This window comes from Bacillus rossius, chromosome 13, assembly GCF_032445375.1.
Source record: "Bacillus rossius redtenbacheri isolate Brsri chromosome 13, Brsri_v3, whole genome shotgun sequence".
In the NCBI taxonomy this organism is placed as follows: domain Eukaryota; kingdom Metazoa; phylum Arthropoda; class Insecta; order Phasmatodea; family Bacillidae; genus Bacillus; species Bacillus rossius.
This window is the reverse complement of record NC_086340.1, coordinates 23,376,188-23,498,523: the sequence shown is the minus strand read 5'-3', so window position 1 is coordinate 23,498,523 and position 122,336 is coordinate 23,376,188. Positions and strand designations below refer to the sequence as shown.

Sequence of the window (122,336 nt, the reverse complement as noted above, 5' to 3'; positions counted from 1 at the left end):
ATATCAGTTTGTAGTATAGCATCCAATAATAAATTTGATCACAATTTTATTGTGTTAATCTCAATTTTTTATGCAGTTGTATGCAAAAATGTCCAATAGCAGTGTGATGAAGAAAGTACTGAGAAAGGTAAGAAAAATTAAAAAAACAAATAGGTAATGCCATCTTGCACAGTTCTGCAGAGAATCTCTTGGTTTTTATTTTATGATTTTTTTTTAACCAAAGTGTGCTAATTAATCACTTCTGAATTATTATCTAATATTTCAGAATATTTAAGTGCTGTTCACTTTGGTTATGATACTTCATTTTTACACAACATTAAATTCAAAACGGTGCATGGAAATTGCCTGTCTTGAAAATATTAATGTAAAAAATATTAAATAAAAGCTTTTTTTTTCTAATGTACTTGTCAATTCTGGATTTTGGTACAGCCCATACATTTTTTTCTGAAAATCTGGAAGAATTTCACAGTGTGTTAAGACAGATTAAAAATTACTAAGCCTCTTTGTTGACAGCTTTGCACAATATTAATTGGAAGTGGAAATCATCTTCGATTTTTTTGTTACTTACTGGATTCAGATTTTTCTTTTAATAAATGCAGAATAAGTGTACTTGAATATGCAAGATGTGTTTCTGTTATTTTTCTCCTTTGATTAATTTCTGTCCTAATAGAATTTTATTTTTCTTCCTGGTTGAGTTTTTTTATATAATTTTTTAAAACTAAAACCAGACACAAACCTTGATTTGTGCCTTGTGCAGCACGGACTTTTTTTTTATGAACTCCGATTCATGCTTGTGTGCCCCTCCCCCATATTGGGTTATTACATTTTCATGCCAATATTTTTTTATCTAGGAAAATTTCCACGGATGTTCTATCGCACAACATGGTGTTTACATTCTGTAGTCAGGGGAAATAGGAAGGAAAAAAAAAAATCAGAAATCAGATTAGGATTGGTCAGGGAAAATCAGAGAATTTATTGAAGTTTTGGAAAGTCGGGGAATTTACTTGTGATTCTGGAAAGTCGGGAAATTTACTTGATATTCTGGAAAGTCGGGGAATTGGCTTGAAATTCTGGAAGTCATGGTAATACCCCAGTGATAGTAATTTGAGAGGGAAATGTCATGCTTCAGTCTGTGTTTACCCGGACTGTGAAAATATTTTTTCAGATGTTTGTGCGTAGTCCTACTCACTATAAAATTATGGAAATTTGTAACTTTAAATAATTTTTTGGGTTTCCACGGCTTGGTAACACAGACAGAATGTCTTCTATTGTACCATTTTAAAAAATATTTCTTTGTAAAAATCTGAAATTAGCAAAATAAAAAATCTTTTTGAGTAAAGGTAAACTGTTAGGAACTTTTTTTTTTACACATTTAGGTTGTCTTGAATCATGCAGCACAAGAAAGCTCAAAATCAAGACATCTGATGCCTGGAATACAGCTGTGCATAATACCAGACCAAACTGAAATTACATATAAATCAGGTTTTTGCATCTTCCCCTCCAAAATTGTCACAAGTTATCTTGTTACAGATAGCGATTGTTTATTACTTTTATGGAGCATTGAAGCCTAAATAATTTTATATATTGAGCCCTCAATTGAAATTGCATCATAAGTTAGCTATAGTTTCTACGAATAACATACATACTTTTGTTTATTTTATAGTATTTAAAGGGTCTGCCAACATAAAAAATAATTTTGCTGTAAAGTGTTTGAAATGTGTTTTCATGGGAAACAACTTGATATTTCCAGTCACTTTCAACAGAAAAAAATGAAAACCTTTAGACAATGCAGGATGCCTCCTTCCAAGACATTTGGCCGGTTGTTGGATAGCTGTTCGAAGCCTGGTCAAAATGGGCACTTCCACACAGTTTTATCTTAAAGAACCTTCCAACTGAGTACTTAACAAAACCAACTTTTTTATGCTTTTTTCTACTGTGAACTGATGGGTCACCACTTGAGATCTCTGTGCATGCAGCAAGTCAGACAGACTACACGGCCTATTTCCGCCTCTCGCATAGAAGTGACTAGGACTTGATATGCATGCTGGTGCAATTTCGTTGTTCCTGTTTAAAAAGCGGACTCAACTGTCTTCACGATCCGTTTTTGATGTTAAGGCCTTTCTCGCCTCTAAATGATTACAAAACTCCTAAACTGCAACATTTTTGGTGAAAATAGCGCAATAGTTTGATTTGTGTGATAGCAAGTTAAGTGTAAAACATGCATGTAATTAATTCCCTTCTTTAGACTAAGGTGGTGGGTGGGTTATGCATTTTTGTATGTACTTTTTTAAATTTTATTTTGTGTAGCAGTGGTAATGTCTTTGAAATTATGTTTTGTTTTGAGCTTTCTGGTTTTGGTGGCGTGTAATTTTTTTTTTACTTCATTTTGGTGCTGCATATTTTCCTTCTAATTTTACTCTCTACATCTGTAGTGCAAACAACTATATGTTTTTTTCTTTTCTGTTTATATATATATTGTTCACATAAACGAGTGGACCTCAAAAGCTCGCCCTGTGTCCGGCTGGCAGCGTAACTAACTAATGGTCTAATCTCTGGGCGTCTCATTGGTTTGAGAGGCTCAGAGTTCTGGGGTGTCTCCTCACGATCCGTTGTTGCTCTTTTCTTCACCTGTGTGTACAACTCTCGGAGCACTGAGCACTGAGAATTGTGTGGATGCTCTTGATGCATAGTTTGAGCTGGCTGAACTTTGTTGTAATAGGTTCCTCACGGCAATCATGAATTTTCATTCCAAATATACAAATAATGTAAGCAAGCAAACTAGTACTCACCAGATATATGTAACATCTAAACCTCAGTAACGAGCAAATTCATGTGTTTCTCGTGATACAAATACACTTTTAATACCAAACTCTGAAATTAAATCTAATGTAGAATTCTTTAAAATAATGCAGAACATTTTAAATATCCGCAAATTGTGTTTCCAACTAAATTTGTGGACTCGAATCTCACATATATTCTGCACCCACCACTAGAATTTGCTGCCGGAGCAGCTATGTCGATTATCAAATCATGAGACTTTCAGAGCGAAATATTAAAACACCAGCTTTTCCCTGATTTTTGACAAGGAAGTTAATTAAAATACTGCCGATCTTGTTAAAATTCATTAAACGGTTAATACTATAAAATTCCCGTTTGTCTTTGTGAACTTTGGTTTGCACCATCTGCCACAAATGGCAGCACTATGGTTACACATTAATTTATGTTCCATGTGACTTAAGTAGCATTCAAAAAATTATCCTACCAGATACCCTATACCGATAGCTAAGATGTTACACATAAAAATAAGTGGCTTACTGAAAATATGTCCATGACGAACGGCGTATTTGTATTGCTAGTGTGCTGTTATCGAGGAGTATTCGCTTTAGTTGAGAATTCTTATTATTATGTTCTCAGTGCTCTTGAGAAATATTTGTGTTTATAGTGTTGGTGGTGGTAAGTTGAGTGTATGTGAATAATATAACTTTTGCTAACTTAAAAAATTAATTTTTACTTTAGAATTATAAAATTTTAAAAAATATATATTATATTTAATATTTATGTATGTGTGGTTATGAATTAACTGTACTGTATTTTGTATGCAATATTTAAAAAAACATTATTGCAAAAATTAACTCTATATCTAAACTATTGTGTGCGACAACCTTGCGACGACATACTTACAAAACATTTGATGTTAAAAATTTTTGTTCAGTGTCAGAATAATTTTTTTTTAATGTGCTGTGCATAACAAAAATGGAATCTCATTGTGAAAAGCATACAACTCACTCACAATGAAAGAGCCTTTAAATGCATCATCGTTTAATAAAAGTTATCCAACACTGTAGTTTAATTATCTGGTTACGAGTGCTACTTTATTCAGATTTAAAGTACTTGAAGTGGTTTTAAAGCATGTCTGAATGTAACTCATTGTGTTTATGCATGGATACTGTTGATGTTTAATGTGGTAATGCTACATTAATGTTTATACTTATGTTTATGTGAGAGGCAGTGAAGCAGCATTCAGCTGGCACTAGTCGATGTGTTTCGAGTGTCACCATTCTGACTTTGTGGCGTAAGAACTATGAAATGGCCTTGCCCTCGAAATCTGCTCTTTCCATGATGTATCGGTACAAACGTTTTCTGTTGCTTAGTCAACTCATTTGCAAGTATCTTATCTCGATGGATAAGTATTTTGCAAAGTTTACTCCATTATTCCCTAATATTTTGTCTTAACGGTTTTGTATTTTACACACTTTGTCAAGGATTTTAATATTAACACTGAGGTTTTAAATTAATCTGGAAATTATATTGAAATGTAGAAACTCCAAATTTTCTTATACATGATGTTCCATTTTGTAGATTTTAAGTTATTCACAACACAACGGTAGTAATTAAAATGGGTGTAATTGCCATTTACCTTCATGCTGGTCTATACATTACTTGAACTAAGAGAATGAAGTAGAACTGATATTGAAAGGAAAATTTTAAAAATTGATTTAAAGAAATAGATGACATTCTGCAAGTTTCAAATGTTATGAAGATGATTTGGTTGAGATTGTTTAGTGTTGAAAATTGTTACGCCATAGTCTGTCTCATTTCTCATCAAATGGAGTTTAGTGCATACCTGTGCTCATATGTTCATGATGTTAGACTTGACTATTAATGTAACATTTTGTTTTCAAAATTGTGGAAAACAAGCCAGTGTTAATTTCAGGCAGTTTAAATTTTTAGGGACTAAGATTTGGTGGAAAAATAAGATTATTCAGTTTCAAGAATTTGTGTATCACTTAGAAACCTTGTAAATATTTTTGTAATGTGCCTTTGATAGCAAGTTGGCAAGAAGTGTGTGAAAGTATATTTTATTTCATTTTATTTTATATTGGTCCTTGTAAGTTGGATCAGAAGACATTTTTTTTAAGGACATGGATTTGTTACTGCGTAATGCTTGTATGAAGAGTGAAGCTAACTAAAAAAATTTGTGAATGGAGAGAGAGAATATTATGGTAAATGAGAATCATTCATCCTTAAATATTTCAAAAATAAAAATTTTTGGAGGGTGTTTTTAAGTTTGGGCCAAGTGTCCATACTGTTCAGATGAGGATTGTGAATGAATTAAGTGAAATGGTATATGAACAGAACTAGTTAGGGCTAGATCACTTTCTGTTTGCATCTGTCCACAAAAGTGTTTTAATATAGTGTGCTAGTTATGAGTTATTGTAATGTACATGTATGCACTTCAGTATTGTAAAGCTGTGAAGATTGAAACTTTGTTTTAAGTTTCTTTATTGGTTGATAGAATGTGTTTTAGAAATAATGCTGTTAACTTAGTGTTTAACATATCTTATGACTTAGGACTCACATACATGAATGGTGGTGACTGTTAAAATGTGTTAAATTTTTTTAATGTCTTAGAGAATGTTGTGACATGTTATCAGTGGTGGAGTAAATACACATTTTATTTAGAGTGAATTTCTAAGTAGATTTTTTCCTGTTTCAAAAAATTGTTATTTCTGTTATACAGAACTCCTGTTCAATCCCGTCTGTTTTAAAGTTAAAACAATTTAAAATTCAAATTTTTAAAATGATAGTATAACAATAGTAGGACGAGAATGTCCACTTGAATCATGTAGAATCTCTGAAAAGGTTTAAGCTTTGTAATGTAAAATTGGCACGTTCCTGCGATAGCACATCTATTTTGTTCATTTTATTTTCCTTACCATACATAAAAATTGCCTTTTGAGATAAAAAAAATATGTTAGAAAATTTTGTTAAAAAGTCCTGAAAACATCCTGAAATTATTTCATTAGGTGTTTGTAGACAAACCTGTTAAAATAATGTCTTGCCAAGTGTTTAAAAAACACTACCCTGGGGCTTTTAATGAATGCACCATCTGTTAAAACAGTGGTGGCCAACTATCTGCCTGTGACATCGTTTCGTACGGCCTGCTTAAGTTATCTCTCTACAAAGAAATACTATTGTGTATACTGTCGTTTTGTAGCATTTTTTCGTGTGCATATGTAGAATAAGTTGTCTGCAGACATTGTTGTGAAACCATGCTGTTCTCACAAAACTATTGAGAATTATTTTATTAATTTTTGTACATTATGTATTGTTTCTTGGTTATTCTTAGTTTTGAGTTATTTATATATTTTTATTTTCGAATAATAATATTTTTAAGATAATTATTTATAGTTTTTTTCATTACATACTACATATTGCATTAATTGGTAACTCAGCAGAATAATACAATATAAAAAAATTGTTGCCAGGGGTGCCCACAAGGGAGGGTAACGACGCAGACTGCGTCATTAAAATTTCAGGGGGGGGGGGGGGGTTAAAAGACGAGAAAAATGTATATATTATTTACATAATTATAGCTTCTAATGTGAAAATACGTTTCTGATGCTTTGATAATTGAAAGGGATCTTGTAAATCAAATTGGCAACCCTGCACTTTCCTCAACAAAAGCAGTTTGGCATCTGTCGGTTCAGGATGGAAATATTACCTTATATGACCAAAATTATTATTATTAGAAAATCAGTTTTAATTAATGCAAAATGTGATAAAATATAATACTAAAAAAGTATAATATTATAAAATACTTGAGTAAATCATTGAGAAAATGGCATAAAAAATTTCGGGGGGGGGGGGGGGGGCATCATTAGGTTAGGGGGGGGGCGCATTATTAGGTTGGGGGGGGGGGCGCATTATTAGGTTGGGGGGGGGGGGTGAGTCATAGTGTTTGGGGGGGGTGGGCACCTCTGGTTGCAACACATTTAATATTAAATCACGTGTGTCTGGCCTCAGAAAATGTTTCAAAATTACCTGGCTCCTGAAAAGAGTGTACCTAGTTGGTCACCACTGGATTAAAACATTAAATTTGGGATCTACTTTCTAGTTGTACTGTCAGCCTAACAGGATGTGAGCGAGTCGGTGGATACATTTGTTCATTCATTCCCACTTAACGGACCGTGTTTTTCTTTGCAGGCCGTGTTAGAGTGTCCAGGTAAGTCCGGATGTTCTGCACGTTCTCTCTCCCCATGGGTCATAACGTTGTCTGTCACTGTAGGCTGTTATCCATCAGCTACAATGTCCGCCCTGGGGAACCCTCCTCAGCATTGGTGCAGCTGCTCACAGCTGTCGTTAACCAGTGAGGTCCCCCTCCATCTTCGGCCGGCACCGGCAACACATTCCAGGCCCACCGACAGTCTGCACACAACAATCCACGGAGCTCGTTCTCCAACGTATTAGCACGTCCTGACAGGACTCTAGCATGACAAAATAAATAAATACTGAAATTAAATCCACAGTAGATATTACTGCAAATAAATTTAACTATTATAACAGTCAAGAAGTTATTTCCTCTTAAGATGGTCCCACACGATTCAACCTTTAATTAAATTGGATCAATGCGTTAAACATGTATGCCGCAGCGCATGTGAGGCATGCCACTGGTGCATGTGTACTCTCCTGGAGTTAAGTAGCCCGATAACCCAACACGCAATCAATGCAAGAAATTAAGAAGCCCCTCACTGGGGGGGTCCACTTGCGCGTGCAAAATCGTGTCTGTCGGAATTGATAAATGTAAACTTCATAGCTATTTTTTTTATGGAAAACTTTCTGTATATTTTGAAGTTCCTGCTTATTACATGGGTTCAAATATTGGCAGGATACAACATACAAGCACCATATCCAGAGATGACTCAGCCATATGGCCAATAGAAAACAAAACATTAATATTTTTCATAGGCCCAATGAAGATAAGTATATCCTACAATAAGGAAATATTTGTATATTCCAATGTAACGTGATGAATATCAAACCCGCTTTTGCATCTTCTAATAATGCTTAATTGAAGAATTTTGTTAACGATTTTGGACCTATTTAGTCAGACACTGGGACATTCAGATCGCTCGCTCTAGCGATTCAGCAGATCTAACAGTTAACTGTAATAGTTGCGTTTACAGAGTGCATTTTGAAGGGAGATGTAAGAAGCTATCATTTAGGACCATACGTACGTTTATTTGCATGAAGAACATTTTTATGATAGTATGGTATGTTACGAAGTATGGTCGACTCTACGACTGTACCGTTCGCCTTTGGACAAATTTTTTACAGGTTTAAATTTTTATTTCCTGGACTAAAAATTATTTTCACGTTGATAAATACAAGCTAGAGTATAAACTACTTATACTAAATTATGACGTGATCATGTAGTTGCAGCGGTTAACTTTTTTAACGCCATTCTAGATATTAAACTACCTACTTCAATAGCCGCATTGCGATATTCATGATTAGCGGTAGAAAATTTACTGAATTAAAAACAAAAACTTTTACATTCCAAGTTAACTTTTTTTTTTCCCTGAAAAATACATTCTGGTTTATGGAATAGAAAAACAGGTACCTTTCCCCCTATCCCTATTCTTTAGCCTATTTATCCTAGTCATTGTAAGACCATTGAATAAATAGACTGTCGAAAGCTTCCCAATCCTCATTTACAACTCATCCTCTCCTGCCTTGTTCACTCGGTTTTCTGTACATTCCTCCATTCCCCTCCTTTCACGAACACCTCCGAAAAGACAGAACAGAAAAATGTTCCTTATGATGAATCCTCTTAAGCTATAAACATTACGGTCTCGTTTCGGAGGAAAAATGTATTTATGCATGTAATTAATGGATTTTATTCTGTTAGTACTTTATTTTTAATTACTATTGCACACTATCAAATACAGCTACATTAATTTTTTTTCCAAATGCTAAAACAACCAAAAATAAACAAAGGAATGGCGTTAAGTTTAAAACCGTTGTAGCCAGACCACCGTGTTGTGCAAGTGTTTATCGCTATAACTATCCATTTTTAATACTACGTCGATTGTGGACTGGCCTTCACAAGTTGAATTTCAATTGCCTGACCAGTAGGCAACACACAGTGCACACAACACACGGGTGGTAGTACACGAAGGCGACACTGTATTAACTGAGAAGAAGTAGGACAGTTTCAAGGAACACTACTTTAACATTTGAAGGTCTTCAAAACGTTCCCAGCAAGCCCTCCTGGGTGTAATAAAATCCATAAACTTCCCAAATTTCTGGTCAGTAGTGGTCAGATTTGACATGAACTTGCCAAACGTAATGTTCATTCGAAACAAATCCTAGCGCGTGAACACATTCCAAAGACTTCGCAGATCAATTTAATAAACAATATTTTTTTAAATATGCTAATAATAATATTACCGGTGCAACAGTCCAACCATATTTCGAAAATCAAATTTTACACGCATTTCAGTATGTAACGTCGCCCCTGCAAAGCGGTTGAAACAGAATTTTTTTAATGTTTAAAATCTCAGCTCTCGGTATACGGCACTTGGTGTGGGTGATTTGTCAATGGAACGGAAGTCACGTAGAACGGGAATGTGTAACCATGGTGCTGCTGGAAGAAGCGTACATGAGGAAAGGATCTGGCTGGATGCTGACTTAAGCAAACTGACTGCAGCTGAGAATTAGTCAGTTCAATCCACTGCAGTTGTAAATTAATATTGATCTGCTTAGTTTCTGCATGTGCACTTAAAGTAAATAGCAATAAATAATGTTTGTAAAATATATATATATTTTTTAATTTCTTGCAATATCTTTGAACCTTACTGCCACGTGCCTAATCAGAAATCGTACCAAAGACAGGAATCGATTAAATGATACAATATAAATATTGTAGGAAATTTTTAGAAATCAGAATTTTTTTGAATATTGTATTTAATTAAATTTTTTTGGGGTCAAATTTTGAACCCTAAATTCTATTATGTATTTGTTTCTTTTTATATTTCTATTAAAACATACTTTTTGCACCAGTCTGTGATTGAACTGGAAACTTAACTCAAAGATGGCGCTCTCTAACAGACGTCACTGACACTAAAGATGGCTGACTGATGCCCTCTGGAACCCTGAGCTGGAATTAAAGATGGCCGCCAGTGGTGCTGTCTGCGCCCCTGAGTGGGAATTAAAGATGGAAGACAGAGGCGCTATCTGTCAACTAATTTTTAAAATTTTAATGTGGCGCCCCTCCACCAACAATGGTCAGAACTAAAGGTGGCGCCCTCTGGGAAACTATTTTATAAATTTAAATGTGATGCTCCTTACCATATTTCACTAAGACTGTTAGCTTAAATACATGCTTTGAAAGCATATATACCTTATTTATTAATTCCCAAACTGGGGTCTGATAGCTGAGTGGTGAAAGGAGTATGTCTGCAAACCTCGACATGATGTTTCCCTCAGTTCGGGGCTCGGTCACTTCAATAGAGATTTTCCTACAAAATAAAATTCAATGGTGACAGCGGTGCCACCTGCCTTCAAGCTTCCAAGATGGCGGCAGCGATGATGACGGTGGTTGGCGGGAGGAATATAAAGCTGCTTTAAGAAATTGCCAAACCGACATATCTGAGGAATAAAGCGAGAACTTTTCCCTCGAAATAGGGAGGTGTTTTAGGGGGGGAAAAGGAAAAATTTGAGGTCATCCATGATGGCCTACGACTACTTACTCCTCCGCCTGTCCTAGAACCGGCATTATGCCACTACTATTTTGAAAATGTGCAAAATAATGAAATTTAGGTTATAAAAATATTATCGCTAGAATACAAAGCATACATTTAAATCATACTGGATGGTGCGTCAATTCGAGGTTTGTTATAGCCTAGGGACTAACTTAAAGTAAATGCTTAGGGGCCCCTATCTAGTCAGCCCCCTGTTTCAAGCTGTACAAATGTCAAACCCATGCCTTGTACGGAACTCTAACCCAGAATCCCTTGCGCTGAAAGCCGGTGTGCGTCCAAATGCGCTTTGGAGGTCTGCAACTTGACATATGCGTATTCACCAATGTTGCCAGCCATGGCACACACAATTTGGGTGAACTCACCTTCTACATTCGGGTGCGAGAAGTTCTCAGTGAGGGTATCAAATGAAAACAAAATATTGCTGTCTTCTTGAATACAAATATCAAATATAGTGTTCATAAAATTTCATAGTTAAAACGCAATATTGACTTTAATGTTAAGGCCCATGCGTAGGATTTTAAAATTCGTAGGGGGGAGAATTAATGTAAACGTTGAATATTACTATTCCAACCAATGTGAAAATTTTGTATTTTCAGGTCAAAGGTTGGTGTAAAATTATTTTAAATGTAACTTGTAATATACATACGGCGACTTAAATTTGTGTTGTGCTTAAAAAGTGTAGCCGAGAATGTTTTCAACGAGAGATATTCCTTATCCTGTTATCGCGGCCCTACTATTTTCTTGATACTAGCTGCAACTTGATCCTGTGTTTTTCCAGAGTTCCTTAGAAATATAGCCTAGCCGAGGCTGTTTTCAAAAAGGTAGGGATGTTTGTCAGTGTGTTACGGCTAGGGAAAATACATTTTCCCACCCTAATTGTTTTTCCATTCCAAGTGAACATTGTTCGATTTTTTTTTTTTTACTATTTAATTTTCTTTTTTCTAAATTCAGATACCTACATTTGCATACCCAGGCTGATCGTCTCGGGTACCGGGTTCAGACACAATAATTTGGGTACGTACAGGGGCGCAACAACTAAATTTCCAAAAGGGGGGGGGGGCAATATACCTTTTTATAAAGAATCATCGATCCCCCTATTGAAGCGGGGGGTCCGGGGGTCCTCCCCCGGGAAAATTTGTATTTCAAGGTGGAAAATGGTGCTATTTAAGCAGTTTTAATATCTAAAAATTGATTACACAGCACTTTCTTTGCCCCCGTTTGCCCCCACTTCAAGGTTTCAGAGGGGGGGCAAAATACCGTTGCCCCCCCCCCCTGTTGTTGCGCCCCTGGGTACGTATGTATATTTCTCGCCGGATTGGTTACGGAGATCATGTGCCATGGACTGCACAATCACCAGGTGTGTCAAACATTGAATTTTTAGTTTTCGTAGTGTCAGTTCTAAGTGGCGTTAGGAACTGTCGGGAGACGCTATGCTGTGACGTAATTGAAGTCGCTTTTCAACCTCGCCATCGCTATTGCACCGCTCCAAAAAAAAAGTTGCGTAAATGGTGCTTGATAACGTCAGATAATGGTTGAGTAAGTATGAATTGGAATCTCCGTCGTAAAAAAAAAAACAGCCACTTTCATAAAAAAAATGTCTTCAAACTATTTCCACAATGCAAAAACACTACACTTCAGCAAATATTTTTTTAAGCGTCCAACCAATATGGCGCAACAGTTACCCGAAGAACAAATAAGCGGCTTCACAAACTTACCATGTAATCACGCACACGAGGCCACACCCCGTGTGTAGAGTGACCTCGTTCATGAACTACCTACGCAAAGAAGGAAAGACGGTACAAAGCAACACCCAACCAACGCAAAAAAAAAAAAAAATCCTTTTATAAAGCACGAGAGTCGCATAACGTCACCAACAACTCCCGACAACTTGAAATTATTGTAAAAACAGTAGAAAATAAGTTTTTTACCATATCAATAATTTTATTGAAAGAGTTTTTCAATGTGTGAAAGTTTCCATGTTGTCTTAAATCACTCCAATTCAGACTATGCCTACTACTGTTCATAATATCTTTGTTCCGTGTAGTCGTGTGTTACATATCGTCTAAAAACCTTGTCAACGGGGCCTCAAACACAAATTTAAAAAAAAATTATCAAACCTTCATAAAAGGATTACTATTTCAGGTACTTAAGTTATTAGGGCCAGTCCTCGACAGCTAATTTCTTACTAATTTCGTTGGATTTATGAGAGGTGTAAGTAATATAAAATAGTGAAATCACCATCTTGCGAAATCTTAGTTGGAATTCCTTACGCAGTCCTGGTAGGCCAACTGTGGAAAGTGTAACATAATATTGCCACAAGAGTCAAGGTTGAGTTCTTGTTTTTATTTGGTGGGGTCGTTTAAAAAATTTGGTACACAAGTCCAGTTTCTGAAATCCATTGTTTTGTAACAACCCAGGCTAAGAGAACTACAACTTTGTCTCATTGACAGAGAAATATTTTTACCTGTTTCTGTTACTTCCAACTTTCCAGCAAACCACAGTTAATTAATTTATTTTCCAAGTAGAGTGAAGTGTCAAGAAAAGGGGTACAGGCGCGAAACGCGGTATAAAGGTGTTTCTGGCGCCGTTTACAAATTTCATCGCGTTACAGCACAGTTAAGGAGGATTAGGCCCACCATCTTGGATTAATTCTAATATTGAACTATTTTTCACAATTTTTTTGTCATGTCAATGTATAAATAATATCTCTCGGACCTTATATATCTTTTTGCAACCACATATTTGCCAAAGGCCCTTCTAAAACAGTGCAAACCTGTAAGCGGTCCATGTCATACGAACGTGAATGACGTCACATTGTTGCATGGAAAACTGCCATGTCTACAGCTGCAATGTCCGGTATCCGAATCCACTGATTTCTAAAGAAGTCACTAGAGCGCAGTAAATGTAGAGCGGTAAAATAGGCGTTTTTCGACTGTTTTCATGCATTGTAAATGAGTATGCACCTTAGTTTTAAACATTAATTTAACTTGTGAAAGTTTTAAGAGTTCAATTATGTTAAATTATTCAGTAAGGCACAAGTAAATGCTAATAAATGAACTCTAATCACACTGCCAGAAATAAATTCGTGTGTTCGGCCGTCTAAAAACCGGTCGAAATCGGACAAAACTAATCCATATTTCGTTGTAGTCTTTTTGGTTTCTTGTTCCTACAACATCGTCCGTTATTTTCAGTTTACCTTTTTTGAAATGGGAGCCGGAAACAGCAACTATCACGAGTGTTCTTCTGCGCTACCAAAAGACTCAGACTGGGACAAAAAGTTCAAGTTCGGATAATCGCCCACACCACGCATGACGTCAGAAGGTCACGTGGGCCAATAAGCGATCAGTGTCCGTAGGACACAGTTTAGGACATTGCGATTGTAGACGGGCCTTAAAAGGTTCTAGTCTGTAAGCGCCGCGAGGAAACGAATTATTTCACACGGGCGACTACGAAAATCATGATAATCACACCAGCTCAAAGTGTTGACTTCAACAAGCAAACAAAGCTGAGTCCTATGCCATGTCAACCCAAAAAAAATTTAATATGGAAGCTTTATTGCAAGCGGTATCAAAATATTTGTAATTGCAAGATGGCTAGACCTAATAGCCTTAACGTGAACACTTTTGAGCTATTAGTAGTTTTCTTTCAGGACAGAATGCATATGAATATTAAACTACTTATGCGAACGTGTGAATGACCGGCGAAGTTTAAAGTTTTATTTGAATTTTGTGCAGTTTTCAACATGTTCAGAATGATTGGAATGCACTGTTTTTACAAAAAAGTTGGAATTTTTTATTTGTGGGTTACTTATTAACACCAGAAACCAAGTAGATAAGAATTCTAGGTAGCGCAAAAGAGGCAAGTAAATCATACATATATATCTAGAATGGGTGATGAAATAAAAAAAAATTAGAAGTGGAACACAAAAAAAATCGAGATGGAAGTTTCAGAGTTGCAGAACTTATATACTGAATTGTAATACAGTTTTTTTGTTTCATCAGTAATTATAACAGCTGCTATTAATTTTTATATTACTACCCTAATAATTCTATCTGTTTCCAAGTTTGTTCTATAAGAATTAAGTAATTGATACCTATTCAATTATATTTTACATCTAACATTCCAGGGCAGTGAGAATCGTGGATGATAAAACTTCGGACTTAGAAGTTTTTAGGCTCACTATATATTTCTATACCTACTAAAATAATTTTTTTCCAATGGTTTTTTTTTATCTTGTATTGCGTCGTTATTTTTAAACAGAGATAACACGACTAGAAAAAAAAACACGTTTTTAAAATATTGAACATTGAAACAATAATATATGTATATTTAAGAAATCTGTGTTTGTGGCTGATTTTATCAGGCACGCGTGATCAGTAAACACTCACGGTGAAGCTGCGCGAAGCCGCTATCTTGAGTTCATGGCCGGGGGCGACACCTCAGCGGGATGAGTGGGGGGGGGGGAGGGGGGTCGTCGTGCGAGCGCGCGTCACTCCTAACGTGGCGTGGCGAGTGTTCGGTCACCACCCACGCTCGTGTTGGCCGCCCATTGGTCGGCCAGTAGACCCACAACACTACTGCCGGTCCGCCATAGTTCTGTCACTACCATGGGACCTATACCATCGGCGAACTTTTTTTTTCAAATGGGGGATCACAATCAAACTTTAAACGAAACGCACATTGAACTGAAATTACAGATTTACTCCTGGAAAACTGCAGAACACAAAACGCTTAACGCTCAGGAGTCGCCATTTTGCATAGGTGGCGCTGCAGGCGAGAACACAACAAAGACGTACTCGCGCATGAGCTTATCTAAAACTGTTTTTGAGTTAAATTGTGACCTTGAGCCAAAACTCTACAACGCTTACAGTTGATATTATTAAAATGTATAACTTCGACATTATTTTTATGGACATGCTGTATATAATTAAAAAATATTCCCCCCAATAAAAAAAATATAAAAATTTGATTTCGCCTCCCCCATCCATGCTCAGAATAGTTGGTACATCCCTGTTCTTTGTCTTGACGGTGGAACACCAACAAGTGACTGGACGCTAAAGTGTCATCCATGTCACCCTGACGGTGTTAGTGAAGGGGTTACAGTGCGCACGTGTGCACGCAGCTTAACCTTTTCCACTTAGCGCAGTGTCTCGTATTAACAGTTGAAACAAAGAAATATAACCCTCCTGCACACCTATAGTAGATTCGGAATACAGCTGTATACACAAACAAATACCTACACCTCCTTGCAGTATAAAATTGCCTCATTTAACAACATATTTCTTTATCTAAAAGTATAATATATTTGTATGCCAACTTGAACATTTTGCACTTAAGTACATAGTTTCACAGCGGTATGTTAAACTTTATAAAATAAAAACATATATTAACCCATTTTCATCCAAATTTGAGTGATATTTCAAGAGAAAAATAAACGTGGTATTTTTAATTTAGATGATATATGTATATGCTAGAATTTCATAGTTTTATTAACTTTACTCTATTGTAATCAGATATATACTAAAACTAAACTTTCACTTTTTCACTTTTTAAGGAGCGATATTTCAAATGTTAACTACCAATGCCCAAATTCTTCTTCCGTGCTTTAGGATACTTATAGATATACTTTATTAACTTCCGTATAACCAAACTTACCAGCCTCATTTTCCCCTACCACAACAAAAATGTTTCGACATTATGGCTGCATTTTGTTTGAAACACAAGTACCTTGTACTTTGAGACCAACGACCTGCTGTTTTCTTGGACACTCAACTAAGTTCGTTTATTCGTGCTCGTATTGTAGTTCATGCTATCTCTCACCTTTATTAGATATCCTGAAGTGTTTATGCACCCGCGACCTTTGATTGTCATTCAACTAACCTCTGCCACCGATGTTCTGATAAAAAAAAGTAGAGCATATAAGGTCCGAGGGGAACAGATAATCTCGCAAGGGGAGTTGGAAGGTCGTGGGAAGAGTTACGACGTTAGTTTGTCAAAGGGGGAAAAAAAGGTTCGGGAAACCGAAGGAGGGAAATGTTTCGCTTGGCAGCGTGGGCCGTCGTGGTACTGGCGGCGGTGGGCGCCAGCCCAGGCGGACGGGTCGAGAACGTTCTGGAGGAGCCGAGCGGACGGGCCGAGAACATTCTGGAAGCTCCGCGCGCCGACCAGTGCACGGGCTTCGCCAACAGTCTGCGGTTCGACTGCTACCCGGAGGACGACGCTAGCGAGGAGAAGTGCCAGAACCGCGGCTGTTGCTGGCGCTCGCCGGACACCTCGTCGACAGCGTCGGAGCGGGTCGCACTCAACATCCCGTACTGCTTCTACCCGCAGAACTACGGCGGCTACAAGTTCCTCAACATCAGCGACGCCGCGTTCGGCAAGACGGCATACCTGCAGCGGGGGACCAAGTCCTACATCCCCAACGACATCAGCATCATCAGGATCGACGCCAAGTTCGAATCTCAGAGCAGGCTCCATGTCAGGGTAAGCTTTCTTGCGCATATTTGCGTTGCCACCATCACTGGCGACTACAGAAGCTCGTGTATTCAGAAACTAATGTTTTTTTTCCCCAGGAATTATCATTATCACCCAATGAACATTGCTTTCAGAAGGGATTGATGAAAGAGGAGACCCCTTTTCATAGGATCTGCCTCTAATCAACCCATAGGGATGCTGTCACAACTTATACAAACACACAAGATAAAATTGTAAAAAATTTGCCCATTTTAAGTGTAATTATACCTTCTAATAGTTCTAAGCTACGTGTTTCTAGTTGTGAATTGTGTGTAAGATATGATATTTCTACATGTGTTACTAAATTATGACAGTTCTAAATTAAGTGTTTTTAAGTTGTCACAATTCAAAGTTGCGACATTCTAACTTTTGCATGGATCCCCGCCATGTACTGAACAAAATGTGTTTTTTTTTCCTCCCTGGTGTTTATGGTTCTCTGGTGGTCATGGTGTTAATCATACCCATGTGGATAGAGTCACGGATTGTCTTCCAAACCAAAATCAAGTGGTTAAGGACCCACCATAATTTTCGACAGTCCGTCGCCTCAAGCCCTTCTCCATGATTGCCCACTACACTGTGACAAACGTAACTTACTTGTACAGTTTAACCTCTCGATCAGTAAAGGAACCATACATGCAAGGCCCGGTTGAATTATATCGTAACGCCTGTTTTACATCGAGATCACTGTGGACTGTAAATGGGTGAAGGGATGGAAATAGGATAGCGACGAATGTAATTTGAGTGGGGAGGAATGATATTCCTGAGAAAAACTAAACGGACAATGTCAACATCTGCCACGTTTCCCTCTTACGAAAAAAAAATTAAATCTGTATTGGTCCCCTGCCGACAATCGAACCTGAATCGCCTTGGTTGGGAGTCGAGTCACTTCGATACCATTAAATTGCTGGTGGGGAAAAATTAATTAATGCGATTGCTGTTATTTGATGTGTAACATCTTAGCTCTCGGTATACTGCATTTAGTAGGAGTAATTTCGTGAATGTAACGTAAATTTGTGGTGGATGGCTTAAAACAAAGTTCACAAAGCCAAAGGGAAACTTTATATTATTAACTGTTTAAAGAATTTTAACAAGATGGTCAGTATTTAAATACACTTCCTTGTTGACAATCATTTACCAAGCCGGAGGTTTAGTATTTTTTCAAGTATTTTTCGCTTTTATCGGAGCCCTTTCATTATATAGTTTAAAATTTCGGTCTGCAAATCGAATGATTCAATGGTCGGTGTAGCTGCTCCGGCAACGAATTCTAGTGGCGGGTGCAGAAATTACGTGTGATTCGCGTAAATAAATGTAGTTTAAAACAAGATTTGCATATATTTATCACTCTCGGCATTATTTTCAAGAATTCTACGTCAAATTTCGTGTCCAAGAATTGTATTAAAAATGTATTTGCAGCATGAGACCACGTGTATTTGCTCGTTTCCAAGATTAGATGTTACATATCTCTGGTGAGTATTGAAAGACTAGCTCACTTCTTTTTTTTTTTTTTTTCTAATTTAGATCTACGATCCTTCAAAAGAGCGATGGATCCCACCTCTGCCGGAAATGCCTCAAGTGGACACCAAAGCGACCAACACTGATTACGACTTCGTCATCGAGGAATCCAAGATAGGCTTTAAAGTCTCTCGCAAGGACGACAGCGAAGTTCTGTGAGTTCTGATCGCCTGGTGTGACCACAGCTTGTAGTTAACGATTCAGTGGCGTGTGTCTGTCTTTGCACACCCTAAAAACGGAACGCGATAAGGAATTAGGAAAATTTTGAGTCATCTCGCTGTGCAGCTGGCGCTGGCCAGACCGATTTTTTTTAAAATTTGTTCTTAACTTCTCGTCGACAGCAAAGTCGTTATAGGTCAGTGGCGGAAACATGAATACATTTCGGGTGGGGGATTTGAAAATAATTATTATAATTAGTGATGTGTTAAATTACATTTTTTTCTAATCCGAATCTAGGTCTCAAGGGTCCAAAATAAAATGACGAGCAAGAAATGAAGAATATTAGGCTATGGTGTTTTAAAACATTTAACCCTTCAAGTGTTTTATTTGTGAATTAAGTTTTTAGAATGAATATATATTGTAATTTTATTTAGATAATTACATGTTAAAAGTACATTATCTTGGGGAATGATAACATGATAGGTATGAAGAAAAAATTGACCTTGTAAACCTCAAAGGTCATCAGTGTTAATTTTAAAATTTACTTTATTTCGTCTAATATTTATCTTGGAATCTTTTTCCTCGAATATCGAACCCTTCAAATACTAAAGATTTTATTGTCTTCGTGGATTTGACTTGCCAGTTCTTATTAATAATATTTGTATTCAAAAATATATGTCAAAACAAGGGTTTTGGACAGTTACATCATCATTTTCAACATGCATCACTGCCTTTGTGGTTTGTGATTCCAGGTGTTGTATCAGTTCACCTTGCATCACCCAGATTAACATACATCCTTTACCGAGACCCGGCATTCCCTGCGTCCGCCACTGTTAGGGCCTACCTACTTATTACAATATTGTTAACGGTATCTTAGTTATTCATTTTACGTTACCTAGATCTTCTGTGTTCTTTCGTGTTGAAACGTAATGTTTGTAATCCCATTTGTATCCGCCAGAACTAGAATTATATTTTTACCATTTCCTAAAGGTAGCGTAGTGATTGTAAGAAATAACAATAAAAATAAAAACTACATATACTTTTTCTTTCTTATCAATATCGATGTAGTTTGTTGAAAATCTCCTCTCGTTCAGGAATTTGATTTTTTTTTAATAATTTTTTCAGTCGCTCTGAACCTTTTGTATAGTAAATACTGCATTCTTGATTAGGCACTCAGTTTTTCTCTGTGACTGTAAGCCAATCCTTTGATGATTGTGACAAAACCGTCACTCTTAAAATTTTGTTTTGTTTGGTGTGAAGGAATAATTGTTTCCGACGAGTTTCATAATAATTGTAGTTGTTGATAATGTAACTTTCTGACATAACTAATTTTTTAAAGAATATCATAATAAATAACTGTTATCAGCCATGGGTGTTGTGTACCTTAAGTTGCGTAAAACATGTATAGGCATTTCTTGTCCCGATAACAACAAAAAAAAATTAACAGTATGGTATTTCTACCAGTTATTTTTTAGTTGGCACATTACTACTTTTTTTTTTTTAGGGAAGTATGGTTGTTAAATGTATTCGTAAATTATTTAATTTTTTTTAAAAGTAAACAAAAGTGTATCACTAAAGCATTTGCGTTCTGTGTTTCAGGTTTAACACGCAGGATCTCGGAGGGCTTATTTACGCCGATCAGTTTATTCAGATGTCGACACTTTTACCAACAAACTACATCTACGGTCTGGGAGAGCATCGGGCGCATTTCCCTCTGAGCACAACATGGCAGCGGTTCACAACCTGGAACAGAGACATCGCACCTTCAGAATACGTAAATAAGTGCCGGCGTACCTATCCCTTTGAAACAAACCTTATCATGAACTTGCTCACTAATGAAAGTCCTCTTAAGGATAAAGTAATACGCTTCATGGTTCATAAACCCTCTTATGAAATCAAAAATTAAAGGAACTTTTAAAGACTCCTGCACTTTGTCGCCTTCACCACTGCCAAAAGTTTGAAAACTACTTGTGATATCACAAAATCCAAAAATCCATGTGAAAATAACAATGATAAATAGTTAATGCACAAAAAATTGTTTCGTTGGTTTGTTCAATTCTTACAGAACCCCCCCCCCCCCCCCCAATTGTCCAGAATCATCTCTGGAACACAATTCAACCCATTCACAGGGTCCATCTGAGATTTGTAACCCAACCATTTAATTTAATTTGATCACTACTTGCATTTACTTTTTAAGTTAAAAGTAAGACAGCAGACCAGACATTTTTAGTTTAAAAGGTGAGGATCAAAATATTAAAAAAAAAAAAAAAAGTTTTTTTATGTATGAAATCTTATTACGTGGCCTGAAATCCTTCGATTGTAGTGCGCATACACAAAGCGTTGTTTGCTGCCAAGTATGAAAAAACAAAAGAACATTAAAAAAATACCCGCATTTATGCATTACTTGCACGCTATCAATATTTATTAAGGAGATTTAAAGATTCTTAGTAAAATTTAAGAACTTTTAAGGACCCTTATTTAATTAAAGACAAATTAAGGACTTAAACTAAGGATATTAGGTAAGAACGCGCAAGAACTCGAGTTTGGGGTCACTTGCAGTGTCAAATCAGTTACCTACATACAGTATTTTCTCATGAACAAGTAGTCACAGAACGAATGGTGACTATTTTATCACAATTTTTTTCTGAAATTTTTACGTTTAACAGCATAAATAGTAAATATTCACATTTGTAAACATAACTTTAAGCGATGCAAGTGCTGACAGTGCGCCTTGTTTTGTCAGACAAACTTGTACGGGACACATCCTTTCTACCTCGCCATGGAAACTTCAGGGAAAAGTCACGGTGTGTTGATGTTCAACAGCAACGGCATGGGTAAGTGTGTATGCTAAGTTTCGTAAAATTTTATACTAAGTTTCTTAAACTGTTTATGTGCAGTTTGTTCATCATGAATGTTTGAATTAAGTCCTTGACACATTTCCATAAAATGAATTTTAACAAACTATATTATAGTATACTATAGTTTTAATAATTACCATGGATTAAAATATAACAAAATCAGGCCACTAACACCGGTTATAATCTAATTTTCTAATTTTTATTAAATTATATAAAATGGCTTTACAGAGTGTATGTAGAAAGGGTGTTTTAATAGTAAAACTACTTGTTTTAGAGTTATTAAAATTTTAATTTCAGAAAAAAATGTTATTTTTGTTATACTGGGTTTGAAATAGGATATCCCAGTTAATTAAGTCTATGTTTTAATTATTCGCTAATATTTACACCTAAAATTAAAAATTATAAAACAGTTTAATATCTGTCCGCGAAATGATCACGATCTATTTTTCTATTTACATCCTTCATTGGAGATGGCTCGACAGTCACTCGTTCTATCGATCGTCTCTATCCGCGCAACACGGGCCCACCACTTTTTCACCAAGATCGCACCAATATTCCGACACTGTCCCACTATGTATGTCCCACCAATGTCACACCCGTTCCCCACCATTGTCCCACAATTGTCCCAGCACTGTTCCACCACTGTCGCACCACTGTCCTACAACTGTCCCACAATGTCACACCAATATTCCGACACTGTCCCACTATGTCCCACCAATGTCATACCCGTTCCCCACCATTGTCCCACAATTGGCCCAGCACTGTTACCACCACTGATGCACCACTGTCCCACCACTACCAATGTCGCACCAATGTTCCACTTGCACGGTGTCGTCCCAACGACTCGCTGCCCAGCAGACTGCCGCCGACTGCGCGCCCTTGCAGCCGGCCAGGGAACTAACTGCCTTGTTTCGAGCTAAATGAAGACACGATGTTTCGTTCATACCCGACCCTGGTTTAGAATTATAAGTTATGTTCCGCAATCTTACAATATCTGACAGTTTTGTAAACGTAGAGTTTATGTAAAAAGCTGCAACTTGGTGATAATTTATGAAGATTTAACGGCTGTTTTTAATGTCGCCATGTTGTTTGTCTGGAACACCCGGAAAGAGGGAGGCAGATGATAAATGGCGGGGAATCGTTACACCCGAATATTGCCGAGAGAGAGAGAGAGAGAGAGAGAGAGAGAGAGAGAGAGATCCATCGTACCAACGTAGCGATCGGAATAAAATTTTCCAAAACTTGTCGGTCAACCTGATTTGTTCCGACCGGCGAACTAGCAGTCTGTCGGAATCTATTATACGGAAAACTTGGGATGAAATAGCCGAGAAACTTCGACCGAACCCCCAGAGGCCTTGAAGGTGCCAGAAGCAGTCTCCAGTTGCGCCCCAGCTGGAGAAGGGGGAGGGGGTGTGGTCGACAGGCAGTTGCCTATAAAGAATGACGCATTATAATGTGATTTTTTTTCCCCTAACAAACCAAAAACTACGTGTATTTTTTAGGAGAAATCCGGGTTAAGGTAAGGTACCTAGATGCGTCAAGTGACTTGTGTAAACACAGACTACTTGGAAATACTATTCCAGCTGCATGTCCAGCTATAGTGGGGAGAAAATACGGTATATAAGCCCACTATGGCTTACAATAATCCTTATCAAATCTTATGAGGCTAAGTTTGTATAATTTTCGTTATGTGTTAGCTTGTTCAGGGACGTAGCTAGAAAGGGGGGGGGGTAAGGGGTTCTAACCCCCCCCCCCCCTTTAGCCACAATTATTTTTCTTATCTGAAAGCAGGTTAGCTAAAAGCCTGGGTGTCTTACTGCTATCACCGGCCACTGCACTGGAGGGGAAGAGTAAGCGAGCCCTACCGATTCTCCTTCCCTTCCCCTACCCCTGTCGCGAGCAGAAGCTATAAGGCTGTGACGCCGTGAAGGGTCCCAAGGACCATGCTTCTTAACCCCCCCCCCCCCCTCCCCGACCCATACACAAATCCTGGCTACGTCATTGAGCTTGTTAGCTTTTTTGAATGCTGGAAGGGAGCGTTCCCTGAGGGGGTGGCTGTTTCACGACCGTGATTCTCACGTGTGTGCGACAGACGTGCTACTGCAGCCCACACCGGCGCTCACGTACAGGACGGTGGGCGGGATCATCGACCTGTACTTCTTCCTCGGACCCTCGCCCTCTGACGTGGTCAAGCAGTACACCGAGCTGGTGGGCAGGCCCTTCCTGCCGCCCTACTGGGGCCTGGGCTTCCACCTCTGCAGGTGCGTGTGGCTGTGTCATCGACACGGGGAAGCCTTCTTAATTTTTTTTTTAATTTTTCCTAACCTAACTAAAACTAAGTGTATTTTGGAGGGGTCCGGGTTAGGGAGGGACCTAGGTGCGTCTCAGGCCGAAGCCTATACGCCTAGTCATGCTGGGATTAGCCATGCAGGGAGAGGGTCGCATGCATCATGTGCTAGGAGGGGATTGGCCAGCCATGGCAGCGATTGGCGCCATGACTAACTCCCCTCACTCTTAAATCTAGACTATAACTAGAGATAGGTTCGGCCCAGGTAAAAACCTGCATAGACACAGGGAAAACCCTGGGCACATTCATGCGGGATGCAAATTGGCATGCATTACGTGTAGGAATTTACAGGAGACAGAGTATGGTCTGGATGAATTGTTGGACAGAGTAGAAAAGAATCCACCATGCGGGGGTTGGGCACTTGGACTCGTGGTCCGCTTTGCTAGTTGTCCAGTACTGGATTTAGTGACCAGGGACGCAAGCGCCCCTGGTGGTGAGTGGTTGCACTGACCACTCACTCCGCCGCCAGTCAGCACGGAAGCCTTCTTGTCGCAGACGAGAGAGAGCCGAAACCCGAAGTCCCCCGAAGTTCATGCTCGCTTCCCCCCCCCCCCCCCCCGGTTCTATCTCACTGTATAAACCGGTGTGGAATTAAATTTTGCTGTCGATTAGGATAGTTTAGCTACATTATAAATACTTTAAAACACTGTGGATGGTTGGTTATATTATGTAAGTATAGCTACTTTAAAAATACTGTAATATCATTTTATGGCTGCTTAGCAAATAACTTTTTAATATGTAGCTATCCAGGGCTAGGAAACAGGTTTACATGATTTCACAGTATCTCTAATGTAGCTATCCTAACCAAATCAACCGTCCACAATGTTTTAAAGTATTTACAATGTAGCTAACCTAACCTAATTGACCATTAGTATCCTTTTATCAACACCGCCATATTTATTAACAATGAACATAAAAAAAAACCTCGAAGATGCACGATCGGGCGTTTGGCTCCCTCGTCTGTGAAAAGAAGGATCCCCATTGACACGGCCGTGTGTTGTACGTGAATACGTGTACGTAACAGGTAGTATTTTCTGTACCAAATATAAAATACGCTATTTTTTTTTTTTATTTTAACTCCATACATATTCACTTTAACTATTTTACACTGATGTTTTATACATGCACTCGATAGATTTTTGACGAGAGCTGACGATTGAAACCCAAAAGAACGTCGTAGCTTCTCCGAGTCAAAAGTTGTACCAAATGGAAATCTCGAAGCGCAGCAAAATGACTTTAAAATGGCGGCGCTTCCCGCTCCAAAGCGCGCGATGCGTCACAGTCCCCACTTAGCGTAACGAATTCTTTGATCATTTAGCTATCCAGTGGTGTAATTAAATTTTAGATGGAGATGATAGATATGTAGCTGCAACGCCAAACTGTATCCCCAGATTTTATTATCATTCGTTTTTTTTTAAATTGCCTCCCACTATGGGAGCAATTTTAAAGACGTATTCACGTAAAAAAGTTAAAAATAAACCCCCACACTTTAAGGTGGTATTCCAAGAGGCTCAAGCAAGGCGGAGAATGAGCATTGCCTTGTTGGGACACAACAGTGACTTACCTTACGTGTATATATATATAACCGCCGTTATAATTTTCTCAATACTCTTTTGAGTTTATTTCTTGTTATGACCATTCAAGTGTATTAATTGTATTCCTAGATAATTTCGCTATCACAAAGTTTCATTCGGCACACAAAAACACTTGATCGCATAAGTGCCTATATACGAGTTAATGGCGCCAGACGCGGGTCCACCATCTGAACGAAATCAACTAAAAAGTTAGCTCTACGTATGCTTCAAATTTTGGCAACAGAATGGCAACTGAAAGGTCATCAAAATCCATTTCCAAAAAGCAAGGAACTGACCATCCATGTCATATCCTGCACCAGGAATACGGTAAGGGTACCAGTGTGGCATATTCAACACCTAAACCCTTATTTTTGTGTCTTGGATACCGACATTAGAATACTAGTTCATAAACTATGCAACACGAAAAAACTCAACGCATGCATCGGCCAACTTTCAACTTCTTGAGTTTCGTCTTGAGTTTCCTGATTTTTTGAATTTGATGTCAAGTGTTCCGATACCTTTTACAGATGCGGACGTAATGTGAATAGAAGGGCACGGAGTTCTTTTTATCACGCGCATCATGTTTTCGCTTATCAGACTACCACACAGTGAAAGCAAGTGACGCTTTTAAATCAAATCATTAAGAACTTTACACGTTTTTGTGATAAACATTAATTATGAAAACAAGCCCAATGAAGAATTTTTTTTCTACGCTTTCACAGTAAAGTTCTTGGGTTGGTGATGTCTTACGACATGCGTGTTTTATGAAGTACTGTAGTTTCCTTGCGTATTTTGCATGTTGCGTCCTTTTGTTCATGCACAATTTATAAACTTTGTTACTTCGCATAACAATTATTGTTCTTTTGAATACCTACTTTACTTAGCAATCCGTAGACTAGCAATATTAGTATGTTCTTGTATCTTGTGCAAAAAATATATATTTTTATTACAGATATGGATACAAAACTCTTACCGAAACGAAGGCAGCCATGTCGAGAACTCAGCAGGCTGGAATTCCGCTCGTAAGTTTTGATTACTCTCATGGATTCGTGAGACCACTGAACTAACTTTTGGCTTTTATTCCCACCTCACGTTGCACAATTGCCTGGTTGATTGCCGTACGAGGACTCCTCTTTTTGGATCTGGTTTCACAGCAGGCAACTTCTCTTACCAACGGGGGTATAATTACTTAAAATTCGAATGTAATGTTCTCATTGATTGCGCCTTGTTGGATAGGCTCCATGCTGTTGAAATCGGCGCGTTTATTTTCGTGTCTCTTCGCCTCCAATGGAGACCGACAGGTGGAACTCCCTCTCGGTGGACTCAGCTGTGAGACTCACAGAACCAGGAGGGGGATATAGAAGTGTGACTCTTACAGTGGAAACTGAAACCATGTTTTGCGCGACATCTGTTGGTTGGGCTCACTAGCGGATCCAGAGGGGGGGGGGGCTAAGGGGCTCAAGGCCCCCCCCCCCCCAAAGCATCTGGGTCCACTATTGTTTTAGTGTTTGCCTTAATAAAGCCTAGCCTCAGCTGGGTTAAGCCCCTCCCAAACCAAAATCCTGGATCCACCACTGGTTGGGCCCATAACTACTAGCAAAAAACAACTGGAAGTACGGGTTAAATACAACGTGTTAGGTTTACAATATTAATTTAACTACTTGACGACGAATTGCTTGATAACAGAGATTTAAACTGTGCGAGAAATACTGAACACTGTTCTGTAATTTAAAAAAAAAAAAAAAACACGTTCTATCTAAATAAGGAGATTAAAAATTTCTGTAATGCTACACCACAAAATATGTGGTTAAAATGTAGTGAATTAAGTTTCACTGGTTTGTTTGCCTGATAATGCCTCATGCATTACTTCTCACAATCAGTAAAGCTATGTTAGTAATGTATTATGAAAGCTACACTCTAGCGAGTGGGCTCGGAACTACTTCAAACAACTAGGTCTCAGTCTCCCCCGGGAGTGAGACTGGCGTGAAGGACGAGCGCCCAGAAGTGTCTCGTGTCGAGTCTACTGGTGGGGATGAGCACGTGAGCAAAAACAAGACGTCAGAGCCGAACAGGCGACTGCGCGTGAAGGGGTTAGGGCAGTTTCCCAGTCATTTGCTAAGCACCAGGGGCGCAACAGCTAAATTTCCAAAGGGGGGCAATATACCTTTTTATGAAGAATCATCGATCCCCCCTGTTGAAGCAGGGGGTCCGGGGGTCCTCCCCCGGGAAAATTTGTATTTCAAGGTGGAAAATGGTGCTATTTAAGCAGTTTTATTATCTAAAAATTGATTACACAGCACTTTCTTTGCCCCCGTTTGCTCCCACTTAAAGGTTTCAGAGGAGGGGGGGGGGGGCAAACACCCTACCCCCCCCCCCCCCTGTTGTTGCGCCCCTGCTAAGCACGCACACTCGTTTGACAAACCCGTACGTCCAACTGGTGTGATCAGCTAGTCGCCTCGTCTGGAAAGGGGGATGTGAAAGTGTCGCTGTCTCTCGCTCCTTCGCACCAGGGCCTCACGTGCCGAAGAAGCTCACAGTTCACGACGCGTCCTCTAGCTGTCCAGCTGACTGGTCCCCGTGTTTCCCCAGGACACCATGTGGAACGACCTGGACTACATGAAGGACCAGAACGACTTCACCTACGACACCAGCACGTTCGCCGGTCTGCCCGAGTTCGTAGATCAGCTGCACACGGTGAGCGTCGCACGGGTCCCTCACTCGCAAAGGGATGTTATCGGCAGGGTTTGTAAAAAAACACGCAAGGAACGCAACACGCAAAAACTCAAACAACGCAATAAATAGAGACCTGAAAAATTCGCGGGTTCATTTCGTGTTATGCTAAAATTCAAATAATTATACCTTAGTGCTGCTTCTGTCATTGGTTCACTGTTAATCTGGAGGACTGAGGGCCAATTAGAGACCCTCACTCATGTAAGTGTCGAATCACAGGCCACCCAGTCGAGACGACTCACAAGTCAGCAGCCAATGAACAGTTGGCATTTGTCCGAGTGTGTAGAGGACATTGGAGTCTATCCTGGAGGTCATTGAACCCGCGAATTTTTCCGGTCTCTAGCAATAAAATAACGGTCGTTTATAGAGACCGGAAAAATTCGCGAGTTCATTTCGCGATAGGCTAAAATACAAATCGTTGTACCTCAGTGCTGCCTCTGCTATTGGCTCACAACTCACCTGGATGACCCTGGGCCAATGAGAAACACCCAACCAAAGCTTTATCGAATCACAGGCTGCTTCGCTGGTACGTCTCTCAAGACAGCAGCCAATGAGTGGGTGGCATTTGACCGAGTGTACGTAGAACTATGGAGTTCAGCCTACAGGTCATTGAACCCGCGAATTTTTCCGGTCCCTGGTCGTTTATAAAGCACGCAAGTCGCAAGAAATTATTTATTTTATTTATTTTTATTTTCATACATCTGACCATACAGACACTTGCACAAATGGCATAGGACACGTCAAAAAATATAAAAACAACAACTAGTTTTACAGGTACTAAAGATAAAAGTTAAAATTTGACAGTTGATTCAAGTATAACACAAAATGGTTGCAGAAACCGTAATACAAGTACACAGATAGGCTTTATACAATAATACAGTTGTATACAGATAAAATTTAAACAGTAGTAGTTCAGTAACAATTATAATTTTTTACACTACAATAAAATTTTTATCTAAACATACACACATAAAGGATAAAGAAGTAATACAGTTGATATAAAGACCTAACAACCTAACAACTTGAAACTGTAAAACATTAGAAAACATATTTCTTCCCCGGACTTATTCTGACAATATTCATGTTTATCATGAATATAAACGAAATTTCGGATGATTTTATTTAAATGAGTTATTTTCTTTCGTTGTGAGAAAGTTCAACAAGTGAGCATTGATGTGTGTAATAAAAACAACTCGTCACATAATGCATGCCTCTTTAATATAACGTTTTCTGAAAACTTTTCCTTCAAATATTGAAGGCGGAAAAGCGAACCGAAATGCAAGAAGTTGATAGTTGGCCGATGCTTGCGTTGCGGCTTTGCGTCTTGCGTAGTTTATAAACGGATGATTGAAAGAAGGGGGAAAAAAAACCGTCGTTGCTGATCTTTTTGCGTCTTGCGTTTTTTTGCGTTCATTATTGCATGTCAAACGTATCAAAGTTTTATCATTTATATTTTAAAAATCAAATATGTTTTAGCTGTGGCACAGTCTCGCATCGTAAAACACATTCGACTGCTTAGTTTATATAAAATATTTCACGTGAAAATACAATGGGACATGTCAGGGGCGCAACAACTAAATTTCCAAAAAGGGGGGGGGGGGGGCAATATACCTTTTAATAAAGAATCATCGATCCCCCCTATTGAAGCGGGTGGTCCGGGGGTCCTCCCCCGGGAAAATTTGTATTTCAAGGTGGAAAATGGTGCTATTTAAGCAGTTTTATTATCTAAAAATTGATTACACAGCACTTTCTTTGCCCCCGTTTCAAGGTTTCAGAAGGGGGGGGGGGGGGCAAAATACCCTTTTCCTCCTCCTGTTGTTGCGCCCCTGGGACATGTTACACAGATTGATTGCTCCTGGGAACAAAGTTCCTCAGAAGTTTTAACACGTGTGTTTCGGTGATTCCACAGCTTCGCATCACGGAGCACGAGTTTTGCTTTTGTTTTGAACGTTCTGTTCGGAAAGACTATGGGACGCGCAACATGGGTTGTTGCTCGGCTGTTGGGACAGGACGGCATGCACTACATCCCGCTGATAGACCCGGGGATCAGCGCGTCGGAGGCCTCCGGCACGTACCCGCCCTACGACCGCGGCGTGGAGCTGGGCGTGTTCGTCAAGGACTCCGCCGGGAAGCCCTTCCTGGGAAAGGTGACCTCCGCCGACTCTTTGTTCCGCAACTTCGTGGTTTGTGCGACCTGTCATGCTTCCCCGACGACCAGGGCCGCAACTAGAGTCTCTGGCACCCGGGGCATGAATGGATTCATGAGCCCCCCCCCCTCCCCCCCTCTTTTTTTGCACATACCACACCAATAAATCGGGGGGGTCCGGGGGCCCTCCCACGGAAAAAAAAATGGTGCTATTTAAGCATTTTCCATACCTTTCATGTAAAAGTTTCTGTGCTACTGTACCTTCCATGCATGAACCCACTATATGTCCATAAAGTAAGTAGTCCGTATAATCACTAGACTTGTCCATTAAATATAATTATGTTGAGACGTTATATTGTAAATCAGATTAGACATTCCTGGCATGCAAGTTAAAAAAAAACTTTTTACCAGTTACCAGTTGTAGTAGGAATTTCAATGCAAGCGATTTCGGCGCCCTTCACAGCTTTGCGCCCGGGGCGTATGCCCCGCTTGCCCCCTTCCCACCCCCCCCCCCCCCCCCCCCCCTAGTTGCGGCCCTGCCGACGAAAATTCATAATCCAAAACCGAATATACGCATTATTGAAGTTATACTTCCAATGCAACTTCCAACAAGGTTGCGTTAAACGTTTAACGCTACCATGGAGAATAACGCTACCATGGAGAATTATTTGCATGCAATTAAAAAACTATTTTTTCAATGATGCCAAAAAAGTATAACTTCTCACGCGCGTACCTAAGTACACGCACCCATTTTTTTTTTTTAAAGCTGTAACATTTGTATCTGCTTGAATGTTTTGAAATGTTAAATTAATAACAAAAAAGATTTCATGAACCAGGTAGCTAAATTTTGAAGCAATTTACAAAATAAAAAATGATGTAATTTGGTCTGTAAAGGTAATAAGTTTTAAAAATATGAAAAAAAAAAAATAGAAATTAAATGAACTAAATTGATCAACTTTTGAAGCAACCTACAGAACAGGGTGAACAGTTATAATTTGATTAATATCATTTTTTAAAATGTAGATTTCGAAGAATGACTACTAATTGCAGTCGTTACAATAGTGTGACAGTGATAATTTCTAACTAGGTTTTTTTTCCGTAGTCCTTAGACCCCAAAACCACGGTCTTCTCAAAAAGGTAAACATATAAATATATCCCTTTATGGACACGATCTGTCATAATTTTGTACAAATTACTTCCAGACTGATAAATAAAATATCAAAATGGAGATTTTCAGTTAGTTAATAGTTCATTAATGGAAAAAATCATAAATGAGGAAGTTTTTTTAAAACTGAAAATTATAAGTTACTTCCTTAACATTATATATATAATCCTTTTGAAGTTACCATTACTCCTCAGAGTAAACAGTGCCAAAAACGTTTGTTTGAATTAGTTTTTTTTATAACTTTTTGAAGTGAAACTTCTTTGGGCGCGACGAGAGTAAAATCTCAAGGCCGAATTTTAATGCAAAGTTTTCGTAAAACATTCTTGTGAAACGTTTCTTTCGCGAAAAGGACAGATAATAGGTACTGGCCAAAGAGCTATCAGAACAACCGAGAGAGAAAGATGAACGAAAGTATAAGGCATAAAGAGTGATATGCGCTTGTTTGAAAAAAAATATATATGTAGGTATCCTATACAGTCAGCTGTGAATGCCTTGAATTTCATATTTGCTACCAGCGCGCTCGCGTTCTTCTTAGTTCAACCAGCAGCGCAGAGAGCGCTGTTGAGACAAGTCCCTGCGTTTCCCGCATATATAGCGCTAGTACCTGTTATGAAATACATATTTCTTTCAGATAATTAGGCGTTTACCAAATGGCAGAATTGTTTGAAGAAACTGTAACACGCACAGTTTTTTTTCCTTTCTTTATGGTGTATTTCAACAGTGAGTAATATTTATTTAGAAAATTGTCTTCGTTCTCTCGTTCTGTCTCTCTGCCGTTTTACCCATTACGATATACTTACGAGTAGGGGTTTGAATTGCCAAATGAGTTTCACTTCTATCACGTGCACTGAGTCACACGCTCTCTATTTTTAATGATCCATGAAATGCAAAGAAGTGAGTAGCTGCAATGAGAAATGGCGTGACTGGGTTCTGAACACGCCACTGCGCAGGTGTGGAACCCGCAGTCGACCGCCTTCCCCGACTTCACGAACCCCAAGGCGCTGGACTACTGGAAGGAGATGCTGACCACCATGTACAAGCTCTTCAAGTTCGACGGCGCGTGGATCGTAAGTATCGATTGGTACTCTCGATCATGGGCGTCGCAAGGATATATATTTTTTTTTTTTTGGGGGGGGGGGGACTGCAATTGATTTAGTTGTTGAGGAATAACAATCCCCAGGGAAAAAAGCGGGGTATCCGGGGGTCCTCTCCCGTGAAAATTTGGGGTTTGAAGGTGCATAAAGGTGGTTTTTAGGCATTTTTCTTTCCTAAATATTCTAATTATAGTTGGTTGCAATATATAATTTATTTTTTATAAAAAATTACAAATTTGTAAAAACACAGTGCTCACATTACCACGATTAGACTAAAAGCACCATGCGCAACATAGCTATGGGTTATATCACAGAAATCATATTTTTAATATAACTACGAAGCTAAACATATTATTGGAGGGGACGAAATTGAAGACTTTTAATATTGGGAGGGACGTGTCCCCGCCCCCCGTCCCCCCCGGTTGCGACGCCCATGCTCTCGATTACTCGCTTTGTACACACGCACGGTGCAAAAGTTCCAACGTGGAGTAAGTTAGGTGTACGGACGCACATATCGTCTGCAGAGAATTAGGGGAGGGAAAAAAAAAACACGCTCGAGATATTCGAGTTGTGTTTGCGTACGAAAAGCATTTAAGAATTCGCCCGAAGGTGGATGATTAATTTTGTTTCTGGATTTAGTGTTTAAACTGCATTTTTTAGAATTTTTTTTGCATGAAATTCCCGGTGCGAATTCTTGAAAGCAATCAAGCGACTAGAATATTCACTTATCTTCATTCCACCGCAGTATAATGTTTTGGTTACGCACATTGTCCCGTTACGCACATTGTCCCGTTACGCACATTGTCCCGTTACGATTTGTCCCGTTAAGCTTATTGTACGCTTGCGCCGCATCTATCTCTCTTCCACTCGATTGGAACAACCATCGATTTGACTTTTTCGAGGCACATTAAACTTGAAACACTTCCATTCGTTTCCTACTCTTCCTATCATCGTCCTATCCTTAACAGAATAATACAGATTGGAAGAAGTTAAATAGCAAACATGTATAAAAGTTACAGTTAAAATAATCTGTTCGTTAAAGTAATAAACATATTTGAATTAATGAGTGCAAATAAAAGTAAATTTATCAATTAAATTGTAGATTTCATTTCACTCCTTCTTTGTATCCATACAAAATAGTGATAATTCAATAAAAATTATTCAATTTTATTCATAAAAGTATGCAATCATTTCATCAATGTTTTGTTATGACGTTGTCACGTTAAACTATCGTCCGTAAACCGACTTTACAGACAACCAAATTTTTTTAACATATATGCTTTGTGATCATAATACACTAGATATTCTTGTACTTGGGACAATTCTTTTAACGTATTTAGAACATAAACAAACATGGCTACCATCGCAGCTTCTATTGCGGTCGTACGGCGCAACGTAAACGGGAAGAGCTCAGCACAGCCGAGCTGATCCGTGCGGGTTTCGTCTCCGTCTTGCGTGCTGTTGTAGACACTCTGTTCCGTGAGATCCGTCTCCGTTTACGTGATCCGTCTTCAGTAGCGGATCCAGAAGGGGGGGGGGGGGGGCTAAGGGGCTCAAGCCCCCTCCAAAAGCATCTGGGTCCACTATTGTTTTAGTGTTTTCCTTGATAAAGCCTAGCCTCAGCTGGGTCAAGCCCCTCCCAAACCAAAATCCTGGATCCGCCACTGTCCGTCTTCGTTTCCGAGTCGCCGTATGTGAGCGTCGCACCGACGCAAATGCGCCCCTGGCCAGTCGCGACGATATTCGTCCTCGAGAACTACTGCGCTGCGCTTTAGGAACTCCATCCCGAACCTCATTTCTGATCCTGGAATTCCGGGACTGTGCACAGGCTATACCGGGATCACGGGATAATCACGGGATTCAGGATATCAAATTTAAAAAAAACATACCAAAACGTACGTGAAAATAAGTTTTTTTTTTTCGTTGTAATTTTACTAACAAAGTAATAATACGTCTTTACGCAATAGTCCTTTATGAGTAACCAGACTTGAATTAACACAATCACGTTAGTTTTTCCACAAAAATCTAATCAAATAAACTTATTAATTTTATTTGTAATTAATAAACTAAACAAATTACATATCAACAAAAAATTATCATTTCTATTAATTTTTAGTAAGAAATAGAAATATTATAGCTATACAAATCTTAATATGTATCTAGTAGTAAATGTGACTCCGGGAATTTGTTTGCTTTGAGTTATCACGAAGGCAGATATAAAAGTGAAAGTGGCTTGTAACGTTATCTAGGTAAAATTTATTTATTTTCAAGTGAGTGATTGGGATGGTGACTACGGTGTTGGAAATTTCAAAGAAAAATAGAAACAGAGGTATAATCTAACGTAACACTGTAACAGAAAAAGAAACCCTGAACTGCTGTCTACTATTCACACTTTCAACAAAAATAACTACACTTCCAAATTTAGTACATAACAATTTGTTAGGTAATTTATGCTAGTTAACCAAAAAGAAAACGAATAAATACTGCTACTTAGGCGATGCAAAGCGCAGTTTTTCACTCATAACGTCACAACTCTCACAACTCACGACTTCTCTTGTTCGCCAGCGCAAACGCGACTAAAATCAGCTGTTGAAACAAGATGGCGGACAGGCACGTGACAGTAACAGATAAATTGAGCGCTTTTCGTTCGGAAATTTTTCGTTTAACGATGTGTGTTTCATACCGATTATTTCTTCTCCTTTTTTTTTTTTGTCGTCAATCAAGAAAATCCCGGTTAAAACTTTGACACAGTAACAGAAAAAATAATTTAAAATCAACTTATCGACAGTTATTTTTTTGTTTTCGTGATAAGCATGAATTATCAACAAAAAAAAGCCCGGGATGATAAAAAAAAATTATTTTTCTAATGTTTCACATTATTTAGTTGTAGGGTGGGTGACGTCACGCGACGTGCGTGCTTTGTAACCGACTGTGACTTCCTTGCTTTGTTTGAGTGTTGCGCTGTTGCGTCGTTTCGTTTCTTGCGTAGTTCACAAACCCAGCCTGACTAATGCAGTGCGCCGAAGCACACTCTAACTGCCGGTGAAATAATGTGGAAACCTGCAATCCGATATGTAAAGCACGTTTAAGTTACATCTGAGGAACTGTTTCACACAGCCTTTGAATATATGTATAGAAGTCGCCAGCCCAGGTTAAAATTTCTAATACGGTTTGAGGTAGTTGGTTAATTCACCGCCGCAATCGCCACCATCTCTAGGGCATCGACTTGTGGTGGTCCCTAGCGGACAAGTGTCTAACTCTTCAAACACCCCTTCCCCCTCGTGTTGAACGACCTTGAGCTGCAGTGAATGATGGGTGGGGGGTGCGGGGAATGACAGCGGGCGACAGTGCTGCACTCTAACGTGTAAATAACAACCTCAGACGATACAGGGCGTTACGGCAGCGCCCTGCAGCGGTGAAGTTCCCAAGCTGCTCATCATACGCTCCTGAAAAACGTAGAGTAAATCCTATCCACTCGCGACTTCTATACAGTATATATATATTAAAAGACACAGCTCTGCCGTAGTATAGTTAAGGACCGGAAAAATTCGCGGGTTCAATGACCTCTACTTCTGCGTACACTCGGTCAAATGTCACCCACTCATTGGCTGCTGTCTTGTGAGACGTTCCAGAGTAGCAACCTGTGATTCGATAAAGCTTTGGTCGGGTGTTTCTCATTGGCCCAGAGTCATCCAGGTGAGTTGTGAACCAATAGCAGAGGCAGCACTGAGGTATTGTATTTTAGCCTATCGCGAAATCAATTCGCGAATTTTTCCGGTCTCTAAGTATAGTGCGGGCCAGAAGTGCTGCGAACGGTGGGCGCGACGGACTGTGAGATGGCGGCGCATGCGCAGGACATGAACGAGCCCGCCAACTTCCTGGACGGCAGCACGACGGGCTGCGACAAGAACTCGCTCAACAGCCCGCCCTACACTCCGGCCGTGGCTGGGGGAGCCCTCATCTCGCGCACCCTGTGCATGGACGCGCAGCAGCACATGGGCAAGCACTACGACGTGCACAACATGTACGGCTTCACGGAGACCATCGTCACCGCCACGTGAGTTGTGCACAGGGATGCCAACTCCTGCACAGGGATGCCAACTCCTACACAGGGATGCCAACTCCCGCAGAGTCGGATTAAAAACCCATCAAGTTTTTCGTAGCTTGGCTTCTGGGTTGCAGCCAGGGGCGCAACAACTAAATTTACAAAGGGGGGAGGGGGGGCAATATACCTTTTTATAAAGAATCATCGATCCCCCCCTATTGAAGCGGGGGGTCCGGGGGTCCTCCCCCGGGGAAAATTTGTATTTCAAGGTGGAAAATGGTGCTATTTAAGCAGTTTTATTATCTAAAAATTGATTACACAGAACTTTCTTTGCCCCCGTTTGCCCCCACTTCAAGGTTTCAGAAGGGGGAGGGGGCAAAATACCCATGGCCCCCCCCCCCCCTTTGTTGTTGCGCCCCTGCTTGCCGCCGTGTCCTTGGCGGATGATCCACCGACGTTTCGGGCGACATTGCAGTCGTCGCCATCGACAGGGAGCAGTTACTGCAATCCTAAACTATATTAAAGGGACATCGACAAAAATTTAACCAAAACTGAAATTTTACAGTGGCAGTCCGAAACCAGCAATTTTGAAAACTCTAAATACAAGAGCTATAATTGACTGTGATGTCGACCGAAACGTCGGTGGATTATTCCGCCAAGGACACGGGCTAAAACCCAGAAGCCAAGCTACTTCGGACAATGGCCGTGAAAGCCTGCGCACATCTTTAAAGTTTTCATTGTACACCCTGTTTGTTATTTTCTCTTGAACCTAGTTTTTCACTTTCAATGTTTACATTTCCTTATGTTTCTGCCCAAACAGAGCATAATAATTTTGAAAAAATATCTCGCTAAGATATCGCGCTCATGTGACAGGGTCACGGGTTCGATCCCAATACCCGGGCACGACTCATACGTATGAGCACCGAGTCGGTATCCAAGTGACTGTGAGTAAACTCTACAAGCAACAAACTGTAATCTAATATCATCTGCAGATGCAAAAGGATGCATTAGTGGATCAAATGGATTTATCTCATAAAAAAAAGTTTGTTTCGTGTTGCTACTATTAGAAAAAAAATTGTTACTTTTCCTCATTACATATCCAACTGCATTATAAAATATTAAAATAAAATAAAGAAAATTGATGTGCTGGTGGTTCAAAGCTGTAGAATTACCAAAAAAAAATATATTATGATAGTAATAGTATAAAACTTTGATTAACGTTGTTCCTGGGAGCAACTGTTCTGAGTAACACATCCAATATTGTATTTTGACATAAAAAAAAAAACTAAAATAATCAAGCAGTTGGGTGTGTTCTTTATTTTAAACTGTACAATTGCCTATTTATTTTTGATTCTGAAGATATAAAGCTTTGCTATGAACAGGCTATTACAGGTTAAGGAACATTGTTCCCGGGACCAAATTTCCGTGAAACGTATCCAATTTTGTATTTTAACGTAAAATATTAAAATAAAGGAAACAGTTGAATGTTTGTGATGCGAAACCGTATCATAACCAAAATGTTATTGATTATTTTTTTTAAATTTAATTATAAACTTTGATGTAAACTGGATACGCAATAAGGAACAATTACCGAAATTAATTTCTTATGGTATGTTGCGATTGCATTGATCCCGATAAACAGTAGTCCAATTGCCGTTGCAAAATGTTACAGAGTATTGTCGGAGATACGACAAAAACGACCGTTCGTGATCTCTCGGTCTACGTTCATCGGCCACGGCCACTATTCCGGCCACTGGAGCGGAGACATATCTTCTTCGTGGAGCGACATGGCCTGGACGATACCAGGTAACATCCGCCGTCCGTCCGGCGACAGTTGGTCACAATGATCCGTCTCATCAATCACGTGACCTGCAGCCAATCAGATGGCATGGAAAATTCCATCTGTCCGGCGACAGTTGGTCACAATGATCCGTCTCATCAATCACGTGACCTGCAGCCAATCAGATGGCATGGAAAATTCCATCTGTCCGCCAAACTTTTATGAAAGTTTTCGGCGATCATAGGCTCAACAAGGGGCCTGGGACTCTGATAATGTTTATACCCCGAGACAAGTTTATTCTTCCGGCAATCGAAGCCTCCCCTAGGCGTCTTGGAACACTGTAACTTTCGACGGACGGAAGGATGAAATAACCTCCAAACGTTAGCAAGGTATTACCGGCAACCTTTACTGTATTTTTTTTTTTTAGTTTGTTATTTTATTTTGCTGCTCCCATAATTTTTTTTTTTTACTTTTGAACACATTTTTTTAAGTGTGAGGTTTGATACAAAAAAAATTGCCTGAGGCAGAGAAATATAAAAAAAATTGCGTAAGTAAATCTATAAATATATTAATAAGTATCAAAGCAGAAAAAAAATTAGTTTAATGATTTAAAAGTGTTTAACTTAAATGATTGTCAACCTATGCAAGATAAAATTTTCACCACTTTTTAAGCCTTCCAGTCAACTGGCAGCATCAAAATGGAATGGTAGTTGATGGATACCACGGACCATTGTGACTTCAGTTGTTAGGTCGCCAAACTATTCCTAACATGAATAAACAAGTATTTGCTAGAAGATTATAATTAACAAATTTTATTTAATAAATCTCTTTTTTTACCTCAAAGAACCTACCTGGCCGTTATTTTCATATGCCTACTAAGGATGCTGGACGAAACTGCAATAAAACACTATCATATAGGTATAGCTAAAATTACTTTATCTTAAAACTTTTAAAACAAACGACGTACGCAGCGCATGAAAATCACTTAACATTGTGTGATTTCAGCTGTCGGAGCTAGATGTAAGAAATGAATTTTGATAGCAAGTTGAGTATATAAAATATGTGTAATTTTGTCAAATTTAGAATGCTAAGCTCTAAATTATAAACAGGGGTACGTATTAGAGGTGAAATGGGGGACTTATTCCCCCCCCCCCCTAGTTCTAAACAATCTTCCAACAAATGAAAGGAATTTGAAAGCATACACCGGGCAAAGTGGTTCTATCCTCTCCTCCCTACGAAATGAAATTTATATTTACATAATTTACTATAAGTCGTGAGTGTATTTATAAATCCATACATACACGTCCTTATCCTAATGTGAATAACGTCACATTGTTGCAAGGAAAACTGCCCCGTCTACAATTGCGGTGTCCTATGCCCTTACCTACTGATTTAAGGCCGGTTTCACCAACGAAGTTTAAGCAAATTAATCTCGATTAGTTTCAATATAAACTCGTTTAGTCGATTGTGCGTTTCACCACAAGCGTAATCTCGATTTTCCAAAGTAAAGCGAGATTTTATATTAACTAGCCAAGTTCTTTCAGTTTGCGCAGCTAATCTCGCTTAAAGTATGTAAACAAATGGCTCGAGCAGCTTATAATGTTATATTTGAAGAAGAAGAAGATTCGGATGGAGAAAAAAAAGGCCACTGCAACCAAAACAATCAGCATGAATGCCATAAAATACCTTACCTGTGCATAACGTTTCAATTCGGTTGTCGGTATGTATCTTTCTCGTCAGTTTCTCCCACGACGATTTCAGCTGGTCTGGCATTCGGTGGTATTGATTGCAAATCGAATTGAATTCGGCCGCAATAATCTCCCATTCTTTCGCTTTCTGCTTTGTGTGAAAGCATCTGTACGACGATTTTCAATCACAGAGAAGTGTTCCGTTACCTGATCTAACAAAACTGTCTTCTCATGTGGCGAAAGATTTCGACTTCTTTGTCGCTTTTCTTTAATTGCAGCTGAAACTGCACCATTGCCAATCATGTTTATATGCGAAATGACAATTTCCACGGTATTACTAATTTTTCAAAAAAATAAAAACAAGTTTTTTTTACGTTGATGCGGCCACCATAAATTACGCTCGGCCAAAAGCTGCATCTACAAGAGGGGAAAAAAATACATATTTGGGTATCTCCGACAGATATTAGGGTATATTCGCTAGGTAATGGGTGTTTTTATGTGGAAGGCATTTATAAATCGAGTTTTGGAAATCTCTATTAATTTAAACTTATTTAACGATGGTGAAACACACGTCGGAATTAAACTTACGATTATTCTTCATCTAGTTTTGTAAATCTCGTTTTGTAACAAAATTAAACCTGCTTGGTGAAACACACGTCGGAATTAAACTTACGATTATTCATCTAGTTTTGTAAATCTAGTTTTGTAACAAAATTAAACCTGCTTGGTGAAACCGGCCCTTATTAAGTAGTCACTAAATCGCAGTAAATAAAGAGCGCCGAAATAAATTGTTTTCGATTGCTTTTGTTTGTTTTCATGCATTAAAAATGACTATGCAACTAAATTGTAGACTATTCTTTTAACTTGTTAATGTTGTGGCAGTTAAACAATATTTATTTATTTATTCTTCAAAGCAAAAGTAAAAGCTAATAAGTGAATTCGTGTGTTCGGCCTTTGAAAAGAGCCGGTTGCAAACAGGCAGCACTGATAAGTATTTTGCCTCGGTCTTCTTGGCTTCCTACTACACTGTCCGTTACTTTCTGTACCTATACCCTTTTGAAACGGGAACAGAGAAAGCAACAATTATAACGAGTTTTCTTCTTTTTCTATGCTACCAAATGACACAGTTTGGGGACAAAAAAGTTCCGAGTTGACCAATGTATTTGGACACAAGGAGATTCGGACCATCGCCCACACCACCCATGACGTCAGAAGGTCACGTGGATCAGTGTCCGTCGGACGCAATTCGGGACATTGCAGTTGTAGACGGGCCTTTAACGCTATCTGTTAAGGACGTAGGGAACTACATGAGTGGTGAAAAACTGAGGATCTCGGCCTTGAAACGGGCTTTTAACGCTATCTGTTGAGGATGTAGGGTACTACGTGTGTGGTGGAAAACCGAGGATCTCGGCCTTGAAACGGGCTTTTAACATTCGCTATCTGTTGAGGATGTAGGGAAGTGTGTCGTGGAAAACTGAGGATCTCGGCCTTGAAACGGGCTTTTAACGCTATCTGTTGAGGATGTAGGGTACTACGTGTGTGGTGGAAAACCGAGGATCTCGGCCTTGAAACGGGCTTTTAACATTCGCTATCTATTGAGGATGTAGGGAAGTAAGTGTTTCGTGGAAAACTGAGGATCTCGGCCTTGAAACGGGCTTTTAACATTCGCTATCTGTTGAGGATGTAGGGAAGTAAGTGTGTTGTGGAAAACTGAGGATCTCGGCCTTGAAACGGGCCTTTTAACGCTATCTGTTGAGGATGTAGGGAACTACGTGTGTGGTGGAAAACCGAGGATCTCGGCCTTGAAACGGGCTTTTAACATTCGCTATCTGTTGAGGATGTAGGGAAGTAAGTGTGTTGTGGAAAACTGAGGATCTCGGCCTTGAAACGGGCCTTTTAACGCTATCTGTTGAGGATGTAGGGAACTACGTGTGTGGTAGGAAACCGAGGATCTCGGCCTTGAAACGGGCCTTTAACGCTATCTGTTGAGGATGTAGGGAACTACGTGTGTGGTGGAAAACCGAGGATCTCGGCCTTGAAACGGGACTTGTGTGGTGGAAAACTGAGGATCTCGGCCTTGAATGCGTGCTGGGTGCTGACGTGCGCAGAACTGCTGAGCATGAGCGTCTTCGGCGTGTCTCTGATGGGAGCAGACATCTGCGGCTTCAACGGCGGCGCCTCGGCGACTCTGTGCCAGCGGTGGATGGAGCTGGGCGCCTTCTACCCCTTCTCGCGCAACCACAACACCAAAGACGTGAACGTGAGTACCTGCGGTCTCTCAGCGATCATTGCAAAGGCGAAGCCTTGGTTCAAAAGATTCTCATGGGACATTGCTGGTTTTACTGTATGTCACTGACAAACCACAAAAATAAACAACGAAGATTAATACACAAACACACAGAAACCAGCAGCCGAAATCAGCCGATGTTAGATGTTAAGACACATAGACAGCACAAAGAGAATTCCGCGGAAGAAATTAGTCTGAAAAAAATATCACAGCATAGACAAACAGTGGGCTGACAACGAGGCAGTTGTAACAAGAACAGAAAATACAGACAAACAACAACGTTGTACAACACAGCGACAAACATACCAAACTAACAAAGAAACACAACAGATATTCTGGACAACACAACGACGACAGGCGAGTACTTACCTAAGAACTTTTGTTATTGGCTGGAGTTTTGCTGCGAGGGTTTTTCGTGATAAGTTACTTTCTGTTTTTATTAGAGGTATTTTTAAGTTTTTTTTAAATAGGATGATTTGTTGACTAATTACCTTGTTGTTGCTGATAATAAATGCTTATTACTTTTTACTTTCCTTTCAATTCGGTGTTCTACCTGTATGAGTGTAGTAGCATTGTCCCAGGCATGTTCGGCAAGTTAAGAACCTACTCGCAAACTAAAGAAGCATACAATCAAATATAAATAATACATGGGTGCGTGGCGCGTTCTGTGAAACTTCGCAGCTGAAAGTGATAGGAAATGTTTAGGGTACTCTAATATCTGAAACACGCGTGATCATGCGTTGAAAATAGTGTCGGTCCATGTCTTTAATGGAATCTAATAATGAATTAATATGCTTATGATAGCTAAAATATGATACATAACCCTATTAGAAAGTCTGTACAAATTGTCAGTTCTAACACTGTTCCGAGAGACCCGTCTCCGTTTCCATGTCATTGCAGAATGAGCCTAAGGCCTGTTCTCCATTGGTGCGTGAACAGAGACGAATCTCCCGGAACATTCCACTATCGCATCTGCTGCTTCCACGATGCACGGAAACGTAGCAAATGGCAACCAATGAATTGCACTTCAAGGTTAAGAAAAATTAATTTAATTAAAAAAAAAAATACTATGATTCGTGATCATAACACGGGCAGAATTTACATATATAATACAAATAAACGACAAAGTAATAACATAATACTAGATATTTTTGTGCTTGAAAACAATTTTTTAACGTATTTTCAACATAAACAAACATGGCTACCATCGGAGCCAAGTACTCGGCTTCTTATTGGTCGCTCGGAACTGTCTCCCGTCTGCGTGCCGTCGCAAGACGGGCTGCGACGTTGCCACGACGCTACGGCACAGGCATTGTTTCAGCCAGGGGGTGTGGCCATGTCTGCATGATTACTTGCTAAGTGTGCGAAGCCTTTTTTTCCCCCCTTCAGTTCATTGTTGCACCATACAGGTTATACGCCCGAAACATTGGCTAAAGTGTAGTGTTTGCACGTGGAAACAGATTCAAATGACTTTTTTTTAATTCTTCATGAAAGTGACTGTTTTTAACGAAGGAGATTCTAATTCATACCTACTAACCAGGGGCGCAACAACAGGGGGGTGGGGGCAAGGGTATTTTGCCCCCCCCCCTTTTCTGAAACATTGAAGTGGGGGCAAACGGGGGCAAAGAAAGTGCTGTGTAATCAATTTTTAGATAGTAAAACTGCTTAAATAGCACCATTTTCCGCCTTGAAATTCAAATTTTCCCGGGGGAGGACCCCCGCTTCAATAGGGGGGATCGATGATTCTTTTTAAAAAGGTATATTGCCCCCCCCCCCCCTTTTTGGAAATTTAGTTGTTGCACCCCTGCTACTAACCGTCATCATATGTGGTCAAAGCACCATTCCCGCAATGTTTCGGGCGTGTACAATACGGCGTGGCATGTCTCCGTGTGTTGCAGGCGCAGGACCCGGCCTCCTTCGGAACGGAGGTGGCCGAGTCGTCCCGCAAGGCGCTGCTGACCCGCTACTCGCTGCTGCCCTACCTCTACACGCTGCTGTGGGCCGCCCACGCAGAGGGCAGCACCGTCGTCACGCCGCTCTTCTTCGAGTGAGCCCCCGTATCCCGGTCCCGCGCGCGGTGCTAGGCGACCGAGCACCAGAGACAGTGGCGTAGCAGGCGGGTGGCAGGGATGGCCCCCACCAGGGGCGCCGTAGCAAGGGGGGGGGGGGGGCGCTACCACGACGGTTTCGCGGTTACTGAACGCTCCCCCCCCCCCTGTTTTAATCCAAGAGGGGGCGCCATTTTCAAGTCTGGCCAGGAGTGCCAGTTACCTTAGCTACGCCACTGACCAGAGATATAGAAGCATGGGCGTCGCAAGGATATATTTTTTATTTGGGGGGGGGGGGGGACTTCAATTGATTTAGTGTTGAGGAACATCCATCCCTTGGAAAAAAGCGGGGGGTGGGGGGTCCTCCCCCGGACAAATTTGGGGTTTGAAGGTGCAAAAAGGTGGTTTTTAGGCATTTTTCTTTCCTAAATATTCTAATTATAGTTGGTTGCAATATATAATTTATTTTTTATAAAAAAATATTTTCAGAGAATAAATTTGTAAAAAACACAGTTAACATATCTGTATTCGGTATCGGGACCTGATTTTTATTTTACACAAAGATCGAATTAAAAAGTGCTCACATTACCACATTTGGACTAAATGCACCATGCGCAACATATGGGTTATATCACAGAAATCATATTTTTAATATAACTATGAAACTAAATATATTATTGGAGGGGACGAAATTGAAGACTTTTATTATTGGGGGGGGGGGGTTACGTGTCCCGCCCGTCCCCCCCGGTTGCGACGCCCATGATAGAAGTGCGACTCTCACAGTGGAAACTGAAACCATGTTAGGCGCGACATATGTTGGGTGGGCCCATAACTACCAGCAAAAGAAACGTACGGACGGGGTTAAACCCAACGGGGAGACCTAAGATGCACATAAAGTTCTGCTATTCCCGATTACACCCGAACAATTGACCTTCGGCCAACTTCGGGATTTGTTTTATTTTTGCGCAGGAAAAATGAATTCAAATATTAAAAGTGGTCGGTTAGGTTAGCTACATTAAAACACTTTAACACACTATGGACGGTTAGTATAGCTACATTAAAATAAACAGAGAAATATAAATATATATAAATAAACCTGAGGTTGGCCGAAGGTGAATATTCGGGCGTGTTCGGGCAGGGACAGAACTTGATGGACATATTTGGCTTCCCAACCCAACGTATTAGGTTTACAATATTAATTTAACTACTTGACTAATTGCTAACCTAACTAAAAACTGTGTATTCAGGAGGGGTCCGGGTTAGTGAGGAACCTAAGTGCGTCTCAGGCCGAAGCCTATACGCCTAGTCATGCTGGGATTAGCCATGCAGGGAGAGGGTCGCATGCATCATGTGCTAGGAGGGGATTGGCCAGCCATGGCAGCAATCGATGCCATGACTAACTCCCCTCACTCATAAATCTAGACTATAACTAGAGAGATATATATTGTGCGAGAAATACTTAATGTTGTTTTGTAATAAAAAATAACATGTTTTATATAAATCAGTAGGAGATGAAAATTTTCTAGTATCCTATCCCACAAATTATGTGGTTAACAAAATATAGTGAATTATTTTTCACTGGTTTGTTTGCCTGATAATAGGGCATATGCATTACTTCTCACAATCAATGTAGCTATGTTAACAACATATAATGAAAACTGCTATCTAGCGGGCGGGCCCAAAACCACTTCAAAAATCTAGGTCTCGGTCTCGGCAATTACAGTTTCTCCCCCATGTCCGCGCGCGGCGACCGACACCTGCTTGTGCAGTCAGAGCCACGGGGGAGACAGACTAAAACCTAGCGATTTCAAGTAGTTCCGGGCCCACCCGCTAGATAGTAGCTTTTGTTATATATTGCTAACCTAGTTTTATTGATTGTGAGAAGAAATGCATACGTGATTTTCGGGCAAACAAACCAGTAAAAAAAAAAAAAATCACTTAATATTGGCAACCACATATTTTTAAGTATGGCATACCATAAATTTTTTCATCTCCTACTAATTTATATACAACTTTTTTTTTTTAAATTACAAAACAGCATTAATTGTATCTCACGCAGTTTAAATCTCTGTGGCCTAGTAGCATTATAAACCTAACACTTTGGGTTGAACCTCCCGTTAGAGTTCGATTTTTTATTTTTTTTTGCTGGTAGTTACGGGTCCACCCAACAGATAGTGTCACATGTAGTGCAAAACATGGTTTTAGTTTCCACTGTAAGAGTCGCACTTGTATGTCTCCTTCCTTGTTATATTGTGAGTGATCTTAAAGGACCCCGCCTACTCCCGGGGAATCTTTCAGTACTCGCCAGATGTGTGTACCATCTAACCTCGGTAACGAGTAAATTCGTGTGTTCTCAATATTGCAATTACAGTTAAAATACAAAAACTCGGACACGAAATCCAACGTCAAATTCTTCAAAATAATGCCGAGTGTGATAAAACATACGCAAACTGTGTTTTCCACTACATTTCTAGACGCGAATCACACGTAGTTTCCGCACCCGCCGCTAGAATTCGTTACTGGAGGAGCTGCGTCGACTATTGAATCAACGGCTCCGATAAAAGAGGAAAATATATGGAGAAAAAAAAAGATACTAAACCCCGGTTTTAGACCTGATTTTCGACAAGGAATTTTATCAAAATGTACTGTCTATCTTGATAAAATTCACTAAATAGTTAATACTATAAAGTTTCCCTTTGTAGGTACTTGTGAACTTCGGTTCGCGCCATCCGCTGCAGATGGCAGATGGCAGATGGCAGATGGCAGACAGCTTCAGCTCCATTCACGAAATTACTTGTACCAAATGCCGTATTCCGAGAGCTAAGATGTTGCACATAAGTTTTTTTTTTGAAAGTGAGCAACTTTATTGGTGACGGATCACAGAATGTGGCGAACATTATAATGTCGAATTAAAGACCTTTCATTGCATATTTGGAACTTATATATAGAAGTAATAAATGTATTTTGTGGCAGAAAATATTTCGTAAGATGTACAAAATAAATTTGGCTACACGCCAAAAAAATATTTATTTAATTGCAGCCGGTAAATATTTGATCAGCTGTACGCAAATAAATATTTGTGTGCACCAAACAAATCTCTCGCTCAGTGATAAATTTTGTACATCATCGAAAATGTTTCAACCACTATCAAATTTGAACGTATCTAAAGACTTGGATACAAAATTTATTTTCAGATTCCCGTCGGATAAGGACTCGTATGCCGTGGACACTGCCTTCATGTGGGGCTCTGGCCTGCTCATAGTCCCGGTGTTGACAGAGGTGGGATTCGCTGCGCTTGTACATCACGCAAGAAACGCAAGAACGTAATAAACGCAAGATCCAAAATGTTCAAAAATTACATTTTTACAGTTACCGATGTATAAACTACGCAAGGCGAAATAGCGCAAAGCAAGTATTGTTCAACTTCCAACTGTAATGCGTTTTGGCTTGAGGTTTTTAACAGCCGTATTTCAAGATAAGTGTTCCGAAAATAAACTTTAAAAGGCGCAGACGTTGTGTGCATAGAAGCCCAAGATGTTCTTTTTTTTATTATATGCGTGATGTTTTCACATGTTAAAACTTTCACATAGTGTCGGAAAATATTATTTTAAATCAACTTATCTACAGTTGGTTTTGTTTTCGTGATAAGTACGAATTATCGAGGAAAAAAAATCCTGGGATGAAAAAAAAATATTTTCTAAAGTTTCGCATTTTTTTTTAGTTATAGCGACTTGCGTGCTTCATAACCGACTGTGACTTCCTTGCTTTAAGTGTTGCGCTGTTGCGTAGTTGCGTTCCTTGCGTAGTTTACAAACCCAGCCTGACTAATGCAATGCTCAGAGGCATACTCTAACTGCCGGTGCATTAATGTTGAAACCTGCAATTCGATATGTTAAGCACGTTGAGTTATATCTGAGGAGCTGTTCCACACAGCAAAACGAAATTTAAAAATGACTGCTCTGCGGTAGTATAGTGCGGGTCAAAAGTCTTGCGAACGGTCAGCGCGTGATTGGTGAGCGCGACGGAAGGGAAAGATGGGGAAGTGAATAGCGTGTCAGTGGGACGCGACCAGGGGGGTTCAAAAATATATTTGGGCGCGGCATTTTTCTTCCGGTGCTATTAGCGTTCAAAATATGTCGACCATGCAGTTCTGAGCACCAGCGTCATAACGATGACCGATGTATTTGGAACAGTTGATGTGTGACCGGGCCGTGCCGAGTCGCCTCTACGGCTCCTGCTATCTGGCTCTGCCGGTCCGTGCCGAACCGTGGAGTCCAGCTCAGTCCAGCTCGCAAGACGTTTGGCCGGCACTATACAGAGGTCGTCATGAAGTTTCAAAACCTACATTTTGTTTCTCTTATAAAACTGTGCTCAATAAATTTTAAAAAAATTTGAATTGTAGCTATATTTATTTTTCGTCGTCACGAAAGAACCAGATTTAACAACCAAAGGATAGCCGTCTAACCCAAGGAATAACGGAATAATAAACCAAAGTGAGGGTCGGTGTTACACTGTGCCTTTATGCCAGTCTGGCCAGAACTTATTTCGACCTCTTTTTTTTTGAGTGCATAATGCGTGTCCCTCCAGTATACTTCTTGCGTTTCTTGCGTGGTTTGTAAACCCGGCCTTAGTCTATGTCCTATCGTCAGGGGGGTAACCAGGAGGAGGGATGGGGATATAAATATTCCTCACCACCCGGAATCCTAACATATATATACTCTACCCCTCCCCTTACTCTAAATGGAATATAACATACGCTCCTGCCTATCGTCGCCGGTATACCTTCTTTTATTCCTCCCTTGACAATTATTGTTCATTTTGATCTCGAGATCGATATATCGTCGTTTAGCCAAAAAAGAACTGCCCAATAGAACATCTCAGAAATAATGTTACTGGATGGTTAAAAAAAACTGCTTATTTTAAATTATGCATAGTGTGTATTTAATGTAATGCCATATTTTATCTTCAGCATGGAGCATACTGCAGTAAATAAGTCTGCTTTCGTGTTTTTAGGCGGTTCCAGTTTTTGTGCGGTGGTTCTGCTACCTCTAGAATCAGGGGCGCAACAACTAAATTTCCAAAGCGAGGGGGGGGGGGGGGGCAATATACCTTTTTATAAAGAGAATCATCGATCCCCCCTATTGAAGTGGGGGGTCCGGGGGCTCCTCCCCCGGGAAAATTTGGATTTTAAGGTGCAAAATAGTGCTATTTTAGCAGTTTTCGGTCCTTAAATTTAAATATTGTAATGGTAAAATTTTTATTAATTTTAACATGAAATTTGTTTGAGTGATGAATAAGAAATTAATTAAAGATTTGGTGCTAAGGGGGGTGTTTTAAACCCCTAACCCCCCCCCCCCCTGGCTACGCCCCTGTACTAGAATGTTTGCCTTGAGAATGGTATCGGTGGACGCGTGTGAAATGGGGAGTGTTGTTTGCCCGTCCCGCAGGGCAGCACGGAGGTGACGGTGTACCTGCCCAAGGCGCAGTGGTACAGCTTCTACACTGGCGCGCTGCTGTCCCCCGGTGGCGCCAACACCACGCTGTCGGCGCCCTTGGACACCATCCCCCTGCTGGTGCGAGGCGGCGCGGTGCTGCCCATGCAGACCCCGGCAACCACCACCACGGCCGCGCGCAAGAACAAGTTCGGCCTGATGGTGGCCGCCGACCCCAGCGGCGCCGCGACGGGCAGCCTCTACTGGGACGACGGCGACACCCTGGGTAACCTCGCGTTCCCCTCCCCCGCATAGGGCCGGCGCGTCCATACACAGGCGAACTAGGCAACCGCCCAGGGCGCCAAGTAGCTGGGGGTGGCGCAGCACGACACACAACAGCCCATACAACATGTTTAACGATTATTGAAACTAGATGAAAATGGAATTTTTGTAACATTTTGGAATGTTCATATCGAATATAAGTAATTATTCAAAGTCCACGGTGACCTGTGTTTATGATTTGTAATAAGTAAAAAAAAAAAAAAAACCACAAGCCTGCTTACATTTGATTGTTGACAAAATCTAAGGTTTACGTGTTGTATTTTGAGGCAAGGAAAAAAATTTTTTTGGGGTATCTGGCGGGGGAGGGGGTGGGGGAAATTAAGGTTTTTCGCCTAGGGCGCCAATTTACCTTGCACCGGCCCTGCCTCCCACATAGGGTGGGAGCAGGGGCGCAACAACAGGGGGGGGGGCAAGGGTATTTTGCCCCCCCCCCCCTCTGAAACCTTGAAGTGGAGGCAAACGGGGGGCAAAGAAAGTGCCTTGTAATCAATTTTTAGATAATAAAACTGCTTAAACAGCACATTTTCCACCTTGAAATTCAAATTTTTTTCCCCGGACCCCCCCCCCCCCCCACCGCTTCAATAGGTGGGGATCGATGCTTTTCTATAAAAAGGTATATTGCCCCCCCCCCCCCTTGGGAAATTTAGTTGTTGCACCCCTGTGTGGGAGTGACATTCCAGATCCTTTTAAAAGGAACATAAACTATTAGGGATCGCTCCCTTTTTTGTTGATCGGGAGGGAATGAGAGCTTCGGCAACGAGAAGCCTAAAAAGTCCATCAAGTTCTGCCATCCCCCGATTACACCCGAACAAATCCACCTTCGGCCAACTTCGGGATTTGTTTTATTTCTGCGCAGGAAAAATGAATTCAAACATTTAAAGTGATCGGTTAGGTTAGGTATTATTAAAACACTTTAAAACACTATGGACGGTTAGTTAGGTTAATATAGCTACATTAAAATAGAGAAATATAAATATGTATAAATAAACCCGAGGTTGGCCGAAGGTGAATTGTTCGGGTGTAATCGGGCAGGGACAGAACTTGATGTACATCTTAGGCTTCCCTTCGGCAACAACCAGCGGCTGGGGCCTCTGGGTAACAACAACCACCACCACCAACACAACAACAAATCAATATAAATATCGCGGGCTTTCTCGCCTATTGGCTTCTGGGTTGCAGCCCCGCGTCCAAAGGCGAATACATCACCGACGTTTCGGTCGACATTGCAGTCGCCATCATCAGGGTAGAGTTACATATTGGAGGTTGCCACAAGTTCTTCTGCCTTTGATACTCTCGCCTGAGCCTAAGTCACCCATTAAAACGTACACGAATTTGGAATTTCACGCCGCTAGGAGCGCTGTTAAGTAGCGCGTCTCGTGCTGCGCCCATGTCAATAGGCCTGAGTTTCCCGTAACCTACAATATTAGTTTTAGCTCAATGTAGAGAAACTCTAATTGCCGAGACTGAGACCTAGTTTTTTTTGTAGTTTTGGACCCACCCGCTAGATAGTAGCTTTCATAATATATTACTGACAGAGCTATATTGATTGTGATACGTAATGTATCAGCTATTATCAGGCAAGCAAACTAGTGAAAATTAATGACTATTTTGTTAGCAGCATAGTTTGTTGTGTGATATTTTAGAAATACTGCATGTCCTACTACTCATTCATACATAACAGGTTTGTTTTTATTTTTTTCTACAAAACCGTATTGCGTGTTTTTTTTAACCATTTAAATCCCTTCTACTGATCAATTAAAACATCAAGTAGTTAAATTATCATTATAAAGATAACATTTTGGATTTGAACCTCCCGCCCGAGTTTTGTCGCTAGTAGTTACGGGCCCACTAAAAGATAGCGTCGCTTGTCACGCACATAATGGTTTCAGTGTCCCCCTTGTAAAAATCGCAATCTCCGGCCTTGTTCCTGCTTCAACTTCAGAACAGACACCCACTTCATAGAGTATTCCAAGAGATCAAAATAAGGGTTTAGTTGTTGAATATGCTCCACTTGTACCCTGACCACATTCATAGTGCACGATAGGACATGGCCAGTCCCTTATTTTTAGGGAATGGATATTAGTGTCCTAACTGTTGCCGACTGTTTCCCAAATTTCACGCATGTGCAGAGTTCACTTTTTTCGTTGGTTTCGTCCAGATGGCTGAACCGAATCTGGCGTCATTATATCCTGTATATAGTCACTTTCGTGATCATCTGAGGACGTACCAAGCGTGTAATGAAACTTTGTGATACCGAAAACTATCCTGAAATACATTTTTGTTCACTTTAATGGTCTTGACAAAGAAATAATTCTACAAGTACTTGAGAAAATTAGAAAGGCAGTTAAAATATTTTTTGTGCGATGGTGCTGCTATCTCTAGTTTTTTTTTCCCCGCAACCGTTGTATCGACGGTTGCAGAAACGTCCGCTAGAGTGCGCTGAAACCAGTTTCTAACCTCGCGCAGGGCACCGTTCATTTAAAATGGCTGCCTGTCTGTTGCCTTGCTGGGATTCGGTTTGGACGCGTTCTGGAAATAAGGACCAGTGAGTCAGGTTACGGTTGTGTTCCAGCAAATGCAGTGCTTATTCGGTACCTCGCCCCAGGGACGTCGGAATGTTTCACGAGTGGGGGGGAGGGAGGGGGCGAAAAGATGTATCACACTTACCTCAGTCCTAGAGCGGGGGGGTCCCTCCCCCAGAAAAATTTGGAATTTTAGATGCAAAATTGTGCTATTTAATGAGTTTCCGAACCAAAGTATTAAATATGCCATTCCAAGAATTTGATGACGTAGTATGTATTAAATATGGATTAAAATATCGTGGGTAGTGGGTGACAAATAACCTAACCCATGTTTGTAACTACTGCGGTTGAGAAAAATACTACTAGGACCAAACATTTTATTCTGGGAAAAAGGAGGGGGGAGAAATGCTACTCTCGCCCTCCCCCCCCCCCATGCATAACAGCACGGGGGCGACTCGCCCCTGCTGCCCCCCCCCCCCACCACCCCCTGTTCCGACGTCCCTGCCTCGCCCGATAGTCTTTGGAATACCTCCACGCCCGAGGGATCCCTCTGAGGAAGTTGGACGCGGTCGGACCCGAGCCAGGTCCTGGACGCAGGGCCGGCGCGTCCATACAGGCGAACTAGGCAACCGCCTAGGGCGCCAAGTAGCTGGGGGCGGCGCAGCACGACACACAACAGCTCATATAATATGTTTAACGATTATTGAAACTAGATGAAAATGGATTTTTGTAACAGTTTGGAATGTTTATATTGATATAAGTAATTATTTAAAGTCCACGGTGACCGGTTTATGATTTGTAATAAGTAAAAAAGTAAAAAAAGTAAAAAAAAAAAAACACAAGCCTGCTTACATTTGATTGTTGACGAAATCTTAGGCTTACGTGATGTATTTTGAGGCAAAGAAAAATTTTTTGGGGTGTCCGGCGGGGAGCATTAAGTTTTTTCGCCTAGGGCGCCAATATACCTTGCACCGGCCCTGCCTGGACGTCGGCGGTTTCCTTGCTCGCAGGCACCTACGAGCAAGGGGCGTACAACCTGATCACGTTCACGCTGCGAGACTCGCAGCTGACGGGCACCCCGACCCACACGGGCTACACCGGCGAGAGCATGGTCCTGGGCAACATCACGGTGCTGGGGGTCAGCTCTGCCTCCTCGGTCAGCGTCAACGGGGCGAGCGCCCCCTTCACCTTCGACTCCAGCAACAAGGTGGGTGATCTGCCTGCCTCCCCTGGCCTTCACCTCTGCTGGCCAGTTCACAAGCTGTGTCTGATCATCGGTCGAACCACAATTGTGAGCGCTGGGAACTCCGATGTGAACCAGCTCTCGGGGTCCGGGTTAGGGAATACTCTACTGCGCACCCCAGGGCCGCAACTAGGGGGGGGGGGGGGGCAAGCGGGGCGTACGCCCCGGGCGCAAAGCTGTGGGGGCGCCGAAATAGCTTGCATTGTAATTCATACTAGTGGGTTCATGCATGGAAGTTACAGTAGCACAGAAACTGTTACATGTAGGTACCGAAAATGCTTAAATAGCACCATTTTTCCGTGGGAGGGCCCCCAGACCCCCCGCTTTATTGGTGTGGTATGTGAAAAAAAAGAGGGGGGGGGCGCACGAATCCATTCATGCCCCGGGTGCCAGAGGCTCTAGTTGCTGCCCTGTGCGCACCCGTGCAATTATAAGCCGCAAGGCGCACTGCGCACATTAGAATCCATTAAGTGCCTTGTTTTAAGATGTTCTAATATCAATTCTTCGGTGGAGTTTAAGTGCTGACTGGTAGCGGAGTGAGTGGTCAGTGCAGCCACTCACCACCAGGGGCCAGCTTTAGGATTGGAAATTGAAAGCGGACTACGCGTCCAAGTGCCCAACCTCCCCGCATTTATTTATTTATTTATTTATTTCATATCCTGTGACCCAATTTCTGGGGTATGATACATGTCAAGTACATATAGAAAAAAAAATATATATAGGTATAAAGTTTCACAAAAACCAAACACAAAATATACAATTTCACAAATATATATATATATATATATATATATATATACACACACACACACAATTACATTTTACTTATAAGTTATTAATTACAGCATATGAAACTACTGAAAGTATAATTAAAAGTGAAACAGAACATATAACACATAATTAGTATGCAATAAACATAGTAATAGCATAAATTACAAGTGGGTTTGAAATTACGCTATAAAATATTCACTATTACTTTTTATTTTTTATAAAGTCTTCAACATCTTTGAAAGAATATATAAACAGTTTTTCTGCAATTTTTTTTTTAACTCTATTGCAAATTTTTTCTTCTGCTCTGCCCAACTCTCCATCCAGACCATCCTCCGAATTCTGTATTCTACCGCAATATCAATGCATGCCCTTGCATCCAGAATGCCTGTGCTCCGGTTTTCCCCTGCCTTAGAATAGTTTTAAGCTAGTTTTAAGATAGGGGAGTAAGTCATGGCGCCAATCGCTGCCACGGCTGGCCAATCCCCTCCTAGCACACGATGCATGCGACCCTCTCCCTGAGTGGCTAATCCCCATCATGATCAGGCGGATAGTCTTCGGCCTGAGATGCACCTAGGTCTCTCCCTAGCAAAGACCCCTCTTACAAAATACATTTAGATTTAGTTAGAATATTTAAAAAAATGCCCATAAACTAACGAAGATACCAGTATGCTTTTTAAATGAGTGTTTTTCGTATAAATTTAGGTGACAAAATTTTAGCCCTATATCTCCTAGGTTTTCGGTAAAGAAGGAAAGTCGAGAATGAAAGAAGGGGATCTTAAAAGACAGCCTGCATCTAAGATACCCGTAGGTGTTAAGAAGATCTTGAACAGCTGACAGCAGTTTTCATCTTAAATTTTTGTCCCCCAGAAAACCCCTGACCCTTGCAGTCCATTCTACAAACCTCAGTTCGTCTTCAAAACAGTATCATTCAGTTAGGCATTCTAAACTTTGATTCAACGAAAATACATTATTTCACTTAGTTATTGGAATATTTCCTTTTCATACAGAAAAAAAACCTACCAGTTTGGTCCATTGCCTTTACAAAGTTTTTCACAATTACCACGTTTTATATATTTGTACCTCGGAAGCATAAGACACTATGCCACTAAAATAAAAAATTTCATAAGAGCCGTTTAAATAATATAAATAGTTTTCCACTTATTCACTCAACTACTTTTAACCCAAAATATTTTAATGTTTGATACATCGTAAATCTTTGTTCGGTATTCCAAGACACAAAAATAGGGGTTTAGTTGTTGAATATGCTACACCTGTGCCCTAGCCGTATTCATAATGCACGATACGACACGGCCAGTCCCTTATTTTTAGGGAACGGATTTTGGTGTCCTGTCCGTTGTCGATCTGTTTACGCAAATTTCACGCATGCGCAGAGCTCACTTTTTCGTTGATTTAGTCCAGGTGGCGGACCCGTGTCTGTCACCATGAACTCTTGTTAGTGACTTTCGTGAACATCGGGGGACGTACTAAATGTATTGGTGTGCAAAATGAAACTTTATGATAGCGAAACTATCCTGCAATATATTTTGTACACTTTAATGGTCATAGCGAGAAATGATCGCAACTTACAAGAACTTGAGGACATTAGGAAAGTGGTTCTATATTTGTGCGTTGGTGCTGCTATCGTTAGTATTTTTGCCGTAACACTTGTATCGACATTTGAGAAAAGTCCACTATTAATGCGTTGAAACCAGTTTCTAGCCTCGCACAGGGCACTGTTTATTAAAACACTTCCCGATCTGTTCCCTTACTGGGATTCGGGTTGAACATCTTCTGGAATACGGCCCGCGAGTTAGGTTACGGCAGTGGCGGATCCAAGGGGGGCACCAGGGGCAAGTGCCCCCCCTCCCCCCACCGAAGAACCAGTTGTCTGCTACATTAATATTGCCGACAAAAATGATTGTTTCTGAAACCAATAAAATATTTTAATTTAATTAATGAATTTCTTGTAGAATCATAAAATCTGGTGGTTGGATGTTATGTGTAGTGTGAGTAGATTAAATACAAATTTAGTAATTTTAAGACATTTTTTCTCTAACTATTCTGAAATCTGGCTATTCTGAAATCCTAGAGTGCCCCCTCCGAGGTGAACCTCTGGATCCGCCACTGGGTTATGGTTGAGTCACAAGACATTGCTTATTCGCTACCTTACCCGAATGTTTTGGAATACCGCCCTTATTATTGTATGCCTCTAGAAAGAGAGTCAAAATGTGGTCTAAAATTGCATTTTGCTCTTACGTGGACATGGTGTCTTGTGCCTCAGCGGTACAGATATAATAGTGGGAGCAGAACCCAAGAGGAATCAACTAATGGCTCAAACTTAATATTTTTTTTTCAGAAATAAATATTTCTGTCTTGGCCCAGTAATTTTGACTTGATGTAAGCTTTTGGACAATTTTGTCTGTAACATTTCTATGTAGGCCTAGAGTCCCATAAAAACATAAATCAGCTGAAATTTGAATCCATCCAAACAGTAAGGCGACGACTTTGAAATCGCTACAAATTTTCCTTTTGCACTGGTCGTGTTTCATAGCAATGGTTATTTTGTTCCCAAACTTCCATAGCTTCTTTCGTTCCCTCAGAAGTTGCTACTGGAAAAAGAATGCTTTTGGTTTCCATTATGCAAAAGTAAAACTTTTAAGCTAAATTTTGAAGAGTATAAATATGATCAGACATGATCATAGTTGCAATCAGCGACCAGAACATTATGTAAAACTGGTTTGGTGTTTGTTCATGTTACCATAATCTTGTTGACCTGTGTTGTCTGTTTCAGGTCCTGAAAATGGATTCGCTCTCAGTTTCCCTAACAGATGCATTTACTATCAAGTGGTCTTAAGATAATAAGTATTAAAAACAAGGATGTGACATTTTGAGTTAAAATATTTAGTAGCTCAAAAAAATAATAAATTTATTTAAAATGCCACAATGGTGTGAATTATTTCATTCCACAGCAACTCTGTACTTTACCTACTCGTCAATGAAACAGCTAGGTATCTCGAGTGTTTGAACTTTTAAAGCCGGGTTCATAAACTAAGCAAGGAACGAAACGAAGCAATGACGCAACACGCAACCAATGCAATGAAATCACGGTCGTTTATAACGCAAGGAATTCACTAGACGTTACCAAACCAACAACTTGAATTTGTATATCAGTAAAAAAAATAATAATAATTTCTTCTCGGGTATTCTTAGCCTACATATTTTTTTTTATAATGATAACATATGGAATTTCTGTTCATTGGAAGCTGCTGAATTCAAATTCTGCATCTACGAAGATTTGTCACGTACCTAAAGAGAAAGAGGTCTTGCAAAGTGAGTTTATGTTGAGGAAAGAAAAGTGGAGTCACGAAAAATCTGAAAATCTTCCCAAAACACCATTAGTTCTCTAGAAAAATGTGACAAGACTGTATTCCCTAACATTTATATTCCCTTGAAACTACTAGGGTTAGCAGTTCTGCCGGTTTCTGATGTAACCATGGAAAGAAGATTCTCATGTTTAAGAAGACTGAAGACTTACTTAAGAAATACTTCATCGGAAAGTAGGCTTAATGGACTAGCATTGATTTCGATCCACAGACACAGTAAAATAAGCGATGAAGAAGTTCTTGACAAGTTTGCTAGTGTACCGAGAAATCTGGACTTTGTTTTGTAAACTTTACATTAAAAGGCAAATTTCTTTTTTAAATATGTATTTACTTGATGACACCGTATTTATAACTCAAAAATAATCAACAAACATTATTTTCTGTTGTACATAATTTACATTATTGGGTTGTTAGGAAAAAAAATCATTATTAAAATGTTAGTAAAACGTAAGATGAGTGAAGAAAATAATAACGCGAATACAATTATTAAATATTAAATAAGTGTGTATTATAAAACAACGCGATATCATATATTAAAACATTAGTTCAGTTATAAAAATTAACTAAAAACATAACGAAATAATATTAATAACTATATTGTTTAGTCGCAACACTTTGCTTAAATCCCCTGAAAATCATCCTTAATCATTGCATAATGATCTCTTAAAAAATAACCAAATAAAAAAACCAGCGCAAATAACGGTAAGCTTGGTCATACTGCAAACCACCCCCCCCCCCCCAACCCCTCCACAAAAAAAATTATAACCTATATTCTAACCAGTGGCGTCTCGTCAGGGCAAGCAAGGCAAGCAGTGCTTGCCCAGGCAGTTTCCAGACATTGTATTTTTTAAATAAATATTTTATTCAGAATAGTATTTTACTTTGGCTCGTGCAGTTAGGTGTATGTATTTTTTACACTATCTTCTTGGGACCCAATACTGTGCGCTGTGCGCTATAAGAAAAGAACTCGTTGACACAAAAACATGCTGTTTTAGAAGCGTTGCTAGGTTTAGAAGCGCTGGTAGGACCGCTTTCAGCAGGAAGGCTGCCGCAGTAGTTTCCTTTCGGGAGGGGGGGTGGCATTGTACAAAGGTTCAGGGAGGGGATTGGCTGTAAAAACACGTGGTAGAAGCTACGAAGGTAGCGCTTTCTTGCCGAATTGAAGCGAACATGGCCGAAGCAGACGGTGGAATTCTTCCGCCGACTGCTTCGGCTATGTCCACCACAGTTCGGCAGGGCAGGTGGCGAGGTCGCGTTTCAGTCGGCGGTCGTCTCTCGGGGCGCGCACATCTCTCCCGCGGGCTGTTGGCTGCCAGTGCGTGGGGGATTTGTGGGCGTACGCGTCCCGCGGGTGGCGGATACGGGATCCCAGCTCGAGAGTTGCAATCTCGCTGGGGTGACTGTGAATAACCAATAGCAGTCTGCGGACCAATGGCCGGCCTGTGGAGTCGTTATTACGGCTATCGGGGTGAAAGGTAGCCTGAATGTAGCTCGGCGCGTGGCAGGAAGCATCTTCGTCGGCGAGGCACCGCAGGGGAGCTAGGCGACCAATGGGGCGTCAGTCATGGCGCCAATCGCAGCCATGGCTGGCCAGTAAACCCCAATAGCACACGATGCACGCGCCCTTGTCCCGCATGGTTAAAAACCCGCATGGTAGAGTGTATAGGCTTCGGCCTGAGACACACTTAGGTCCTCCCCTAACCTGGACCCTCCCCTTACACACTTAGAATAATTTAGACTAGGAAAAAAAATTGTGGCGTTTCAGGAATGATTGACGTGCCAGTTTCTTGGTACACGTACCAGTTAACAGAGTTTCTGATCACGTATGAAGATAATTTCTTTTATGTTGGTACAAAAAATACCAAGATTTAATTTTTACTATTCTAGTATATTTTTATGAGGTTCTTCTCTTTATTTTAAGTACTTACTTTGCCATGTGTTGTCTGTTTATATATTTTGTACCAGATATCGATGATACTACTCTCCCACTTAGTATATAAGTAATGTAGAGTAGGTATTTTACTATCAGAATAATGTAAGTCAAATATTATTTTTTAAAAATAATTTATTTAAAAAAAATGTCCATTTTTCTACCTGTGGAATAGTCAATGTTCAGTTAAGAAAACTACTTAAATAGCACCATTTTGTACCTTGAAATCCATATTTTCCCGGGGGAGGGCCCCCGGACCCCCCCCCCCCCCATGTTTTGATATGAACGGAGTTGTTGCTTCCCCTCATGTAAACCTCACGCCTCGCCACTGATTCTAACTTACAAACGTAACTTAGAATGTTGGGATCCTCTAATAAATGTCCCGAAAGACTACGAACAACACAAAACTGAGTGCGACATCATTCGTTATGAATGTAATGTACTGAAACTGCTGTTTATTAGTGAAGAAAATGCATTGATAGCACACTTAAATTTCTGCCATTTTAATAAAGCTCCGATCGGTCAATTTCCTCACAATTCGAAAAAACCTTTAAAATTACTATCATAAAATAAAAAGTAACAAGGTTCATAATTGTTTTAAAAATACAATTTTTACACTTTGAAACGCCCCTCGTGCCCAATTTTTATATTATTTTAAATTAATCAAAGAGTCCTTGGAAACTGCTGGGCAAAATATTAATAAATAAAAATTAATTACCAGAGGGGGCACGAGACGGTGAACAAGAGAAAATTTACACTCCCTGCACACTAGTAACTTGGGAGTTCGTGGATCGTTACAATGAAGAAGGTATCTGATAAATGAATACACAACATTGGTAGCTTGGTCTATAGTGTTTCCTAGTTTATTATTATGGAATTTTGTGTTCGTATTATTCAAACCTGACAATAAAGATCTTAGTAGTTAACAAAGTTAAAGGGGGCGCCCCAGGATTATTTAAAATAATACATATTACACCTTAACAAAAAATATTATTACATAATCAAAAATTTAAAAATTGCACCAAATTTGAATGTCCCTACAATTACATATATTTATGAGTTTCCTCGATTTTACAGATTCTTGAGGATGACGTCCTTAAAACACTGCTCGCTGGTATCTTTGTTTTAGTTCCTTCTATTTAAGTAAAAAAAAATATATATATATCTCATATCACCCGGGTCTTTCCAGGATGACCTCGGACTGCCGGCCAAACTCTTCTAACAAGGGGGGGGGGGGGATCAGCTGGAGGTCCCGAAGATCATGCGGGGGCAATTTCTCCCCCGTAACTTCGACCCTGTCTGAAACACAGTCCAAATTCAAAACGAATTAGACCTGCGTCCAGACAGTCCTACACAGTTGGCGCGAAAGCCAACAACGGGAATTTGGGAAAAAAATAAAACGGATTACTCACCAAACAGGGTGTGGACACAGGGCTCGCGAGGTGTCTCGCGCCGACATCAGGATGACGCGCACCGAAAATTCGCGGATGCGCGAAGGAAACCAGAATTTTTAGAATAAAAATATAAATAAAAAAACTTTAACTACGCATGAATTTTCTAAAAACTACCTCTGCCCGGCTACTATACAAATGGGATCACATCCCTTAAGCAACTGACTACATCTTTAGTGCAACCGAAATTCGCCGTTCCCGCGATAAGCCTCTTAGCGCAGAGGACGTCGAGCACACGTGGTCAGTAGCCGCGATCAGAGGACAGAGTCCCCGAGGGCGGACGAGGTTTCTAATTAAAACAGGCGCTAAAGCCCTAGGGAGGAGGGGGGAAGGTTCGGTTCTAAGCCGAAGATTTCCGAAGGAGTCCGAGGCGGGCGTGACAAGAACACGACATGCGCGCTCTCTACCGGACCGAAACAAAAGCAACGAACAATCGACTCCTACAGGTCGGGAGAAGAAAGCATAGGGGCCATACGGCGTAGCGGCGCTGCGCTCTGGCGGTGTAAAGGGGAACTAACTGACGTGGTGAGCTGACTTGCCACCAGGTGTCACGAGCGTAGTCTCGGCTCGCTGGCCACCATGGGTGAAGTTGCTTTTTTCTGCCGCTAGGTTTCGCGGAGGTCTCTTTAGGTCTCTTGGCTAAGTTCATGTCAGGTCACTGCTCCTGGATTTCTCAGAACTAAAGTGATGTGGAGAGAGAGGAAGGGGGGGCACAGAAAACGCCACTCCGGTGGGAACGCAGCTCCACTGGAGACTGCTTCGTGACGAGACATGCTATTCTCAGCAGGTCTCTACAAGGTAGCAGCTTGCAGCCCAGGAGCTGCTCAAAGCAGTTTTGGTCATGCAGGGAATTAAAATTACCAACTCGGGACGTGACTGCAGGCGAGAGAAATTTCAACCGGGCTGACCATGTCCACATTAGACAGCAAAATATCAGATTGGCCCCCTGGGAAAGGGCTTCGGTCCACTGGCACAAAGTTTAAATCCGTGGCGTACACCGGCCTAACAAAAAGTAAATCACCCCCATTAACAACCAGATAAATTTAAAAAATAAGAAACCCCAAAAATTTTAAAATTATAGAAAAAAATTAAAAAAAGGTGACGAAATGCCTAATTTCCGGCACAACTTTTATTTTATAAAATCAAACAATTAACTCAAGTGTAAGACTTAAAGAGAAATATAATAATTTGTGTCGACGTTTATTTGTACATCCCTGAAAAAATTAATTCTGTGTAAATAAAATAACAATCTTAAATTATATTAATGGAAATTTCATATATTTTCATGACAAACATTATCTAGCAAAATAAGCCCGGAAGAATTTTGTTTTCTACTGTTTTACAATTTCTAGTAGTATGGTTTGTGATGTCTTGCGACTTAAGTGGTTTGTAAACCACCGAGGATTTTCCTTGCGTTGGTTGCATGTTGCGTGGTTGAGTCGATGCATTCCTTGCCTCAAGATGCATCCACGGACATAGCGAGGGGGACCGTAACGCTCCCTTCCAGGATAAACAAAAATTGGTTGTCTGTAAAGTTGGTTTACGGACGATAGTTTAACGTGACGTCATATAAAAACATTGATGAAATGATTGAATACTTTAAGAATAAAATTTAATCATTTTTATTTTAATAATAAAAGAATAAATACTTGAAATTATACTAGTAATCAGATTTTTAAAATGCAAGAATAATTAACCTTTATTGCCGAAATTGTTGTAATAAGCAATGAAAACCACATTAACTTTTCACTTCACTTTATAAACAGTCGAGTGGAAGAGAGATAGATGCGCCGCAAGCGTACAATGAGCGTAACGGGACACAGCGTAACGGAACAATGTGCGTAACGGGCATGGGCCTCTCTGGTATGTAAATTTAGGGGGGGACATGGGATGTAAATATATTTGGAGAATAGAAGTAAAAATATCCAAATAGAATGTATTGTATGTAATGTAATGATAATAATAGTAACAATGTAATGATAATAATGTAATGTTGAATGAAGAATTGTGTAGAATCCCGTCCCTGTGTCCCCTCCACAAGGAATTTTTGGAGGGGACATGTCCCCCCCCCCCATCCCCCCCGCCAGAGAGGCCCATGGTAACGGGACACTTTTTCGTGCGTGCAGCCGGCGTTCATCGATTTATTAGACGTTGTCACGTCAAAAAATAACAAGCGAAGTCAATGAGAAAATTACAGCATCTTTATTACATAAGATCACAGAGAGATTATTTTAGAAGGACTATTGTGATCTTTAGTGGGCTACAATAATCTATTTCCTCCCCATTATAGCCCGACATGCCTCACACACGAAAACCACAGGATTGTTATTGTGTTCCCTCTTAGTCTACATTTAATGCCTATTTGAACACGTCTTACTGTAAGCATGTATTTCATACAAAATTGACATATTTTTTTTATGTATTTAATAATATTAATATATGCATTTATAACTTGTTTTAACGAAATCATCAAACATTGACTTAAGGCCCATATATTATAAATAATTAAATAAAAACCAAAATATAAAATGCTCAGTTTTATTTTTTTCGGGAAAAATTATTACTTAAATTTCTATGTTAAGCATTGGAGTTCAAAAAGTACATTTTTCCCTATGATTTTAGTGTGATAATCCATTTTACTTTAAATTTCATTTACGAAGAATACTTGTTCATTAAAAAAAAAAAAGATATAATGGCTAACTGCAAAGCATCTGATCATTTTGATGTACAAACAGAACTTCTCACATTTATTTAAATGAAACTGTAAAAGTTAATCAAAACAGAAATAAAAATTTACGGGGAAATAGGAAATTTCAGTATTTTTCAAACATTTTTGTCCATATTTTAAGTCGATGCAAACGAAAATGCAGAAAATGTAATTTCATTCTATTAGTTTTGACAACACTGTAAAGAAAAATCCTTTTTCACTACCTGCCTCTTTTTCCCATTTGAGGTGAGGTTTCGATTAAAAAACTTTAGAATTATAAACTTATCCTGTGCGTCGATGAGTAGGTACACAGTTGAGAAATACTGCGAATTTCCAGTTTTATTGACTTAGTGGTCGTTAATTCCAGCCAATGAAAACGGACGAGAATGCAGCTGAAATTTTGAATGTGTAGGTATTGTTTGCATTTCTACTGCTTTTTAGTTAGGAATCATTGCAGATTGATAGTTTGTTCAATGTAACATTTTTATCCTAAGTGAAATTGTTTAGCACCTACTTGAAATATCAGGACACAGGGCTACGATTAAACCTAAAAATTGCAACATTTCAGCTCGTAACCTAGAATCCTTACACAAATTAGAATCACAAATATTTTACTTTAATATAAAAAATACTTTTTCATGTAATGCTATTATCATTTATCCGAGCCAGCACAAAATTACTCTATCGAGACCACATTTTTATAGACTCGTACAATAACAAAAAATAACCAGAAATACATTTAGAATAATAATTCTAGAAATCATACAAAAATAAAGATTTTGATGAGAGCACTTTTTTTTTAATTTCGTGCAATTTTCTTCTAATAATCTCATCGTTTCTTGATATTATGATAATAATTCCGTATTCTTTCTTTCTTCTTTCATACCTTCTTTTCCTGACAAAGTATTATTTCGCACCAACAACACATTCTATTGCTGTGCTCTGGTCGGTGAATCCCTTAATTCTTAAGGAAAAATATATATTAAGATAACCATCATTGTTAAGTGTTAAGTCCACTTAATATTCGCACAAGATCTGTCAGCACTCCTACACGACTATCATAAACCGCCCCTCTAGCATACATATTCATATCGTAATTACACTACTAATTCTTAAGTCTCAATTTTCATTCGTAAACCCACATTTATACTTTCCATTCTTTTACGCAACAAAATTGGCATTAAGCTGGGTTTACGGTTGATTTCCTTAAGAATTATAACTTAACATCGAGCACACGATTAAGTCAAAACTACATTTTCCAGTTTATGATTGACATGGAAGTCGTTAATTCTAACCAATCACAGCACAAAACACATGGTCGGCCATTGTTCGAAACGGAGAAGCAGGTTTGAAATAGGTTATTGACAAATGGGATATCTATTTTTCGAAATGGATTATCATTACAAATGACAAATATACGAATTCTAACCCAAAATACTGCCTCGCTCGGTCCAATAATAAGACATAAACTTCCGGTTGAAAGGTTCCGGTTTGTTGTGATTGGTCGCTTCCCTTAAGTCTTAACGAAAAATATAAAATATAACCATTTCTGTTAAGTCTTAAGTCATCATATGGTTCGCACACGACCCGTCAAAATTCACACACGACAATCATAAACCATTCCACTAGTTTACCTAGAGTCATATGGTAAGTGCACGACTAAGTCAAGTCTTAATTCTTAATTTTCAATCGTAAACCCACCTTTAGGCTTCGCCCACCATTCATCCCATAGAGTAAATATAATAACAGTACAGCGAGGAAACTGGATGCTATTAAAACTTCGAATTTTTTCCCTCGTAGTAACTGAGGGTGGATGTCTGTCATTACCTTCTGAAAAATGTTAATACTTCGGCAGAGTAAGATATATATTTTGAAACAATTTATATAGCTTAAAATGGACTATTTCTTATTTTCCAAAAGAAAGAAAGCTACTAATTGAATAAGTAGATACCAAAATAATAGAGCAATTAAAATTAAATAAGCTTCTTGGTTTTCATAGCAATGAAAAAACTTTGTCATAGATGGCATGAATCATGTTACACCTACGAAAACTTTCTGTTATAAGCACGAATCTAGCGAGATTATTGGATAACTTCTTGTACGGCTTGTTTTAACTTTTGAAAACGTGTGCAACATAAGCAAAACTAAATAAAAAGTCAATATTAAATACATAAATTTATTTTCTATAAACGCCATGTTATTGAAATCATACGAATGATTTATCACATTCTTTAGCTAACTAAATAATTATTTATCAGGGTAGCGATTATGGTATTTAAACACAAATCACATTTTAAAATAAAGTCCTATCGATATTTTAACACCAGAGTATCTGTCATTGAATTCGTGGTCGTTATTCATACACGTCGCTCGATGTCGCCACTGTAGTTTGTCTCACGCGCTTTAATGCTGTTGACGTAGAGCTCTATTGCATAGTCCTCATAGTGTATTTAATTCAAGGATGAACCAGCGACGGCTCTGTACATTTTTTTTGAAATTAACAATCATGGCCTAATGTAACTGTTACGACATCTTGGCAGATATTCCAAGAGCTAAAATTAAGGGTTTAGGTGTTTAATATACTGTAACGTAACTCATTCATAATGCATGATAGGACACGGCCAGTCCCTTGTTTTTGACGTGACGTCTAATAAATCGATGAACGCCGGCTGCACGCACGAAAAAGTGTCCACTACGGATGTCCCACTACGGATGTGTCCTGTCTGCTCATTGTACGCATGCGTGGCATCTCTCTTCATGCTCTTTGTACGAATGCGTGGCATCTCTCGTCCACTCGATTGGAACAACCATCGATTTGACTTTTCAATCATATTTTCGTCGTTTGAATTATTATTATTATGTAATTTAACGATCGTCCACCGATTTTCAGCACAATCGGTACGGTTATTTAAAAGTAATGTTGAATATGCAAATACCTTTTGAACCAACAATGGTGTTTTACAGTTACACATAATAATTCAAATTACACCCGGGATCTTTTGCACAATGTTTTAAAAAATATTGCAACACATTATAAATAAGTTTGGTGTATTTGGGATGCGTATTTGTTATAAAAACGAAATAATATTATTCCCCTACCCTGATTTTTTTTATAAATATATATAACATCTGAAACTACTATATTCAAGCATGGCCTCGTGGCCGTTCGGTCAGCGTAGCTAAATTCCGCTCCAGAAGGTTATCGGTTCGAATTCTGGCAGCTGCAAAAAAAATTTTGTACTTGTAAAAATAAATATGGCGCACGCAACATTTCAAAAGTAATAAATATATTTGAATTAATGAATGCAAATAAAAGTAAATTTATTAATTAAATTGTACATTTCATTTCACTCCTTTGTATCCATACAAAATAGTGATAATTCAATAAAAATGATTCAAATTAAAAAAAAAATTCTTCCTCAAAGAATATAATATTTTTAATGCCTAAATGGCGTGATTGCAAAAACCTATTACGGCTCAGTCTCAGGCCGAATATGATATTTCCTTTTCTTCTGGATCAATCATTTGATCAATGTTTTGTTATGACGTTGTCACGTTAAACTATCGTCTGTAAACCGACTTTACAGACAACCAATTTTTAGGCAAAGGATTTTGGTGCCCAATCCGTTGTCGATCTGTTTACCCAAATTTCGCGCATGCGCAGACCTCACTTTTTCGTTGATTTCATCCAGATGGCTGAACCGCACCTGCCGCCATTACCTCGTATACATATATTGTGATCATCGGGGAACGAACCAAGCATGTTGGTAAGCCAAATGAAACTTGATGATAGCGAAACTATCCTGGAACACATTTTGTACACTTTAATGGTCATAAACACAATAATAATTGCAACTTTAAAAGTACTTGAGAAAATTAAAATTACACCATTTAATCCCGCGAGATAGTGCTACTATCTGTATGATTTTTGGCGTAGCAAATGTATTGATGGTTGCCAAACGGCCGCTAGAATGCATGGAAATCAGTTTGCAGCAACGTGTAAGGCACAGTTTTTTTTTTACGGTTGCTTTATTGTTACCTAACAGGGATTGGGTTTGGACACATTCTGAAATAACGTCTCCAAGTAAGGTTACGGTTGTATCCCAACAAGGTAGTGCTTATTCGCTACTTTACCTGAATGTCTTGAAATACCGCCCCTGAAGTCACCCAACCTTTTGCGTACGACAGTTTGTTCCACCGTACACCGAACAAGGGGAGGTGGGTAAATACATAAACATTTATTTATCACGTGTTTATATCACCATCCTCTAAAAATTTAATTACTTTAAAATAAATACTTAATAAGTAGTATAGGAATGGGGCTTCTGGGACATGGCTTCTGGCTGTGGTGCCTGTGGTGCCGACCGCCATCTTGGATTGTGACGTCACGGCGGCCATCTTGGATGACCTTGACCTTGACCTTTGACCTTGACCTTTAATTTGATCCTCAAAAATCGCCAAAATCCGCCAAAATTGGGCAAAATTTGCCCAAAATTCGCCAAAATTTCCATTTCTGTGGAAAAAAATTCCGCCAAAAAATCTCAAAAAATTCCACAAATTAAAAATTTCTCTTTTCGAGGGAAAAATTTCCCGTTTCGAGGGAAAAATTCCCGTTTTTAGTCCTTAAAAATCCCAGCGGCTGAAAATTCCTAAAACTGGCTTAAGCATCCTTAACTCAAGCCTCAGTTAAGCCATTTATAGGATTATGACGTCACCGTTGCATTTTCCGTTACGCCCGCCATCTTTAACTTTTTTATTTATTATTCGATTTTAATGAAATTTTTAAATTATAAAAAAATTAAATTAATAAAATTTTAATATATTTTTTTTTTAAAATTGTACTTTTTAGACACGGAGTTCGGAGTCCTCGGTTCGAACCCGACGAGGGCAAAAAAAATTAAAAATGGCGACCGATCCTTCCTCACAGTGGCTGCAGGCAGACTGACTCCCAACACTTTTTTTTTTTTCAAAGCATATATAACGTCACCTAGTATGACGTCATGTCCGCCATCTTGTCTTCATTGCTGGAGACCACCATCTTGTTTTCATCGGCGAGAGTGCGCTGATGCCATGTTAGTTTAGTTCTTATCCGCCAGAGCGCAGTAATCATTTATTATTGCTGTGACACCCGCCATCTTGTCATTTGGCCGCCATCTTGTAAATACGTAATTATTTAGCTATAAATTTGGGAAAAATTCCAAAATTCATTAAATAAATCACTCATCATTTTACAGATTGATTCGTTCAGTTTCAGTCCTTGGTTCGATACCCGATCGATACAATAATGTTTAATTTTATGTAAAAAAATAATAATTTCAATAAACCATGTTCATCATTCTTAAAGAGACTTTAAAACCTCTACTACCATCATCCTATAAGCCATCAACACCACCATCTTGGAAAATTCGTAATTATATTGCTAGAGATTCGGTAAAACGTTCAGAAATCATTAAATAAATTTCCAATCAATGTACCGATTAATTAGATCGACTTAGGTCCTTGGTACGATTCTGAACGATGAAAAAAATATTAAATATAATAGTGGCAGGTCCGAGAAATAAAGCAACACAAGTTCTTTTACAAACATAATATTTATTACATAATTTCTATTCTACTACAGGATCACTTACGAAAGCCAGCAACTTTATAATCAATCATTTAGTTCCGCATCGGTGTGAAATGACTAATTCTTAGCTCCAATCGGTTTATACTAGACAGAGTCCAACCAGAACCTTTACTGACATAGTTCTCCTCTTCTTGACAGAGTTTCTGGATACCGTTTTTAACAGTTTGCTTCACATCGTTAGAACTGTAAATTACTGCAGCCGATGTCTTGAATGCACACTTCTTCACTTTGTCATCTAACGGATATGGCTTTCCATATAAACAGTCCAACCACAAGTTATATTTTAATGGTCCGTTTGTTGCTACGTCATCAGTAAGCTGATTGATTATGTCCTGTCTGATATCATCAAGAAAATTACAAATGTCCTTCGACTCACCGAACGTATTTAGATAATAATAGTCTTTCAACGTTCCACGAAATGCAGACTGCGCCAAGTAGAACCCATTATCGTTTACTTGTAATGCACCGAACACAGTCTTAGGTTTATTTTCATGTTCAGACGTCATAGCAATCGGTTTCTGCACATCTGTTGTTTTGGTTGTACGCTTTCGTGTCTCCAATCTAAAGCGAGGAGTCGAAATGTCGGCAGGTAGTTCAGCAGTAGGAGCACAGACTCCACCTTTACATTTCTTCGCATGATGTCGCAAACTGTCAATTCGAGTAAACCATTTAAGGCACTCATCACAGCGAAACTTCATGCGAGAAGGATTCTTCATGCATTTGCTCCGCTCATGTCTTCGTGCGCCATGGGAAAATGCGAACGACGTATCACAGTAGCTGCAAGGATACCGTGGAGATATAGACGAGCCTTTCAGACCTAATCCAGATACAGATGTTGCAACAGTAGTACCATTTCCAGGCATACTCTTATGCACATCGATGCATCGTTGTTGCGCCGAAACCTTTACTTTCTGCCGCACGGCAGGACCTTTGCATGCCTTCATGTGCGTTTTCATATTATCTTTTCTAGCAAACTGCTTATGACATTTCTCACAAACAAACATTTTGCGATATAGGTTCTTGGCACATTCGCTCCTCTCGTGGCGTCGAGCATTGCTGTTGTTTGAGAAAATCTTGTCGCAGTAACAGCACCGATGTTCGTTAGTTGTCAAATCAGCATCCATTGAAGTCTCCATCGAGTTCGAATCGTTGTTCGTCGTGGTTTCCTGCACAGCCAGCTCTGTAGTCATTAAGCTCTCTTCTGCTGGTGGTACCACGACTGATGAAGTCTCCTCCAATGTTGTCGTCCTCGTTGCCAACGGGATCTGCACCTTCTTAGTCGTCGCTGACGTTAGAGTTCCTGTAGACGGTAAAGATGGCATCGAGTTCGCAAGATCAAGTAATTACGCGACTTATGCACCAGATGAATCAAATTAGGTGATCCTTACAACGTCGTCAGTAACAAACTGAGCGACCCGATGTCTAGGACTCGCTTATATACATGCACCGGATGGAATAATACGCTAGTCAAATCAAGATCAATTTACTATAATACTCGAGTCAAATCAACATTAAAAATAGAAGCACCATCAAAAAGGCAGCACATTTTGGACGCGCCGTCAATAAAAAGGAAGCACACTCTACAAAACGAAAGCTCATTTAACGAAAAGGAGGTACATTCACACTTACATTAAACTCGATAGGATGCGATCGTCAGTGTTAAGCTAGGATATAATGTCTACATAAGTTTATGAATCCACCAGTTAGTAGTTCCATAAGTAATTGACTTCAACAGTCTTTTGGCTCTAATAATCGTTGGCTACAATTTTCGTAGGCTCCAATATTCGTTGACTCCAATATTCGTTGGCTACAATTTTCGTAGGCTCCAATATTCGTTGGCTCCAATAATCATTGGCTCCAATATTCATTGGCTCCAATATTCATGGGCTCCATTATCAATTGGCTCCAATTGCTCCAAATACTCCAACAGGCTCCAAAAGGCTCCATCTGTCTTTTGGCTCCAACAGTCTTTTGGCTCCAATATTCGTTGGCACCAATATTCATTGGCTCCAATATTCATTGGCTCCAATATTCATTGGCTCCAATTTTCATTGGCTCCAATTTTCATTGGCTCCAATATTCATTGGCTCCAATATTTATTGGCTCCAATTTTCATTGGCTCCAATATTCATTGTCTCCAATATTCATTGACTCCAATAGGCATTGACTCCAATAGTCATTGGCTCCAATAGACATTGACTCCAATAGTCATTGGCTCCAATATTCATTGTCTCCAACAGTCTATTGGCTCCAAAATTCTTTTGGCTCCAATATTCGTTGTCACCAATATTCATTGGCTCCAATATTCATCGGCTCCAATAGACATTGGCTCCAATAGACATTGACGCGAATAGTCATTGGCTCCAATATTCATTGTCTCCAACAGTCTTTTGGCTCCAAAAGTCATTGACTCCAACAGTATTTTGGCTCCAAAAGTCATTAGCTTCTAAAGTCATAGGATCCAACTGCTTTTTGTCTCGTCAGCGTCAAATATATTTGGCTAGAATGCTACGAGTCTAAGAGACTATGAGCCGCAAGACTACAAGTCTAAAAGGATCTAGCTGGTTAGGAGTTATTCATGCCTGCGAGGCTACAGAGCTACGAAGCTTCTAGAACTCAAGTTTAAGTGACTGCGAGGATACAGGACTACAAGTCTGCATGAGTACTTGACTACGAAGCTACTCATCTACAAGGCTCCAATTGACGCATCTGTCTTCGTCGGAATTTTCTCTTTTGATCCATCTGCTCCAACAGCATTATGTTATAAGAATTACAAGGCTACTTGATTACGTAGCATCAAGTCTACGAGGCTCCATTGCATCATTACTACGAGAATACAAGCCATGAGGTTACGAGACTATGCGATTGCAAGTCTTAAAGGTTACGTGATCGCGAGGCTATAGGGCTACGAAGCTTCCAGAACGCATGGTCACGCGACTGCATGACTAATTGGCCGCGTGGCTACGAAACGTCATGTCTCTAACTGACTTCAATAGCAATATTCAGTGGTGAGAGTTAATTTATCTCATGCAAAGGTACTTGGTGCAAGTAGTTCCGCTTTTCAACATCAGATGACGTCACGTGTTGCTTGCAGGTAAATAATATTTCCTTTATGCGGAATGCGGGATGCTCACTATCGATCGCATAAGAAGGATGGCTTCAAGGAAAAGGAAGTTCATCCTTCCTGCTAGTGCTTCTCAGATTTCTCACGGTCCGCCATCTTGGAATGCAACGTCACGGCGGACATCTTGGATAGGTGTGACCTTGACCTTTGACCGAAACCGCAGGATTGATCGCAAGCACACGGAGAAAACCACCAAAATATTGACAAGAATAATCGGAAGCACACGGAGAAAACCATCAGGGAGGATGTCGTTTATAAACATCATAAATTACCAATTTTTTTAAAAAGTCAAAATTTTATCCTGCTTAAGCAAAGAGTTCACAAGCAGACTTGTGCTAGAACTCTCATGTTGCTTAAGCAAAGAGTTCACAAGCGGGCTTGTGCTAGAACTCTCATGTTGCTTAAGCAAAGAGTTCACAAGCGGACTTGTGCTAGAACTCTCATGTTGCTTAAGCAAAGAGTTCACAAGCGGACTTGTGCTAGAACTCTCATGTTGCTTAAGCAAATAGTTCACAAGCGGACTTGTGCTAGAACTCTTTGCTTAAGCAGGATAAAATTTTGACTTTTTAAAAAAATTGGTAATTTATGATGTTTATAAACGACATCCTCCCTGATGGTTTTCTCCGTGTGCTTCCGATTATTCTTGACAATACTATGGTGGTTTTCTCCGTGAGCTTCCGATCAATCCTGCGGTTTCGGTCAAAGGTCAAGGTCACACCTATCCAAGATGTCCGCCGTGACGTTGCATTCCAAGATGGCGGACCGTGAGAAATCTGAGAAGCACTAGCAGGAAGGATGAACTTCCTTTTCCTTGAAGCCATCCTTCTTATGCGATCGATAGTGAGCATCCCGCATTCCGCATAAAGGAAATATTATTTACCTGCAAGCAACACGTGACGTCATCTGATGTTGAAAAGCGGAACTACTTGCACCAAGTACCTTTGCATGAGATAAATTAACTCTCACCACTGAATATTGCTATTGAAGTCAGTTAGAGACATGACGTTTCGTAGCCACGCGGCCAATTAGTCATGCAGTCGCGTGACCATGCGTTCTGGAAGCTTCGTAGCCCTATAGCCTCGCGATCACGTAACCTTTAAGACTTGCAATCGCATAGTCTCGTAACCTCATGGCTTGTATTCTCGTAGTAATGATGCAATGGAGCCTCGTAGACTTGATGCTACGTAATCAAGTAGCCTTGTAATTCTTATAACATAATGCTGTTGGAGCAGATGGATCAAAAGAGAAAATTCCGACGAAGACAGATGCGTCAATTGGAGCCTTGTAGATGAGTAGCTTCGTAGTCAAGTACTCATGCAGACTTGTAGTCCTGTATCCTCGCAGTCACTTAAACTTGAGTTCTAGAAGCTTCGTAGCTCTGTAGCCTCGCAGGCATGAATAACTCCTAACCAGCTAGATCCTTTTAGACTTGTAGTCTTGCGGCTCATAGTCTCTTAGACTCGTAGCATTCTAGCCAAATATATTTGACGCTGACGAGACAAAAAGCAGTTGGATCCTATGACTTTAGAAGCTAATGACTTTTGGAGCCAAAATACTGTTGGAGTCAATGACTTTTGGAGCCAAAAGACTGTTGGAGACAATGAATATTGGAGCCAATGACTATTCGCGTCAATGTCTATTGGAGCCAATGTCTATTGGAGCCGATGAATATTGGAGCCAATGAATATTGGTGACAACGAATATTGGAGCCAAAAGAATTTTGGAGCCAATAGACTGTTGGAGACAATGAATATTGGAGCCAATGACTATTGGAGTCAATGTCTATTGGAGCCAATGACTATTGGAGTCAATGCCTATTGGAGTCAATGAATATTGGAGACAATGAATATTGGAGCCAATGAAAATTGGAGCCAATAAATATTGGAGCCAATGAATATTGGAGCCAATGAAAATTGGAGCCAATGAAAATTGGAGCCAATGAATATTGGAGCCAATGAATATTGGAGCCAATGAATATTGGTGCCAACGAATATTGGAGCCAAAAGACTGTTGGAGCCAAAAGACAGATGGAGCCTTTTGGAGCCTGTTGGAGTATTTGGAGCAATTGGAGCCAATTGATAATGGAGCCCATGAATATTGGAGCCAATGAATATTGGAGCCAATGATTATTGGAGCCAACGAATATTGGAGCCTACGAAAATTGTAGCCAACGAATATTGGAGTCAACGAATATTGGAGCCTACGAAAATTGTAGCCAACGATTATTAGAGCCAAAAGACTGTTGAAGTCAATTACTTATGGAACTACTAACTGGTGGATTCATAAACTTATGTAGACATTATATCCTAGCTTAACACTGACGATCGCATCCTATCGAGTTTAATGTAAGTGTGAATGTACCTCCTTTTCGTTAAATGAGCTTTCGTTTTGTAGAATGTGCTTCCTTTTTATTGACGGCGCGTCCAAAATGTGCTGCCTTTTTGATGGTGCTTCTATTTTTAATGTTGATTTGACTCGAGTATTATAGTAAATTGATCTTGATTTGACTAGCGTATTATTCCATCCGGTGCATGTATATAAGCGAGTCCTAGACATCGGGTCGCTCAGTTTGTTACTGACGACGTTGTAAGGATCACCTAATTTGATTCATCTGGTGCATAAGTCGCGTAATTACTTGATCTTGCGAACTCGATGCCATCTTTACCGTCTACAGGAACTCTAACGTCAGCGACGACTAAGAAGGTGCAGATCCCGTTGGCAACGAGGACGACAACATTGGAGGAGACTTCATCAGTCGTGGTACCACCAGCAGAAGAGAGCTTAATGACTACAGAGCTGGCTGTGCAGGAAACCACGACGAACAACGATTCGAACTCGATGGAGACTTCAATGGATGCTGATTTGACAACTAACGAACATCGGTGCTGTTACTGCGACAAGATTTTCTCAAACAACAGCAATGCTCGACGCCACGAGAGGAGCGAATGTGCCAAGAACCTATATCGCAAAATGTTTGTTTGTGAGAAATGTCATAAGCAGTTTGCTAGAAAAGATAATATGAAAACGCACATGAAGGCATGCAAAGGTCCTGCCGTGCGGCAGAAAGTAAAGGTTTCGGCGCAACAACGATGCATCGATGTGCATAAGAGTATGCCTGGAAATGGTACTACTGTTGCAACATCTGTATCTGGATTAGGTCTGAAAGGCTCGTCTATATCTCCACGGTATCCTTGCAGCTACTGTGATACGTCGTTCGCATTTTCCCATGGCGCACGAAGACATGAGCGGAGCAAATGCATGAAGAATCCTTCTCGCATGAAGTTTCGCTGTGATGAGTGCCTTAAATGGTTTACTCGAATTGACAGTTTGCGACATCATGCGAAGAAATGTAAAGGTGGAGTCTGTGCTCCTACTGCTGAACTACCTGCCGACATTTCGACTCCTCGCTTTAGATTGGAGACACGAAAGCGTACAACCAAAACAACAGATGTGCAGAAACCGATTGCTATGACGTCTGAACATGAAAATAAACCTAAGACTGTGTTCGGTGCATTACAAGTAAACGATAATGGGTTCTACTTGGCGCAGTCTGCATTTCGTGGAACGTTGAAAGACTATTATTATCTAAATACGTTCGGTGAGTCGAAGGACATTTGTAATTTTCTTGATGATATCAGACAGGACATAATCAATCAGCTTACTGATGACGTAGCAACAAACGGACCATTAAAATATAACTTGTGGTTGGACTGTTTATATGGAAAGCCATATCCGTTAGATGACAAAGTGAAGAAGTGTGCATTCAAGACATCGGCTGCAGTAATTTACAGTTCTAACGATGTGAAGCAAACTGTTAAAAACGGTATCCAGAAACTCTGTCAAGAAGAGGAGAACTATGTCAGTAAAGGTTCTGGTTGGACTCTGTCTAGTATAAACCGATTGGAGCTAAGAATTAGTCATTTCACACCGATGCGGAACTAAATGATTGATTATAAAGTTGCTGGCTTTCGTAAGTGATCCTGTAGTAGAATAGAAATTATGTAATAAATATTATGTTTGTAAAAGAACTTGTGTTGCTTTATTTCTCGGACCTGCCACTATTATATTTAATATTTTTTTCATCGTTCAGAATCGTACCAAGGACCTAAGTCGATCTAATTAATCGGTACATTGATTGGAAATTTATTTAATGATTTCTGAACGTTTTACCGAATCTCTAGCAATATAATTACGAATTTTCCAAGATGGTGGTGTTGATGGCTTATAGGATGATGGTAGTAGAGGTTTTAAAGTCTCTTTAAGAATGATGAACATGGTTTATTGAAATTATTATTTTTTTACATAAAATTAAACATTATTGTATCGATCGGGTATCGAACCAAGGACTGAAACTGAACGAATCAATCTGTAAAATGATGAGTGATTTATTTAATGAATTTTGGAATTTTTCCCAAATTTATAGCTAAATAATTACGTATTTACAAGATGGCGGCCAAATGACAAGATGGCGGGTGTCACAGCAATAATAAATGATTACTGCGCTCTGGCGGATAAGAACTAAACTAACATGGCATCAGCGCACTCTCGCCGATGAAAACAAGATGGTGGTCTCCAGCAATGAAGACAAGATGGCGGACATGACGTCATACTAGGTGACGTTATATATGCTTTGAAAAAAAAAAAGTGTTAGGAGTCAGGCTGCCTGCAGCCACTGTGAGGAAGGATCGGTCGCCATTTTTAATTTTTTTTGCCCTCGTCGGGTTCGAACCGAGGACTCCGAACTCCGTGTCTAAAAAGTACAATTTTTAAAAAAAAATATATTAAAATTTTATTAATTTAATTTTTTTATAATTTAAAAATTTCATTAAAATCGAATAATAAATAAAAAAGTTAAAGATGGCGGGCGTAACGGAAAATGCAACGGTGACGTCATAATCCTATAAATGGCTTAACTGAGGCTTGAGTTAAGGATGCTTAAGCCAGTTTTAGGAATTTTCAGCCGCTGGGATTTTTAAGGACTAAAAACGGGAATTTTTCCCTCGAAACGGGAAATTTTTCTCTCGAAAAGAGAAATTTTTAATTTGTGGAATTTTTTGAGATTTTTTGGCGGAATTTTTTTCCACAGAAATGGAAATTTTGGCGAATTTTGGGCAAATTTTGCCCAATTTTGGCGGATTTTGGCGATTTTTGAGGATCAAATTAAAGGTCAAGGTCAAAGGTCAAGGTCAAGGTCATCCAAGATGGCCGCCGTGACGTCACAATCCAAGATGGCGGTCGGCACCACAGGCACCACAGCCAGAAGCCATGTCCCAGAAGCCCCATTCCTATACTACTTTAATACAGAAAAAATAACAAACAAAACATAATCGACTTAATTAATAACGGAACTAATTCCAGAGCACCTCGCCATAAAATCCTGAAGGAGACGCGAAAGGCTAAAGTAGTGGAGTGGGGTGTGGTTTGAAGAGAAGGTGTTGCCCAGGTGGGCCAAACAAACACACGAAAATATATTCTCCTTGCACTCCAAGGCAGACGCACCAATGTCATTGACTAATGCAGCCTGTACGACGGAATTAAAAGTCGGACTACGGACACACGGTCAGTTTTCGTGTCACTTTTGTCGCATCCACCATTTCGTGCCGAGCGTTTCTCACAGCAACTCAATGTGGGGTTTCTAAATTCGATAAAAATTAGATTCGCATAAGCTTTTAATTTGGCTTAGAAGAGAAAAGACGAAAAAAAAAAAGGAAAAAAAAAGAGATGAAACTGAGGCCACTAGTATTTATTTAGTGTGGAAAAAAAAATGCTGATGTACGGGTGGTGCAACACAATGAGTTTGAGAATCAGTGGAATATAATTTCGATGTTAACTGGTGTAGCTTACGATTTCGTCATTCCAGAGAAGCTTAAAAGACACACTCTCACTTCATTCAAAACGTACTTTTGCTGTATGCTATCTTATATATTCTATTATATGAAATTAACCATAGGTTACTTGAATAATGTTTTTAAGTTTCTGTCATCCCACTGAACCTACTTCTAAACATTTTACATTCACTGTTACTATAGCGAAACAACTGTAATTTGGTATGTTTAAATATTACTGTGACAAGATCTTCAGTGGTTGTGATTTCTCATGAGAATGAGTTCACTATAATCCTTGAGGTCCTTAACCGAACGACTTAAATTCCTACCTTATGATGAAAGAGTTTTCATACATTACCTATTAGGCCTACTCCTTTTTTCATTCTAATTGGTTTTCTTTCTTCTACGCCCAACATTCCATTGCGTTGGATGAAGTGCAATGTTGCCAATGCCTAAATATTGAAAATCTGCCTCAAATGGTTACAGAATCCCCTTGTATAAAAACCTAAATAACCTATATAACTACGGCCTACGATACAAATTGCGTTGTTACATATGAATAAAGCATATATGTATACATTTATACATACCTATAGATATATGTTTTAACTGATGTATGTTATTTAAAATTAATAACCAAACCCCGACACGCATATTAACTCTTGTAAAAAATCCACCAAATATGCTCTAAACGAAAATATTCTTCGCTAAACAATTTTTAAATCAGCTAAAACTACCCACAGAGTTGGCACCAATGAAGTGTTGCATCAGCAGGAACGGACTTGCCTCATGGGGCCACGCGGCACAGCATTATCGACAGACATCCAATGGAGGGGCCCCCCCTTCTTTTCCCCTTCTCCGCAACTAGCGTCTAGTTTGTTCCCCCTCTCCAGTGAAAGAACTGCGGATAAGTCTGTGGCTGCAATGCTTGGCAACACTGCACGCTGATGGAATCCACTGGTATAACCGCCATCTTCTGCGTCGCGTTGAGGAGAATGCGGCAGTACAGAGCATTCCAGCTAATGTGGACATTTTTGGAATCACCCCAACATTCTTTCCTGCGTACAATGAACCAAATTAATCTTAAACACAGCCTATCGATTTTTTTTTTTTAACACACACAATATTTGGACAAGTAGTTCAGAATTGGATTACATTCTTGGCTGAAAAATAAAACTGCAGAAATTGAAAAAAAGTGTAAACATAAGATGAAATTCACTACAGATTAAAAAGCATGGTTACCCCCAAAATCTGAGTTTTTTATAGAAGGGCCCTCCACCAGGCCCTTGTTTGTAACGATTTTTATATTCAGTACACTTCAGAGTTTTTTTAAATAGTTTTTAATGACTAAAACTAAATGTAAGCTATTTTGGTTTTAAAGAGATAAATAATAAAAATTTTGTGTTCGTGATTTTTTTTTTTATTTTTTTTATTTTTTCCAGTAGTCATTAGCCATGTTTGTTTCGGTATACTCTGTGACAGCTATTTTCAAAGTTTTCAGCAGTTAACTCTTGATGATGGCTGCAATAGAGCATGTTGGAATGCCGGGATTTAATTCAGAATCCAAGATAATTTTGTCCATGAAATATTGTACCACAAGTCTATGAAGCCCATGTGGTAATCTATGATGTCTAAAGATGATTGGTGCAGAATACAGGAAAATAAAAAAAATTAAAATTATTTTCTCCTTTCAGATTTTTTACGAAATTTTTTTTTTTTTAAGTCCTTCTGATAGTAAACAGGCCTGAAAAAACAATGACTTCCATCATATTCTTCATTTGTTTCTGAATATCCATCCTATATTGGCTTTATTCATGCAGTTTGGTGTCCACAGCACCTATCATAGTGGATCATAACACGGCAATTTCACCAAAATCGTGAACATATTTGCCAATAAAGCATCTATGATCTAAATTTTCGTCATTTTTTGGAATTGAAATCGTATTTTTATTGCCTATGAGAATATTTGTGGGACAATATTCCCCGTTGAACGGCATTAAAATATTTCAGTGATACATTCATGCACATTTTTTAAATCACTTTTTTTTTATCTTGTCTGTATTGCAGTTTTTATCGATATGAAGAATATAGCTTCTGTAGTTCTCGTCTTTTGGAGTTAGTTTCAATGACTCTTGAGCCTGTTGAAATTAACCAGAGCGAAGTTGCTAATTATTGACAGAAAATATGTTATGTGTAGCTAATTTTATCTTCAGGGGGTTAGTGACGACACCTTATACAAACTCGTCCCCTCACATGAATACCTACGGCCAGTGGCGGATACAGGATTTTGGTTTGGGAGGGGCTTGACCCAGCTGAGGCTATAGGCTTTATCAAGGCAAACACTAAAACAATAGTGGACCCAATTGCTTTTGGAGGGGCTTGAGCCCATTAGCCCCCCCCCCCCTCTTTCTGGATCCGCTACTGCCTACGGCACTGGATTTAACCATAGATTCACATATGCTATAGACATGACCATGGAGGTAGGAAGGAACACTAATTCCTCCATGCAAACGACCGATTCTTACTTATTTTATGCTCACAAGGCCAAAACATTGTCTAACGATTTGCCAACCTGATGTAAGCAACTACGTGCGTATTTGTTCTCAAACGGACAAACACTCTTGTTAAATAAATTAATTTTAAATAATAATTTGACTTATATTCGTAAATAATTAAATACCAAACACCTACTGCATTGAAACAGATAAAATGCTATAACCTCAACAATGCGACAACTGTGACCACCATGACACATGAACATCACTAGTACAATGTTGCGGCGACTAAATTTTTACTACGCAGCTTATCCACGCAAATTATATTTTATCACTAGCCTTAAGGTTGAACACCGCCGCACTATCAATGGAACACTGAATGCTTGCCGCTTACACAAAAACCAGAGCTTCTAGAAAACATTCACACGAACTGGCAACGTGGCAACGCTGGGTGAATGTTAATGTAAACAAGGCGTTGACGTGACACAGCGTTCATTATTTCTTACTCTGTCTCATTCGGAATACAGCCCTAAAAGAGGAGAGAAGAGGAAGTCAAAAGGGTATGTGTATGCAAAAACAAATACTTTCTGGGAAACCTTATCTTCATGTCGCGTGGATAACACAGAAATAGGAAAAAATTCTATAACAATGTCAGAGCAATTCATTTGAACGAGACATAATTACATTTGCATTTATATTCTCTGTAAAACCGTTACAGCTTCATTTCCAAAATTGTAAACATTTTTGTTCGGTCTTTACAAAATGCTAACACAAAATGCTAATATTGTAGATTTTTAGATAGGCCTTTGTATTCGATTATTTTATTTTATGTTTGGAGCTTTAAACATAATGTATCTTCGATCAGTATTGATTAATGATAAGATACTGCAACATGAACATGTACATGAACAGTTTAATGTGCTATAAAGACGATATGATATAGGTACTTACGTAACATGTAACAGGATAAAAATAAAACACGAAAACTGGATTACCATAGAGGCAAGAATACTTCTGACCTTTATGTGTTGCGTACAGCAAACCACTAAAGACAAATATCTAGTAAGTTGGTAGCACTGATTCGCCTCACAGACGGTCGGCCATTGACCTCTCCCTAGCATTTGTGTCGCACCCGTCGGGCAGAGCTGTACTTTCTCTACTCCCAGGCTTGCCTCGCGAAATGGGAAATGCGCATGCGCGTGGCCTTCGACACGCGACGGAGTACCGTGACGTCGGCACTGCAACGTTGCCACGTCGTACTCAGTCGCACAATGGAATGAGCGCCCAGATAAATCTGTAAACTGTAAGTCTTCTACATTTTTTCAAACTTATGCAATAAACCTATAGGTTAACAATGAATACTGAGCTACTTTAGAGCATGTTCAAACAAGCCAGAAATAACTAAATCCTAAACAATTTCATAGTGTGAATAACAATACTTACAGGTTAGCAGTTAACAGCATTTTCATCAGGCTGTGAGCAATTTGTCATATATGAACATGAAATAATAGTGACTAGTGAATAAATTACGCTTAAATCATTTATAAACAGTGCTAAAGATCCAACGCCTATTATTTGAAAGATTTACTTGCATTCCTTCAAATTATTTCCTACTTTTTTAACATCCTGTACTATGTCATCAAGAACACCACAGCGAAAATACACATTATGATGAGCACACGTTTATTCGGAATCCAAGATGGCTGCAGTCCAATAGGAATGGAAACTCGCGTGAAGCATATTGCTGTCCATTTCATATTTCTTTACAGTGATTCAAAGTGAAATATCTGTAATCGTGAAAGCATCATTACAGGGGGTTGGAGGATAGCTTGATGGGGTAATCCCATTACACTCCAGTATGTGGTGTAACAAAGGTGGGACTGCGAATAATGGTGGCGCGCACATAGCAGTTCGGGACCGTCCTATAAATTAATATCCCTACAGACTACTTGCAACCCAAATCTCCGCCCGTCATCATTCATTATGCAGCTTATGTAATTTATTTAGTATCGTCTTTATTGGTGGCGAGTTAAGACGATACGCCTTTTCTCTCACTTGACCATGTATTCTGCTATTACATCATGCAATGAAATTAAAATACAATTATACATAAATATAATAAACGATAAAATAGGTACCTATTAAGATATAAAGCAAAATTAAGCTCTAACTAAATGTTCAAAAAGTAACTATTACAAAATTTAACCAAGAAGCTAATTCACAGGAAACTAAAACTAAGCTTGTAAGAAAATATAAATATACCTTATGTGGATTTGTACTATTTTATATAAATACAATTTTGGCTATTTCCTCCCAATTTGAAACAACACTAAAAGTCAACTATGATAAAATAAAATAAATCATGGTACATAGTTGTTTCAAAAATGTATTGTATGCTGCTTTTTTTAAATTTACGTTAAACAATTAGCTTAAGTGTAAACAAGAGAATAATTTGTATAGTCCTTAGCTTGGACACCCCTAAAAAAAGAATTTATGTGTATGCAACTGAAAAAATACTGAATATCTGGGTCGTTTGCTTGCCCCTTGGGACACTGAATGACAGTCAGAATTTCATGGCAGTGATTTCTTCTTCTTCTTTTTTATGAATCCGTCATGGAAGACAACACATTTTAAAAGGTATATCTATAGAAGTTATGTTTAAGTTAGTTTTATCGGACTTTATTCCTTTTTTGGAAGTGATATTCTGGATGTTTGCACAAATACTTATTTGACTTTAAAACACACATCTCTTCAGAACTTGTTACTTCGCCTTAAAATATTTACTTTTTTGAAATGATTTGGTTTCGTAATGTACCAGTCAGTCATAGACTTTAATTAAAAATCGAGTTAATTTGGTCTTCTTTCACTCAATATGGCAGTAAAACCAAACAATGTCATGATGTGCTAGCTTTTCTTCCAGAAGATGTTTGAATTCTCAATTCATTGGTGCATTAATGTTTTCTTATTTATGTTATTTCTACTGTATTTTTTGACATATTGGCAACCACTTAGCATTGACATACACAGTAGTATTGCCTCAAATTCAATATGTTGGTAAGGTTACCTATCAAGAACGTATCCATTTCTAAACAGAAAAAGAAGAAAAAGGTGAATTTTTTTAAAAATAGAAATCTGCTTATTTTCACAAGCTAAAATTGTACATGTACAGGTTGTATTTTTTATTACTTCGTACAGATGATGCGGCACGTCTATTTCGAATATGTAAATTTCAAAGCGTTGCAATCCATAAAACTTATATATATATATATATATATATATATATATATATATATATATATATATATATATCTTATGGCCCCCCTCCCTTCTTTTTTCTCTCCGAGTAGGTACTGAATACGCACTTGTTGCGAATGCTGAACAGAAAATTTCAAAGTTTTTAAGGAATTGACTTGAATTGAATTTAAGAACACCTATTCTTTCTGTCGACCAATCTCTTATATTATTCAATAGTGGTATTTTGGTGAAGACATGTTCGAGGAATTATGCTTGTTGGTAAATATTATTCTTAATCAAAACTTTTCTTGGTTTCCCATGATGTTCGATAATTATATTCTTTTCTCCTGGCCATCGAACATTCTTTAATCATCTCGTCGCGTCGAACTGTTTGCAGTTAGTTTAAAAAGTGCTGAGTCCAGTTTTGTTTTCAATTGTGCCGTATTATGGCCTAACAACCTCCAACGGAAATGTACGCTAGTGCCATCTGGACACGAAAACAGCATGCAGAAACGTAAGTATTAAATGTCTTATATTTAATTTACGAATCTAATCATGTAGCAAATCACTTAAAATACGAGGATAAATGAGGGGAAAAATAAATAGAATTAGGTAATACAATATAAAATAAAAATGTACAATATACAATTATTAAATGCAAGTAATATATAACTTTATTTTCTCACGAAATGAATGTATAACTTTACTTCTGGTGCACTTTTTACGCAGTAAAAGGTACCTAGTAAATGATGTACACAGGCAGACAAGTCAAATGAGTAGTTTGCGCAAGGGAAAACCCCAAACAGAATTCTTTGACTTCCTCAGGTTTCTTTAAAGTTTTTTCTCACCAAAACATGAAGTATTTCTTTATAAACCAACTATTATAAAATTTATATGCTACTTCCTAACATTTTTAGAGATCTTTACCGTACAAAATTTTCGGTATCATGGAAAAAAAAAATGTTTACACAGCAACAAAAAGTCAGAAAATATTGGTTACATTACAATCCAAAGCACCATTACAGATGGAATTAAGTCTCACATTATATATAATACTATTCTATTAAAAAATACTTGGCACAGCAGCATTGCTGCTTAATCAAGACTAACCCACATGCAACATCCATAGCAAAGGTATTTCATACGACCGTATTTTACTTCAAAACACTTTCAACACGTCACATCACTTAATAGGCTATCGGTACCATAACCACATTCATTGGATTAAATGCTCACATTCCTTCAAATATTTTTGTTTAAACAAGTTCTAAATTTTCTTAATTTCAATTTTTCTGGCTTTATTTTAGTACCCATTCTCGCGACAATCGCATGTTTCCCAAAAACGATCACATTATTTAAAGAAATGTTTTCAAGCAGTTTTTATTTTAAAAAAAGAACATAGTAAATTTAAGTTTTTAATGGTCAAAATACTACTTTAAAGCATTTTAATGCTCGGGAGAAAAAAAAAACAAAATTACGGGGGAAAAAAAAATTCTTCAATAGTGTGTTTTCCCCGATGCCGAGGGGAAAAAATTGAGAAAATAATTTAGGAAAGACACGTATGTATTTATTAAAGTGACAGATTCACAATTGCTGTGCATATTTCGATGGAGAAAATCGCTGTCAGCACTTGGACATATATGACGTCGAAACTGCGACCCAAAATGAAGTACGAATTATCAATTTACCGTAATAATGATCATAATAAATTATAGTGTTGAATTAGCCTAAGTTACAATCGTTGATTCTTTTTGTTCGAATCAATGGCCGACATGTAACAATATAGTTTGTTTCAGGGGGTAATTAAATAAGATTCAAAAAATTACAGCGAGATTTTGTTTACGTCAAAATAAGGGATTAAATATTTGCTATGAAACAATAAATATCGTAACATTGAGCTAAACAGTGCCGTGTGTTCTGGAAAAAAAAAGGAAAGAAAAACACGATTTCAGTCAGTTCCCGTGGCAAAACGGAGCGGATACGATCTGGCAACAATGTAGCCAATGGTTGCCAACGTGAGAAAATAGAGAACCTGGCAAAGCGCGTCTTTAGAAGATTGTGTAAACGGAATGATGTTCCACGGAATGTATGCTGTTTAGTGAGCTAATAATATCTTACCTTAATTAGGATGTAAATGATATTCTGTGTGTGATGATTTTGTTAGCACATCAGCTTGTTATCTGTGCTGCTATCTAGGTGCTAGAGGTTGTATTGATGGATTTTTTTTTACTTAAAAAAGAATTCTATTTCAGAAAAATTGTTGGGCAGTCTTTTTCGGTAGTTCTTATTAGACCAAGTTGAATCGAAAGAAAATCATATAGTTAGGTCACTTGACTATAAAGAGGTTCTTATATCTGTACATTTCCAGTATTTCCTGAGTGCAAGGGTTTTACTAATGAGTTTTAGAAATAGTATGCGAGTTAAAAACTCAGCAAAGTAGACCTACCACCTACTGGGGACGGTAAGCATTCGGGACCGGCCTCTGTAAAGTTGTAACATTTTGTTTTTTTGATTTCCTTTGGATAAGGGGAGGGGGAACCTACAGCGGCATGCCACAGTATAATGGCAAATTTGGGGTGAAGTGACACTGTGTCAGTTACCATTTTGTAACTTGCCCACCTAACATTATCAGCAGTTCTGGGTACTCAAAGGTTGAGGGCTAGGGTTCTTCTCTCGGCTTACGGCCTTGGACCATTAGATTGGAAGTGGTGGGATGGGAAATGACGCGTGCGATGCGATGCTCAGAGCCATAGAGAAGTGTCGTTAGAAATGTTATCACCCGGGAGTGCAGCAGGTCAGTCAGCATGCCTAGGAGAGTTATGTTGTGGAGAAACATGTAGAATGTAGTGGTAGGATAGAACAAGTTCGTGTAAATGCGTAAGTGTATAAATGTATAGATATTAATGCACAGAAGTAAATAACGTGAGAACAGGCGCCATATTGTTTGTTGTAAGCTTCCTTAAGTATGTATTTGTTTTGTTTTATTTTGGTTAGAAATGCGGCAGTGTTTGAATAATTGTGAATCGTTACAAAATTGTTCAGTTGGAAATCAATTCACGAAAATAACTTTGCATTCAAAAAGTTATTTTAAATACCGTTTTGCTGTTCATTTTCCCAGCAACATTATCGTGATGTTAGAAAACTAGCTTTTGGGGCCAAAAAACAATCGAGAAAAAATTATGAAGCTATGACTTTTGTGCAGTGTACAACTACAAATCTCCTGCAATCAACACAAAACTAATTACAACGAATCTTACATGCGCGTTGTAGTAAATGGGGAAACAAAAACATAACCTAGAATGTGTAAAGTTATGTAGTGAAGAAATGCGCGTGGTGGTGAGGTAGAATGCCTTTAAAAAAACCTTTATATGCTGTTAATGTTGGCTTCGAAAGATCTTTTTGCCAACGTTTACATGTTAATTAATTTGGTTGAAACTGGGATAGGTCAGCTAGTCGAAATGTCGCTAGTTTTAGCAATCAGCTTGTGTGTAAAAAAAGTTTTTCAACCATGGCCTATAACTATAATGCGTACATACTGTTTATTATTCCGATAAGTTTTGAACCGTCTTGAAAACCAAAACGGGCACATTTGAAGGCATCGTTTTGTAAGGATTACTTGATGATTAATGATGATTATTTTTGTTCCAATGAGGAGTTTAGGTTAACGTTCATAAGCTAATTTATTTATATTAATACTGAACGTTTCTATACCTGATGTATAATATGAGTGTGTGTATTATATGCATTTGTTAGGATAATTGCACATGCATTTACATTTACAGTTGTAATTTTCCAATAGAATGCCAAATAAAAGCTGGTTGATGAGAAGTCTACGTTTGTAGCAGGATTAATGTCTGTAAGCCTATGCGTATACAATGATACTTTTGGAATGGGCTTATTTTTTAAAATTAAAAGTAAAGCCTTTAATTATGTAACTAATGATTAATTATTTCATACCTTTAAAACAAATTGTGTTAAATTTTCAACATTCATGACCTGATGTAACCATTTAACATGATAATGATTGTCTATTTAACACTGGATCAGCATAAGTACAGGACTAATAAATTAATATATAAGGCCCATCATTAACCAAAGATTAATGTATGAAGAATAAGGGACTAGCTTAAATCAAGGTTGCATATGGATAAATTAAGGTAAATGCACCAGTCTTTGACACTAAGAATAAAATTTGTTCTAATAAAATATTTACATATAAGAAAATAATAGATATTATGAAAAGCAACAGCCAAAATAATGCTCAGAGTTTATTCTTTTTAATGCCATTCTCAGAATAGGCCTACAACACAAATTACTATTGAATTTAAAACATATATATATATTTAGTTTTAGGTTAAAACTGAACCAGTGTTTGACGTTGCAGAAAAGGCTATGACCTAGTATTTGACACCCAATCTTTGATACCCTTGATTTTCATAAAATAAAACTGAAATGGTAGTATAAACATTTTTAATGAAAAACCTTTTAATTTTGTATTGTAACCCTAAGAATAATGCACAAAAAAAGTAAAAATTTAGGACAAAAAATGAAGTGCTACCAAAAATTATCCACACATATTACATACACTCAATAACATCCACTGGCTGCATGAATTCATATTTAATTCTATCTCCTGTCATGCAAAGTGTAGGGTGAGGAAGCAATCCTAAAATTGCCTCTCTAGATACACATGAAACATCACTTTCCACCATTTTGAAAACATTCTTGCTTTCACTTAGACATTTTAAACTCATGACTTCTATTTCACCTTCCCTGGATACCTTTTGGATAACACAAACATATCGATAAAAACTGCTGTGTGTCTTTCCACCCTGAAACTTAACAAGTGTGTAATCACCAACTTTCAAATTTGTTGTATTGCCAAGTTCACAAAATTCTTGTGTATCCTCATCACTGACATTACAATCTGAACTGTTTGGTTGTTGCACTGTCTCTACTTCATCCTCATCATCTGAACTCTCACTACTTACAGCTATTGTATGCTGTTTCTGTTTTTTAATTTTTTTTTGCATTTTTTCTTCTTTGTTTGCTAGCCTTTTCTTCGTTCTTTCGTCTTTTTCTTCAATTTTCTTTTTCTTCTCGGTTTTTTTTATTTGCGTGATAGCTTTTCCAAGCTACAGATGTTACAACAGATGGAATTTTTTCCTTAGGTACACTTTCTATTTTTTGCTCTTGTTGGTTTCTTCTGGCCAAAATAAAGCATTCTTGAATGGTTTAGGTACAGTTATTGTAACCGTTTCTGTATCTATTTTACAAGTTGTGATGCTGTTCGGTGAAGCTGTGATAATTTCAGGTTGATGAATTCTTTCCTTTTCTTGGAATGATGCAGCTTCCTGAGTTTTAGGTAAAGTAACAACATTATAATTGTTTGAGCATTCTGGAAGAGGGTTGGCTATTGAAACTTGTTCAGGATGATGGGTTGTAATGTTGTCAGGCAGAACCTCGGGAACAGGATCTGAATTGTTATTGAACTGAATATTTACATTCTCACTGCTTGGTTCATTTACAGCTGTAAATGTGGATTCGCCTATGCTTTCCTGAGAAGTTATGCTGTCATTTTGTAAAACATTATGTTTTAAATTTTTCCAAAATTCAAAAAATGTTGTGTCTTTCACAGCAATTGACAAAGAGCCATCCTTCAAACACTGTTCAAAGAGTAAAAGTTTCCCATCAGAAATTGTGGACTCAACATACTGAAGCACTCCCAGCCTGTTAGGTGTAATTTTATTCTGAATTTTCTTTTGTTGTTTTGATGATGCAATTTTTTCAAAATTTACTTGCTCAACATCAAATGGCACCAAACCACATGCTTTGAAACCATTTTGTATGGTATCTTCCGAGATATGTTTCAATGCCTCATTAAGGACAGGAGCAAAGTTAGCTTTGTTAATTTTCTCACCACCATTTTCCAAGCGCCACGTGTTTACCTCTTTCTTCCAATAAAACTTAAGATGATGAAAAACAGATACGTCCATTGGTTGCATTAAGTGGGTGGAGTTTGGATACAATGCTATCAAATGTATTCCATTTTCTGAACAAAACTCATACAGGTGCAGAGTCATATGTGAAGCATGACCATCACAAAAATATACGATGGGGCACTGAATCTTCATTTCAGTCAACCATGGGTTGAAAACATTAGTAATGTATTCATAAAATGTTGATCCACACATCCAACCTGACTCAGATTTACCTATGCCAAAATGTTCAGGAACTTTTTCAGTTATTGAACTAGGAATCCGTTCATAGGCATAAACCACTAAAGGTGGAACAAACTGTCCAGCTGCATTGGCTGTTATCAAAACTGTAATGTTTTCCTTTTTGTCACTGTAACCAACAGAATATACATTTTTATCACCTTTTCTTGTAAGAACTTTTTCACCTTTGGGAAGAAGATAAAAAGCACTCTCATCCCCATTAAACACTCTGTTCGGTTGATTGAAAATTTTTAATAGATCAATTGAAACTGAGTATTTCAATATTTCTTCAAACCATGACCTAATCTGTTGTTCGCTCACATTACTTCTCAAAGTTGTCAAGTACTGTGCTACTCTTTCAGTGACCTCTGTGTGTCTTAAAAATGCTTCGTACTACTTTCTTCCTGGTCTTCCATCAGAAAATGGATGCTCTCTCTCGACATTTTTAGGTGATTCATTATTTTCTGGACACTATCAAGCAACTGTTCTTTTGTTACTGGAATATGTTTTGATGCCAACTGCAATATCCAGTCAACAAGTAATTGTTTCTCTGTAGCAGACAGTACAGACGGTGGTCCCATTTTGCATTGTTTAGGGCTCTTCCCCGAAGTTTTATAGAGTAGAATAACTCTTGGAACAGAATATTTTGTGGCAGCAGCAGCAACTGGACAGCCACGTTGCACTTCAACAATGGCATTGGCCATTTGCTCTGGAGTATATTTTCGTTTCTCCGACATAATATATATGTACCTGAAACATATGAGTATCAGTCTTTGACAGTTTGATGCTCTAGTAGTTGACACTCCTGTCAAACACTGGACACACATCATTATATTAATCATTTCCAAGGTTATTCTCAAAATTGAGACTTGTTTGGTAATATTAGCCTAATTTATGATTGATTCATTAATAAAATTCATTGCACTAGTCTTTGACATCACTATCAATAACTAGTACATGAATGATTTTAATGAACCAGAAATTAACATGTCATATTATTCATGTTCTAAAAATTTTGAGGTTAGATTTCACTAAGTACAGTGTACTAGAGTAGGCCTATAATGTCTCAAACTTAAAAATTCATGTCAAATGTACATATACAGTCAATAAGGAAAATAACACAAACTCTTACCTTAGTGTTTTCATTAAGATAAGTGGAAAAATGGTGGAATTTTAACATTGTAAACTTGTGTTGCTCTGTACAATAAAACAATTGACGTAACAACAAACCTATATATGACAGTTCATCCAAAATGAATAAAATTAATTTTCTCACCAGTAATAAAACCTTAAAAAATTATATTTTCCTTGTTATAACTAATAAATATTACCTGTCAAACACTGGTACACTGTCAATATATGATACATTTACCTTAAGTGTTGGTGGTATTAAACTAGTGATTCAAGAATGATTCTTGATGGCAGAAGATAGACATACATTCTCAGGCTATTTACAGGAAAACTAAAAGGAACCTAGGATCCATGATTGTCATTTTGGTCTAGTTTGGCCACTATACTTTAAGGTTGCATCACAGTGACATCCAAATATGCCCTCAGATCTGTAGTTACATTTATATACTGGAATGTGCTAGAATTTATTTGTGTACAATGTGAAGTTTTCCTTTTTAATCTTGTTATTGATAATTTTCTGTTTGTTTACGCAGGCCTTGCACAAGAATGATAGTGGAAAAATTTGGACAGTCAATATATAAATTTAGCTAGTCATTAGCAGTTGGTAATCAATTGATATTTCAAAAAGAAAAATGATAACTGTTATGTTTTTAAAAATTCTATTTGTATTTCCTCCTACTTTCTTATAATGTAGTTGTCTTGTAATGAGTATAATTAAGGTCAGGAAAATTTTAGGTAAGAGAAACTGATATGACTTCTTACAGGATAGTCACAGATAATCAAGTGACTCAATCTGAACATGTTATTGTGGGTTAATTACTGTGAACTTAACCTAAACTATTCATGGGTGAATCATTGGAACCAATAAGTACTTACTAAATGTAACCTAGACTTCATGTGTGAATATTAAGTGATCATTGCCAACCTAATCGAACCTAACCTAGCCTGCATGGGTGAGTTACAGGGAACTATGCTAACCTAGCCTAGATCCAGGTAAATTACACAGCAGACCAGCTGAAACCATTAAAAAAAATTGCACTGAATCAAATATTTACACAGTTCCACCACAAGAAATCTATTCACAGTATAACTTTACACTACTGACCATTAATACAACAACATTCTTTATTTGAATTATATTTTTTAAATTCTGGTATTTGCTATGAAGTATTGTAATGCACTAATGCAATATTTGCTTAAGCCTAGTACACAGTGACATCTTTCTTTTTCATAAAAATGAATTTAAAAGATGTATATAAAGTGAACTCTTTATCCCAATTCTAACGAGTTTCCAAGAAAGATAGAGCACAGTATATAGGTACTTGGCACAAATTTTCGTGCTTATTGTTTTTAGTAGGAAGCCCAATTCTGTAGTAACATGTATATATACTAAAATGTTCTAAATTGGGAAAAAATGTTAAATTTTCTTTTTTAATGCGGTTTTCGATAATTTTTTGTTTGTTTACACTGGACCTGACATTGCTAGCATACGTGGTCATTTACAAAAGTTTTTGTTCAAATAACTAAAATGTGCTTCATCCAATTGACTTATTTATTTTAAGATTATGAATGTTTTAAACTTTGATGTTAGCAATTTAAACGTTGTAACAATGCTGATAGTATGATTAGAGCAGTAGGTAATGAACCAACACAAATGCAGCTCTCCATAACTTTCATGAAATTCTTGTGATCCAATTAAATTTATTTTTTGATGACTTGAAGGATACCTGTGGCATTTTAAATATTTTTTATTTAGTAAATTTTCAGTCATTAATTTTTAATTCTTAGCATGAGTACTGCCTACATTTTCCTTCTCAGTCTTCGGTTATAATGATAGCTTAAGTAGTCATTAAAAAGTTGGAAATGAAAAACATAGTGATACATAGTGGTATTTTTATCTTTTCGTTATATCTACAAGCTTCGGACCCATATATCTACAGGATATACAGAAATTTCTGGACATAAATTTCATGGGTGGCAGGGAATGCTGAAACAGGAAATTTTTTATGGAACATGGGTCCAAAAATAAAAATTTACAAAGTTACAGGCTCGATCAGTAGCGTGCAAATTTGAATTTCGCAGACATCTGGGTGCCACTCCAGTGGCTGAGAGGACGTCCAATTGCAAGAGCTGTGGGAACAGGTTGGTGTGGGTCGCAGGCTGCTCTGCGGAAGTGTGGGGTTCCGGGTGTCAAACACATCGCACCTTCACAACAGACGTTCAAAGTGCCGCCTCCAAACCTTCAGCGCAGGTGTTACAGGGGCGAAGCATGTTGTCTCACATTCTTGTGAACAGGGATGGTTCCAGTCCCCTGCGACTAGCAGAGCTCTGTGGTGACCATTTTGTTTTTTATTGTCCTTGTTTGTGTAGTTTTTCAGAGAAAAATAAGGAAATTAATGAGGAAAAAAATTTTTTTTTAAATTTTATTAGCTTTTAATTTAAAGTGCTGGCCAATACCTTTCAATTTCAATGGATTTTTCGTGATTTCATGTAATGAAACCCTTCAAAGATTTTAATGCCTCGTATAATTTTGGATTAAACCAGCCAAACCTGCTAATAGCCCAAGAACAAACATGTGCACATTCCACAACCATCATCCACTGTGCTGTACACCAGACTTCTGGCTGCTAGTGCATATGACTATAAGCGTCTGCGCTTCACTCGTCGCCCTTCTCCCACGGAGTGCCTTAACGTGATACTTCACTGCGCTGCGATCACGCGTCCTCTCACACTGGAGTGATGACTAGCTTGATGTGCACAGACATCAAATTAGTGAGATAGTGTTCGTGCCTGTAACTTTGCAGGGTTGTGTTTCCACACATTATGGTACTTGACAAAAATAATTTATTCCTGTGTATGTGAGTTAAAATTTACTACAAGTTTTATTGTATGTTAAAGAGTGTGATTCTCTTACCATTTATTCCGAATCGAGAAAAGAAAAAAAACCAACTCAGTTTACGTGACCGGGTTTATATTTGGGATCTTTGACGAATTCCTGGATTTTGAGTATGCAGAAATGCAAAGTGGCATTATTTTTAACTATGATTTTCTGTAAGTTGCTTTTTATATTTTATTGCTTTTTTTTTGTAAAGTTTGATTGATTAATTTGGTCATGCCAATAATTTTTTTTAACCTTTCATATAGATTATTTTACTTAGACATTATTTGCTGTTACTAATAATTTTTCTTGTAGAAATGGAGAATGTTTTTCTTAGTTCTGTCTCTTTTTAGTTTTAACCTCTTCTCTTTTCTTTTGTTTTAGGTTTTTTTTATAAGTTTTATCAACATGCTAATACTATCCCATAATAATTTAAATACTTGACAAGTCGTGCATTGGAAGAGCATAGAATGTTAAAATACATTTCAAATATCACAGCACATGTTGAATTATTATCAGCAAGTATTTTGTCTGCAAGCGACGACAACATGGATGTTAAAACTGATACTTCTAAGCTGCTCGTAGATAAAAGCTCTGCTAAAACTGGCTCGTCTGGGAAGGAAAGTTGCTACCACACTGATAGTCCTTTGTACGAAGACATTTCGGATGACGAATCTTTTTTAGAACTTCTAGATTCAAGTGAGCAAAAGAATGTTTCTGGAAATATTTCAGGGAAACAGTGTGAGAGAAAAACTGTGGCATGCTCTGGTAAGAAATTTGAGGGTGGTGGTGGTGGCGGCAGTGATTTTGGTCATGGTGGGTTCTCTGCTGTTAGGTCTGTCAAAAAATTAGGTAAGTGGAACAAAATGTTTTACTTTCAGTAAATAGATAACTTTTTTCCCCTATCCACTGGACAGAAAATAATTTTATGTATGGTTCTTAAAATTTAAGATTTACATTACTTTCAGGAATTGCAGTGAGACTAGAACTATAGTTTATTTGCATGTGACTGTCTCATTGACAACAAAAACATAACGTGTATATGATTTTAAGCTTATTAGCTACTTTTGGTATGTATGTTTTTTGATGTGTAAACATCTTAACTCTCTGTATGCAGCATTTGGTAGGAGAATTTCATTAAAATGGAATGGAAGTCAATGAATGGAAATGTGGGACAAATATGGCAGACCCACATATAGCAAAATAAACCAGTGTGTAGTCAATTTCGCAAAAATTAGGGTTATTACCAAATGTATTGGTGTACCAAATGAAACTTCATGGTTGTGAAACTACCTTGAAATATATTTGGTAAAGTAAAATAGCCATAGCTTAGTGGTAGAATGCACGCTTATTAACCTGAAGGGATGGGGTTTAAATATTGGCACTGGGAATTTTTTTTGCCTTTTTTAATAACATAATATGATATAATGTTCAATCAGTTCAATAAGGTTAAGGTATGTTTGTAGAAAGTATTTACACATTTATTTCAATTGTTTAGGCAAAAACAAATTTACAGCATATACTTAGTGTTATAATATGAGATATAAATGTTTCCGGTTATTATTTAAGTAATGCTATAGAAATATAACATCTAATGGGTGTAGAAACTTTATAACATTAACTGTTTAATGAATTTTAACAAGATGGGCAGTATTTTTGTAAAATTCCTTGTCGATAATCTAGAGTCCAAAGCAGAATCTATTGGACTCCAACTTTTGGTTTGAAAAATACCTGGAAGACAGTGCCAATTTGGTAATGCTTTGGAGAACCAACAAAATATCAAAATCTTGACACCATGTTCTTTCCAACCAAATTTTCCAGGCTGATAAGTTATAGGTATTTTTAAAGATGCTATTATCTTCTGATGACTATTCAAGTTTTCAAAATGTGTTCCAGGATGGTTTTACTATCATAACTTTTACTTTGGCACACCATTACGCTTAGTACATCCACCGATATTTGCGAAACATGCACGGGTGCATATTACAACATTGGATCATGGCTATAGCAGTTTAGGCATACTTATGCATTGGACTTTCAACTTGTGAAATTTGCACTGTTTAATGCTCTTATTTCATTGCATTTCTGGTGCATACTAAAATTTCACCCTCAGCGACCTAAAGAAGTACAACCTAAAAAAAATGCAATGATAATTCCAGACTAGGGGGAAAATATAACTTGTTCATTTTTGAGGCATTTACGTGCGATGCTTTCGGTACCTATTTCTGTTGTTTGGCTAGCCCTGAGAAATCAGTAGAAACATCTTGTTAAAAAGATTTATAGATATGTTTTAAAAACGAAAAAAAAAAATTGTACTTTTTTCCCCTAAAATGAATGTGTTTCGTATATTTATCAGGCTTTTAAAAATTCTATATTAGATTTGGTGTCAGGAGTTTCATATAAGTTTATTTGCAACGTGAGAACACATGAATTTTCTAGTTACCGAGGTTAGATGTTTACACATAACTAGTTTTATCTATCATTATGAATCTTGGTTGGGTAGTTGTAGTGAATTGTCATGCCTTAGGCCTAAACTAACACTGTAATTGGTGTTTGAAAACTAAAGTAATGATAAGCATAGCTAAACTAGTTTCCACCAAAAAAGTGCAGTCTTTAATTTATTTAGTTCATAAACATAAGTATAGCTAGACCAAGGATGGCCAAATCCATAAGAGCACTAAAATTGTCACAATATTATACATGGAGGGTTGGGATGACTGGTCTTCCAAGGAAGTGAACCACTTGGCAAGAGATAGGGCCCTGCAATATTTAAAGCCAGGTGGTGTGGCTCAGAGTGGGGCCCAGCAGTAGAACATTTCTACTGACTCGACGCTCGTTAATTTGAGAAATGATAGGGTTTGAGGTTTGTTTGGACTGTATTATTGCAGGAAAACTTCTTTATTGGTGCCCTTTCATTTGAATATTTTGGTGTATAACATCTTAGCTCTCGATACACAGCATGTAGTTCAAAGAATTTTAACAAAATGGTCAGTATTTTAATAAAATTCCTTGTCGAAAATTGGGTCTATGGTCAGGATGTATAAATTCTAGTGTATTTTTGCCTTTATCGGAGCAGTTTCATTACATAGTTTAATCTTTCGCTCTGCAAATCTAGTGATTCAATAGTCGATGTAGCTGCTTGGATAACAAATTCTAGCGGCGGTTGCGGAAACTGTGATGTTGAAAACACAAATTTTGTATATTTATCATGCTTGGCATTAGTTTAAAGAATAGTCCGTTTAATTTGGTGTCTGATTTTAGTATTATAAATGTATTTGCAACATGAAAACACATGAAATGGCTAGTTATCGAGGTTAGGTGTTACACATCTCTGACAAGTTCATAAAAGACTTGCTCACTTTTTGTTTTAAATAGTCTGTAAATGTTATTTTATTATGTATAACTTGTTTTCCAGAAAATATTGGAGAAAAGGCAACACCAACCCCAGTGAAGAAGTCCACTGGAAATATGTCAGTGCAGAATTGGTTGCCCGTGAAAATAGAAAAACCAAGAACACTGACGTTTCCGTCTGCAACTCCTGTGGTCAGTAAGAACACGCCATGTGACAAAGATAGGAGTGTTCCGTGTGATAAAGTGCAAGCCAAGAGGTCGACGGATGAAGGTGGCATGCCACAAGTGGATAGATTATTGGAACCACGCAAAAGTACGGACACCACTTGCAGCGATGCTCACTCCACCAGCTGCAATCACAATGACAGTGGTTTTAATTCATTGAAACAACTAGAAGAGAAATGTAGTGTATCCCATGGAATATTTAATGTTGCTTCTGTGGATAGTGATAGTCGTGATGGGGCCAGTGGTGATGTGAAAGGTGTTGCAGTACACAGTAAACATTGCGTAGACTCAGAAGTATTACCAAACATCCGTGAAAAGGTGTTGCAAAATGTGCCAAGTACTTTGAGAATTCCCGGAGAAAGTGATAGCGAGCAAGAATTGACTGTAGCGACTTCCCTCTCAGCCACGAGCGACTGCAAAACGCAGGACGAAAGTAAAAGAGACATTGATTCAACTGTTAATGACAGTTTGTCGATGGTGGACGAACAAAAATTGAAATTTTCGGACAGTACAGCAACACCAGACTCCGAGAGACCCATCTCAGACATGGACCAGAAATTACTCGACAAAGACTTAAGTGGTGCGTGCGGGAATAAGTCTCCAGCCAGCGTGTCTCGCCCAGCTCACATCGATGATGCGTTAAGAACTGCCGTAAACAGAGACTCATTTTCGTGTGATCCTGCTGTGACGGATTGCACACCATCTTTAAGTGAGTAAGCTAACTGTGTCTCTTGATTTTCTCTTGCATGTGGGGCGTTCACATTATGGCAAGTCAAAGGAGTGGAAATTGGTAAGGGAAAGTCAGGGGATTTAATTAAAAACCTGGAAAAGTCATGGATCGGCTTATCCATTAATTTTAAGTTTGTAATCAAAATTTGCAAGCCAATTGTACAAACACATTTACAGTAGTGTATTTATATTAACCATGTCATCTGAAGTAGTCTACATGGAAATACTTTGTAAGGTTGATCATTGGTGAATACTAGAATGAGACACATCTTGAAAGCTTTTTAAAAGTAAATTTTGGACTCATAGGAACTATGTCATGGGGCAGAGTGCAGGTTGGGCGTGGGCATCGGCTAGGCCAGACCCATTAATTAAACGCATTATAATTTTATTTTGTGCCATAAAACCTTAGTTCATCATGAATATGAGAATTGATATGTATTTTCCTGCATGAGGAGGGTCTACGTGGACAAAATAGGGCTGACACAGGAGCCGGCTGTCCTATTCGAGGGACAGGCATGTCTTTATGGCCAGTGTGAAGAATGAGATGTGACATGAGAGGAGATGGGGGTATGGGAATACCCTGAGAAAACCCACAGGCCACAGCAACGTCCTTCATGTTTCCCACGTGTGGAAATACTGGGTTCGACCCCGCTGGGAATTGAACCCGGAAAGTCTTGGTGGGAGGCAAGTGTTCTAACCACTCAACACTGCACCGCCCCTCCATTAATCAGTATTTCTGGTATTAATGGAGGTCTGTTTTAAGTTTTGTTCTCCTGTCACTAGATAGTCGGTTTCCATTCTGCTTTGGTTTCTTTTTGTTTGAGTAACATGAACCATGTTTAATTTACAATGTGACATAACTATAACATCACAGTTACTTAAATATGTACGAATCACATAATGATATATTGCGCCAGTGAACACAAACCATATAACTGGAGAGAACGATTCATCAGTTTATCTTTTATTAATTTGAGATTTTTCAATAGCAAATGTAAAATAAATGAAAATTTAAAAATATGACCAATTATATATAAATATATATAATATTTCCTGATTAATTTATATCTAACTTTTTATGCTGTGCCTTCAACTATGCAGAACAAATTCTGTAGAATTTTAATTTTTATACTATATCAATGTATATTGTGTGTTTTTAGGTAAATATTTGTTTAACTTCCTCAGTATGTTTTCTTTCTTGGGAAATACAGTAAATAAAAGTGTTACATTGTAATGTAAATTAAATTAATTTTTGTAGATTTTGAAATTATTTAATCTTTATTAAATTTATTAATCTTTTTTTCAGGTGAAGCTCAGACTCGTAAACGATTGTCAGTGCTAGAAGATGTCAGCTTGGAACAGAAATGCAGAAAAATGTCCAGTGAAATTGTGCTGAATTCCGACAGTGTTGAAAAAGAAGTTACCAAAAGCGAGCTCGAAGAAGATAGTGATATTTGTGTTTTATATGTTTCAAAAGAAACGTTTCAGAAAGTGAAAAGTTCTGAATCATGTTTATCAGGGACTAATGTTAGTAAAGATGTTTCACTGAAGTCTCTAACTGTAGCAAGGGTTACTAGTGAAGTTAAGGTTTCGGACAGCAGCTCTCAAGCTATCAAAGGCAATGAAGTAGAAATACGTGATGAGATAAATAATTCATTTAACAAAGAACTCAAGTTGTCATCTTCGCAAGGCTCAGCTTGTATGGAAAATGATTCAATCACAAATATTATTGGAAATAAGAGCAATTTGGCTCAAGAACAGTTAAAATCACCAGCTATTAATACACACATTTTGAAAGCTCAAGGACATACTTCTTTAGCTTCAACAGAAATTGGGACAATAACAAAAATGCTTTCAGTCGAAAATGGTGTCGTAAATAGGCAAATATTAGAATCCTCTGTTGATGATGTAGTGCATTCTGTAAATACTGCAGTATTGGACAACCCTTGTGCACATACCGAGGAAGAAGTTAAGCCTTCATCGCTGACTTCTGTAGAGAGTCTGATAACTTCAACAGTGACTTTGTCGAAAGAAAGTGTAGGAGTAACATCATCCGGTGTGGAGAACACAAACTTGGAACATGAAATGGCGGTACTTGATAAAAATGTTAATCTAGCTGCTGTTGCATCACCTGAACCGAAAGAATTTTCAGTTGTTGCATGTGAAAAAATTGGATTCTCAGTGTCTGTTTTAGACAGAGAACATGAAAAGGGAGAGGCAAGGAAGGCTGTAGAAATAATATCGGAAGGAAAAAGTAACGGGCGAATAACAGCTAATTGTGAAGAAACAAGGAATGAAGAACCACTTATTTTAGGTATGAAAAGTACTGTAGAAACAATTATTGAAGATGCAGAAGAAATTAAAGAAGCACTTTCGCCAACGGAGATTGTAGCAGCTCCCAAAACACCATCTGTAGATCAGGTACCAGATGTAAGGGTGAAAGACTCCGCTAAAGAGATGAAGATAAGCTCCCCAGTTTATTACTCGTTAGTCACAGGAGAAGCAACTGATGTGATACCAGCAAAAGAGATGGACTCGGTTACCATATTGCAATCTGCAGAAGAGAAAATTCTAGGGACTTTGAAAACTGCAGACTTGACTGCGTTAGCAACTAAGCCATCCTCGGAAGAGACATTAGAGGCAGTGCCATCATCAGCAGATCCTTATCAGACATTGAAGTCACAGTCTGTAGAAGAATTGCTAGTAGCATCCCCTGCAAAAGATTGTGTGGAACCTGCTGAAGAGACTGAAGCAACAATGCATCCATCTATAGAAAATACTTTAGAAGCAACAGTGCTACCATTACCGGAGAATACTATTGAACCACCTGTGGTAGAAAAAACATTGGAAGTAGTAATGCCAATGAAAGAAGTATTAAAGCAGCCATTTACAGAAAATACTGTAGATGAAGTGATGCCATCATTGGTGCAGAATTCTAGAGAAGTAGTGGTGCTGCCATTTGCAGAAAATGCTATAGAAATGTTAGTGTCATCTGCAGAAAAAACTTTAAAAGCAATAGTACCATCTAATGAAGAAAACACAATAGAAGTAACTTCTACTAACAATATTTTAGAAACAGTGTCATCACCTGTAGGAAAGATTTCAGAAGAAATAATAGTGCCATCTGGAGAAGAAGTGCTAATAACTTCTGTTCAAACAATAGAAGCAGTGATGGTACCATCTGCTGTTGAAACAAAAGAAGCTAAGGTGCTACAATCAGGAGTTGATTTCAAAGAGGCATTGATGCTATCTACTGCATTAGAAACAAAACAGGCAATGGTGCTATCACCTACAGTAGAGTCAAAAGAAATAAATGCAACCCAACCTTCAAAAGATTCAGAGGAAGAAACCATTTTGCTAAGTTCAGAAAAGGCCGAAGAAACCATGAACGACTTGGGGTTGTCATTCACAAAAACGTCTCCAGAATTATTGGTACCTCCATGTTCGAAAGAACAACCTGTAGGAAAACCAAAACCACCTCCTTCAGAAACAATTGCAATTGTGTTATCTGGAGAAGAAACTTCTGATGAATTGATAACATCAGATGAATTTTCAGCTAAAGTTAGTTCAACATCAGTGGGTGAAATGTTTAGCAAAATTGTGCCAATATCTTCTGAAGAAACTTACAGTAAAATTGAGACTGAAAGAGCACTTACTCCTGTTGCAACAATTGATTCTGTAACAGAACCTGAACCTAAGATTTTAACACCACCTACTATTGGTGCAGAAAATGAAACTGGAACAGCCTCTTTATCTGCTGTGGAAAGCCTAACCGCAACAGAACATGTTGCAACTGCACCTGTGACTTCTGCTGAAAAAGGGACTAAAACAGCCCTTGCATCAGGTATGGATAAAAAGACTGCAATGCTAACTGTGCCTGCTAAAAAGGGGACAGCAATAGCTTCTTTGCTTGCTGTGGAAAAAGAAACTACAGTAACATCTCTGTCTTCTGTGGAAAACAGTACAATAGGATCTATTTGTGCTGTGGAAAAAGATAATACAACATTACTTGTGCCTGGTGTGAAAAAGGATATGGTAATGCCTGAGCTTGATGCAGAAAAGGAAACCACCACAGTTTCTTTATCTGCTTTGAAAAAGAAAACTGTAACAGACCATTTTGCACCTGTGGCTGCTACTGAAAAAGATACTGCAATAGAACATGTGCCAGATGTAGAAAAAGAGACTCGAACGGCTCCTGTGTTTGATGTAGAAATGGAGACTTCAGCAGCACTTGAGAGTGCTGTTGAAAAGAAGACTGCAGCAGAACAACATATGGCTGGTGTGGAAAAGGAATTTATGACATTAACTCTTCCAGTTGATAAAAAGGAATCTGCAACAGTAACAGTTCCAATTAAGGTAAATGACTCTGCAACAATAACCGTTCCAGTTTTAGAAATGGAGACTGTGACAGTACCTGTTCCAGTTGTGGAAGAGAAGACTCCGACAGTAACTATTCCAGATGTGGAAGAGGAGTCTGCAACATTAACTGTTGCAAATGTGGAAAAAGATTCTGAAACAGCTCCTGTGCTTTCTGTGGTTATGGAGACAACACCAGCATGTGAGTCTGCTGTGGAAAAGAAGAATGCAGCAGGACTTTTGGCTGGCAATGAAAAGAAGAGTGATACAGTAACTGCTCCAGTTGTGATAAAGGAGTCTGCAACAGTAACAGTTCCAATTGTGGAAAAGGAGTCTGCGACAGTAACTGGTCCAGTTTTGGAAAAAGAGTCTGTGACAGTTGCAGCTCTGGACAATGTTTCTAAGACTGCTCCAGTGCATTCTGTGGATATAGAGACAGTACCAACATGTGAGTCTACTGTGGAAAAGAAGATTGCAACAGGACCTTTGGCTGGCATCGAAAAGAAGTGTGTTACAGTAACTGCTCCAGTTGTGGAAAAGGAGTCTTCACCAGTAACTGATCCAGTTGTGAGAAAGGAGTCTGCAACAGTAACTATTGCAGTTGTGGAAAAATTTCCTGAAATAGCTCCTGTGCTTTCTGTAGATATGGAGTTGGTTCCAGAATGTGAGTCTGCTGTGGTAGAGAAGATTGCAGAAGGACATATTGTTGGTGTGGAAAAGGAGTCTGGAACAGAAACTTTTCCAGTTGTGGAAAAAAATTCTGAAATATCACCTGTACTTTCTGATAATGTGGAGACGGCTCCAGCCTGTGTGCCTGCTGTGGAAAAGAAGACTGAAGCAGGGCCTATGGCTGGCATGGAGATGGTGACTGATACAGTAACAGTTCCAGTTATGGAAAAGGACTTAGACCCTGAGGGAAATGTAGGAAAGGAGGTAGTGTCTAGTGTGGAAAAGAAGATTGTTTCTTTAACTGAAAAGGAAATTGAAATAGTACCTGTTTCTACTGTGGAAAAAGAAATGGCTTTACCACTTGCACCTGTAGTGAAGTATAAGACTGCGAATTCAATTGAGCCTAATGTGGAAAACGATAGTATTAACTCAACTGTAATGCAATCAGAGGTGATTCCTGCATTAACCTCAAGTTTTGCAGAAAATGTTACTGCAAATGAAATAAAACTTGGTAAAAAATCAGCAGAAGAAGATTCATGTGATTCAAAAAGTCCTGAAGGTTTAACAAAGGGTATTTCTGTTCCCTATGTTTTGAAACATCTTGATGTTTCTCTTCAAATGGATATTCATACGACTGAAAATGTAATGGCAGTGTTTGCAGGGAATATTGGAAATAAAACTTCAGCAAAATGTGTGGATGAGATAGCTGAAACACATGGTTTGGAGAAACCTTTGGTCACGTTATCAAGAGATAATTTGGCAACAGTGGATGAAGTATCTGAGGACTCAACATCCCTTGGTGAGACACCAGTTTTATCAGCAAAACCTGTGATAACAGTGCTGTTCCCAGATGACGAACCATGTGAGATTGCTTCCTCTCCAGCATTTGAATTGGTTGACGCAGAATCATTACCTGGAATGGATCATGTTGAGGCATCTAAGAAAGCTGCATTTGCTTTTAAAGCAAATGAAACAGAAGTGTCTTCATCTTTTGTTGATTCTTCAGAGGAGACATGTTCTGTAGGTGCTGCAGGAAATGTTTCTGCAGCTATTTGTACGTTGAACGAAGGCCTAAGGCAGGTTCCTGTGGGTGAAATTGGTGTCAGTAATTCGGATCAAGGCTGTGTTAGTGACACAGACCAAGTGACTGTTAGCAATGTTGAACAAAACCTCCAAAGTGTTAAAAACAGTGATCAATTTCAAAACAGTGGTGATTTGAATAAAGAAGTCCGTGGCATTATGAAAAAAAGAAAATTGTCAGACACAGACTTGGAATCGGATGACAGTACCCAACCTCGCAATAAGTCTGCCACAAGTGCAAAATGTGATACTCTCGTAGAGACATCTCTAAGTCATGATTCATCAGTTTCACCAAGCCTAACAATTGTGAATGATAAACAATCGATGGAAACTACTGATGTGTTGCTGAGTGACAAAACTAAGTTATTTCCTGAAACTGTCAATGGAAGAGTCTCATCTTGTAAAACCAATTCCAGTTCTTTAACTGAAAATATACCAACAGTTACTAAGTTAAAAATGATGAAAAAAAAGGATAAAAGTAAATGCTTAGCTTCACAAATATCTCTTGCCCAAATGTTATCTGACTCGGGTTGTAGTGACAATTCTGATTCTTCTAGTTCTAATTTAGTGCCAGAAGTAAGTGATAGGACTGCAAGTGAGAGTAGTGACATTAATTCTAGTTCCCTGGCTCTTAAAAGGCGGTTAAGTAATTTGGATCAAGGGGAATCTAAAAAAGTAAGAGTAGGCAGGGATAAGGAACAAAAAATCAGTAGAGAGAGCAGGCACAGAGCGAACGGAAGTTTTCCAGTTACAGAAGAGCAGAGTCTGTTGAGAGATGCGAACATGAAGGCCTCATTTAGCAACAAGGATCTTTGTTCGTTGCCTTCAAAGAAACCAACCACAAAAATTGATTTTTCAATTGAACGAGTGGCGACGAAGGGTGCTGCTGAAGCATCTGATTTATTGCCCGAAGAAAAACGAGAACTACTTTCTTACGTGGGCCAGTTCGACATTGAGAATTTACAGAACTTGAATGCAAGGGTGAGTTTTATGAATACCACATTTTTATTTTATTTTTTACTCTAATAAGTTACGACAAGTGTTGTTAAAAGCAAGTCCGGCCTGTTGGCTGAATGGTTAGAGCTCAAGACAAGGTTATTAATAGTAAGTCTGGCCTATTGGCTGAATGGTTATATCTCATGACAAGGTTATTAATAGTAAGTCTGGCCCGTTGGCTTGATTGTAAGAGCTTAAGACAAGGTTGTTATTAGTAAGTCCGGGCTGTTGGCTGAATGGTTGGTTAGAGCTCATGCCAAAGTTATTAATAGTAAGTCTGGCCTGTTGGCTAAGCAGTTAGCGCTCCTGGCAGTTGAACCAAAGGTCATTGGTTTGATTAGTTGTCAGGTTGGCTATTTTTAACTAGTGGAAAGTTTCCTTCCCAGGTCCAGGACTGGTTGTGTTGTTCTTCTCCTCCATTACTTGGGAGGTCAATGTGTAACGTTGCAGTTTCACCTCGCCTAGTTCACTCCATTCATGCCATGATCATCTCCTAGTGGCAATGGTTGTGGTTAGAATTGTTAAATTTCTGGAAAAGTTTTTTTTTTTTGGCAAATTTTTATGTTATTTCCTGGAAAGTTTTCCACTGAGGTATACTTTCATAAAAAAAATATATTTTTTTTATACAAACAGAACCATGTAAAACATACATTTTGTATTTCTTTGCAACATAATCACTTAAAATTTTAGATTTGGGAAGGACCCATTCTACCCTTTACCAACTGATGGAACAAAAACAGTAGGTACTACACGCCCAAGCCAACTGTGATCCCGAGGAGGGGAGTGACGGGAGCGCTAGTGTCGCAGTGAGAGAGGGGTGGGGAATGAGGAGGGGTATGGTGACAACTCTACTTGCCGTCCCTCCCGCGACATGATTCGCTCCGAGCCTTGAGGCGGACTAGGGAAAGGAGAGGACAGTGTGGTGGAAGGGATGACGACGGAGGGAGGGGTCCGTCTGACCTTGGGTAGTTCACATTTTTCCCGGGACCACAGTTGGCTTGGGCGTGTAGTACATATCAAGCTGGAAAAAATAAATTATTGTACAATTATGTAAATCTACGTTGATAATGGAAAAAAAATTCTCCAAAAAAATATATATGTGGTTATATTTTACTAGAAAATATTCTAGCTGTGGTGCAATCAAGCCTCCAAAATGATCTCCCAATAAGCATCATAAATAGTAACAAAAAGTACACCACACGCATTCTTCCTTTCTTACGGTCATGGAATTAGGCTGGCCTGCACAGTCGCGACTTAAGGCAAGGAAAAGTCATGTTCCATTCACTTAATCTGTAGAGTTTCATTGGATATTCTTTGCCAAACTGTGGAAGCTGGCCTTAAAGTTTCAAGTGAAGGATTCCCTTAAAAACCAAAAAAACATGTTTTCATGCCTTTTTTTTATACTTTGTAATGATACAACAAACAATGATTGTTTTATTTACTGAATGTATATATATTTTTTTATGATTCATAGAAATTTTGGGTGCCCATATTCTGTAAAGTCAGGGAAAATCAGGTAAAAATCAGAGAAGTTGGAAATGGTCACGGAAAATCACAGAATATACTTGAAATACTCTAAAAACCATGGAAATTACTCAGTAGGCCTTCAGCTAAGTAAATCAAGCTAAGCTCTCTTTAATTTTCAATATGACTTGACCAGGAAATTTTGCTATTCGTTTTATTTGAAACTTCGGATCTGATTCAAAAATTTGCGTCCAACATAAAGTTTTGCGTGTGTTGTAAAGCTTAAAACTATTTTAAGCCTAAGATTCACTCATAAAAATATTTTTAATATTTTTGTGTGTGTGTATATATGTATGTGTGTTTTTTTTCTGAACAAAGTTGGTTACTCAAAAATTCAATAGAAGTCTTTCCATTTGTTTTTATGAATGATCAATTTTAATATTATACATGGTTATTTTATAGTTTTTATCAAATGATGTTATATATAGCCCAATCGGTTAATCACTTAATCAGTTCAACATTACAAACGTTAGTCAAAGATTATCTTTTTATTTCAGGCCTGTATTTTTTAAAATAACTGTAATACAGCTTCGCCGATAACAATATTCTCTGATATATATATATATATATATATATTTTTATTTATATATATATATATATATATATATATATATATATATATATCTCAAAATGACATTTCAAGGTTCTGTTTGAAATAAAGTGTAGAGAGGAATACACCAACTCTGGGATTGTTGCAGAATGGATTTTCTTTATTTTATTTTTAGAAATTTTCAATTTTGGTCATGAAGTCACAGAAAAGTCAGAGAAATTTTGTTACAGATTGTTTTTATTGAATATGTATATATTAAAACATAAAGCCATAAACAACTGAACTGTTGAAAATTGTGCAGCAGGTTATAATTATTTAAGTTGCATGGGTTTCAATGTATTTGGAAATTGTGTTGGTTATTACGTTTTCAGTCGTCACAGGAATAGTTGCGGTTAGGTTGATTGTAGTGATGAATAAATGGCTGCTCATCTGTAAATCTACTTTCCTGAAAAGCAGCATCATTGAAAACTTATTTGATAGAAAACTAAGAGGTTGTAAGGTGCCTAAGGTGCCCATTGAGAAAAGAATGCTTGAAAATTGTAGCCCTCGGCAAATAATTTCATTTCAACAAAGATTTTCGAAAGGGCATAAGTGCAAAATTCAAAATATCATCAAAAGATTCCCAGTGATGCAAACTTATACATATTTCCAAAAAGAAAATGATGAATATAAGAAACACTTCAATTTGATTATTAAGGTGTGTTTCAATTTTGTAGCTGTATGTCATGTTGCTCTGTTATTTCACTTATATTGTCTATTTTATACACATCTCTATAGAGTAGACTAATATTTGTGCGTCATGATACTCTTGTCTCCATATATATATATATATATATATATATATATATATATATATATATATATATATATATATATATATATATATATAATATATATATATATATAATATATATATATAATATATATATATATCTTTGGCATTACAGAGACAGTGAGGAACGTAACTATATATAGTATAATTCTTTAGCTAAATTAGGGTACAACTTGACTTGCGTTGCTACTATGGGCTAGTGTCAAGGCCGTTGAAAGGTGGCAGTCCATTCTTTAATATTTTTATGATGTAAGCTATCAAACAAACAATTATTCTACTGTGGTACCGTAAGTATGATTATGTTGCCAAATTTTTTTTTTGTGTGTTAGTGTGTTTTTTTTTTGTACACCTATCCCTCATGTAGCACGTCTTCCGATTGCGTGGTTTCATTTAGCGCAATGTGAATTTTACTGCCCCAGTCTTGAATAGCACGTCTGTAAATTTCAGTTAGCACAAAATCTCAGCAGGCAAAAAAAGTCAGGCACAAAACCACAAAGTCTGTTTTCAACTTCTGTAAACAACAGATGTGCCGTGGGATACTGTTAGCCAAACAAAGGGGGAAGAGATGCGCGCGCATGTCTGTCTACGCTATCGGCTGTTGTACAAACATCAGCTATGTCAAGTTAAATTGCGGCTATGGAGTGTAAAGGACCAAATGTTTTTATGTCTGTGTGTATGTCGCCGTGCCATACCGTTGTCGCCTGGCCACAAATCAGGCCGTGAACTCAGTCTAGCCAGTGGCAGGGAATTCACTCAAACAAAAGCAACGTCTGCCCATTCAGCTGCATGTAACTGTACGTGCTTCATTACTCATAATGCATCGTGTTCAAGTATTTGAGACAAAACTAGAAGTATTATGGCACCCAGATTTTCATGAAGTCCACGCTTATGTTAGTCGCACTTTAGATTTAAGCAAGTCAACTGTGTGCAAAATTGTACAAAATAAGGACTCTTACCAAAAGTTTATATAAGTCTGATGCTGTTCGTTGTACTAGCTGAAATATATTTGACATTAGATACCAGAACAGAAATGAACAGGTGATTCACACGGAAAAGGTTGTTAAATGAATGTTGCAATGAAAAAAATAATCATTAGGCTGACAGGATTGGTGTGAACCAGGTGATGATATGCGAATAAGCACTTTAATTTTTGAAAAATTAAAATGTAATCATCGGGACATTAATATCAATTCACTATCAGTAAAGGATGGTTTGGAAAGGTACGCGATGTGAGTGGATGGTCACGCCTGGGTGGGCAAGTTAGCCAGCCGATTAACTATAAAGTACATAACCACGTGTATTTGTCATAGAAACTGCGATGGGAGGCATATAAAGATAAATAGTCTTGCATATTTATAGTTGAGTGTTATTGAACATATTTATATTACGTAAAGTATATTTTTCTACACAATTTTGGAGCACATTAAATAAATTAGCCTTGCTATTTATGGAAACTAATTCTTCAGAATATGCAATTTCAAATAATACGGATAAGACAAATTAGTAGTGCTAAATGAGGGATAGGTGCACAACTGAAACAATTACTTTTTAGTGACAACTGTAGAAAATCTCTGTGAACCTCCTGTACAAAAAAATAACATATTGTTACGAACGCGAGAGACCAGACCGCGATGCCAGGTTCAGAGCTGGTTGGCAGCCCTGCACGGTCACGTGCAACCCGCTGACGTAAGGCATGCCACGTGTGCCTGCCGGATAACACGGGTCATCGCTACCCCCCCTCCCCGCGCATCGTCCTGCCTCGGCGCTGTTATCTATCGCTGAGCGGCCTTGGAAATTCAGCGGGCCGTCGTGTGAATGAGCGACGCTATTCTCGATGCTTCGGGCATCGGGCTGGCCCAGGATGACGCGACTCATCATAGCTGCTCTCGTCAATTCTAGATGGGAGCCACAGACTAGGTAAGCAGCGACGCCGGCCTCTACGACAGTTTTTGGGGGCGACAGAGTCTCGTGACGGTGAGGACCAGTGAGTGCCGCAAGTGCTGCAACAAATTTTTTTGGGTGACGGTGAGTGCCGCGGTCACGGCAAAGTTTTTGGGGCAACAGAGTCGTGCGGCGAGAGTTCGGCGAGAGTTCAGCGACAAGAGTCCCGCGATGGTGATTGCCGTAAGTGCCATGGGTGCAGCGAGAGTTTGGCAACAGAGTCCTGAAACGGGAGTTCCGTGGTGCGGCGACAGGCTCTTGGCGACAGAGTTCTGCAGGATGTGCCACGTGATTTCCGCGACAATTCCGCAAGGAGTGCGGTCCAGTGAGCAGTGCGGACTGTGGAACTTGACAGACACTGAGTGACTTGAGGACAAACATTTTTGTGCGATTAACTGGTGATTAGGCATTTTGAAGTAAGATTATTTATTATTGATGTAAATGATAGTAATCAATGAAACTGTAATAGAACTGAATTGGGCTATCCCTTATGAACCCAGTTCTCCCCACATTATAAAAGTTGTAACAATATGATAAAAGAGCTTATTCTTTTACAATTATTTTTAGTATTTATGCTTTTTTTAAATGGACCCCTTGGGAAATTAGTACTCATGTTGTAGGCTTAGACAACATTCTGTTTTTTTTTTTCCCCACCCACTTATAATTAGTTAGCTCTGCCTTGTGGGGGTATAGTAGAAACACATTGAATTTTTACAATTCATACATCATCTTGGAATGAATACAAATCTGACTCTAAATCAAAGATTGCAAGAAAAGATTGAATACGATTAAATATAGAACATGAGTAGCGTAAACTTTTACAACCAAAACAAACTATGGGCAAAAATTAAGAGATGGTTATTCAGGGTGCTCGAGCCTTCATGTCTCAGATTAGACAATGATTGATCTTTGCATCTACCTCAAGGAAAACCCATTTAAGTGGCAGATGAGCATAAAAAGAATAAGATTTCTACAAATTCAAAACTTCTCAAATGCCTCTGGGACGCTTATGGCAAGCAGAACGAAGGTGCAGGGCCAGAACATAAGTTAGTCAAAATGTAAAATTACAACGGCCAGCCGAAACAAGAATTGAGAAGAAAAATGACCTAAGTCCAACTACATCGTAAGGTATGGCCACAATGCACCAAAAAGCAAGACATTACATTAACAGTCTGTCATTACTGACTCGAAGAACCTCGCTGGGACATTATACCCTTGTAGATAATGCAGGCTGAGGCTCTTTTGCCCTTGCCTTATACAACCCAAAAACGAGCCTGCACGCATGCACCAAAATCAGGGAAGTATGGGAAGGACTGGAAAGGAACCGAGGTTAAGTCAAAGTTGTGGGGAGGGGTACGAGAGGCAGAGACCAAATCATCATGATGTTAACTGGAATTTGCTCAGCATGAGCAGGGCTGACACTCGGCCAGACACAGGCAGCAACGGCGGGGAGTGCTAGCCAAGCTCAGCGATGAACTTGGGCGGCGGCTCCGTTAGGCGAGCTCGCAGACCGAGGGCAGCTCTTTCATCCCTCAGACTGGGGGAGACACAGATGTCAGTAACGGATGCAATGTCAGTCCCTTCGGAAGACTCCACAGGATGCCGTGCTAACACCGGCCAAAAGGTGGCGCAAGATCAGCCTACGGCAGTTCATTGAGTGGAAGGGCAGAGAGAAACTGTGACAAGTGCGGAGTCCAGGCGTACCGGGAGGCGGCACAAAGACGAGCCAGCGATGGGGCTCGGGCCTCAGGGGATACGGGTAGGCAGGAAAAGGGGAATCTTGTCTGAACCAAGCCAAACTGAGAAAAAAAAAATAAAACAACAAGCAAACAGAAATACAGACAACAAGAACGTAAGAACTTTTCGCACACAGAGAATAATAGGGCCATATCTCAAAAAAAATTCTACTTAAAGATATAAAATATGTATAGATAAAAGATATAAAGATATAGGATATAAAAAAAGGTTGATTAATTTTATAGAAACAGTGCCGACATTCTGCACTTCCTAATTGCTGAGGCTAAGAATGAACTTTCAATTATTCACTCTCCTGTAAAATTCCTGTAAAATTTAGTTTTTTTGAGATGTGGCCCTATTATTCTCGGTGTGCGATTTACTCTACAGAATATTTCAGATATCAGACATGTGCCTTTTTTTTTTTTTTAACTGTTTAAGCTGTTGATCCCATTTGATGATGAGAATTGTATTCTTGTCCAAAAAGCAAACAATGCACAAGGGTCCGACATAGGTGGGATCAACTTAGAATTTAATGTTAGTCTAAGAGGGGAGGTTAAAGTTGCGTCACAGCACTTTGTCCCCGACCTGAAACGCATTATTACATCATCTTGTTGCGTTGTATCCACTAGCAACAATACATTGCACTTTCTTAAGATTACAGTCAACTATGGACAAAACATTCTCAAGTATGGTGATGTCGGGTGACGGATTCAGCAGAGGCAAGGATTTTTCATGGTCTAGGAAGGGGTCAGAAGTCTGAAAACCTGTGGCAAAGTGTGTAGCGGAGTTAAGCCCAGTGTTTATGAAATCCATATTAGTGTCCCACAGAGTCTGATCAGAGCGATAGTACGAGATCAAAATGTGCTTCAGTACCTTGTTAACGTGTTCTGATTGGTTTCCCAGCAGAAACTAGGGCCTGCTGTATATGGGCTTGATAGCCCATTCAAAGCACGTATCCTTGTACATGCTTGACTGGAAGTACTTAGCATTATCAGAAACATCAGCTATTATACAGTTGTTACACAATTTTTTTGGGTCTGTAACATCCTTCTATCTGAGGATAATTTACATAGGAATATTTCTTTTTAGCGTTCATTCTTCTCCGTTCCTTGCCCCTATATGTATATATACCTTAAGCTTTTGGGTTTTAATCCTCATTCTGGTAATTGCATCTTGTAATGTTGAATCTTTTGACTGTTTTTGATTTAATGAACTTATTTTGTTGTTTTCCACAGTATGCAGTTTTTAAGTTCACTTAGCGATTTTATGACTAAAACTCAATGTTGTTATCTCTGTGAATTCTGGCTTGAGCCTTTAAAACTTTATTGCCTTACTGCATTTATACGCTCATCTAACTTGCCGTACTAGAACTAGCTTTCACTGCCGTATTTAATATATTGTGATTTACTTACTAGTGAGAATTGAACTAGTATTTGGAGTGAGTCTGCACCATTACACGTATAGGGGTGTAACAGGGGATAAGTTTGGTTTTATGAAGAAAAAAATGCATACTTCTGAAACTATTACATCTAAAGGTAAGAAAATAAGAAACAAAATGCACATAAGTATTTAAAAATAGTATTTTTTTACATTTTTCAAAATTCCACCTTTATAGTTTTGTTTTATGATAAAAAAAATCTTGTCTCTAAAGCAAAAGAACCGTGAAGTAAGAAACTTGAGCACGAATAACGTATATAATCAGTTACCTTGCATATTTTGTATTTTCTTGATATTTGACTGCAGTGTAAGTTTTTATAGTAAAATAAAAGATCATAGAGTATTTAAATACAGACTATATTTAAATACAGACTATCTGTTACACTCGCAAGGTTAGGTATCAAGTTACATGAAACTACATTTTTGAGCATTCCATTTCGTGAAGTAGGTTAGGTTTAATTACAGAAGGCATAATTAATGTAGCATTTACAAACAGAAGTGATGTCAATTTGTGAATTTAAAGCATGCTGTTCGGCAATAACTGTCTAACCATTTATTGGATTTGCATGCAATTTGATATGGCCAATTGAATTTTTACGATCATAGATGAGCAAAATCAGTCAAGGTGTTTTAAATATATCAAATAAATACACAAATAAGTTTTGAAATCACACTCATTACTTTAATTTCTGGTTTGGAATCTAAATATATATATCCTCAACTACACTTACGTATATCCTCAAATATGCTAAAATGGTAGCTATAAAGACAGCATGCTTAATTTATTTATATAACAATGAATGTTTGTTTGTTTGTTTATCTGTCTGTCACATATGCCTTCCTAAACCATTTGTCCGATTGCGATGAAACATTTCACACTGACCTTCAAAACACTGGCAATGTCACTGTCTAGGTGAGATTTTGAAAAACAACCTCCATACCCCATTCCCACACCTTAAAACAGAATTTGATACTACTTGATGAACTTTGCTTCTCTTTTTTTAATTCAAAATATGGGAAAATTACTATATAAAATTTATAAAATAGAGGTGAGTCACTGTCTACATGAAATAAAAAAAATTTCTCATCACTCTTTCCCACCCCTAAAACAGAAATTTTGTACTTTTTAATGAACTTTATCACACTCCGTGTTTAGATTAAGGGGGAAATTACTGTCTTCAACTGATTTATAAAACTATGGGGAATGTTGAAAAATCACCTCATTTCCCTTTGTTCATCCCTTAAAGCATATAAGCACAATTAATAAGCACAATTAATGTTATAAATAAGAGGAAATTTACTGCTTTATCGGATTTAAAAATAGCCACCCCCATGTTCCTGTCCCCATTAGGTTTCAAAAACCACCCCGTCCCCGTTTCCCATCCTTTCTGGTATGGAGCGATATGGACAAAATTATTTCTGAAAATTTGAACTTGCAGAAGGTTCGTGCAAAATTGGTGCCAAAAGTGTCAAGTCATGAACAAAAATGATGAGTTGACATTTCCCATGAGATGTTGGAGCAGTTAGAAAGTGGACTAGACTTTCTAGACAACGTAATAACGGGGCGAGGAATCATGGGTGTTTCAGTACAACCCCGAAACCAAGTGCCAAAGTTTGGCGTGCCACACCTTAAATTCCCCGTGCCCCAAGAAGTTCAAGGTAAAGACAATGCTTATTGTCTTTTATGATAAGCGTGGGATGATCCACAAAGAATTTGTACCCCTGGGACAAACCGTCAGCGCTGTTTTCTACAAAGAAGTCCTTGCGCACCTGCGCAGAGCAGTCAAACGGAAACGACCGGAGATGGCAGATTGCTGGAAGGTCCACCACGACAATTCTCCAGCCCACACCGCCTTCGTTGTGAGCGCCTAACTGGCCCAGATAGCGGGTTGCAACCTTGCCACAGCCACCCTACCCCGGATGTGAGCCTGCCAGACTTCTTCCTGTTCTCAAAGCTCAAGAGAATCATGAAAGGTCACCGTTTCGAAGATGTTCTCTCCACCCAACTGGCTGTCACAGACTCTGAAAAATGTTACGGCAGCTGACTTCCAGGGAGCCTTTGTAGTGTGGGAATCACATTGACGCCCAAGGAGACTATTGTGAAGAATTTTTACAATATGTACCAATCAGATTGATAAATTCTGTTCACCAGACCTAGACTCACTATTTTACGGACAAACTCTGTATATGTGTAGGCGAGCCCAACACAGTGGTATTATGTGATGGTGTTGATGTGGTTACAGGCTGGTTAGGATACTGGGGCCGGAGTTATAACTAAGCATACAATTTCTCTGAGATTTCCAGTGGTAGACTGGCTAGTTCAGGAAAAATCATCTCAAGACAATATTTTGGAGTGTAGCAGCTAAAACAACTAGCTATCTATGTAAATATGTATGTACCTGTGCATAGGTAAAAAATAATTTTAATTTCAGTCATAACACATGTGTTTCCTGTACATTTTTCTATAGGTTTCAATATCTTTGTTTTATATTATTTGTATTGTAAATCATTGTAATTGCAAAGCCCTACAGCTGGAAAATTTTTTTTCTAGCCAGTAATAATGATTGGTCTTTGCCTTTTAATCATGCTGACCAAATATTCTAAAATGTTTGGGTTGTAGTTAATTCATTCCCTGATGCAAAAGAGAGGTATTATAAGTTCAAAGCCTTTGTTTGTATGTCTGTGTACCTGTCTGTGTGTCTCTCTGTGTTTGTCTGTCTGTGTGTCTGTCCATCTGCATTTGTGTCCATGTGTCTGTAGGTCTGTGAGTGTGTTCATCTGTCTGTTTCTGTGTCTGTCCAAGTGTTCATGTGTCCGTGTGTCTGTCTTTATGCCGTGGCATCATACTTCCGAAACAGATGGACCAATTTCAGTCCGATTTTTAAAAATTTGTTAGCAGTTTTAATCAGAATGGTTCTCAGCTATGTTTTATGTAAATCTGTTCAGCCAATTTAAAGATCATCAGATATTTTCCTCGTTGGTATATGGATCTCAGACTATTTATCGTACTTCCACTTACGTGATAAATTTGAAATTTGGTACTTTATGAAAATCCTATGACACTGAAATAATATGGTAACCTTGACTTGATGTTGCAACCAGGACAGTCTACAGACGGCCTGGTTCCTCGACAACTTACAGCGGACGTATCTTTGAACTGATCTCTACGAGTAGTTGACTCAGGGCCGGCGCGTCCATATAGGCGAACTAGGCAACCGCCCAGGGCGCCAAGTAGCTGGGGGCGGCGCAGCACGACACATAACAGCTCATATAATATGTTTAACGATTATTGAAACTAGATGAAAATGGGTTTTTGCAACAGTTTGGAATGTTTATATTGATATAAGTAATTATTTAAAGTCCACGGTGACCTGTTTATGATTTGTAATAAGTAAAACCGTACAAAAAAACAGAAGCCTGCTTACATTTGATTGTTGACAAAATATTAGGCTTACGTGATGTATTTTGAGGCAAGAACAAATTTTTTTGTGGTGTCCAGCTTGGGCGGGGGAGGGGGGGGGGGTGGAATTAAGGTTTTTCGTCTAGGAAGCCAATTTACCTTGCACCGGCCCTGAGTTGACTTACAGATTGTGGCCAGGTTCTGATCGAGCAGGAAGGTGGTCACAGGAACTCGGCTATCTTACGGCCAGTTGCATCATTCTGCTCTTCAATCCACAATCCGATGATCTTAGCCATGAATGGCGTAAGGGTCATTCTTCTAAATGTTGCACCAACATGTACTGGGGACTACACAAATTTTGTTTGCGTGAACCAAACTTTATGCATTTTCAATCTGCTACAACAGGCAGCAGCAGAGCCGGAGAAATGTAAGGTGTATTTCTATTGGTGGGCTGGAACGATATGAAGTTGATATAATTTAAAAGTTTGTATACACGAAGCAGTTTGAAATATTAATAGGTTTGACTAAAAAATTGCTTCTATTTAACATAGAAAGTAATCATGTTAAAATAAATAAAATATTAAAACATTTAACTAAAATATCAAGCATTTCAAACATTTAACATGCGGGTATTTCTCGCAAGAAGAGGTTGGAACACTAGAATAAGTAAATTTTTGGTACTTATATTATATATGATCTTTCTCAAATAATACTCCAATATTTATGTGTAATTAAATTAACGTGCATAAAGTCAGTGAAAATGCCTGCCATGTCTGCTCACGCGATGTCGATCCGCGATCATTGCTATAAACTAATCAGAGTGTGGTTCACATCAAAGTTCCCAATGATCTTCATTTAGCGCTCAAATCACACAACGGTGCAACAGAAAATGTGGTCGAACAGTAGTCAAACCAGCTTATGACTCGAGATCACATCTGAACTCTTAATGGCGCAACTGATCATCAGTATTCAATGGAAATCAAAACAAATGAATAATTATTACCTTTTACACACAATTTGTTTTTCAATTATTCAATATATTAGTATTATACAGCAATCATAACCTTAATCTACATGTTTAAAGTATCTCAAAGTAGACATGACAACTTGTTTTCTTATTCTATCTGTGGTATTAAGTTTTTTTTTTTGCTTAGTCAAGGTTGCCGCAGTCCACATTAACTTGCTTAATCACTAGTATACTGTACTTATTTTCTACATACCAACATATTATATGGACGGTCTCCGGGTAAAAGGTAACAAGTCAAGAATTCACTTTTTGCAGGAGAAACAAAAAAACTCTTAGATAAAAATTGAATTTAAATACTTAAAGTTTTCTTGCATTATTCTTTTATTTACCAACATATTTACCAACGTAGTTGCCAATGATTAAAAATGCATTATACATATTCTAAGTATACTTAAGAGTTTAACTGACTTGTTCTCTAAAAATCACCAAAATATGTATGGACGGTCTCCGGGTAAAAGGTAACAAGTCACATTTTGGTGATATATATATATATACATATATATACACATATATACATTCAGTATTAATAGTTTTAGCCTAGTAGGTATGCACGCTATTGGAGCGGGGGCGAGACGGTGGGCATGGGTGAGAGGTGTGCGGTTCGGGGGACATGACGTCGCCGAGTGAGCATCCCTAACATGGGCAGACGCGTGAGGGAAGACGTATTTTGACGGTTGTGTGTATTTTGCAAATTTTTTTGAAGTATTTAAAGTACTTGATTATGAATTTTGGCTTAGCTTTTTGGATTGGCACTTGCTTAACAATTTGGTATTGTTGTTTTGTTACCTACCTAGATAGCTCCTTATTATGATTACTTTGTGGTCCTCCGATGCCTTAAAGGGTAAAATATATTTTGAAAATTAATAAACAGATTTTTTTTTTAATATGTTTTTTTAGAATTTTTTTTTGTCAGGGTTAAATTAAATAGTATGTTTAAAATTCTCTTAATATAAGTTGGTTACTTTTAAATAAATGTTTATGAATTCTATAATACAATAATATATGTTAATGCTTTCAGTAGGTACTAATAATTTTGGAATTAGATATTATAGGTCACCAAAGTTTGTGACATTAATTTTAAATGTAGCACCATCAGTTCATTATGCACTTTATAAATTTTCTTTAATCTTGAATAGCTTTTGTAAATTTTGGCTGATAACTTGTTTTAAGTAAAGTTATGTAAGTCTATGCTGTGTGTGTAACTTTAGAAAATAAAAATAAACATATACATTGTTGCTTGCATAATAAAAATAAAAGTTGCTAAGATTGGACTGTTTTGAAAATAATTTCTTGTATTTCAAAAGCTGTAACGACAAGATTTTCATGATGACTGATTTTCAACTTCTACACAATTTGTAAAAGCATCAACTTCGGCGATATGGGTTGGATTGTGAATCACGGGTGAGGCATGGATGTGTTGCCCTTTTAAATTTTTAATTTAGAACTGTTTGTTTTGTTTGTAATTTTTAAACAACCCTGCATAAAATACTTGGTAATATAAAAAATAAATGATGTATGTTAAGTTTTTTTTTTTAATTTTACATTAAAATGTGTTGTCTATATATTTCAGAGTTTTGACAAGTATGTGTTACTTAAAACTTGTCAAGGTTTCCTTCATCACAGTGAGTTCGGCGTTCTGCGAAAAGAGTGTGATAAATGTTGTGCGTGTTGTGAAGACTTTGAGAAGAAAAATCTCTCTCTTCAGAAGCAAGTAAGTAAAGTTGAAGAGATTCCTCCATTTGGTTTTAAATTCTTTTCCCTAGCCTGATATTTTTTGGTATCAGGTAGGTTCTTCAAATAAGAACACACTAAGTTTAAAATAAAAGTGTAAATGTTGAGTGCTAACTGTGAAGGATATGCAGCTCACACTATTAAATTTGAGAAAATATGTGGTAATTTTTATATTGATAGTATAGGATTTTTTTATTTTATGTATTTTCAATTTGTTACATGCACACCAACACTCACTCATTTATTGAGATTGCCCAACAACAACAAAAACACTTACATGTAAGAATAATGATAAAAAGCACAAAGAACAAAAGAATGATGGACAAGGACACACAAAAACATTTAAACCCTTTAAGAAATTAGTTTTAAAAATAACATAGGTTTTATAATACATACTTGAATTCATACAAAACTATTAACAGTACACAGTTATTTAAAAATATTCAAAGATTGCCATGTTTAAAATGTTTTTAAATAATTATGATAGATAACATGAAAATGAATTATATATTGGTACTTTCTAAATGATATAACTGGAAAAGAATAAATTATTTATCAAATTAATGTACAAGTTGATCAAGTTTAATCTGGCATTCTATGTTTGGACACATTCTGTAATCGGGCAACAACTGAACCACTAATTTTCAGATTTTTTTTGGATGGATTTTTGCTGTTGACCTTGACCTACAGCGCTGCCAGTATTTTAATTTCTTTCAGAGTTTATTGTAACTGTCAGTTTTCATTTCAGTACAGTGTTTACTGTTTTTTAGCAGTTCACATTCCACATTTGGAGGGTATATTTCCATAATGATTTTGAAGAAGTCAAATGCTCGTCAGTATATTGTCTTTCTGGAGATCAACATTTATTTCTTCACAGTAATTTATTGTGTGCCATGCTCTTTTTAAATATATGGCAGGTGACAATGATTTTGAACATTTTATGTTTTTTAGCTAAATGTGTTGATTGTACTCTTTACGTGACGCTTTGATGCAAATTTATAAAAGATAAAGTGGGAAAAAGATTTATTGGTCTTCTACCCCAAAAAATAAGTGCTTTTGTTGAGTAACCCTTAGATTGCTCGGACATGTTTTGCAAGAATGCATTATTGTAGTTTGAAACCAGTGCTACTAGTTTTTGGGGTAGAAATATCTGCAGTCGTGACCTAAAATATAAATGTAGCCATGGGCGCAAATCTGTAGGATTTCCAGGGGGGGCCCGTGAATTCTGTGGTTTAAGAATTTTACGCTAGAGGTCAACCGAAACAAGTCTTCTCTGGATGATAAGCTCGTATGTTATACACTTTATTTTTACGTAAGTGATATTAACAATAAAGCAGAGCAAAATATGTTTTAGTAATTATTAATTAATTACTATAAGCAGTGATCTCTCAAACATGTTTGAATAATTTGGTAACCTAAATACATAAAATATCCACGAAAAAAATATATAAAAATAATATACGTGAATATAATGCAAATATATAACACCCCACCGATACATTACCATTTTCCAAAAGTGTTTATTCTAATTTCAATTTAAAAATAAATGATTAAATTAAAATAAAACAAATATTTAAGGGGGCTCCCATACAACAAACGTGAAAACAGAAAAAAATTTCACAAATGATGTATTTCTGTTGCCGCTATAACAAGAAATACTAAAACAGAATAAAATAAATATTTAAGTGGGGCTCCTATACAACAGACATGATTTTTTTTTTTGCCGTTTTTATAGATAATTGTACGGAACCCTTCGTGCGCGAGTTAGACTCGCACTTTGTCGGTTTTTTTTATGCCACATCACATAATTACTGCGATTCAAATGCTGTTCGTGAAATTCTTTGTTCAAAGTTTTTGTTGCGCCCTAAAAACCCAAAGCGCCAAAGCTAATATACGGATCAACATCAAATGAACGATCGAATCATATTAAAACCCTTAAAGAATAT

General features: G+C 38.4%; 1 protein-coding gene across 1 annotated transcript; it reads left to right on the top strand.

Moving 5' to 3' along the window:
* Window positions 1-16,477: 16,477 nt before the first annotated feature.
* Window positions 16,478-57,747, top strand: LOC134538376 (lysosomal alpha-glucosidase-like). Its single transcript, XM_063379649.1, has 17 exons — window positions 16,478-17,030; window positions 18,579-18,727; window positions 20,331-20,505; window positions 21,475-21,565; window positions 23,682-23,850; window positions 26,463-26,532; window positions 28,100-28,204; window positions 30,250-30,387; window positions 32,502-32,618; window positions 36,500-36,702; window positions 38,363-38,496; window positions 42,267-42,418; window positions 44,344-44,492; window positions 47,688-47,772; window positions 49,941-50,211; window positions 53,800-53,996; window positions 57,595-57,747. Exons 1-17 carry the CDS (start codon window positions 16,581-16,583, stop codon window positions 57,655-57,657), a joined length of 2,718 nt encoding a protein of 905 aa, XP_063235719.1. The 5' UTR covers window positions 16,478-16,580; the 3' UTR covers window positions 57,658-57,747.
* The last annotated feature ends 64,589 nt before the right edge of the window (window positions 57,748-122,336 follow it).

What these genes read in the sequence shown, in the direction of transcription:
- LOC134538376 (XM_063379649.1), top strand. Translation starts at nt 16,581, where the DNA reads ATGTTTCGCTTGGCAGCGTGGGCCGTCGTGGTACTGGCGGCGGTGGGC. An exon ending in AGCAGGCTGGAATTCCGCTC is followed by an intron (nt 26,533 to 28,099) that starts GTAAGTTTTGAT and finishes GTGTTTCCCCAG; the next exon opens with GACACCATGTGGAACGACCT. An exon ending in ACAACACCAAAGACGTGAAC is followed by an intron (nt 42,419 to 44,343) that starts GTGAGTACCTGC and finishes CGTGTGTTGCAG; the next exon opens with GCGCAGGACCCGGCCTCCTT.